Below are 142,452 nucleotides of genomic sequence, written 5' to 3' on the forward strand. Positions count from 1 at the left end.
GTAGACACTGAACGTTGACTACACTACATCCTTTCTCCCTTTTTCCCTAACAGAACCCCAATTTTGTTCAGGAGATAGCAATAACGTAAACTACATTTCCTAGTCTCCTTCACAGAGGGTAGCCATGTGGCCTAGTCTTGGCCAACAGGACTTAAGAAAAAGTAGCTAAGTGTGCATGGGAGAGATCTGTTTCCCTGATGTGCGCACAACCCCTTCCTGTTTCCTGTCTTCTACTTCCTTCTTGGAATTAAGAGAAGAGGCTGGAGGTGGAGCGGCTATCTTGTGACAATGAGCTAGCCACACTCTAAGGAATCCTTCGGAGCCTAGGTCATGACCCTTGGACTACTACTAGCAGGCTTCTTACTATGAGACAAATAAATCTCATTGGAGCCACTTTGGTTAGGTCTCCATTACATTTAGCTAATTGTAAGGGCAGATAAAAGCAGATGACTGTTGGTGAGCATTTCTGAATAGGCCTTTCCTTTGGAGATGATGCTGGTCCTGACAGCAGGCAGAGGGCAAGATTAATGGAGTAGGATAAAATGAGGGTTGGAGAAGCTCTCTCCCTGGGTTTCTTTCTTTCTTTCTTTCTTTTTTTTTTTTTCTCTCCCTGGGTTTCTATCAGAGGACCATGACAAGGCCTCACTCAGGGTTTGAGGAAGAAGCTCCAGGCATCGCAGGCCCAGTGTGCCTGTGACCGGGGCCTTCTCTGCTCCGAATGAAATGAAATGCTCTCCTCTTTCTCTTCTCATTGTGAAATGAGGCTGCTGGACTGGATAACTTTTCAAAGGGCATAGTGCTCCAAGTCTGGGCTTTGGAGTCAGGCCAAGCTGGGTTTGGGTTCTAGCTCCATCACTTACTAGCTGTGTGTCTTTCAGTCTTTTTTTTTTTTTTTTTTTTTTTAAGTTGACCTCTCTAGCATTATCATCCGTAAAATCCAAATTGTAACAGTACCTATAACTGTTGGACTAATGCTGGGGTTCTAAGGAATCATGCATTTAGACACCCAACAGAATGCCTGGCACAACACACCACGGGTACTGCAGTGTGCATTGAATGCTCTGGGTGGCAGATGTCCTTGTGTTCCAAGCTCTCTCAAAGGGTAGACTGGTGACTTGGAGTTTCCTGCCTGTTCTGGGTCTGAGGATGCTGCAGGGCTCTGGGAAGCCTCTCTAGATGCCCTTTACTCTGTGGGTGAGTGAAGTGGCCAGAGGCTGCCCGCTGTCAAGTGGCTTTTCTTCCAGCACCACATGCTGTTGTGTCCAGGGTTCTTGGACCACGGGTGGATAGGGGAAGCCCACAGACAGAGGACAGCCCAGACCAGGCCCAGAAAGGCATCGTCCTGTGGGTCTTTGTCTTATCCAAAGTTTCCCGGGTACTGAAGCTGGGCTTGTGCTTTTCCTGGCAGTTGAGTGGGCCTGCACAGGACGACAGGAATGAGGGAGCTGGAAAAATACCTCCAGAATTGGATTCCTTACTGCAGCTGCTTTTGGCATAACTTTCTTCTCCTTCTCTTGGAAAAGTCTCACCTTCTTTCTCTTCTCTGCAGTAGGAATCCTGGTGGAAAAAAAAAATCTTGGGGGGGAAAAAAAATAAAGCCGCTGTTCTATTCCGGCCCTGAGAAGGAGGTCAGTGGGGTGCGTCCCTTATGTCCACGGGGGGCCCTCTCTCTTGGCCCGCAGTACTTCAGGCCAGACCCAGCCATGCTGACACTTGACAGCGCCTGCAGTTTACCTTGGCTCAGGTCCAGAGAGTTCGGGCCCTGCCCGGGGCGGCCCCCTCTCCAGCGCAAAGAGCAGTTTAAATATAAATCAGTCCTCCACACAAACAGCCTCAGCGAGTCTCGGGGCCATCACCGGAACTGAGAGCCCAGGTTTTCGGCGAGTGCAAACAAGCAGAGACCCGCTCCGTAAATCTCCCCGAGGGCGTCGGGAGGGGCGCCGCGGCACCCCTCTCCTCTTGAAGATCCGGCGCCCCGTCAAGCCCCCTGGCTCCCGTTGGCCCCTCCAGCCCCTCTCGGTTCTCCTGCCCCCGAAGCCCTGCCAACCTCTTCTCTGGTCCCCTCCCGTCGCCCGCCTGTCGGTCCCCGCTGCGCCCCCCGCCCGGCCCCGCCAGTCCTCCAGGCCGCCCCCACCCCCCCCTTGCCGGCTCCTGCCCCTCCAGCCGCTACCTCCCCCTCCCCGGGGCTCGCCGCCCCCCGCCGCCCAGCCGGCGGGACCTTCTCCGGGGCGGTCAAGCCTCGCGGGTCCAAGCCGGGCTCCGGGAGCAGAGACGACCCCGGGCGCGGGGCGAGGTCACGCGCGGCCGGCCGCCGCGTCACACCTGTCTGAGGGGGCGGCCGCGGCGGGGGGGGGGCGGGGGCTCGCAGCGCCTTCGACAGCCGAGGAGAAGAGGGAGGAGGGAGAGCGCGTTTCATCATCGGCGACGGCGGCGGCCACTTATAAAACTTCTGGGCGCGCACTCTCGCTCGCGCAGTCTCCGCGCTGCGAACCTCCTCCGGCGGCCGCGGCCGCTCTCACCAGCCACCGGCGCGGCCGCTCCAGCCCGAGGCGCCCGGCCCCTGCTCGCCCCGCCGCCCGCCCGGGCCCTGCCGCCGTCCCGCCGCTGCTGCCGTCCCGCCACCATGGGGTTCTGGCCCGAGCCCGGCGCGCGCCGGGGCAGCGACGCCTCTTCTGGCCGAGCCGGCCGCTGTCCCCGCTCTGTCTTCAGCAACATTAAGGTGAGCGCAGAACCCGCGACCGTCGGGCCCCGGCGTCGGTGCTGCGGAGCCCGAGGGGGACGCCCAGGCGCCGGGGCTTCCCCTCAGCCCTCGCTGCCGCGCTCAGGGACGCATCCCCGGGGGGCCTGGCTGCGGGCGAGGGGCGCCCGGACGCAAGATCTCGTGCTGGGCGGGTGTGTGCGTGTCTCCGTGTGGTGCGCGCGCTCTCACGCCCTCGTCAGGGTAAGAAACAGGACAAGGAGCGGACCCGCCTGTTGGTTCAACTCTTCTCAGGTGGTAATTGTGCTGCCCTTTGACTGAAAAAGAACATCTCGCGGGGGACTTTTGCGGTCTCCTGCGGGCAGTGAACTTGCGGAAGGGGTGGGTTTGGAGGTGCCGGGAGATGACAGGCTGTGGTTCCCCTGAGATGGGGGTCAGAGCCTAACTCCTCCTGGGGTGGGTGGCAGAGGGGACGTTCTCCTTCCCCAAAAGCTGCAGTGCCCGGGCTCTGCTACCTCTCCGCGCTGCTGCCTGCAAAGTTCAGAACTCCCTCCCGGGGGTTGGCAACCAACACAGCGCGCTTCCTGGTGTGGAAATGGCCCCAGGAAAGCAGCAGGCCCTCGCAGTGTAACACCGGAGCAGGTGCCTCTCTCCTGGCAAGTTGTTGGGAGTGGGTGAAGATGGGGTGTAGTTGGCCGAGGGGTGAGGACACTCTCGTCCCCAGGGGGATGGGGAAGGCTTACCACTTCCTCACACGTCCAGGGGGACCTGGAATAGTTGAATCCACACTCAGGCTCGTTTGCTGGTTCTGCCTGGGCAGAAACAACTGAGAGATGCGCCTCCTGAGAGGGCAGAGCTGCTGTGGTGAAGACGGCAGAGCCCACATGAAGGCACCTTGAGGGTAGTGGGGGGGGGGGGGGGGGATGGTCCAGAGAGGTTCTTTCCAGCAATCATACAGTCAGATGGGGCTAGGTAAAGCCTCCAGTGGTGCAATTAACGGGAGGATGGGGGGAGAGGTGCTCTGTGGACTGATTATGTGAGTGTTCACCAGAAAGGGATCTGGAGGTCACAGTGAATCCCACCTATATACTTACTCATATTGTTAGCAGTGCAGCTGGGATCCCCACTCCTGCTTCTGCTCTGGCCCCACACCACAATAAATAAAGGCTGAGTTGATTCCATGGTTGGATGTAAATAAGACACAGAAATTTTGAGATAGTTTCAGATAGTCCTCAAATTGCCTCACCTTTGGCCAGACCTGGATGAGAACACTGTGTGTGGTTTTGGTCCCACCATTCAAAAGAGTCTTGGAGAAGTTTCAGCAGAGAACTGTAGAAAATTTGGTGTTTATAAATTAGGGATTGGGAGGAAAGGGTGGGAGCAGCGGCTGGGTGGTCCGAAAAGAAAGAGGCCCAGGAGAAAGTCAGGGTGGGGGCACCTCTCCCTATTTCACCAACAAGGGCAACAGGGGTAGCTTGTCCCAGAAGAGTTTTCTGACAGTGAGGGTCACCCCCCATGAGACTGATCCATCTAGACCTGCCCTGAGTCCCTAAAATGAGTTTATGGCCACAGTTTCTTTGAAGATCTATAAAAATGAGATTATTTATCATTTGTTGATGATTTAACCACACGTGCCTGAGGCCTGGACCCAGGCCAGTTGGCCTCCTAAAGGTTCATACCAGTTAAGATTTTTTCTTAACTCTAAAAATCAGATTCTCTTAATTATTACCTCCACTGATCCATAGTAACTCTGAAACCAGAGTTTAGAGAGACTTCCACTTAGCTTCTCTCTCTTTTTTTTTTTTAAGATTTTATTTATTTACTTGAGAGAGAGAGAGAGAATGAGAGATAGAGAGCACGAGAGGGAAGAGGGTCAGAGGGAGAAGCAGACTCCCTGCTGAGCAGGGAGCCAGACGCAGGACTCGATCCCGGGACTCCAGGATCATGACCTGAGCCGAAGGCAGTCGCTTAACCAACTGAGCCACCCAGGCGCCCCCACTTAGCTACTCTTAACCAGCCTGAAACCAGGTACAATTTGGATATCTCAAGGCAAATCTGGGACCTGGAATTCCATGAGTTAAACTCATGTAAGCCTTTTCTTCCAGAGGGCAGTAATGGTTGTCTGGGGACGCGACTTGCTGGGATATTCCCTCCTCCCAGTGAGAGGTTGGGTGACTGTTCTGCATTCTCTCCCAATAGGTGATGGACTGCATGTGTCTTGTGAACATGTGTGACATGGGGGCTAACAGGGGACACCCAACCTAAGGACCCATCATTTTCCTGGGACAGACTAACCAATTGGCTTTATGACATTCCTGCCAACCACATGGTTTAGGGGAAGGGGATGAGGCCACAAGATGTAGATCCAGGTCAGTCTAACCTCTTACCAACACATGAGGGCATTTCTCACCTTTCCTGGGCATCAGAGTCCTTATGTTAAAACAACAACAAACAAAAAACAGGTACTATGAATGATCCCCACCTCATGGGGGCTCCTTAAGGATTATGTGGGATGAGGCGTAGGAAACAGGTTTTGTAAACCATGCTGGACTCCCCAGGATTGGCATCAATAAGATGTCAGTTTGCCTTAACAAACAGGATGCACGTTTAAACACTATTTAGGATCTGTTGTTCCACCAATTATGCCTCACATGAGGCATAGTTAATAATTAAGAGAAACTACAGTTAATGTCCAAAATAGACGTAATAGTAGCTAACACTAATGGAGCTATTTGGATGTGCCAAGAATTTTGGATATATTCCACCCATAATTAATTCTCATTACGACTCTATCTAGTGGAGACTATTACTGTCCCCATTAATGATGAGGAAAACAAGGCTTAGTGAGGTGTGGACACATAGCCAGACAGGGGTGGAGTGTGGAGGAACCAGGTATGGGAGACCCCAGGGTCAGAGACTAACCGCCATGCACTCTGCCCTCACCACCACACAGTGCTGCTCAATTTTGGTCGAGCACTCGGAGATACTGGAGGTATGCTTGTTCCTAGGGGTCAGTGCTTTCTTCAGGCCCTGCTGACACTCACATCCCAACTGTGAGCAGGGGTCGCTGTCATGGCTATAGGATGGATGTCCCCAGTCAGTAACAGGCTCATCATACCTTCTTACTCTTCACAACTCTCCGTAAAGAGCCTAGTGACTCTCACTTATGGGGTGAGGTTTTTGTACTCTCTCCTGTAGGAGTAAATTGTATTTATTCTGGAGACAGTCTGTATTGCCTCTGGCTACAGGATTCTTAAGAAGCAGAAGACCTGCTCACTAGTCATTGTCAGAGAGAACAGTTTAACATCCAGAACTCTAAATTAAAAACAGATTCATTCAGTGATTATGGGGGTAGGGGTGGGGAGGCAGGAGAGAGAGCCTTTGTGGCTAACTCATCTTGGCAGCCTCAAAGAGATCTGTTTCTTCTTAAAATGAAATTTGGGGGACCAGGGCGCCTGGGTGGCTCAGTTGGTTAAGCGACTGCCTTCAGCTCAGGTCATGATCCTGGAGTCCTGGAATCGAGTCCCGCATCGGGCTTCCTGCTCAGCAGCGAGTCTGCTTCTCTCTCTGACCCTCTTCCCTCTCGTGCTTTCTAACTCTCATTCTCTCTCTCTCTCAAATAAATAAATAAAATCTTTAAAAAAAAAAATTGGGGGGACCAAACTGAGGTTATCTTATAAAAGGAGTAGACCATTGGTAATTGCTGCCCAAATTTCAGGAACTCCCACACCTCAGGCCCCAGCGTAGGGAAATAGTGTATACCCAGTCACTGAGGGAGAGTCCAGTGGGACTGGAGGGCATGGGACACACAGTGGGAAGAAAGGGTTGGACAGATCTCACAGCTTGGCCTATGTGGCCCAGTGACCTCTGACCTGGGAGGGAGGTCCAAAATTGAGGGAGAGGTACTTTATCCTAGCCTGTGTCTATAACTTCCTAAGACTTCTGACCCTGCAAATGTGGGGAGACATCTTGGGCTTAATCTCTTGGGCTTAACCTCTTGGTTTCCAGAGGAAAGTGCTATATCCCACCAACCTGACAATTCATGCTTGGGGAAAACACTCTCAAGAGAATCCCTGGGGCCAAAGAATTCCTTAACGGGTCTCATGGATTAAGAGGTGCCCACTCCTCCTGCCCCAGGGCTGGTGGGTATTTCTCTGATGTGGAGGACAGCATTTATCTATATCCCCTGAGAGGGCCTGGCTTGCCCTGCTTATGTATGGGGGTGTGGGGAGGGGTCATAGGTCACTCAGACCCTTTTCTCCTGTGATGATACTCAAAGCCCTTCTCCTGGTGATGAATTGGGACCTATACTGCTACAGAACAAAGGGAAGACTGATTTATGTCTCACAATATGGATCGCTCATCTTATCTCTTTCTGATCATTCTCTTTTGTCTGTGACAGCGACTTTTCTTCCATTCTAGGAGATCCAGATATGATGTTGGGATGCTGGGTTGGGAGCATGGCTTCCCCTCACCTTCTTTTGCTCTGTTTGTGGAATGCAGAGGAATGTGGGTGGTTCCCAGTGCAGACCTCCTTCCTGTTTGTTCTCCCTCTTCACACCTCTGCTTGGTTTTATCCCGTCCCATGGGTTTAACCACCTCCAGCCCTTGCTTCACCCCACTTTCTGCCTGTGGAGGCACTGGCCTGAGGAGAGCTCCAGTTATGTGCCGAAGCCAGAGAGCTAGGCATGGTGAAGCTAAGAAGCTTGGTATGCTCCTGGGCAGTGGCCCCCATTTTATATCATAAGTTCATGACTGTGTACTTGGGCATTGCACTCTCAGTGTCTGTTGAACAAGGACATAAAGAAATAGCTATGTGAATTTACACTTGTCTGTACCCCACCGGACCAGCCCAGATGCGTTGTCACCATGGTCCTTGGGGGCTCCTTTTGAGGGGCTATGGGAGAAAGCTGAGTTCTTAGTACCAGACAAAGCTTGATTTATTTTGAGTTTTTAAAAAGCTTTTTATTTTGAAACAATCATCTATTCATAGGAAAAATAGTGTGGAGAGGTGCTGTGCACCCTTCACCCAGTTTCTCCCAGTGGTTCTGTCTTAATTCTGCACTATAATGCCAAAAGCAGGGACTGGACATTGCTATAATGTGTGTGTGTATTTTCATGCCATTTTGTCACACATTTGGATTCATGGAACCACCACCCTACTGCCTCAAGACACAGAACTATTTCCGTCACCACCAAGAAGACCTCTGTTGTGCTACTCCTCCGGAGTCATGCCCACCCCCTTCCGCCTGCCTCCTATCACAACCCCAAATCTGTTCTCCAACATGATCATTTGTCATTTTGAGAATGTTACATAAATGGAATCATGCACTGTGTAACCATTTGAGATTGGCTTTTCTCGTTCAACATAATACCCTTGAGATCCGTCCAGGATGTTGCTTGTATCAATAGTTTGTCCCTTTTTATTGCTGAGTTGTATTCCATGGTATGGATGTCCTGTGATTGGCCTAAACATTCACTTATTGAGGGACATTTAGGTTTCCAGTTTGGGGCTATTATAAGTAAAGCTGCTATGGACAATCATGTACAGGTTCTTGGGTAGACAAAAATTTTCATTTCTCTGGAATAAATGCCCAGGAGTGCATTTGCTGGGTTGGATGGTAGTTGCATGTTGATTTTTTTTTTTTTTTTTTAAGAAACTGCCGAACTTTTTTCCAAAGTGGCCATACAATTTTACATTTGCACCAGCAATGTAAGAGAGATCCAGTTTCTCTACATCTTTGTCAGCATTTGGTGTTGTCGCTACTTTTTATTTTAGCCATTCCAATAGGTTTGTAGTAACATCTTGGCATGGTCTTCGTTTGCATTTCCCTAATAGCTAGTGATGTTGAACATCTTTTCATGTGCTTATTTGCCGTGTGTATGTGCTCTTCATTGAAATGTCTGCTTGTATAGTTTGTCCTTTGTCTAATCAGAATTTTTACTATTGTTTTGAGAATTCCTTATATATATGAGATATAAGTCCTTTGTTAGGCATATGGTTTGCAAATATTTTCTCCCTGTCTGTAGCTTATCTTTTTATTCTCTTAACTGGGTCTTTCACAGAAAAAAATGTTTGGATTCTGATGAAATCTAATACATCGATTTTTAATTTTCTGGATCCTGCTTTTGGTATATTTCTAAGAACTCCTCACCAAACCTAGTCCCTGAAAGTTTTCTCCTATATCTTCTTCTAAAAGTTATATAACCTTGAATTTAAATCTATGATCCATTTTGAGTTCATTTTTGTATAGGTGTGAGGTTCTTTTTTTTTTTTTTTTTGGTTTATAGTTATCCAATTGCTCCCGCACCATTTGTTGAGAAGACTATCCTTTCTCTATTGAATTGCCTTTGCTCCTTTGTCAAAAGCCAGTTGGCCATGCTTGTGTGGATTTATTCTGGGTTTTCTGTTCTGTTTCATTGATGGTTATGTATATCTCTCTGCTAGTACCACACTGTCTTGATTACCGTAGCTATTCAGCAAGTCTTGATGTCAGGTAGAAGCTTGATTTTTTTGTCTGCAGTGGTATGTGTTTATCCTATGGTTACCATATTTTATAACCCATTCAGTTTCCCTTCTACTTTGCCTTTTAGGAAGATTCAAAGACAAATTTAAAGCTCGCTTTTAGTAACTGGATGGGATTTTATGTATCTCTGTGCTCCAGCTTTTCTCCTGGGCTTAGCTGAATAGTCTTTTCCTTTGAACTTGATTTGTTAATCTATGATCCTAAACCTTTTTTATTCTCCACAACAGCCTTGCAAGGGAGGTTTCAGCATCTCTATTTCACACTTGAGGAAATGGAAGCTCATTCAAGGCCACCTGTCCAGTAAATAGCAAGCCGGAATTCCCTCTCGGGGTCAGCTCACTCCCCAGCCTTCTTCCCATGGCCACAGAATGCCTCTCAGTTCTATATGCTCTCATCCATGAACATTTGGACCTGAGCTCTGTGATCTCTGAGGTCCTTGCAAGTTCTCAGATTCTCATCTCATGCTGTTCAGTTGCTGATGGAGATGAGAATGGGAGCAGGGCCAGTTGGGTCTGAGCTTTGCTGGGAGACCTGCTATGAAACCTGGCAGAAGAGGAGGGTGCAGACTGGCTTGTTGTCTTTGATCAATCCCCAGCTCTCTCAGTTTAGAGGGCCTTGATTCCCTGGATGTGTCTTCCTGTTTGGGATGGATTACATTTGATTAGGGTGGGGAACGAAACCAAGGCAGGGTGGGGAACGAAACCAGGCTGCACTGTGGGGTTGAAGGATGGGTAGATACTCCAATGAGTAGCCCTCTCGCAGAGCAAGTCCTCCCAACCTCTTTGCCCTGTTGAACAAGATGTTCAGGAGGCTCCAGGGAAATGCTGGAGGCTCTGGCAGGGCTGAGTGGAGGAGCACCATCCTGTGACACTAATCCCAAATGAACTGGGGGACATTCAGTCTGGTCAGCATTGGTGCTGGCTCCCCACAGGGCTGCCCACCCCACCCCCTGCCCTCACCCCCGCACCGCCTCCCAGAAAGTAGGCACACTAACCCTTTGGTAGACATTTAGTGTGCACACGAGTCCTGTAGGAATCTGGGAGTTCTGGTAACAAGTTTCATTTTCCTTAGTCAAACATCAGTAATACCTACTTATGTTCCAAAGAATGTTCCATCTAAAACCCCTGGGAGATGCTGGCCTAGAGCACAGAAGGCCTCAGCTAAAATGCAGATGTCATTAGGGAGGGCTGCAACAAGCCAGTGTTTGTCCAGCCGCCCCACCAAGATGCCCTGAATTCTAGGAGGGAGTGAACAGGTTTCCACATAGGGGTAGACAAGAGGGTGAGTGGATGAACCACGAGTATTACATTTCTGGGATATTTTATGTTTTATCTTAAAATCAAGTGAATTTTATGTTTTCCTCCACAGTATAGCTATGTGTTTCCAAATATGTTGTATTTCCCCCCAGATCTTGGAGTAACATTGACGCTCTAGGAAGCTATGCCACGTCTAGCTCGTGTCTCCCAAATGTGACTCCCAGGTAGAGCATACCAAGTTTGGGAAACACAACACAGGTAAACCTCAAGTCAGAACTAGTTTATCCAGTTAATTCACCCAGCCAGCTTGTTAAGCACAGAGGGAACGGTACCTAGAAAGTGTAAGTGGGACAGATACGGGGTGTGAATGTCAGGTAATTCCTGGGCTGGTCCCTGTAAGTGGGACACCCAGGAGACGAGCCAGCTAGAGAATGTACTGAGGTCCCTGTGGGCTTGGAGGAAAAAGATAGTGGCAGAACGGAAGGATGGGGAGGACAGCAGGCTTCCCGAGTCACCCTTGCGCTGCATAATGGGCTGCCAATGAGTTTGCAGGATGAGATTTTTTTAAAAAAAGATTTTATTTATTTATTTGAGAAAGAGAGAATGAGCGCACACATGCAAGAGAGAGCATGAGCAGGGGGCAGGGGCAGAGGCAGAGGGAGAAGCAGACCCCCCCCCCCCCCCGAGCAGGGAGACTGATGCGGGACTCAATCCCAGGACCCTGGAATCATGACCTGAGCCGAAGGCAGATGCTTAACCGACTGAGCCACCCAGGTGCCCAGGATGGGATTAAAATGACCATTTTCTCAGTCTCTTTTACATCCTTCCTGACTTGTGCCTCAGGCCCTTCTGAAAATTTCCTGCTTTGCCTTTGATTCTCAGTGCATTTGAGGGAAGTGGTGGGACCTAAGCATTGGTGCAGGAGCCTGGGGCTCACTCACTCATAAGCCTTTACTGAGTGTCCACCATGTGAGGCTCTGTACCAGGTATTACTGTTTGCACTTGGCTCCCTAAGAGGCTCCCAAGTTTCCAAGAAACAAGAGTCTGTAAATTCCCTGCCTCTCAACATGTCCACCGGCCTCATTTTGCCCAGGACTGAGGCAGTATCTGGGACACAGGACTTTCAGTTTTAAAACTGGACAAGTTCTGGACAGGTTGGGACAAGTTGGTCACCTTACTGCCTCCCTTGCTGTGACATTGTACAAGGATGGACTTCCACCTTGACTGTGGGGCAGAGGAGCCACCGATGGAGGGTCGGGGTTGGTGTCCGGTGATGGAAATAAACCTCAAGGATCTATGGCAGGAAGGGATTGTATTCGTCCAGAGAGAAGACGAGGAGGAACCAGGACACTGGTGGTGGGGCTCATCGAGCAACAAGCCCCATTACTCCTTCTTATTTGTACGCAGAAATCCTCCTACCCATTCCCCTCTTCGTTGCTCATCATGATTCCTAAGCATTTTTAACATCTCGTGGTATAGAATCCATACAAGTGATGATAAAACTGACCTGTAGAGAGATAGTGCTTCTTGGCTTATAGAATTATTGAATTTCAAAATTGAACGTGACGAGAAAGATCATCTGCTCAAAGCGGCAGGAATCCTCTTGATGATGTCCTTACCTCTGTTTGCATAGCCCTAGTAATGGGGAACTCACCACCTCACAAGGCAGGTCCAGGAACTGGTAGCATCACAGGCTTTAAGTCTCTGCTGTGTTGAGCTGAAATCTGCCCCTGCCCTTCCATGCGCATCCCCAGAGAGAAGCTAGCAGAACCCCCTCTTCCTGGTCACTCTCCTGGATATTTCCAGTAGAAAGCAGTCTCCCCTCTCCCATAAGTCCCTCTAACTGGGGAGCTGCTCGTCGCGGATGAAATGGAAAGCCCGGTGGTCTGGACTACCCTCCTCTAAAAGCCAAACCAGGCTCTGAAGTTAGTCATTGCTAAGGGGTATGTGTGGTCCCTGACTCTTGTTGTCCCAGATCACAAAGGTTTTCTTGCTGGTTCTAGTCACTGCAAGGAGTTTGGTCACCACTCATGAAGGAACCTCCAACTTTGTGGAGGCTGGTGAGCCCTGAGTTTCCTGGAACCAGCAGAGACCTTCTCATGAAGGGGACCTCCACCCCATCAGGCCCTGCAAATTTATGCCCTCATGAGCTGCGAGGCCTGCCCAAACCCATCTCTCACACTCTTCCTCCTTACCCCAATCTTCCTCTATTCTCACCGCTAGCTCTCACTTCCCCCTGACTCTGCAGGCCTTCACAGAGTGTCCATGCCAAGCCTGGAAGAGCCCTGGATAAATCATTGTCTATCCTCTGGCCTCCAGCTAAATGACATCTCTCAGGAGGAAGTAGACAAGAGGCTCACTGGGGACTCCATCCTAACTTTATCACCAGAGGGCCCAGCAGAGACCCTCACAGAGGGATCTGGCCTAATGCTAGCAGGAACATACCTGTGGGATATACTCCAGGGATACACCCCACACATCCCTCCCATCCCCAAATGGCAGGGCCAAATTATTATAGAACCAGCTTTGTCTATTGGGTCATCTCCACCCCTGAACCTTGTCACTGACTTGGAAAGTGAGCCTACAGGGCCTTGTGGTTGTCCATTTCATTTCACATTGCCCCTGCTGTCAGGAGACTGTCCTCCTAGGCTCACCATGGCCTGGGGGGCTCCTTCTTCTTTGTACTCAGCATCCCAAGAAAGCACAGTCCCACTGAATCAACATGTAAACTTAACATATAAGCATGTAAAACTAACAAGGAGTGGGGACAAGTCTGTTTTGGTTGCCTGAAAATCACAAATATTCAGAATTCCCATCCTCAGCAATACATTTTTATTAGTAACAATTATGATTTTCTGAGCTATCTTCACAAAGATGGATACATTTTATTAGGGCATGTATATATGGGAAAATATGTGGGGGCATATGGATATCAAATTGTGAATGCAAATGCATTTGGGGAGACCTATTATGTGCCAAATTTAGTGAAATAATAAGTGGACCTTTCAGAAATGCTATCTGACTAAATCTTACCTCCCATGCTCCAAGATGCATATTATCCACATTTCATAGTGGAAACTGGCAGGCAACTCATGGGAATTGCCACATTACACAGTAACAAAGCTGGTATTTGGGGACTCTGTTTTACGACTCTTTCCTCTATGGCTGCTTCCTGCATCACACCACAAATCCCAACCAGCTGGGGCGCCTGGGGGGCTCATTCAGTTAAGCATCTGCCTTCGGCTCAGGTCATGATCCCAGGGTCCTGGAATTGAGTCCCACATCGGTCTCCTTGCTCAGTGGGGAGCCTGCTTCTCCCTCTGCCCTTCCCCCTGCTCCTCTGTGTGTGTGCGCGTGTGCGCTCTCTCTTCCCTCTCGTGCTCTCTATCTCTCATTCTCTCTCTCTCAAGTAAATAAATAAAATCCTTTAAAAAAAAAAAAAAACCCAACCAGCTGAGCCAGAGCTTTGCACTTCAGTCCTTCATACCATCAGAAACAAGCAGGGCTACTTATTTATATGTATTATTGTATTTTCCCAAGTGAAATTTGACAATGGTTGCCCTGAAAGTCTTCGTTCCTTAGCTTTCCTCTCTTTCTCCTTGGCCGTGCTCATAAGGCTGGACAGATACTCCAGCTGTACAGCACACAGTGTGGAAGGACCCAGCCTAAAGGTGGCTTAGAAACACTTCCTAAAGAATAAATGGAAACCCAGTCAGCTGAACAACATTTTATTATGTGACTCATATGCTCAGAAGCTTATAGTGAGGAAATGACTTCTATATCTAGAAACTGGAGGGTCAAATACACCAGGGCACATCCATCTATGGAATATTTACAAATTATTTTTTGAAGTTTTCTCGAGAATAGTTTAAACTTGGGGGAAGCGTTCATTCTATAATCTAAAATAGAGGCTGTAGGATAGGCAACTATACGTAGAGATGATCCAAATTTTTAAGTCACAGAAGACTTGAAGAGGGTACAGCTAAACAGATAGTTCTTTGTGTGAGAAGCCTACAAATGGTTTTGTTTTCCTTCTTTGTGACTTTCTGTGTTTTCCATTTTTCCATGGTAAACATGTCCTGTGCTTATAATTAGAAAAAAACTGCCAGTTAAAAAGCCCTAAAGTCTGTGGTGACACCCACATCCCCCTTTGCTGGATATTCATTGTGGGATATGAAATACCATATAAGATGGGAGGTGTCTGGTCTCCAGGTACCTAAGGCTGGACCAAAGATGAAGCCAGGATGGCCGGCAGGACTGTGGGGTTCTCTAGAGGGACTATTCCCGCAGTTCCCATCACTGTTCCCACTGCATTATAACATTTGTTATTGCATTTGAGTCTTATGGCTCCTCAGAGTTGGAGATAAAGTCAAATAACAATACTTTAATTCTTTTTTTTTAAGACTTTATTTATTCGAGTGAGAGAGCATGAGTGGGGGGAGGGGCAGAGGCAGAGGGAGAAGCAGACTCCCCGCTGAGCAGGGAGCCCCATGTGGGGCTCGATCCCAGGACCCTGAGATCATGACCTGAGCCGAAGACAGGTGCTTAAATGACTGAGCCACCCAGGCGCCCCAACAATACTTTAATTCTTAAAGAGAGATAAAACTATGGAACATTTTCTTCTTTGGGAAGATTTGAGAGGTGTTTCTCTGCTTCCCTCTCTGCTCTTCTGGTGCCCACTTCCAGTGGCTGGCTCAGAGCTTGGGAATCTAGCCCTAAGTTTGGCCAAGCATCTTAAGGAAGTGAGTGTATCTGATGGGCTCCATGCCATGAAGGAAGAGTGGGCCTGAGGGAGAGGCAGTGAGGATAGAGGCTGGGACAGGAACTGCTAAGTGCTGCCTGGGATCTGGTCCTGAGCCTGGACTTTTACACCTGGGAGGATGTGGGGACATTCTGGGTGGGTTTTCACCCAGTCATTTGGTAAGCCTTGATTAACTACCCCCTGTTTGTAAGATAACACTCTGAAAGCATTGTATTCAGCAGGGCTTTCGAAACTCTGAGGCCAGGAATGGTGTCAGGATGGCTGCCTGAGGCCAGGAATGGTGTCAGAATGGCTGCCTGAGATGCATTCATTTTGTTCATTCATTCATGCAACATGTTATTATTGATCACCTACCATCAACCATTGAAGATACAATGATGAACAAAAGAGTGGGCTATGCCCTCTTGAGAGATATATAAACAGTGGGCAGATGCACAAATAACATGGTTACAAAGTGTGTCAAATGAGGGGGAAAAGAACTGGGTTCCAAGAAGAAGAAGGGGGTAGAGACAGAACTGGATTCTGCTTAATACATATGCAGCCACAGGCTCTGGATTCTAAAAAGTCACCTTCATGCTTCTGATATATAACCTCTGCTTGGGGAACACAGCTGTGCATCAGACAAGGTACCTATCTTTCAAAGGCTCTGGTTAGTTAGGATAAGATGGATCATAAAGACCTATAGTGAATTATGGCTTCCATCAACATGACAGGTTCACATAACATGGGACTTCATACTATAAATACCTAGAGATGCTTCATAAAATAGAACACCACCAAATATTAAAAGTGGAGCCAAGCTTGCAAGAAAGAAAGTGAAATTTTCAGGTGCAAGAGATGAAGAATGAGTTGAACACCAAAATAATGAGTGTACCAGCTGACCCTGCAGCAGGAATGGAGGGGAGAAATGTGTGTGGTATGACTAGACCAGTAAAGAAACCCTAAAGAAACTCCTAATGGAGATTAGGTATTAGTAATCACACAGGGAGCAAAGATGACATGGGGATTTGGCCCTCAGACTGATGCGTAAAGCTGGCCCCCTGGTGAGAAGAGAACTAATTAAACTCTGCCCACCACCCTAGGGACAGCAAAGAGGCTTATCTCTAACAGGACCTCTGGGTGAAATAATTCCTCTACGAAATCATAACCCCAAGTCTGTGCCACATAGAATTGAAAACAGAACTTATACTATCCACATGGTATGGGAATCTCTAAGCAAATAAAGTAGCATAAAAATTGTTTTTGGGCTGGCGATAAGTCTTTGCCATCTGGTAGACAAAAGAGTAAAACCACTCTGGAAGGATGTTTCTATAATCTAGACCAACCAGAATCCCTAAGAAAAGACAATGCCCTTGGAAGAAGAGCTTACAACAAAAAGTTACACAAGGAAATGATCCACCATAAGCAACAGGCAGCAGATATATCAATGAGGAAAATTAGCACCTCAAGATTTTGAGATAATGAAATATTCTGAAAGAGACTATAAAACCATATTAAAATGTTTAAAGAGGTGTAAGAAGAAATAGAAAATACCAGGAAAGAACAAACACTATGAAAAAGGAATGGGCAGTTTTGGGAAGCACATGGGAATTCTAGAAATGAAAAACATAGATGTAAAAAGTAAAAGTTCAGTGAATGGTTAAATAGCAGATTAGATAATTTCCCAATTTCAAACCCTTAACTTAATCACATCTGCACTTAATGATAATTTGGAAGTGGAAGATAGGATTGAAGAAGTCACCCTGAATATGGCACAGAGGAATAAAGAAGTGGAAACTGTGAAAGACAGGTTAAAAGATATGGAAACATTAAGGATGAAGTCCAATAAAGGTCTGAAATGAGTACCAAAGATGAGAGTAGAATGAATAGGTGACAGACAATATTGAAGAAATGACAGAGAATTTTCAGAATTGAGAAAATATATTATGCCACGATCTAAAAAAAAAAAAAAAAAAAAAAAACCCACAGTAAATTCTGGCAGGAATTTACAATAAGAGCACACCTCTACATAGTATACTGAAATTGCCAAACAGTAAAGACAGAAAAATTTTATGAGCTCTAGGGTGAAATTGCAGATTACTTATAAGGATCAGTCATGAGACCAACACCAGTCTTCTCAAAATAAATAATAGATACTAGAAAATAATGGAATAATTTTCAGAATGCTAAGAGAAAATTAGCACCAAATTCAAATTTTATAATGAAAAGATAATTCAAGAAGACAAATTAGAGATTTTTCAAACCAAAGCAAGGAGTTTACTAATCATGAGTCCTCACTAAAATAAAGAAGGGTGAAATTCCTAAGGCAAGAAATAAAACACAGAAGAAAAGGGTAGGATACAAAAAGTGGTAGTAATTACTTGTAGGTAGACAAAAATAATGATTTATGGAGGGCAGAAAAGATGGAAATAGGAGAATACACACCATTAATATGAAAAGTTAGAAGGGAAAACTGGAGTTAAATCTTAAGTCCTTAGCTTGTTTGGGAGGAAAGGGGAAAAATTAATTAACTTTAGTCTTTGTTAAGTCAGTTATGTATGTTAAAATGTATGGGTAATCATGGGGACGCCTGGGTGGCTCAGTCGGTTAAGTGTCTGCCTTCAGCTCAGGTCATGATCCCAGGGTCCTCGGATCGAGTCCCTCATGGGGCTCCTTGCTCAGTGGGGAGCCTGCTTCTCCCTCTGCCTGCAGCTCTCCCTGCTTGTGCTCTCTCTCTCTCTGACAAATAAGTAAAATCTTAAAAAAAAAAGTATGGGTAATCATGAACAGAAAAGACATTGAATGCATACTTTCCAAAGCAGAAGAGAGTAAAAAGTTGAAACCTAATAAACCAATAGAAGGCTGGAAAAGAGAGAATGAAAGGCCAAAAATAAAAATAAATAAAAATAAAAACAAAAAACATCATGGAAATAGGAGCACAATAAAATGAAGTAGATATAAATCTAGATTTGTCAGAAATTACAACACATGAAAACAGACCATTCTCACCGTTTCAGAGCTAGAGAATCTCAGACTGGATTGATACAGAGACAGGGAGAGAGAGGGAGAGAGCGAGAGAATCTAGTTACATGCTGTTTAAAAGAAAAAGTTGAAAATCAAAGGACGAAAGAAAATATATCAGGAGAATGTCAACTAAAGAAAAGATTACCTACTTTGATAAAAAGAAGGGTTTTTTTAAGGCAAGAAGAATGGTAGATTGTGAGATGCTTGCAGTGTCTAAAACTGACTAGAGACCACTATCTAGGCCCTACAGGATCTCCTAATAAGAGAAAGACAAGAACCAAAATAGAAAAATGTGTGAGGATTTGGGCAGGTGGCGTGGAGTGCCAGCCGGGCTCTGTCTACCCTCTGTACTTTTCCCTGAATGTCACCGCCAGTATCTTACACAATAAACCTCTGTCTTCTTCATGGCTGAGGTCATGCTCAGCAACCAGCATACCTGCTGCCCTTCGTTTAGTTCCACCTTGAAATAATCCCAGGGCAGGACTCTGATTGGCTCTACTGGGTCATGTGCCCCTCCCTGAGGCAGGGCAGGGTCCTCTGACAGGGGGCTCCTCCTGGAACCCTGTGGTTGAATAGGGGCCCTTCTCTAGAACAAGGAGGGGGCAGTGCTGGTCTCAAGAGGAGGGCTGAGCAGACAAGGCAATTGAGACTTCCTATGGAGAGGCAGAGAACCACCCCTCTCGGAGACACTGAAAAGGAGGCGATATGGTCTTGCTGAGGGAAAAGAGGTAGCCTGAATGGAGGCATCGCTACTGGGGAAGAAGGGAAGGGTCCTGGATGAGTCAGCGATTGTATTAGTTTTTTACTCCTGTTGGAACAAATCACCATCAAACTTAGTGGCTTAAAACAACACAAATTTACTGTCTTACAGTTCTGGAGGACCTCCAGTCAAGGTGTTGGTAAGTCTGTGGTCCTTCTGGAGGCTTTAGTGGAGCATCTGTTTCCTTGCCTTTCCTAGCTTCTAGAGACCACCTACTTCCTCGGCTTGTGGCTCCTTCCTCCTCAGAGTCAGCAGATGGGCAGCTTGAAATCTCTCTCCCTCTCCCCTTTGTTTCTGACTCTGACCCTCCTGCCTCCCTCTTATAAGGATCCTGTGATTACACTGGGCTCACCCAGATAATCCAGAATATTCTCTCCTACTCTAAAAAATGTGATCACTTCTGCTAAGTCCTTTTTGCCATTAAAGGAACATATTCACTGGTTCTGAGTATTGGGGGACTCAGAGACTGGGGAGGCCATTGTTTTGTGTATCTCAGGGTTTGATCAAACCAGAGCCAATAGAAGATACACATACATATATGTATATGTATATGTATTTCAAGGAATTGACTTATACAGTGGTGGGGGCCGGATAAGCGAATCGAAAATTCATAGGGCGGGTCGGCAGGCAGGAAAAGATGATCACAGGCATTGGGCCAAAGCTCCTATTCAGGGGAATCTTTTTCATTCTCTCCCTCCTTCCCTCGCTCCCTCCTCCCTCTTTCCCTTCCTCCCTCCATCCCTCTCTCCCTCCTTCCTTCCCTCCCTCGCCCTCTCCCTCTCACACCTGCTCTTAAGGCCTTCTGATTAATTGAATCGAGTCCACCCCGATTATTTAGGATAATCTTCCTTAATGTAAAGTCATTATATATTGTAATGACATCGACACATTTCCTCCACAGCAATACCCATGTTACTTTAACTGAATAACTGGGGACTGTAGCCTAGCCAAACTGGCACATCAAAAACATTGTCACAGGGTCAAAGGGCAGTGACATTCAGGACCTGTACATGACAGAATGTGGCAGCCGCAGGCTCTAGGAGAGGTGAGCACCACAGGGCAATAGGACAACCCCCCAAAAAGGGCTCTAGGGGCCAGAGGGGCTTCACTGAAGTCACTGAGGGGAGGAGGGCGCGTTTTGGGGTGAGCTGCTGCAGGGAGGCCCTGGATGGGGCATTCTGTCCACTTCTTCCCATGACTGGAGTCTCCTTGCATCCTCTATACAGATCAGATGGCCAGCATATCGCCGGTGCCTAGACGCCCCTTCCTTATGTTGCCTATCAGTATTCGTCCTGTGATCTGCTGTGGCAGTCACAGGCCTCTGGCTGCAGACATGAATGGATAGCGGTGCTGGAAAGGTGGGTGAGCTCATGTCGGCTGGCATGGGGCTAGGGCTGCAGCTGGTAGGCGTCAAGTATTTGCTTAGCTAATCTTTTCCCGTCTAGGGATGCTTATTGATGATTTCATTCATGAGTCTTAAACCTGCAGGTAGAAATCCCAGCCAAAACAAACCAGGTGTGGATGATGAAACCACATTCCCTTGCACTTGCCTTCAACACCTCTAGGTAAGGCAGCGTGGGAGAGTCAGAGGAATTGGGAGGTGGACAGAAGTACACAGCCAAGACTAGTGTGCCGGCCTCCATCAGCAGTGCGGTCGGACCCTGACCATGTGAAGAGACCGTATGTCCAGATGGCCAGGTGGCCGAGGGAAGTGCCGAGAAATCATGAGATCGCCTCAGTTTACCCCATTTTTTTTTGGTAATGGATTTGCACACAGAGGTTGGGCCTTGTCTCCAGGAAAGAGATGTCTGGAAAGAAAGATTTAGGTTAAAGCTCAGGAGGACCTACTTGAGTCTGAGGCGGTGGTTCCCTAAGTGTTGTTCCTGTACTAGCAGCATCAGCATCGCATGGGGGCTTGTTATAAATGCAGATTCCTGGGCCCTATCCTAGAGCTTCTGAATCTAAAACTGGAGGTGGGGCCCAGCCGGCTGTTTCAACAAGCCCTCTGTGTAATTCCGATGCACGCTGAAATTCTAGAACCTCTACTCTGAGGCAAGGCACATATCAGGACACTGATTCACATGCAGAGGTCACTGGGATGTCTGTGATATCCGTGTCCCCAAGATATTCACTAAAGCGACTAATAGGAAGTGATCAGTTAAGCTGAAATGGTTGCCAGGGAGTGTCTCCAATGTGGAGCCATAGTTGATGGGAGGAACTTTGGGGAGCTTCCTGCTGCGTGTGGCCTGGGGCAAAGCCAAGGGCTATGCACGTCAGGCCTTGAGACCTGCCCCTGGGCCAGGAGAAAGGAGGTTGGGGAGGGTACAGAAGGCAGAGCCTTCTCAGCCTGGAGAAACGTGGCCAGCCACATGGTGGAATTCAGAGGATCTCCAGCGGTGCTCTGGGCGCATTGACTTGCTGTGCTAGGCTGAGTTTCGTTTCAATCTTTTTTACCCCAAGTAGTTTGGAGATGGCAAATGTTCTCCAGTCAGGGGTGTTTGAACTAATGATATTTATAGCTTAAAATTAAATACTGTAAGTAAACAGAGAATTTGAGAAATTGGCTTGCTTTCTGCCTTGCTCCCACTCCTTCCCTCATTTCCTGTGTTTGGATGGGATATGTTATAGTGCACAGAAGACCTTGACACCCTGAGTGAGCCCTCCCAGCAGTGGAGGAGATCACTGCAGCCTAGTCCCCTTGTCACTCCCAGGGGTCCTGGGCAGTGGGTGTGGGAGGGAGTGCCAGAGGGTGTGGGTCGTAAGGAAGGATGTTCTGGTTGCTTTTATCTAAACACAGCTTTCCGGTGGGAAAGAGGCTAGCAGGCCTTCTTGACTTCCTGCCTTGACCTCTCATGTAACAGTTCCCTTTCCTCTCAAACACCAGCCTGAGATCTGAGGAAATCTTTCAAGAGAGGCTTTGGGCATTTTCTGCACTGCTGACTAAAGCCCTCTCTTCTCTCTGCCTGTAGACTGGTTCCCACCCAGTTTCTTCTACCTTTCCCTCTGCAGGCCTGCCCATGTTTCTCCCTCTTCGCCCTCCTTGCTGAACTGAGGGGTGGAACTGGGAGGAAGGCAGACAGAGGGGAGGGGAGAGGGAGTACCTTAGGAGACACACAGGAAAGTCAAAGAGGTGAGGTCCCAGAAGGAGCGGCCCTCTGTCTGCAATAGTCCAGAAATAAGTTGAAGCAATGGAGAGAGTAGAGCTACAATAGATGCCCCAGGCCATGTGCTGGCGGGGATGACTGCCAGAAGACCACCTACATGCTGGTGCAGACTTTGGTGATAAAGCTGCCCGCCCCTGGAGACGAGATGGAAGACTCAACTTGGACAAAATCATAATATGTTGTTAGCAACCAACCTGCCACCGTCAGGTTCCAGATCCTTCATTTTTCAAGTTAGACTTCCTGTGTCCCAGAGAGCCATGTGGCCTCCTGATCCTCCTGCAAATTTAGCAAGTGAAGTTCTGTTAGGAGGTATTATCCAGGGCTCCATTTCAGGCAGACACTCCATCTCACAGATGGTAGCTTGCAGCTGTGTGGAGTCTAACAGGGCATAGAGCTCTTCTGGCCTCAGGGAAAAGGAGCAAAAGGTAAAAGAGATAATGGGACAAGACATCTTCCCACAGCTGCAGTCTTGCTCAAGGAGTGTATCGTCAACATTGCATAAAGCCCAAGGGGGGTGGATTTATTTCAAAACTCTACATGTAGCTACCATTTTATTTTGGAGATTGGTCCTTGAATTCCATATGGTCCAAAGGATCTTTTCCTTTCTTCTTGGGTGTGAGGTTGAATAGCTATCATCACTCACCCTGATCCATTGTCTTTTGAGTTCCCTCCTTCCCTTTCCTTGGTCACTCACCACCCCCCACTTCCACTTAGTCATCCAGCCACTGCCTTCCCTGGAGCTTTTCTCCTGCTGATGTCCACCGGTCCATGGCCACCCCCTTAATGGGTGGCTTCTTCTACCTGTTCCAAGACCTTGCATGGGCCTACCTGCCTCTAGTCTTCCTTCTCTCTCCTCTCTTCTTCATCTTGTTACTGGTTAACCTTTCTAAGAATGGTTGACAACATTATTGCTGCCAACAAGTATTCAGTGATGGCCGAAGAGAAAATTCTGTGGCTCTTCTTGGGCACTGATCCTCTTTCCTGACTTGGTTTTCTCCTCTCACCTAACCAGAATTTTCTCAGGCTAACCAGATGATTTCCTGACCCCTAATCCTGTCATGTTTACATTTTTCCACTCTTCATCTTGTCTCCTGGGCTAGGATGATCCTTTGTTCCTCTTTACATTCTGACATTCTCCTCATCCTCAAAATCCTGCTCTGACCTCCTTTTCTCCAGGGACCTCTCCCTCGCCTTCTCATATTCTGAGCACCTCTGGCACCATTACTTGTACGGCTGCTCTAGCATCTGCCATATTGCCTTGATATATTGTATACATATGCCTCATCTTAGCAAATGGGAGCCCCCGGAGGGGTCTGGCCCTGCTTGGCCCCTGGTCTCCCCTGGCATATGCTTGGCCCATGATGGTATTCAATAAATATCTGCTTATCACATTATTTTTTATGTTTCTTCTGGGCAAGACTAGCAAATAATGCAACCTCCCCCCCCAACACACACACACACACACACACACACACACACACACACACTCACAGCCCCCAGTTAAATCTATCAGAGCTGGCAAGCCAAAAGAATTGTCAACTGTGTCTACACTTTTGCCAGAGGGAGGCGCTGTTTCAGTCATCACAGGCAGATCCCACATTCAGTGAAGGATAAGTTTTTTTTTTTTAAAGATTTTATTTATTTATTTTGAGAGAGAGAATGAGATAGATAGAGAGAGCACGAGAGGGGGGAGTCAGAGGGAGGAGCAGACTCCCTGCTGAGCAGGGAGCCCGATGCGGGACTCGATCCCAGGACTCCAGGATCATGACCTGAGCCGAAGGCAGTTGCTTAACCAACTGAGCCACCCAGGCTCCCAGTGAAGGATAAGTCTTGGCTTGTGTGTGTTTTGAACTAAGTGAGGTTCCCCCTCCACCCCTCCCGTATAAGCACAACTGCCCTGGAATCACAAGTGTGATGGCATTAAAGTGATGTGCAAACAGAGTTTGACAGGGAAATCAGAGTCAGGCCGACGAGGAATCAAGGGAGGGCAGGGAGCAGGAGAGTGTTCTAGGCAGAGAGCAGCATGCACCGGGGGCAGAACCCACATGAAGAGAGGTGTGTTTAAGGAATAGACACAAGTGCCTCCCAGAGCCAGCCATGCAAAGGAAGGAGGCCTTGTACAGGTGTGCATGCTGTCAGGCACAGGTTTACAGTGAGTCTGGAAAAGGAAAGGTCTGGAAGAGCAAGTCAGTCTGGAGCTGTATCCTCTATAGGATCTAGAAAAAAAATGGTGAGTAGATACTATTCTCTGGCCTGTGGCAAAATGCCTGCAGATGGACTCTCTGATCCTGGTGAGAATTTGCCATCAGCCAAGAAGACAGGTCATTCTATGCGACAGCTTTGAAAGGTAGGAGGGAAAACAGTTTCAGCTGGAGGAGAGAAGGAACATCCCAGCCCCCATTTTGCATGGGCTTCTTGTAACTATTGGCTCACATGGAACAGAGGTCTTTATATTTGGGGAAAATGCTCACGGACCTTCCAACTGTGGATAGAAGGCAGAGGAACCTGAGAATGAGTAAGGAGACACCCAGTGTGGGAGAGGGGAGCCTAAAGGCAAGACAGATCAAGGATGGGAACGGGTGAGGCAGGAAATGGGTGCCCAGCACAGGAGGCCTTGGCTGTTACTGTGTTTGCCCACAGTGGACAATAAGTGAGTAATAGAGGAATTAAGGAAATAGCTGGGTGAATTTGGAGGGCCTTAACAATTAAAAATAAAGCAACCTCCTTCCTCAGGCACCTGGAAAGCAAGTGAAAGCACTGGAGCTGGAGGGGGAAATGTGGTGGCCCCGGGGAGATGAAACAGGTTTCTGCAAGGGTCAGCTGAGGACACCTCGACCAGAGGGACAGGTTCTGTCACTGAACCGAGGAGATGAAGGCCAAGGGGTTCGCAGATTCTCGTGATTGGCGGAAGTCCTTAGTATTCCTTGGCTTGTAGACACATCAGTCATTCTCTGCCTCCATTGTCTGGTGTATCTCGGTATCCAAATTTCTTCTCATAAGGACACCAGTCGTTGGATGGGGGCCTGCCCTATTCCAGTATGACTTCACCTTAACCTGCTTACAGCTGCAAAGAGCCTATTTCAAAATAGTGTTACATTCACAGGTACCAGGAGTTAGGGCTTTGACCCTAACATAATCCAAGGACACAGTTAAACCCGTCATCCCTGGCAAGGAGGCTAGGGGCCCCATAGGTGGTAGAGAGTGTCCCTAGTACTTTTCTGTGAGTTGCAGAGGCAGAGGGAGTTGGGTGTAGAGAGACATGTGTGTTTTGAACTAACTGAGGTAGAGAGACATACGATCAGTCGCAAGGATCATAACAGAGAGTGTTGGGGGACAGCATGTAGGTGGTATAGTCCTTTGGGTCCGTATCTTTGCTATTTTGACTCTCATGGGTCAGTGGGGTACATGCCCTCAGGTACATGCCCTTCTTGTGATCCAGTGGCAAGTGCAGAATCTGGAATCATGATCATAGCTTAGCACTTAGGGGAGACATTTTATTCCCTTGAGGTATCTGAGGGGATAGAGAAGTTTGAGTGTGGGACAAAGAGCCCTTTCCCCCTGCCATCCTTCCACCTGCCACCAGAAGAAAGGAGGGAGGGAAGAACTACAGAAGGGTGGTGAGTTTCCTATGTCAGAGCAATCAGTTCACTCTGTTGTAGATTGGGTTCCCCCCACCGCCCCCACCCGGGAATGTCTTATCCTGGCTGCCAGGGGCCTGCTCCACCTGGGGCCGAGGTTTTAGGGGGCTGCATCTCTTTTAGAGTGATGGGATCTTGGAAGGGTGTGGGCCTCTGGGAGAACAGCCCGAGGCTGTGAATCCTGGGTCCCTCAGGATGCAGGGGAATGCCAGGGTGATCAGAACGGGTGTGACAGTGTTCCCATGCAGGAAAGCATGTCTCTGCCACCGACAGGCCTATTGCAGGAGAGTCCCCACCTGTGTGCGTGCACGTGATAGGAGAGGCGGGCTGAGCACGCCCATCTGGTGCCCGTGCGTGCCTGTGTGCCAGGGCCTCCACAGGCACCCTGACAGCAGAGCGACCGGCCGGACAGTGCTGACCAGGAGCAGCGCCAGCACGGTGGCTGGGTCTGCGCCCATGGGCAGCCACACACACATGTCAGTGCCTTGGCCTCTCACCCCGGGCAGCCGCTCACCCTCCTTCAAGCACCTGCTGTGTTTGACTCTCTTGCAGCCCCTGGATGCTTTGTCCTCAGCCCTCCACTGTGGCTTTGATGGGCTGAGCATGCTGTGGTTCATCCGGGAACTCGGCAGCCTCTGAGGGAGGCAGGCTATGGGATGGTCTCAGCAGGTAGTGAGTGGACACGGGCTGCCCGCGGCAGGGGTTTCCCTGGCCAAGGGCTCCTTCCTTATCCTGCCAGGGTACCCACCCGTTTCCACCGAACCTTCTCAGGCTCCTCACCCGGTGGGCCAGGCCACACCCAGACGCTCACTCTCTTGCTCCCTTCCTCCCTGCGTAGGGCAAGCCTCCAGTCTCTCATCTGCTACCACACCTGGTAGGGCTAAGAGTCAAAGATGGGTCCAGGCTTTCATTACTACAGATGGAGATGCTTGGGAGCTCTGATAGGGAGCTGGTCCAGGGTGAAACTCCGAGGAGAGTGAAAGAAGTTACAAGGGCTTGCTAAGCAACTTACCGGCCTCCAGTACTGTTTTGGGGGGATAAATGGGTACAGTAGGAGGGAAAAACTACCCATCCGCACAAGGAATTTACAATCCCTTTTAATCACTTCACATCCACTTACTTATGGCTTACAGGTGCCTCGGGAACCAGCGGTGCCATTCACCGAAATGTATTCTTTCCCATTGCTTTATTGGTTACTGGTTATCACGCAGTGGCCAAGCCATCACCTCCTCTCATCAAGTGGTAGCTGCGCTTCTGTGGCGGTTCCTCCGCCCTGCTGCCTGGTGATGGGTACATGCGAGGCGCCAGGATTGCCACACGGCCCCAAACACTCAAGGTGGTTGTAATTGCAGCCTGGGTTCAGGGCCCTGAATGAACAATGGGGTGTGTAACAGGAGGGACATTCTCTGCCAACAGAAAGATTGGAGAAGCTAACCAGGGGAGGGGATGGGAGTAAAGAGCCCCCAGGGAGAGTGAATGGCCCCCACCCGCCCAGGCTTTGAAGGGGCTATGAATTTTCCTCTGTTTCCACTTTCTACCACAGGCTGAATGGAGGTAGCTTGGCACCTGAGAAGAGGCCCAGGTAGTGGGTAGTGCAGCAAGAGCAGAAGGTGCCCGGGGGCTGGGACAGGGAGGGCCCTGGAGGCTGAGGCACTTTGCTGGATTTTAATCTGAGCTGGTGGGAATCTGTTGGAGGGTTTTTTTTACAGGGTCAAGGCAGGCTCTGATCTCCATTTTCAGAAGATCATGCTGACATAGTGTGTGATTGTATTTCCATAAAGTACAAAACAGGCTGCCTGACCTGTGCTGCTAGAAGTCAGGAGAGTTGTTCCCTGGGAGGTGGGGAGAGGCTGAGAAGGGCCCGAGGAACTTCTGGGAAGCAGGGCGTCTTCTGCTTTTTGATCTTAAAAACTGGGTACCGGTCCCTTAAGTGGCCCCATTTGTGAAATTTTGTCAAGCTGCTACCTGTGACTTATGCCTTTTTTGTGTGAATGTTATACTTAAAGGTTCTGAAAAGATTATTGCTGGCCCAAGAACAGATAGGAAGCGGGGAGGAGTGGGCTTAGGAAAAGGGTAGGAACATATATCACAGTGGCCAGGTGGGATCTGATAGTGGCTGGAGCAGAGGGCAGCAGTGGGGCTGGAGACATGGCACGGACTTGAGTCTTGGTTTGGAGGTTGACATCCCAGGGCAAGAACTGAAACTGAAAAGAGGAGATGATCCAGGGGAAGATAACGGTTCGGGTCATCAATTTCAGATACTGGCGGGGCATCAAAGCTGAAATGTGTGGCATGCAGTTCCCGGCATGGCCCGGGCTCGAGGAGGGGGGTCTGCCCTCCAGCAGTGGCAGGAGGTGTCAGCGGGCCTCTGGGGTGGCCCTGCGGGGCATAAGTGGGGAGCCCGAGGCCAACCTGTATAGGGAGACGGGCAAAGGGGCTGAGGACGGAGCCCAGATACTGTCCTCATCAGGTGGGAAGCCAGAAAAGAGCTCCCCCAAGGATTTCTAAGAAAGGACAGTCAGACAGAGCAAGAGCACTGGGATGGCAGGTAACATCACAAAGGTGAGGGAAACCAAATGTGTTGAATGCTGCAGAACTTAGGTAAAGCCACCTTTGGAGGCCACCGGATTGGCAATTATATAGCCAACAATCTTTTTTTTTTTTTTTAACATTTATTTATTTGAGAGAGAGAGAGCGCGTGCACATGTGTGGGGGGAGGGGCAGAGGGAGAGAATCCCAGGCAGACTCCCTACTGAACAGGGAGCCCAATGCAACTCGGGCTTCGATCTCACGACCCTGACATCATGACCTGAGCCAAAACCAATCGTCGGACACTTAATCGACTGAGCTACCCAGGTGCCCCAATAACCAGCAATCTCAGTAAAAACAATTTTAGAGATGCCTCGTTCCCCCAAATTCTTGTAAGATTGGGCAGCTCGGTGGAGCAGGATGATGGCCTGATTTGGTGTCAGCTGGCTGCTACCATTGACCAGCTGTGTGGCATGAGACAATTGTGTAAGCTTCCCTGAACCTCCGTTTCCTCATCCGTAAACAAAAGGAATCCTACCTACCTCTCAGGGTAGTATGAGGATTAACTGAATGCAGCAAATATTGACTGGACATTTATTATGTGCCTGAGAGCCAGATGCAGAAGATACAGGGTGACCAAGACTGACATACGGGGAAAGACAAGATAAGTAAACACATAAGATGATGTGAAGAAAATAGCCCCTTGGTGCTTCCCCGTGACTACAAGCCAGCCTTCCTCCTGGCCAGCTTCCTAGGGATCAGCTTCAGAGTTCTGAGCTCTCTGGATACCATATCCCTAGTCCCCACTTTCTCTCTGAAAAACTAGCTTCCCCTCCTTGAGGGCTTCATCTTCAAACCCTTCAGGGAAGTGAGGGGAAAATATTAATAACTTATCTTGTTACTACGAAGAACAGGAAGAATATAAAATATGGTGAAGTCTCCCTATTAATACTGTTTTAATGTTCTTTTCCTGCCATAAGTAGATTCAGAGCAGTTTCCCTAACGGTGCCTTATTTCAATCTAACAGATTACTCTTGTGCCAACTTCTGAAAAAGACAAATGACGCTTGTGCTCCACAAAGGAAAGCTTTTCTGACTGAAAAAAAATAAAAAAAGAAAGAACTGTGGGAATTTCTGCAGAAGAATTTGGACACATATTCACGTAAATGTCAATGATAGGTTTGTTTCAAAGTTTTTATTTTTCTGAGAACCCTTGAGCACCATGCTCCTAGCTAATCTGATAAATTCAGATTATCAGAATTTCAGAATAATCTGAAAAATCAGATTTAGTCTCATGTGCTCATGTTTCATCTCTTCCAGAATTTTTTTTTTAATCTGTGATTTCTAAAGCCCAGATTGCAGATCCCCATCATCCCAGGCCATCTCTCACCTTCTGTTCTTCATTTTATCTTCCCTCACAAATGATACCAAATCAATCCAGCCATCTGCCTTCCCCCCCCTCCCCCCGGGGGCCTTTTCCTTCCGTGGGGCCGAGTGTCAGAAAGGAGAAAACCTAAACAAAGTAACCACAACCAAAAGTATTTGAGGATCACCGGTGTTAGGAGCTAGAGAGCTCATGCACAGACCCGGTGACCCTCAGACAAGGATGCCGCAGTGGCAATCCGTGTGTTTTTTTACAGATAGTTCTGATCTATATACTTGCAAGGGTCTCCAGGACTCTGGCTTATCAAAGGCCTTTTCTAGCTCATAATAATATTAAATACAAAACCATAAAATAATAACAAAAACTGAAATAATGATGCAGGTTGGGACTTCCAGTGTCCATCCTAATTTTATCTTACATAGAGGCCTTCAGGTGAGATTTTTTATCTAAGCTGAGTAGACTAAACTAAAAAATGGCCAAAAGATCTCGCCTAATTCAATTCACTGGGGACCTGGCTGCAAGAGGTGCCTTGGCCAGGACCCCCCAGGCAGTGTGAAGGTGGGAGAGGGTCCACCTGGGCATGATGCTGCTCTATGCCTACTGTGGTTTCCTGTGGCCTCCTGGCCTCCACTGAACCTCCGTCCTCCCTGAAGCAGCTCTCACAAGCCTCAGAGAGTGGCCTTTCTCGGTCATATTAGGAGAACCCTGCCATACAGTAAGGCCACTGTGTGGATGCTAGGGGCTGGCAAGGGGGCGCTGGAGAGACTGGTCAAGGGCCTGGCTTGACTGGCCTCCCCTCCGGTTCCCAGTTGCAACTCTCCAGCCTGGCTACTTCCCTCTTAAGGAACAAGGAAGCTGTAGTGGAAATCATGTTTTTCTTTTTAGATTATCCTGATTTTTAGACTTCCAAGGGCTCTCAGGACCCTGTCATATCAAAGGCTTTTTCTAGTTCATAATAATACTAAAGATACCTTTTATTATCACCACTATGAATACCACCAACTTTGACCCAAGACTGGCTATTTTGAATCTCTGAGCTTTATCTTGTTCAGACATTCTTCCTGCATGGGAAAATATTTGATTTCCTGAATCACTTCTTGAAAGAGACATTTCCCTTTGTGGCCACGGGGCCATGGTTTGGATCCAAAGTCACACCCTGCAGAAGGTACAGGAGGGGTAAGCAGGCCAACTGGTGAAGGGGGCCTTTCACATCTGAGTCCTTGCTTTGCTCCCTTCTTTTTCTTTTGGCAAGACAGGGAAAAGGATCCCTGTCTCCCATCCAGCTCTGAGGGCCCTCTCAGGTGGGCCTCAGAGGAGCTAACCCAGAGACCCACCTCCCCTTTCAGAGACCTACATTTCTCAGGTCACTGGGAAACAGGCAGGAGTTACCCTTTCTGAGTTGCCTTCTTCGTCCCCATTTGCACTATGGCCTCTTTTGTCCAGAGCCTCACCTCCTAGGTCTTACCCATGCGGTGAACTGCCAGCCAGGACTGACAATGGGCTATGAGGGTAGAGACACTGAAAGACACAAAAACAAGTAGGGATGGGCAGACACCCAGAGCCAGCACCGCTCTCTGGCCATGTGCCTTCTGTTGGAGACACTCCAACCACTCTGGAAGATTCTGGCCAAACAAAGGAGGTACTAGAATGCATGAATGTAGTAGGGAGGTGTGGAGGAGAGTTGTAGAGAAAGACCTGGGTACGCGTTTCGGTTTGACTACTTAGTTCACTGACAAGTGTATGCTACCTTTTTCCCCCATTAGAAAAGTGGGCACAGAATTATCAATTTGTTTGCTAGACTGGCATCAGGAAAGACATTGGGTTTATGATTCAAATGGTAGACTGGACACATGTTTGTCTCCCCTCAACTCCATCACCCTCATTATAATGAGAGTAATGAATGGAAGAATGGTGAAAGCTAGTAACAGAAAAAAGACGAAAAAGGGAAAGCGATTATGAGTAGATGAACAGTTGCAATAATTTCAGCAAGATGGAGATGGTTGGGAATGTCGATGGACCGAGGAAGGGCCGCTCTCAGGAGCATGCATGGGGCCTACAGTGTGCGGAGCCCTTGGACTGGGCACAGCCTTAGAGAGCAACAGACTTAGAACAAGGAGGTGTGGCCGAGACAGAAATGAGAAGTGGGGCTGAACCCCAAGGGGATAATATAGAGCACCCCTTGACCCCTGGAAAGCACAGGCAACCTTCTCCACGAGCTGAGGGACCGTCAGCGAGCACGGGTGTGCACCAAGCAGGGAAGCCTCTGTACCTTTGGGCTCCCAGCTGGCTTGCCACAGAGTGAAGTCGTCCAGTATTAACACACATATGCATAGAATGATTACAAGTTGGGAGGAGCAGGGAGAGGAGTGGGAGACGCTAGGGTGAGGGAGCTAAATCCTCTCCTCTAATGGTGTGCAGTCTACAGTGACAAGTCAGAAAACTGCTGAACAAGTGTATTATTTTGATATGCGTAGGGATGTGATGCATAGAAAACCTGACCCCAGAGGTGGCTGTCCCTGCCCTGCTGCACAGGTCGTGGGCTCGAGCTGGGTGCGGGCCTGGTCCTCGGTGTTCTAAGCCCTTCTGTGTTACTTGATTTTTTTTTTTTTTAAAACATATGCGTGTAATACGTTGATTCACAATGAAGGGGAAAGATGAAAAAGAGAAAAGAGCTGGAAGTGGATTTATGATTACCTAGGAGGGATTCCAGTGGACTGTGAAAAGGAGTTTCTGAATGCCAGGTGTCGCTCAGACCCCAGTGAGTAGTCAGCGGGGCTGTGCAGGTCTGGTGCTTCCCGCCAGATGTGTGAGCCTGTCGTCAGTGCGGTCAGCTCCAGCCCAGGGACAGGGCAACAGAAGGGACACTGGGGCCAGATTTGACTCCCAGAGGTTGGAGGGATGAAAGCAAGCAGCACCATGGGGTCTCCTCCCTCCCTCAGAGAACTGGAGAGTGGCCCTCAGCACACCCCTAGCTCTCCCCAAATTGCTGGGGAAAGTGAGAGTAAGGTCTTACTCTGCTCTTCTTTTCTCTTTCTTCTCCCTCCCTCCCTCCCTCCCTCCTTCCCTCTCTCCCTCCCTCCCTCCTTCCTTCCTTCTGAAGAATAGCTCCGTTGAGATTGCTGGCAACTGCCACGTGTGGAGTGAAGCAGTTGTTTAAACTGGGCGGTCACAGCCTATGTCTCAGTCAGGCCCCACCTCCTGCCCCTGAAGGGTTTTCTTCCCACTCCTAGCTCCCTCTGAGATAATATTAAATTATCTCAGAGACATTACATCCTAGTGGATATCAGGCATCAGGTGAATTTTTGGAGTTTTGCCTTCCCCAGGATATGTGTGGACCAAATCAGAAGTGGTTGAGCAGAGTCAGTGGTCAAACAGGTAGCAACCTCATGGGGATCACATTTCAGAACTTCTGCCCAGGGTCCCTGTAATCAGGAGTGGATGCCTCAGATCCATCATCCTAACGCTTAGTTTGGAAAAGAGGGTAATGAACAGGTAGAATCAAGGACACCACATCTTGGCTGCACTTTGACCCTTTCTCATGCATCCTGAGCTGCAAAGGTTTCCCTCCTTGTCCTTACGGTTCACTCTTTATGGCTGTATGACTTACATCTGGAAGCTTGCCCAGGGCCCGGGGCCCCACTCTGAACCTCCACTTGCCATCACAGCAGCTCATCAGCCTTTTGTAGCTCTTTGGCACAGGTAGCAAAAAGACTTCTCTTCATTAGAAGAAAGATCTTCATGACCACCCCAGTTTCCCCACGTGCCTCCTCTCCAAGCCTCCTCTTCACGTTTACTAGGGTTGGGAGGAGGAATGGAGCTGTGGGTGTGAACATTTGGGTCTTAGAGCTGCCCGTCCACCACACCTTGTGGGAACATTCCCTCGAGTCAGCCTTCTCCTCAAGCTTTCTTCTACAAGATGTGTCTAAAGATATGTGCTGTTTTACACACATGGAAACCTAGCTGTTTATACTGGCACACCACACAGACTTCACCATTTACATGGGTTCCCACCCTTTCAAAGTGGGCTCCTTGAGTAAATGTATCCCAATGATACTGCCAATGCTCATAATATTAAAGAACAAAATGGGGCGCCTGGATGGCTCAGTTGATTGAGCGTCCGACTCTTGATTTCAGCTCAGGTCATGATCTCAGGGTCCTAGAATCAAGCCTCCCATTGGGATCCACCCTCAGCATGGAACCTGCTTGAGATTCTCTTTCTCTCTCCCTCCGCCCTTCCCTCCCTCCCCTACCCCCCCCACTCTAAAAAAAACAAAACAAAACTGTGGAATTCCCTTCAAAGCGTCAGAACATTATTTTGAATACTTTCATGGTTGCAAGTCTATTTAAAAATTAGTTTTTCCTTAAATCAACTCTATTGAAATATCGTTTACATATAATAAAGTACTCAGATTTTATTTATTTTTTTTTAAAGATTTTATTTATTTATTTGAGAGAGAGAGAATGAGAGATAGAGAGCACGAGAGGGAAGAGGGTCAGAGGGAGAAGCAGACCCCCCTGCCGAGCAGGGAGCCCGATGTGGGACTCGATCCTGGGACTCCGGGATCATGACCTGAGCCGAAGGCAGTCGCTTAACCAACTGAGCCACCCAGGCGCCCAAAGTACTCAGATTTTAAATGATTGTTGAGTTTTGACAAATGTATACACCTGTGTAAATACTGCCACAATCAAAATATAAAATATTTTGGGACGCCTGGGTGGCTCAGAGGGTTAGGCATCTGCCTTTGGCTCGGATCATGATCCCGAGGTCCTGGGATCGAGCCCCATGTCGGGCTCCCTGCTCAGCAGGGAGCTGCTTCTTCCTTTTCCTCTCCCTTTCTCCTGGCTTGTGCTCTCTCTCTCTTTCACTCTCTCTCTGAAATAAATAAATAAAATCTTTAAAAATATATATAAAATATTTCTACCACCCCAGAAAGCCCCTTCAGACATAAATGCAAACATCGAACTTCTTAGTTTGGGTTTAGAAACCCCCAACAACGATTTAGCGTTAAGCCAAGTAACTGAGTGGGGCAGCAGAGCGGACACATGCTGCTTTGTGCCTTGTGACCTTGGCGGCCTGTGGACTGACCTAAGGCAGCGCTGAAGGGGGCTTCATATATAACTGAGGACAGACCATTGGGATGAACCTGCAGCTTCCTGAATGGCTACTCTGATGGATGAGATTCTGGAGCAAGAACTCATGAGTTAGAGTATTTAAAGACACATTCATTCACTTGACAACCGAGCCCCAGCTATGGACCAGGTATCGTTCCAGGCAATGGGGAAGTGGCACCCTAAAAACCATTCATCATCTTTCCTCCCTGCAGTCTCTGTCTGGTGGAGGGACAGGCCAGTAGGTGAGAATGATGTAATTTTAGGAAGCAAGAAGTGCCATGAAAAAGAAAAAAGTAGAGTGAGGGGATAGAAAATCATGGTGGGCTATTTTAGGAAAGATAATACGGCCATGTAACACATCTTTATCTTATTTTCATTTTGTGAAGAAATCACAAGGCTGATTTCTACCGTAAGCTGCTTTCTAAAAGTGACATGGGGGACGCCTGGGTGGCTCAGTCGTTAAGCATCTGCCTTCGGCTCAGCTCATGGTCCCAGGGTCCTGGGATCGAGCCCCACATTGGGCTCCCTGCTCCACGGGAAGCCTGCTTCTCCCTCTCCCACTCCCCCTGCTTGTGTTCCCTCTCTAGCTGTCTCTCTCTCTGTCAAAATAAATAAATAAAATATTAAACAAAAATAAAAGTGACATAGGATCTTCCTTAAAGTGTATTTTGCAAAGTACTATTATCTGTTATATATATATATTTTAAAAGTGTATGTTGGGGGAAGGGGGCTCCATGGCTGGAGAAATATGGAGAAAGTTGGATAAAACAGTTAAGCAGTTCTTCACCAAAGATTTTCTCAGAGTCTTTAATATACTAATATGAATTGTAAATATTCATGAGGCAGGATGATATAAGCAAAATTTCCCAAACTTTTTTCTCTTGGGAATGCTTTCAACTTTAAGCATCTCGAGCATGGGGTGTTCTGCGTGGCACCTTGTGGGAAATTCTGCTCTAGAGTTCTCATGCAGCAGCAGAGAGGCTCAGTTACTTGGGCAAGTGAGGGGAGTGGAAGAAGTCTCCACTTACTGAGTATCCCTCACATGTGCGACACTCACTGTGGTTCAGGCAGGGGGCTGGGTGCTTAAGTGTGGAGGCCCCACAGCAGCACCATGAACAGGAATCATCATCACTCCCGTTTCCTAGCAGGGAAGCTGCTATCAGAGAGATTAAGATACGGAGCCAAGGGTCACGCCATTCCTTGCAGAGTAGGGATTGGAACCTACGCTTGTTTGATTCTAAATCCAAACTATCCAAACCCATAACACTGTGTTGTCTAAAGGATGGTGGAGGGTGATGGCAGCCCAACTAGCCAATCTTTTCCTTCTCCCACCAGGGCATCCACATAGACTCTTAAACCCCATGTTCTATTTCTCCTGCAAGTGTCGAGTATTTGTTGGGCCATCTCATGCTGGCCGTGGACCGGGTTCTCGGTAAGGTCAAGCAGCCTGCGGGGTGGTGCCAGGGTCCGGTCCACAGAAGCTCAGTAGGTGGGGCCAGATGGCTGTGACCCTGAGTGGCCCTGGCCAGAAGGCTCTGCTGGAACCATCCATCCATTTCTTCCCCTTGCTGGCATTTTCTCCCTTGTGGCCACATATCTTCTCATTCCTCTCCATCTGCTGAAGTCATTGGAACGAGGGGCCCACATGTACACCAGCACTTCTGCCAGGACACCCGGAAGGCACCCAGACCCGACAGGCCTGCAGTGGCCAAACGCTGGTGATGAGGTCGGCTCCATGAGGGGGCACAGGGGAAAAGTGCCGGCTGGCTCTAGGTGGAATCTCCCACCTAGTATCAAGGGGGAGAAAATAGGGGGTTTCTGTATTTCCCGGAAAGAGCAAAGGCATACCTTTCAGGAGAGACCTGAGACAGATTTTTTTCTCCCACTGTCCTCACCTTCCTCTCATGAGTCTGCTGGGGAGTTTGGTAGAGGTTAGTCGCTCCTATTAAATCCATTACTAATTTGGTTAGAGGGAGACTGGCCTTGTTTCTGAGCATAAAGCATAAAGCTCAGAAACTCAGGTGTTCCACAACTGAACTCGCTGCCCTCCCTCTCTGTATACACCCCTCCACCTGAGGCCCCTGTCTCCACACATGGCCTTGCCCCCTTCCTGGCGTTGGGGCTGGAGACTCTGCCCCTTTTCTTCCACCCTGAATCAGTGGGACAGCCTTGTCACTTCAACCTCTGCAGGTCCGTGCCTGCATCCCCACTGCCGTGCTTTGGTCCAGACCTCGTACTCTGCCCCAGCGGTTTTGACAGCCCTCACTCCTGCTGATACTGCCTCTAATGCCAACCATGTGCCAAGCCGTCACAAGGCCTCTGCAGCAACAGGGTACTGGGGTTTTTAGAAGCAGCTTTGAACTAGACTCATAACTGAGCCCCATGCTGGGCAAAACGAGCCCAGAAGACATAGTTATCCAGACCAAGAAGGGGAAGATAATTCTGTCCAGATAGTGGGCAAAGACACAGACAATGACTGTGTGCTGTGGGGAACTTGAGTCGTATGACCCTGATGAAGTTTGAAGGGCAAGCTGTGTGGCAGCAGGCGCTGCAAGCAATCTAGTGCTGCATTACAAAGCAACCTGAAACCTAGTGCTTCAAACAGTGACAGCATTCAGTTTGTTCACACATCTGCCATCTCTGTAAGTCTTGGTGGGATAGCTCATTTGTGCTCCACTGGGCGTGAAGGCTGGGGCTGGAATCCCTCTGGAGGCTCTTTAGGTAACATGTCCGGCAGTGAATGCTGGTTGCAGATGGAAACTTTAGCTGGAGCTGGCGGGAACAGCGATATGTGACCGCTCCATGAGCAGGGAAGACTGGGCTTCCTTACAATGTGATGTCTGGTTTCTAAGCGTCCCAAGAGAGAAGGAGCCAGATGGATCCTCTATCAGGACTTAGCTTCAGAGGCCGCAGAGCATCCGTTCTGCTTCGTTCTCTTCATTAGAAGCAAGTAACAAAGATCAGCCCTGATTGAAGGGGAGGGAACACAGACTCCACCTCTTGATGAAGGAATGTCATTGCCACACTGGAAGAGATGCATGCAGGACAGGAGATACTGGGGTAGCCATCCTCATAAAATACAGTCAGCCACAGCAGGGCACGGAGCTGGAGGCAGGCAAGGTTTAGGATCTGTAGCATCTTCAATACCATACCAAAGGCATGGGTTTTTGTCTTGGAGGAGGCAGGGGGGCCAGTGAGTGGTATTAATTTGGAGATAGCCTGCTCACATTTGAGTTTGAAAAAGCTGTCTCCGGGGTGGTGGGTTGGAGGGTTTTAAGGGGGCAGCCAGTGAGAGATTGCTGCAGTAATCCAGGGAGAGAGGTGGGCCCGAGACAAGGCATGACCTGCACACACAGTGCAGGTCGAGTAGGAGAGACACCAAGGAGAAATCAGGGGGCTTCCACCAATTTTGATTCAGGAGGCCTGGGTTTGGGCCTGACTTCTATATTTCAAAGACACCACCACCTCCCACCAGGTGATTATGGATCAAAACTGAGTTAAGAGCCACCAGTTTAGCCCAGTTACCTTACAGGGAAATCAAAAGCCCAAGAGGGAGGGCACTGGCTAAGGTTGCACGTTGGGGTGAAAGGCAGGCCCCAAACTGGTCCACCCCAGGCATCCCAAGGGCCTGGCCCCTAAGCACAGAGGGCCGGCTGCATGCAGGATGCTGTGCAGACATTTGGGATCCCCATCTCTGGACTTCAGTTTCCCTGTTTGTAAAAGACAGTGGGACTAGTTTTCCAAAATACCTTTATCACAAAATCTTAAGAGTTCCAAAATATGAGATGAAGCAGAGCAAAGCCTCCCTAGGGAGGCAGGGGTGGAGTGCTACCTCTGCCTCTAGATGTAGAGGAGCTGTCCCTGCTGTCTGTCCCTGGTAAGGAGCTAGGTGACCACGGGCTCAGGCAGGAGGCAGTCGGGAGAGGCATGTGGTTTTATGGGTGTAATGGCCTCCTTGGATTTGGAAACTGTGAGCATGATGCGTGGGCAGGCAGCCAGTGCCGGGCCCTGTCAGAAGCCCCAGGCTGGCCTCACAAAGGCTCTGCCCCGGCAGGTAGGAGAGGGAATGTCAGTTCTGATCCCACAGCCCAGAGAAAGGCCCCTACACAGGGGGTGGGCTCGGATGTGCAAGGAAACGGAAATGAGGGTGGAGCCCCAGTAGTTGTCCTAAGATGCCAGCCCTTCAATTAAGGGAAGAACTTGGGCAGGCTATGACACATCAGGGCCCCCCGCCCTTCCCTGAAGGAAAAATGCGGTCTCCAGAAAGGGGCACCTCATAGGGGAGCTCAGCGATGTGGGGCTCCTGGCTCTGAGCCTGCTCTGGCCCAACCCACCAGCCGAGAACCCAGGAAATCCAGGAGCTCAGCCTGGAGCCAACTCCAGACGCTACAAACCGCTGTCCACCCGCCCCGCTGGGTATCTGTCCCATCAATCCTAAACTCACATCCCCATTTCCTCATACCCACAGGACAGGCATAGGGGGCGGGGTAGGAGGCAGAGACAATGGCCTGGGGCCTTCCCGGGGCCCCTATTATCCATCTAGGAGAAGCAAGCACAATCAGAGATACCCCAGATAAGAGGTGATAACAAGCTGGGGGGGGGCGGGCATTCAAACCAGGTGGTTTGTATCTTCATGGTGCATTAGAGGGAAACCTCGGAGAATGGATGTTAATGGTGGAGAGGAGAATGGAGGACAGCTGAAGAGGGGTGAAGCAGTGTGACCTAGGGCTTGTTGTGCCCCTGGGAGTGACCAGGACTGGCTGGAGAGTTGCCTTCAGGCCTCCGAGGACACAGGAGGGAGGGCAGAGCAGTGCCCTCTGGGCACGGTGGTGCAGCAAGGGAAAACAATGCTGAGTGCCCTGGATGTGGGGCTGGAGAGTCGGGCCTTTGCCTCGGGGGTGCTTCTCCAGCCCTGTGGTTTTGCGGGGCCATTTATGCTGACCGGGATGTGAATGGCAGGAATGGAGGGAATGGCTGACAGCACTGAGCCAGCTGACAGGGTAAAGCACTGGTGTAACCATGGTACTGTTTCACCCTCAGGACCCTCCCATGACAGAAGTGTTCCCAGGTAACAGGTGAGCAAACAGGCCAGACGACTGGGCCTCCCTGCCACAGAGGTCCCACAGTGGAAGGCCAAGGTCATACACAGCAGGGGCTGGCTGTCCCGAGGCCTCACCGGCCAGTGTCTCCCCCCGCAGGTGTTCGTGCTCTGCCACGGCCTCCTGCAGCTCTGTCAGCTCCTGTACAGCGCCTACTTCAAGAGCAGCCTCACCACCATCGAGAAGCGCTTTGGCCTCTCCAGTTCCTCCTCGGGTCTCATTTCCAGCTTGAATGAGGTAAGCAGGAGGTTCTGGTGCATCCGACCGCATGTGTGCACCCCCCGAGCCCGGGGTCTGGTTGGGGGCTCTGCGAGAGGTAGGGGAATGGGGAGCTGGGATGTACCCGTGGGGGATAGGAACGGCTAGATGCAGCAGGCACGGTGGCAGCTACATTTCCTGAGGCTTCCCTGCACCCGGCACTGAGCAAAGAGTCTCTGGCAGCGCCTGACCCTGGGGCCTCGTCACAGTGGCCCTGTGGGCAGGTGCTCTACTCCTCCCACCTGACAGATGAGCTTTCAAACTCTGTGTCTCTCTGATTGAGTTCTGTGGCCATGCACAAACTGACGTTGCCTCTGCTCGTCCACAGTCCGGGGATAGACGAGTCTTAGGCCTGCAGGTGGAGAAGCAGCCCCAGGCCCGAGCCAGAGCTGTGCAATGGCCTTGACTCCCAAACAAGCTCGGATCTCTGCGACCTCCCGGCAACGGGGATTTCACACTGTCCCTCAGTGACCGCACATCAGAGTTGGAGGAGGATGGGGCGGCCCCAGAGACCCAGAGTGGGAGGTCAGAGGGCAGGGTCAGCCAGGGGTCACTGGAAACCAGGGAGGGAGAGGCTGGGGACACAGCCGAGCTCCCTCCGTTGTAGCCGTCACACTGGTGGCTCCAGGTGAGGAGATGGGGCTCCCTGGCCTGGCTTCTCTCCTCTCTTTCCGCAAGGCCCACTGTTCTGGGATGGAGGCATGGCCTCTCCCTCCCAGAGCAGAATTTGATCCTCCCTTGACTTAGTGGAATTCAGGCAGCTTCTAAGATAGAGCCATAAAAGAAAGTGGGGTGCCTCCTAGCACCACCCTCAGCCACCACCTTTCAGTTTTCCCATCCCCCATCCTGCTGCCAGCTGGAAACGCTCCTTTGCCCTTCACTCCTTCACCCTCAATGGCCTACACAGCAATGCCCTCAGGAGCCCCTTCCCTGTGCCAGATTGCCCTTGCAGTCCTAGGAGTGGGGGTGTCTATGCATAGCCATGGTTTCCAGATGAGGAAGCTTGCATCTAAAGCCCAGATGCCTTATCCAGGCTGGCCACATCCATGCACACAGGGCAGCCAACATCTGAGCCCAGGTCTGTCTGATGGCCCCCATGCTAAGGCCTCCCTCTGAAGCCCCAACCCACCTCTTCCACCCGTCCTCCCCACTCCCTTGTCCACAGCCCTGCTCTGCCCCAAATCCTCTCCTCCAAGCACATGGCCAGATTCTGTCTTGGTGCCCCCCTCTGCACACACTCCCCCGACATGGGGTGTCTTCCGCACCTGGGACATGCAGGGACTTGCCCACATGCAGCCCTGTGGCCCATCAGTCATCTCTGCTGGCCTCAGGCCCTCTCCCCTGAACTCCCTCCCAGAGCCACTGCTTCCTGTCTGTGTCTGTGTGTTTTAGGGTGTGTGTATGTGTGTGCATGCACATGTGGGTCTCTGTCTGTGCGTCTGTGTCTCGGCTTCCTGGTGATGCCGGTGACCGGTCTACCTCTCCACATAGGCTGTGCTCTTGCAGCTCTAGTGCCGATCACAGCACAGGGACCTGGCAGCCCTCCCACGGACTGCACCCTCCTCATGTTGGCCTATGACTTTAATAATGCCCCTGGCACATATTGTCCTCACTCATGAAGGGAAGACAGAATCTCTGACATTTGGGTCACTGCAGTCCTATCCTGAGACCCTGGCAGACGTCACTAATCAACCACAGTCATCTTTCCAGCTGAGTCCAGACTCTGACTCCTTCTCAGCACTGTGTTCTAGGCACGCTACTAATCAGTAACAGATTAGTATCAGGCTGCTGCCCAGTCTCAGAGCCTTCCAGGCTGATGGGTGAGTGATCAGGAGAGGAGGGCTGGGTGCAAAAGGCCCAGCGGCAGGATGAGGAGCTTGGCTGATGGGAGAAGACATGGGCATCTTGCCCTGTGAAGCAGCCGCTTCTCCTGCCCACTGCTAAAGGCCAGGCCTGAGCAGACAAAATCAGAGGGAGCCCTAGAGGCCCCACCCTTAATGCCTCTCACCAGTTTGCCCGGGGCCCCCTGGGTTTGGGACACTGATGGGCAGGGATGTATTACAATGGGGCTTGAGTTGTAGGAGGGCTGAGGGGCTGAGTTGTGGACTTTAAAGGCCCTCCCCTCCTTAGCTAGAACAGCTTTATGTATATATATAAAATGATATATTGTATCATATTGTATTATATTATATTATATTATGGAAAAACTGTTTTTGCAGAGGGACTCCACTGCTGAAGAAAAGTTTGGGGACCAAGGACTTAAGCCAGCATCAGCCATAACAGCTGTGGAGGTCCCACTTCCTGCTGAAAAATGAGCACACGCCCTGGGAGTGCTGGAAGGGCCAGTCCAGATGGGCAGGGCCGGGGCACCCCAGGCCTTCCTCCCCCTTTGGGGCACTCTGCCATCCCTCACCCAGACCTTTTAAAGTCAGTTTCAGTTAGTTTAGCTGGTGTAGCCTGACATTTACAATCATTTCTTAAAAAATGTTAGAGAAAAACTTGGGGAGATAAAATCTAAGAAGCTTAAGAATAATGTTTTGCTTCCAGGTATGGGTTTCAGAATCTCCTAGAATGATATCTGGCCAGGGGCTAGAGCCACCCCCTGGATCAGGCTGGGCTACCTCCCCACACACCTTCACACCCCCTTTCTGTGTGTGGTCTTCTGGGCAATTGTGTCCTCTTGAACAAGCCTATCATTTGTTCATTCATTCACTTACTCAACAAATATTTAATGAGCACCAACTATGTGTCAAACACTGCTCTAGGTTCAGGGAGGCAGGAATAAACAGACAGAAATCTCTGCTCGTATATCATTCTAGTGATAAATATAACATTTTTTTATAGAATACATTTTTTATAGAAATATAAAAAGACTGTACTTTTTTTATAAAAATAAATAAAACTTGGTAGATCAGATTATAGTAAATGCCATGAAGAAAAATAAAGTCACAGAGGGCAGTGGTGGTTATATTTGAAATAACTATTTAAATTATAAAAATATTCAAATATAATTTAAATTATAAAATATATTTAAATATAACTTAAATTATAAGTGATATTTAATTATTAAAAATATAAGTTATACTTAACTCTTTTTTTAGTGAGATATAATTGACATTTAACATGATATTAGTTTCAGGTATACAACATAATGATTGGACTTTTGTGTATATTGCAAAATGATCACATTTGATCACATTAATGACCACAATAAGTCTAGTTAACATCCAGCACCTCACATAGTTACAACTTTTTTTTCTTCTGATGAGAACTTTTAAGATCTACTCTCTTAGCCAATTTCAAATAAACAATACAGTGTTATTAACTGTCGTCACCATGCTGGGCATCACATCCCAGTACTTCTTTTATAACTGGAAGTTTGTACCTTTTGAGCACCTTCACGCATTTCACCCACTGTCACTCCCCTATTTTTCAGAGAAGCCCTTGATGAGAAGCTTCCATCTCAGCAGGGGTCTAAAGTAGGTTAGATGTCAGGGAAGCCCTGCGGACAGGTAAGAGAAGGAGCAGCAAGTACAAAGGCCCTGAGGAGGGTATGTGTGTGCAGCTGGGAGAACAGCTGGAGGCGGAGCCACTGGGGCAGAGGGGAGGAGAGGGATGGAGGCGAGCAGGTCAGAGCCTTCATGGGGAACAGGCTCTGGGACAGACTTTGCCTTTACTCTTTGGGGTTTGAACGGAGGGAACGTGGCCTGACGTGTCAGCAGGACCACTCTGGCTGCTGGGTGGAGAATAGGCTGCAGGGAGGCAAGAATGGAGGCAGGAGACCCAGGGAGGAGGTTGCTGTAAGAAGTTCAGATAGGATACGGCAATGGCTCAGACCAGGAGGTAGTGATAGAGGTGGAGAGAAGCAGCTTCCAAGGGGCTGCTGAAGGCCCAGCCAGCGGGATTGCTGACGGCTGCATGTGGCTGTGAAAGAGCAGTCAGGGATGATGCCCAGGTGTTTTGCTTGAGCCACTGGTAGGGTGTAGGTGCCATTTACTGAGATGGGGACGACTGGGGTAGGGGACCAGGTTTTCAGGGGGAAGATGAGGCGTGAGGTTTGGGTGTGCTAAGCCTGTGAGAATTAGAAGCACACACAGAACATGGAAAGCCATGGGACCAGACGAGCTCACCAGGACGAGAGCGGAGGTTCAGCGACTAAGCTATAAGAGTTGAGAGTTCAGGGAGGCGAGGAGGAAACCAGCCAAGGAAATGGAGAAGGAGCCGCCTAGGGGAAGAAAACTAGGAGAAGGTGGTATCCGGGAAACTCAGTGAAAGAAATGTTTCAGGAAGGAATGGTCATCTGAATCACATGGTGCTGAGAGGTCAAGTAAGAAGAAAACTGAAATTTGGCCAGTTGGTGATCTTTTTTTTTTTTTTTAAAGATTTTTATTTATTTATTTTTGAGAGACAGAGAGAGAGAGAGAGAGGCAGAGGGAGAAGCAGGCTCCCAAGGAGCAGGGAGCCCGATGCAGGACTCGATCCCGGGACTCTGGGATCATGACCTGAGCCGAAGGCAGATGCTTAACCATCTGAGCCACTCAGGCACCCGGCCAGTTGGTGATCTTGATAAGAACCACATACCAAGACTCTGTCTCCTATTTCCTGAGACGGGGCACCTGCTTTTCCAGCCAGAGGGAGACTGTGGGTACTGACATTTAGGGCTCCTCCAGTCCAGATGAGCTTACATTCTGGGCCAGAGGATCATCTCTTTGGATGGAGTTGTAGTCAGAAGATCTGCCAACACCCTGTTTTATCATTTAAGACCTTGCTCCCTAAGCTGGGCCTTCACTTCCCTTCCCTGGCTCAGGGTGGGGCTTAGAGACTACACCTTCCAGGGAGCACCAAGAACATGGAGTTACTGGTGTTTACAGCCGGGAAGAAGGAACCTAGGGGTGACTTAGTCCTCCTCCTTCACTGACAGGAGTGGAAGTAAGCTCAAGGAGGGCCACCGGCAGGTCAGTAACAGAGCTGCTGGGGCAGAAACCCACTTCTCCGAGAGGCAGTAGACCAGTCCAGTTAAGTCTGGGTGCTGTAAACTCATGCACTCCCTGTTCAAGCTACCTCCTAATCTCCAATGGCCAGGACAAGTTACTGACTATTCTGAGTCCCACTGTTGTCACAAAAATGGGAGTTGTTGCATGATGAAATGAGATAGTACACATTGCTTGGTGGTTATTCTGACCACCAAGCTGACATCCCTAGGGCATTTAGTTAGAGAGTATGTGCTGTTCCTAGGAGCCAGCCAGAACTGGAAGCTTCCTTGGACTTTGCCCCAAGAGGTTTGGGCCTAAGATGGTTGAAATTTAGGCTATGAGCTTTTCATGGTCTCTAGAGGCTTCCCTTTGTCTGATCCAGGAGGCTGAGGCTGGGAAGGGAATCTGACAATAGGGGAGAGCTGAATCAGCACATCCTGGGCCCACCGTGAGGCTCTCTGGGTGAGGCTGACACTAGGTGGCCTCTTGCCTTTCTGCCTCTCCTGGGCCAGCTATAGTCAGGTCTTCTCTGTGGGTGAGTAGGGATGAAGTCTCTGGTCTCACTCAGCCCCTCTGCTCTCTCTGCAGATCAGCAATGCCATCCTCATCATCTTTGTCAGCTACTTTGGGAGCCGGGTGCACCGTCCACGGCTGATTGGCATTGGGGGTCTCCTCCTAGCTTTGGGTGCCTTCGTCCTCACCCTCCCACACTTCCTCTCAGAGCCCTACCAGTACACCGTGGCCAGCATTGGTAAGTGGCCTCCAGCCCCTGCTTCAAGGGGATGAGGAAGGAGTGGGCATCTCACCAAAGCTGGTGGGGATGCTTCTGGGGCAGTGGATACCACTCTAGGCCATGCTGTCCTCTCCCACCAGAAAGGGTTCTTGGCTTTCATTGTTTTGCTTCTCCCCAAAGCACATCTGAAAGTGAAAACATGAAATTATGTAGAGCTTTGGAGCAGCCCTGACTTGCTGAGGTTGGAGCATGCAGCTGGTGGCTCACCTCCCCCATGATTCCCTGTAATTCCCTGTGCTTCATGCAAGGAATGATCCAGTACACACAAGTGGGGATGCTTTCGAGCAGTGCCTGTGATGGGCTTGGCGGAGGGTCAAAGCATTGCCCGTGATGAGATCTGTGGATTTTCTGCATGTTTAATCATGTGCTTAATACTTCCTGACATTTGTACAATCATCCATCATTCTTTAGGTTATAATACACATAAACTGTGATCTCATTTGATTTTCCTGAACACCTGTGAAAGGTAGAGAAAAGGTCTAAGATGAGAACTTGGCACTCAAAGTTGTCTAGTAACTTTCCCAAGGGCACCAGTTAGGAAGAGACAGACCCAGGTCTCCTGATTCTCAGACAAGTGGCCCCTTCTGCAACACAGGGTCTCTGGTTCTTAGTGATATGCCCTGTGGGAGGGAGAGATGTATGAGGATTTTACATAAGTAATAAATAAAAATTAAATAACACGCACTTGCCTGGTAAGAGTTCCCTTTTCTTTAAAAAATTATTTTATTTTTAATGTGAAAAAATCAAAATATAGCAAAGTAAATAATACAACAAACACATACTGATATGAAGATTTATCTGTTTTCCTTCAGATACCTCTTCTTTTTTTCTTTTCACAGCTTTATTGAGACCTAATTCACATACCATACAGCTCACTGTACATTGAAGGTGTTTGGGTATATTACGGTTTTGGGGTGTGTGTGTGTGTGTGTGTGTGTGTTTTCAAGTAGGCTCCACACTGGGCATGGAGCCCAACATGGGGCTTGAACTCATGACCCCGAGATCAAGACCTGAGGTGAGATTAAGAGTCAGAGGCTTAACTCCTGAGCCCCCCAGGAGCCCCTCTTATGTTATTTTTTAATTGTGGTAAAATATATATAAAACATAAAAGTTGGGGCGTCTGGGTGGCTTGGTCAGTTAAGCATCTGCCTTCGGCTCAGGTGATCCCAGGGTCTGGGGATCAAGCCCCACATCAGGCTCCCTGCTCTCTGGGGAGTCTGTTTCTCCCTCTGCCCCATCCCCCAACTTGTGCTCTGTCTCTCTCTCTCTCTGACTGAAATAAATGAATAAAATCTTAAAAAAAAAAACAAAAAAACATAGGGTGCCTGGGTGGCTCAGATGGTTAAGCGTCTGCCTTCGGCTCAGGTCATGATCCCAGGATCCTGGGATCGAGTCCCTCATCGGGCTCCCTGCTTCTTGGGAGCCTGCTTCTCCCTCTGCTTCTCTCTCTCTGTCTCTCCCCCTCTGTCTCTCATGAATAAATAAATAAAATCTTAAAAAAAAAAAAGAATGGATGCTGGCAAAAACTTAAAAAAAAACCATAAAAGTTGCCATCTTAACTAATGGAAGTATACAATTCGGTGGCATTAATTACATTCACGATACTGTGCAACTATACCACTGTTTCCATAATTTTTTCATCAACTCCAAACAGACACTGTACCCATTAAAGCAATAACTCCCCACTCCTCTCTCTCCCTAGCCTCTGGTTATCTCTAATCTGCTTTCTGTCTCTATGAATTTGCCCATTTTAGGTATTTCATATAAGTGGAATCATACGATGTGTCCTTTTGTATTTAGCTTATTTCATTTTGCATCATGTTTTCAAAGTTCATCCATGTTGTAACATGTATCAGAACTTCATTTCTTTGTGGCTGAATAATATGCCATTTTATGGATACAGCACACTTTATGTATCTACTCATCTGTTGATGGACTCTTGGGTTGCCAGATGCCTCTTTTTCAAAAAGAAATAAGACAAGGGTTATTATACTAAGCAAAATAAGTCAGTCAGAGAAAGACAAATACCATGTGATTTCACTCATGTATAATTTAAGAAACAAAACAGGTGAACATAGGGGAAGGGAAGGAAAAATAAAATAAGATAAAAACAGAGAAGAAGACAAACCTTAAGAGACTTTTTTTTTTTTTTAAAGATTTTATTTATTTATTTGACAGAGAGAGAGACAGCAAGAGCAGGAACACGAGCAGGGGGAGTGGGAGAGGGAGAAGCAGGCTTCCCGCTGAGCTGGGAGCCCGATGCGGGGCTCGATCCCAGGACTCTGGGATCATGACCCGAGCCGAAGGTAGATGCTTAACGACTGAGCCACCCAGGTGCCCCAAACCTTAAGAGACTCTTAACTATGGGAACAAACTGAGGGTTGTTGGAGGGGAGGGGGGTGAGGGGGTGGGGTAACTGGGTGATGGGCATTAAGGAGGGTACTTGATGTAATGAGCACGGGGTGTTATATGCAACTGATGAACCACTAAATTCTACCCCTGAATATATACATACACCGTATGTTAACTAAATTGAATTTAAGTAAAAAATTTTTAAAAATTAAAAAAAAGAAAGAAAGAAACATTAACTCCTTGGCTCCTCGCTTCCTCCCCCACAGGAGGTGGCCACTCGCCTGTAGTTGGTGTGCTTAAGTTCATTGCATATCAGTATACTTTTTCCTTCTAGTGTTATGTCTTATTTCTTTAGCCTTATCTTTTTTCTTCTACTGGTTTGGAAATTATACATTATTAGTTATCCTTATGTTGAAACATTTAAAAATTATTAGAGAATAAGATTGACTTTTCATTGGGGGTGACACACAGTTCTATAAATTTGAACACATTTATAGATTTGTGTAGCCACCACAATCAGGATATAGAACAGTTCCATCACTCCGACACATCCATCATGCTATTCCTTTATAGTCATACTCTCCCCAGGCACTGCAACCACTAGTCCATTTCCATCACTATAGTTTGAGAATAACACAGAAATGGAAACATAGAGCATGTAACATCTTGAGACTGGATTTTTTCCTGGGCCATAGGCCTTTGAAATTCACTGAAGTTGTTGCATATATCAGTAGTTCATTCCTTTTTATTGCTGAGTAGTATTCTATTGTACGGATATACCACAGTTTACCTATTCATCCACTGAAAGACATTTGAATTGTTTCCAGTTTGTACCAAGTACAAATAGAGCTGCTATAAATATTTGTGTTTAGGTTGTTTTTTTTTTGTAAATACAAGTTTATGATGTTAACATCTTTTCATGTGCTTATTTGTCATGCATATATTCTCTTTGGGAAGGTGTCTGTTCAAGCCTTCTGCCCATTTTGTAATTGGATTATTTGTTTTCTTACTGTTCAGTTTGAGAGTTCTTTATAAATTCTGGATAGAAAATCTTTATTGGGCAGAAGATTTGCAAATATTTTCTCCCAATCCTTAGCTTATCTTTTACATTCTTTTAACATTGTCATTTGCAAAGCAAGTTTTTCATTTTGATGAAATACAATTTATAATTCTTTTTTCTTTAACAGATCATGCTTTTGGTGCACATTTAAGAACTCTTTGCCTAATTCCAGGTCAGGAAGATTTTCTCCTATGCGTGTGGTTTTTTTTTTTTTCTTCTTAAGTTTTATAGCTTCCCACTTACATTTAGATCTATGATCCATTTGAGTTAATTTTTAAAAAAGGTTCTTTTTCTTCTTTTTGCATATGGATGTTAAAAATTGTCTTAGTGTCATTCATCAAAAAGACTATCTTTTGGGGTGCTTGGGTGGCTCAGTCAGTTAAGTGTCTGCCTTCGGCTCAGGTCATGATTCAGGGTCCTGGGATCGAGTCCCACTTTGGGCTCCCTGCCCGAAGTGGGGAGCCTGCTTCTCCCTCTCCCTCTGCCTGCCGCTCCCCCTGCTTGTGTTCTCTCTCTCTCAAATAAATAAATAAAATCTATTAAAAAAAAAGGCTATCTTTTCCCCACTAAATATTTTTCGCACCATTGTGAAAAATCAATTGGTCATACTTGTGTGGGTCTTTTTCTAGACTTTCTTTTCTTTTCCAGTAGTCTCTGTGTCTGTTCTTTCCCACTGTCACACTGTCATGATTCCTGCAACTTTATAGTTAAGATTTGAAAATTGGGTACTGTGATTCCTCCAACTTTATTCTTCTTTTGCAAAATTGTTTTATCTATTCTTATTCATTTGCCTTCCTATGTAAATTTTATAAACAGCTTGTCTATCTAAAAAAAAATGCTTCTGGAATTTTTATTAGAATTGCATTAGATTCATAGATCAATTTGGGGATACTGGACACGTTTATTCAGTCTGCCAGTCCATGAACACAGTATGCCTCACCCTTACCCTTACATTTTAAAACTGACCTATGACTTAACAAATTCTAAAGCTGATGAATGTCTCTATTCTCCACCAGAACAAAGTAAGGATGCTGGGATATTTTACTGCTCACTGTCCTCTTCGATCTTCCATGTTTTTGTTGACCCATACTTTAGTTCTGCCTGTCTTTAACCTCCCCCCAGTACCCATTATTATTATAGTTGTTGTTAGTTATAAATAAGTCAGCATTTTGTGTATTTACCCACAAGTTTACTGGTTTCTTTGCTCACAATTGCTTCTTTCAATGCACCTACCCTCGTTGATTTAATTTCCTTTTCCCTGAAATATATTCATTAGCATGACTTGCAGGTGGGCCCGTGAATGAGAAAATCTCTAAATCTGTGTCTGAAAATGTCAGTTTTACCCTTGTCCTCGCATTACGGTTTGGCTGCAAGCAGGATTTTAAACTCATAGTTATTTCCTCTCAGTGCCTCTGTCTTCTGGCTCCTCTTTCTGGTATTGGGACTTTTCCATCAGTCTCATCGTCATTCCTTTCTGGGAATTCCGTTTTTTCTCTCTAGTTGACTTTAAGATTTTCTCCCTTCTTTGTGGTCTTGCGTGTTTACCATACGGTGTCTAAGTATAGGTTAATTTTTACTTATCTGTTTGGAAGTTCAATGTGCTATTTCTTTTGAAGATTAAGGTTTTTCTTTGATTCTGAAAAACTCTCAGCCAGAAATGTTCCTGATATTGCATAGCCCTATTTTCTCCATTCTTTCCTTTAAAAATCCATATAATGTATTACATATAAATATATAATACATAACATATAAAGTATATATGTTATATAAAATAAATATATAACATATATAATACAGGGCATTAATGTATTAATGTATTATATATGAAACATTTTGATGTCTGGCCTTCTCATCTCTTGTCTTTCATAGTTTCAAGTGCTTTATTCATCTAAGCTGCATCCTGGTAATTTCTCAAGTACATCTTCTTGCTCACTTAGTCTTCCTTCAGCTCTCTTAATCTGATCCAACTCATACTCTACATTGTACATTTTAATGGCTCTATATATTTTGCTAATTTCTAAAAGTTATTATGTTTTTCAAATCTCTCTGCCCTGTTTTCATGATTTTTGATATTGCCTTATGATTTCTATTTTTACTTTGGTCTCTTCAGTTATTTTAAACAAATTTATTTTATAGTCTTTTTTAGTTTCCTCCCCTTAGCTAAAGTTTTGAGGATGCTAATCCTCCCATGTTTTGTGTTTGCTTGCTCTTGTTCATGTTGGATTATTTCCTGTATGTTTTATAATGTTTGACTGTGGGATCATTTGCAGTGGGATTTTTTCTCCTCTAAGAATTTTGTGTGGTCTGGGTTGGGGAAATAGCTTTACAAAGTGGTTTTGCATTTGCATTCACTCAGCACCCAAGGAACAACAGTGCTTTGGAGCTAATTTTATGATAATTTATTGGCTTGGGATAAACTTGTACATGTTTTGAAAGATGTAAGAAGTGGCAGTGGATTTGTGATGAGCAGCAATGAGAGTCCACAAATGCTCATCCTTGGCCCACTGTATTGGTGGTGAAGATGTCTGAGAATAAGTAAGCCACCAAAGGATATGCTAAGGGAATAACTGATTCTGATTCCTGTTTACCCGTTTACTTAAATGTCAGGCGCTTTTTTTTTTTTTTTTGGTCTTATCTAGAGGTCAGGTTCAAGAGTTGAATCACTTAGAATGATAGAAGGGGTTCCTTTTTTTTTTTAAGATTTTATTTATTTATTTGAGAGAGAGAATACACACGTGAGCCGGGGAGGGGGGCAGAGGGAGAGGGAGAAGACACCCTAATGAACAGGGAGCCCTACGTGGGGCTTGATCCCAGGACCCCAAGATCACGACCTGAGCCGAAGGCAGACGCTCAACAACTGAACCACCAAGGTGCCCCGAAGGGATTCCTTTACGGGTTCTGAGACTTCTGGTAGGGAGAGACAGGAGGCTGGAATGGAAAAAGAATGGAGCCAGAATAGCAGTGTCTAATGATGAAATGTCTGCTGGGTTCTGATCATGGGGGTCTTTTCCCCACCTCTGTGTAAATCACCAGTGAAATAATCTTTTCTCATGAATGCATTGTGGCCTTGTATCTATTTGGACTATGTAGAGACTGAGTTCTTCTTCAAGTAGGTCCAGGTGGAAGACAGACCCAAACCTAGGTGTCCTGCCATGCTCTTTCTCCTCCTTAGTCTAGATAAGGGATTTGAGGCCAGCTCTGAAGGAGAGTCAGGCATTGCTGGCTACCGTCCCAGAGAGCCCTGTGCCAAGCCCACTCCAGACCCAGGGTCCCTGCCCTTCCCCAGCAGCATGAGGACTGGGTTAATGCAATCAGCAAGGGAGCCCGGGGCACTGGGGCCAGGCTGAGGGGAGGGCATCCTGCCAGGCACCACACACTGTGGGTTGGTGTGTTGGCTGCCCGAAGCCTGGGCCACATACCAATGGCATTTGCTTCGCACAGAGCAGCCACCACAGAGGGTGGTTAGAGATGGGCGGGCCTCTGAAAGCAATCACTCTGCTCCTTGTTAGGGATAGTCCTTTGGCTGGGGTTCAGCCCACCATGATGCTCCTTGCTCAGAGGGGAACACTCTGCCATTCCCTCCTTGACCTCAGTGCTCTTAGCCAAACTCCACTGAGAGGGAACTGAAGGGGACCGGGACAGGGACCACAGCTGCCCTCTCAGCCTGCAGGGAGGAACCACAGGCCAGGAGAATAAACTTTTTCATTGTTTTTGCTTGTTTCATCTGTGTAAATTCTATTTGCAACAATGAGGCCTAGCAGTCTCCCTTACTGTAGCTGGGGTCAAAACAGCAGCTGGAAGTGCTCAGGGCTGAGCCACCTTCAGGGCATCTTCCTGGTGTCAGGAGGTAGGATGAGGAGGACTTTGGCCCAGGAGCCACATCCATGGCATCTATCTGGGGCTGTGCGCTGGGTACCAGTGCAGCATGGGTATGTGCTATGCTAATATGTGCAAATGAAAATATCCAGAAATCTCACTTCATGGGAAAAGTTTGAAATGCAACTCCTAATTCATATGTATTCCTATGGGAACTTTAGTTTTGAATTATGCAAGGTGATCAGGAACAAATGAATTTTACTAAATGCACCACCCTGAGTGGTGTTCTGGAGTCAGGCAGTCCTTGGGAATGGAGACTCCCTCCCTCGGACCACCTCCTCCATGGCTGAGGCTCAGTTCTTCCCTGTATGAAACAGACACTTGCTCACAGGGCATCGAGAGCTAGGAAGATGCTTGCTCAGAATTTAGCCTGTTAAATGTTGGCTTTTATAACTGGCAGTGGTGGGATGGGGTGCCTGGGTGGCACAGTTGGTTAAGTGTCTGACTTTGGCTCAGGTCATGACGTTGGGGTCCTGGGATGGAGCCCCACGTTGGTCTCCATGCTCAGTGGGGAGTCTGCTAGTTCCTCTGCCCCTCCCCCAGCTCACGCTGGATCTCTCTCTTTCTCTATCTCAAATAAATAAATAAAATCTTTGAAAAAATAATTGGCAGTGGTGGGGACAAGATTCATATTATACTGGGTAAACTAGGGTCCCAAACTATGGGCTGATGGGCTAGGCATCCTGGGGGCATCTGAAAGCAGCTTCTCCCTCATCCGCACTGTGGGTCTTCTGCTCTGGCCTAGAGCAGGGCTCTTCCCTCAACATAGTCCCTGCTGCATCCTCCATATGTGAGTCCATAGGATTTCTCTCAGTTGAAGCTGGGGCTGCTATTCTCTTCTATTCCCAGACCCTAGTTGGAGCAGCCTGGTATGATGGGTAGAGTACAGACTTCAACATTCAAATGTAGCTCAGCCATTTACTTGCCAAGGCTCCTTAAGCAAGCTCCTACTTTACATTTCTGAACCTCAGTTTCCTTATCTGTAAAATGGGACCCATAAAACCTTCACTTTCAGGGTGTTCTGAGGGCAAAATTAACCCAAAGTCATATAGGTAAAGTGCCCATGTTAGCTGCCCAGCGAATTTTTCTTTGCCTGACCTTATTGTGACATTTGAAATTTGTTACTCAGAAGTAATGACCCCCAGACCTATTATGTCTTGACTGCTGATTTCCTCCCCTTGGAGCAAAACTACTCCAGAAATGAACATGGGAAATGAAGAGTAACCATGTATTTTAGGAAAAAAATAAAGAGGGGCTGAACATTGTGGGAATCATGGAGACCTTTAACAACTAATTGCTAATTTTAAAAAGGCCAGGCAGACATTTATGTTTAGATTTTCTAAATGTCAGAGGGGTCCGGAAATGTGCCCTGGCGCCTTTAGAAAAAAGACTAGTTACCCAGCCAAGCCTCCAAGACCACTTCTGGAAGGCACAGAGAAGTTTCGGTAGATGGGAAACAGGCCAAAGTGATACCAATTCCCTTAGGAGATGAAAGAAGGGTCTTCAGAAACCAGTGTCTGGCAGGACTAGGTGTAACCTGTGGAACCTCCTAAGCCAAGTCCAGAGGGAAGTCGGCCCCTACGCAGACAATGGATGCACACAGGCAGGGAGCTTCCTGTAAGATAAGAGGTGGGGCTGGATTGTATTTTTGAAGCAATCAAGAAAAGAAAGGGAAGAGTCAGCTTTCTAGTCCTTTATTCATAAATGTGTCAGCTCGTCCATGCTCATTCATCCCACGGGTGTCCCTGGGAAGGAGGGTGGTAAGGAGGCATAAGGAGGGGAAGCCTCAGTCTCCTGAGTGACTGTGTTTCCTCCTCAGTGGACAACACACATGGCCTAAAATCAGCTCCCCAACCCCCAGAGCAGAATCCACTCCCCTGAACTGTGGGAGCCACTCAGGGTCCTTCCACTGAGGGAACTGCTCATGGCAAACAAGCTCAGGGCTGTTCAGTGGTGAACACCCAGCTGTGGTGTGAGATGGGTATGCTCAGAAGGTGTTCGGGGCAGGGCAGGGGGATGTGTGAGTGTGTCTGTGGGGTAATTGTGTATAGGTGTGTGTGTGAGGGAAGATGTACTGGTGTGGACAGGAGGTGGATGTATGTGGAGGTGTGAAGGGTGGGGGTGGGGCCGTGTGCGAGGGAAGAAATGTGGGGGAGGCGTGTGGAGGGTGTAGGGGGACTGTGTGGATGTGTAGAGGGTGGAGATGGGGATGTATGTGAGAGGGAAAAATGTGTATGGCAGGGGTTGGTGGGTGTATATGGGAGGGAAGGGGTAAGTGTGTGTGTGTTGGGGGTGAGTGGGTGGACAGCTGGGGCGGAAGTTGTACAACCTGGCCAATTGGATCTATTTAACCTGAAAAGGAAGAGAAAACAACCAAAGGGGGTAAAATCACAAAACACATGGGGGTGATTAAATCAACTGAGAAAAAAATAGCCCCAAACAGATGAGCACAGCAAAACCTAATGAAATTTGATGTGGAAAATTTTTTAATGCATAGTGTAGGAAAGAATAGAAACCAATGGGGAGAAATGATAGAAAACACTAGACTGTGGTGCTGAGCATTAGGGGAAGGCCAGGGAAGGAGCTGGGGCTCCTCAGGTGAACTGGTCATTTCCATGGCAACAGGACCATGGCCTCTCTAAAGGCCACAGCAGTTGATATGAGATAGTTGACTCTCTGTCAGGTTCTCTTAACATCTGTTTTGTGGGCAAGCCACAATCTCCCCTCTCGGCCAGCCTGGAAATGAGAAGCCCTTGTTCTCCTAAGTCTCCAGCTGAGGTCTGAGTAGGGACCTAAGCATGGCTCCCCCTCCCAGTCAGGCCCCCAAGGCTTGTTTAGTCATTTCCCCTGTTCAGGAATGAGGCTGGGGTGGCAGACCTGCTTGGGTCTGGGAGGAGGGGCGGCGCTATACAGCAATCTGCAGCCTGCAAGTTGTATCCTGCACCCTGCTCCCCTGGGGAGAGTCACTTCTCTAGCATTCCCAGCTGACTGGATGTCTTGGGCGTGGTGGGAGGTTGCCAGGGGGTGGTCTCCTCGGGATAGTCAGCACACAGGGTGGAAAAGAAAGGGTGGTTACTATTCCAGTGGCTTTGGGCACCCCAGGAAAACTGTTAGGGAGTGAGGGATAGCCCCACTGAAACAGTGTGGGCCCCTGTCCCACTGGGGATTGTGGTTTGAAGAAACCATTGACCTCTCCTGCAGGAGGCCTGGGGCTTCCTGGGGATCCCTGGAGGACACAGGGAGGAACTTTCTGCCCTTCTTGCCACACCTGGTAGAGCAGAACTGTTGGCTGTGCCCAGACACCTCCTGTGGCCCAAAGGTTTGAAATGGGAACCACCAGACACATTTGGGTAGTGTGCCACCCACCAGAAGGCAGGAAACCAGCAAGAGACAGAGACAAAAGGATTCTTCAGGATTCAGAGCTTGGATTGGCCACCATTGGAAAGGATGCGAGGCCCAGATCTAAAGGGGAAAACAGCACAGAGAAGTCAGGACCACCATGAGTGTGTTAGGAGGTGAGGCCTGTGGGAGGTGATTAGGTCACAAGAGTTGTGCCCTCCTGAATGGGATCAGAGCCGTTATAAGAGGTCAGAGAGCTCCCTCACTCTCTTTCTGCCTTGTGAGGACATAACAAGAAGTCGGCAATCTGCCACCCAGAAGAGGCTCTCATCAGAACCTATCTGTGCTGGCTCCCTGATCTCAGACTTCCAGCTTCCAGAACTGTGGGAAATGTCTGTTGTTTACAAGCCGCCCAGTCTAGGATACTTTGGTATAACAGCCCAGACTGATTCCATTAGATTCATTCTCCTTGGTTGGAGCCCCACCTTATAGCCTCAGGCCTAATTTTGAGTTTTCAGGTTTTAGACTGTCATTCTTTTTTTTTCTCTCTCTCCCTTTTTTTTTAAATTAACATATAATATATTATTTGTTTCAGGGGTACAGGTCTGTAATTCATCAGTCTTATATAATACCCAGTGCTCGTTACACACATGCCCTCCCCAATGTCCATCACCCAGTTACCCCATCCCCCCACCCACCCCTCCCCTCCAGCAACCCTCAGTTTGTTTCCTATGATTAAGAGTCTCTTATGGTTTGTCTGTCTTGTTAACTATTCCTCCCCGTTTTGTGTCATCTGTGTCATTCACAAATTTGTCAGCTGTTACTGCTTTCACTCAAGCCTGTGACAACAGTGTTGAGTGGTGTGCAGTTAGGGCCATCTCCCGGGTTGCACTGGCCCATTGATGTCAGCCCTGGGCACTATTCGAGCCAGTTCTCCCTAGAGGACTCTCCAGCCACGTGTCCGCATCTTGTCTACCAGGATATCATGACAGGCTTTGTCAAAAGGCTTCCTCCAGTCAAGTAACACCATGTTACAACTTCCTGCTGGTCTGCGAACCCTACTAACAAAGGAAATGAGGTTGGTTTGGCATGACTGGCTCTTGATGAACTCATGTTGGCTCAGCTCATCATTTTTTTTTTTTTACAAAGAGGTCCTCATCAGCCTGTTGAATAAATCTGTGAAGAATACGTTCTGCTTCACTCCCAATTGGGGGGTGCATATTAAGCTCACATCTCTTCCAACATTAAAATTAAATGGCTTTAAGCCACCATCCTTCTCACTCAGGTATATCTTCCGTCCCTACTATGCGCTAAGAAACAGTTTGATAGTGAGCCAAGCCAGGTGATGCCTTCTTCCTTGGCCTGGTGGCAATTCCTTAGGGCGCAGGGGCAAGGGTGTGGGTAGGGAAAGCTCCTCGCCAGCAGTCTTGTTTCACCGTGCACAGTGGACCTGCCCTCTCACATCCGGCCTCCTCAATACAAGTAGGCATTTTCCCCAGGGCCCCCTCTAGTGCTGGGGTGATGGTATGTGAAGGGGTGACCAGCCTCAGCCTCAGAACTAGTCTTACAAACTCAGTCGGAGAGCAGAACACAGGAACACTCTCCTTCCACTCCCTGAGCTCACTCTTTTCTTTCAAAGATATGAATCCATCCTCTCCTGATGATCAGCACCGATCTTACTTGTCTCTAGTTTCTAGACCCAGCTCCCAGATTCTTAGAAACCTGGGCTTTATTGCCTGTCTCCAGGGTTCCACCATCTCCCTTCTTCATTTAAATTTCTCAAAGTTTCTGGCCTCTTTGGATGAAAATTGATATTATTTGATCACTGTGTCCCAGGTTATAATATACCCATTATTTTAATCCTAATAAGAATATCACAAGGTAGGTATTATATCTGTTTTGGAGATGAAGACACTGAGGTTCTGAGAGGCCCCCAACCAGTGAGTGGTAGAACCAAGATTTGAACTTGCTTTGTCTGGTTTCAAAATATGAATCCCTTTCACTACCCCATGATGTGTCTCAGGCTGTCAAACTTAACTCTGTCGGTTTCTGCTGGTGCAAAAGAATCTGTTCTCCTAGTTTCCCAAAACGAAACTCAGAATGCCCATAGAAATTGTTTTGTAAGTGGAGACTTAGTCTAGTTGGAATAGACCACATATTATTAGCGGGGCATTATGGAGTAACAGGCTTTGTGAACTGCCCTGGGAACCCAATCACTTCTGATGTGTGAACAATCCACTTTGCAAACCACTTTGAGATCTCAAATCATGTCTGAGTTTGGGACAGTCTGTTCCAGGCCTGCTGGTGTGTGTTGCCAGAGTTTTCGGGAAGGACTGTTGAGTAGCTGAATTTAGGAGGATGAGGAAATAGATCCTTCAGAGTGGAACATTCTGAATGAGGTTCCAGGGGTTTGCTGATAGCCTGAGGGCTTGGCATCTTGGCCTTGTTTCCAGAAAATTCTCCAAAAGCACCCCCAGGCCTTTTCCTATTATTGTCTTATGGATTGCTTCTGAGGCTTGGGTCTTGCTTCACTTGACCCTACTCACCCACAAACCATTCCCCCTTCTGAACAGTGAGGTATGTGTGGCTTTCAAGGAACATGACTTGAAGGAGAACTCACTGCTGCCCTTCTGTTCCCTGGAGGAACTCTCTCCTACCAGAATGATGAGCATGACTAGTCAAAGGAAAGCCCCATTTGCCATGGCCTTCCTATGTTTCTTGACCCTTCTAGGGTCCTCTCTCAGACCCAGTTTCAGATCTTTGTGCAGAGACGTCTTACACCCTTGGCAGCCCTCCAGCTGAGCTCAGCCTGGCCACACCTGGAATGTGTGTCCTTGAACAATGGAATGGCTAGACCTCGGTTCTGCCCAGATTTGTCCTGTCTCTGTAGGTCCCATTCTGGGGAAGTAGACCTTCCTGCCACAGAGTCCCCTATCTTTCCAAGCCCACTGAGGGGTCCAGAATTAGAACTGAAACTCTGAATTTAAATTGTGGAATGAGTCAGAGGGTTGACTCACGTGCAGCTGGGGTGTTGCTGGGGTAGCTGGAGGAGGAGAGAGGTCCCAGCCTGTTTCTAGTTAGCATTTCACAGCCCTGTGAAAACTGGCACAGCCAGACTTCTGGGTCTTGTGGGAAAAGAATGTGCTCTGATGAACTTGAGCCTTCCAGAAGTCTGCCTCGGGGAAGATGAGAAACAGACTGACATCCCTCTAATGAACAGATTCCCCTCCCTCTCTTTCTCAGGGCCCCCCAAGATGGAGGAAAGCGACCTTGGGTGGGCAGGCGGCCTCTGGAGTCTGTGGTGGCTGGAATAGACAGGCATTTCTCTGACCTCACCACAGGATTTAACATGGTGGGAAGGTCAGAGCTAGCAACATCAGAAGAGGGTGATGTGTTTCCATAAGTCAGTGGAGAGTAACTGGGTAGAGGGCCTTTGCTGGAATGCTGGAGGAATGGGGAGAGGTGGCTCTGTCTCCTTCACATGGGCCTGAGCTCCTAAAGGAAGCTGAGAAACCATTCCAGGGAGGAGAGGGGTGGGGTGGGCCAAAGAAACTGAGTTCCCCCACCCACCATCGGTTTTGCCAAGGTCTTCTGACAAAAGGTCTTTTCCTCCCCCTTCTTCCAGCCCTTGGACTCATCAATCCCTGTCCTCTAGATTTTTAGGAGAAAAGCCTAATGGTCTCAATTCTAGAAGACTCCGCTCTCACCAGAGGAAGCCGGCCATGTTTCCCCACTGCCTGAGTCCCAGACATGAGTTCTTGGGAAGCCCACACTATGCCTGTCTCTGGCATAAACACCTGTGCCCACATCAAGGCAGGGAGCAGCAGGTCCTACCCACCGCTGCACCCTGCTCTTCCTGGCTCCGGGGCTCCCTGCCCCCAGGACAGCCAGCTGCTGCATCCCCACGGGCAGTGCTCCCTGGTGAAAGAAGCCTTGTTCTCTGCAGGTGAATTTCGCATGAGTCACGGCCTGGGCCAGGGTGGATTTGGCCCCATTCAGGGCTGGCATAAGGAAAAGAGAGTTCATTAAGAGATCTTGAATCAGTTTAGCATGCGGAAGAACCAGAAAGGAACTCCATAGACTTGGAGTTGGGGCCAATTGACTATATTTTAAAAAATACACATTTTAATAAAGGCAGTTCCTGACATGGAGTGTGACATTCTAAAAGTTAATGATAACACACGAGCCCCAGAGGGTTTTACCTCCTGGACGTTGTTTCATCAGGTATAATTTCGTGAGGATTTTTATGGCACTAGCGTACTGTGCCATGTGCCAGGCGAAGACCAAATAAGCCAGTCAACATTTTTCTGATCTTCGATGACCATGACATGCCCCACAGAAAATAATGTTGCCAGCCAAGCTGGCAACAGTGTTCTAATAAATGTGAGTGTAGTAAAATAACAAGAATCCGAGAAATCAAGGACTAGAGCTCTTAAAAAAACAATCTCCAGGCCTTCGTTTGTCACGCTCTCCTGCAGCCAGCCTGGCCTTGCATGTCTCACACGCATGCCTCTGGGCTGTGCATCCCAGAGCCGGCCAGCCCTCCCTGCCCCTCATGCAATGCATGGCCTCACCTATTTTGCCACCAAAATAGCTCTTTATTGGGTCACTTCCACTCCCTATACATGGGCCTTGGATCTTGCAAACTGGTCTTAATGCCTCCAGTTGTGTTCATGATCTTGACCCTTCTGGGGTTTTCCTTAGGATAAAATCCGTGCCCCTTCCCAGGACCCACAAGCCCTCCAGGAGTGGCTGTGCCTCACCCCACTTATACTTACTTACAATGCTGCTCGTACTGAACTGCATTCTGTGCCATGGAGCACGTCACCCACATCTCTCAACCCCTCCACATTGCTGTTCCTTAATCCTCCTTGCTGCTCTTTGTCTACTCCTATTGCTTCTTCTTAGCTCAGGGCCACTTTCTCCAGGAATCTTTTCCCAAACCCTCTCCCAGTGATGCTGGGTTGGTGCTTCTCCCACATGCTCCCTGTTCTCTCCTGACTCGGTGTGGAGCGGGCTACATTACACTTTATTGTGGTAATTATACATATATATACATAACATTTACCATTCTCACTATTTTTAAATGTACCGTTCAATGGCATTAAGTACATTCACACTATTGTACGACCATCAACACCATCCATCTCCAGAACTTTTCATCTTTCCCAGCTGAAGCTGTACCCACTAAACACTAACCCCCCATTCTGCCTCCCACCCAGCCCCCGATAACCACCATTCTACATTCTGTCTCTGTGAATTTGTCTATTCGAGTTTCTTCATATAAGTGGAGTCTGCAATGTTTGTACTTTCGTGTCTGGCTTATTTCAGTTAGCATAATGTCTTCAGGGTTCTTCCATTTTGTATGTAGCACGTGTCAGAATTCCCTTCCTTTTTAAGGCTCAGTAATATTCCAGTGTACGTATCTATCACATTTTGTTTATCCATTCATTCATTGATGGACATTTGGATTGTTTCCACCTTTTGGCTATTGTGAATAACCCTGCTATGAACACTGGTGTACAAATATCTGTTAAGTCCTGTTTTACATTCTTTTGGGTGTATACCCAGAGGTGTAAATGCTGAATCATATGGTATTTGTATTTAAAGTTTTCTTGAGGAACTGCTGTACTGTTTTCCATAGTGGCCACACCATTTTGCATTCCTTCCAGCAGTGTACAGGACTCTAACTTTCTCCACATCTTACACAAACGACACGATGTTTTCTGTTTGTTGTTGATAACAACCATCCTGATGGGTGTGAAAGGGTATCTCATTGTGGTTTGGATTGGACCAGGCAATATTGTGGTCGCTTCTTCAATGAGCTGTGTACCACAGTGGGCTGAAGAGTTTGTAAAGGCAGCACCGGTGCCTCTCTCCATCACCTCCTTGTCCCCCACCCCAGCAGAGTGCCTGCCCACAGTCACTATTGGCCAAATAACTGACCAACTGAGGATGAATGAAATTTGGCCCAGGAGTTTTTTCAGGACTCAGCATTTAAGCTTTCCCCCTGTCTGGATGACCCTGACAAGAAGACATCTTGCCCTCCCTTGCTGTTCTTAGGATAGACCTCCTGTTCAATGGGGGAGCCCCGTAGGTCAGCAGTTTTAAAATGTATCCTATACAAACACCAGTGTAGAGGACAGGTAAGAGTGGGGCCAGGCTGGACAGAATATATATGCCTGGGGGAGGGAGAGGGCAATGAGGGGAGCAGAGCTGCCCCCACCCCACCATCCAGGGCAGCCTGGGGCAGAGTTGAGCATAAAGGGACAGATCTGGTCTGCAGCCCTCATATTTCCTCTCTGTGGGGCTTCGAGGCCCACAGAGATCAGGGCTGATACCCTCTCTGGGAGGACCCCAAATGAGAATTAAAGGGAATTATGTTAGTATGAAATGAACAAACCCATAGAGCAAGATCAGTGATGTCAGTGGTGTCCATTGGCTTGGACAAGGTAAGAGAAGAAGGGATTTTTTTTTTTTAATATAATGTATTATTTGTTTCAGGGGTACAGGTCTGTGATTCATCAGTCTTACACAATTCACAGCGCTCACCATAGCACATACCCTCCCCAATGTCCATCACCCAACCACCCCATTCCTTCCACCCCCCTCCCCTCCAGCAACCCTCAGTTTGTTTCCTGAGATTAAGAGTCTCTTACGGTTTGTCTCCCCCTCTGGTTTCTTCTTGTTTCATTTTTCCCCCCCTTCCCCTATGATCGTCTGTCTTGTTTCTCAAATTCCTCGTATCAGTGAGATCATATGATAATTGTCTTTCTCTGATTGACTTATTTCACTTAGCATAATACCCTCTAGTTCCATCCACATCGTTGCGAATGGCAAGATTTCATTTTTTGATGGCTGCATAATATTCTATTGTGTATATATATACCACATCTTTATCCATTCATCCGTTGATGAACATCTGGGCTCTGTCCATAGTTTGGCTATTGTGGACATTACGGCTCTAAACACTGGGGTACACGTGCCCCTTCGGATCCCTACATTTGTATCTTTGGGGTAAATACCCAGTAATTAATTGCTGGGTCATAGGGTAGTTCTATTTCAACTTTTTGAGGAATCTCCATACTGTTTTCCAGAGTGGCTGCACCAGTTTGCATTCCCACCAACAGTGTAGGAGGGTTCCCCTTTCTCTGCATCCTCGCCAACATCTGTCATTTCCTGACTTGCTAATTTTAGCCATTCTGACTGGTGTGAGGTGGTATCTCATTGAGGTTTTGATTTGTATTTCCCTGATGCTAAGTGATGTTGAGCATTTTTTCATGTGTCTGTTGGCCGTTTGGATGTCTTCTTTGGAAAAATGTCTGTTCATGTCTTCTGCCCATTTCTTGATTGGATTATTTGTTCTTTGGCTGTTGAGTTTGATTAGTTCTTTATAGATTTTGGATACTAGCCCTTTATCAGATATGTCATTTGCAAATATCTTCTCCCATTCTGCTGGTTGTTTTTTGTTTTGTTGACTGATTCCTTTGCTGTGCAAAAGCTTTTTATCTTGATGAAGTCCCAATAGTTCATTTTTGCCCTTGCTTCCCTTGCCTTTGGTGATGTGTCTAGGAAGAATTTGCTGTGGCTGAGGTCAAAGAGGTTGTTGCCTGTGTTCTCAAGGATTTTGATGGATTCCTGTCTCACATTTAGGTCTTTCTTCCATTTTGAGTCTATTTTTGTGTGTGGTGTAAGGAAATGGGCCAGTTTCATTGTTTTGCATGTGGCTGTCCAGTTTTCCCAACATCATTTGTTGAAGAGACTGTCTTTTTTCCATTGGACATTCTTTCCTGCTTTGTCAAAGATTAGTTGACCATAGAGTTGAGGGTCCATTTCTGGGCTCTCTATTGTGTTCCATTGATCTATGTGTCTGTTTTTGTGCCAGTACCATACTGTCTTGATGATGACAGCTTTATAATAGAGCTGGAAGTCCGGAATTGGGATGCCGCCAGCTTTTCTTTTCTTTTTCAACATTCCTCTGGCTATTCAGGGTCTTTTTTCGTTCCATACAAATTTTAGGATCATTTGTTCCATTTCTTTGAAAAAAGTGGATGGTATTTTGATAGGGATTACATTAAATGTATAGATTGCTCTAGGTAGCATAGACATTCTCACAATATATGTTGAGAAGAAGGGATCTAATGGATCCCTCAAGATCTCTCAAGGCCTTGGAGAGAGCAGACAGTGCTGATTGGTTAGTGTGGGCCAAGTTTAAAACAGCCGCATGGAGTGGCAGTCCAGCCTGGCCCGGTCCCCACAGCCACAGGCTACATGGTGCTCACAGAACGCTGGGAGTCTCTGGGAGCCTCACAGAAGGGTCTCAAGGTGCAGCCTGGCTCCTGTGGTGCCTATTTGTAATAGGAGGGACTAAACTAGACAGTTTCAAGTCCTTTCCAGCTCCCCAAGTTGTAGGATTCTTGGTTGCTGTCCACATTCAGTAAGGACATTAAATGCCTTTGTGTGACACACTGCCAGGCTTATCCAGGAATCAGGCTCCGAGGGTCATGACACAGGAGGGACCCCCACCATCCCGGGTGGGGCTGACACTGTCTTCTGTGAGACAGAATGGCCTTTGTCCTGCTAAAGAGAACCACACCCTGAGGACCTCAACCTTGAGGATGAGCACGGGGCACTTCAGGCCAGCAAGCCTGGGTTTTGATCCTGGATCCCCCTTTTTCAACTGGGTGACCCTTTCCTCCGGGAATGACAGTATCAGCCTCCATGCTCAGGCCCCCGCCTGTACTCGTAGAGGACAAAGAAATGGATAACCATGGGCGGAAGATTCCTCTCCCACCCAAGAAGGGCTGCTCCCAGAGCAGGAAGGCCGCACTCTGACCTGACCTCTGTGTCTGTAGTCACTTCCCAAAGGCCTGAGAGGAAGGGCAGGTTTGGAGGGCAGCTGGTGGAACTGGGAGACCGGCTGGTGACCGGCATGCCCTCTCATTGCAGGGAACAACAGCTTCTTCCAAGCCGAGCTCTGTCAGAAACACTGGCAGGACCTGCCCCCCAGCAAGTGCCACAGCACCACCCAGGACTCCCGGAAGGAGACCAGCAGCATGTGGGCTCTCATGGTGGTCGCCCAGCTGCTGGCAGGTGTCGGGACGGTGCCCATTCAGCCATTTGGAATCTCCTATGTGGACGACTTCTCTGAGCCCAACAACTCACCCCTGTACATCTGTGAGTCACAGGCTTGAGGAGGGCAGCAGGGAGGGGGCCCAGTCCTGAAGTGGCCTTTGCTGAGGCCCCGAGGGGCTGAATCAAGGTTGGACCTTCTTTGCCCCACAACACAGCAAATGAGTGCCGAGGTTTGGGGATCAGACAGATCTGGCTGGAAGGCCAGCTCTGTTACCTACCAGCTGTGTTATCCTGGGCAGGTGGCTGGGCCCCAGGGCCCCAGGTTCCCTCACCTGCAGAACGGGGCTAATAGTATCCATGCCCTGGGCAGCTGTGGGATTACATAAGTAATGTAGGTCACCCCTTAGCCCCATGCTGGGCACAGGGGAGCTCCTTACCAGCTCCTGGAACTATTGCTGTCCGATCCTCCAGGCACAGGCCGGGGTATCCGTGTCTTCCTGAACTGTCCACTTAGGGACAGCACAGCCTCAAGGAAGGACAAGCAAAGCAGATAACAAATGACCACCTGACTGCGCCCATCCTTCCCTTAGAACAAGCCACACTGAGCATTCTCGAGGCCCACGCCCCAAACCAGACAGAGCTCCCGCACTGGCTCAGTGGCCCCACAGCTCCTGCCGCGGCCCCCAGCATCATACTCGCAGGGAGCCTCGCCCACCAGCACACCCAGCAGGAATCGTTAAGTGCTGGGGAGCCTTTCCCTCCTGGCAAGTGGATCTCTCTGGCAGCTGGCTGGAGGAGAAACAGCTTTGGTTCTGCACATCTCAGGATCTTGAGTGATTCTGGTCTTGTCTATGGGAAATGCCCTCGGTGCGGACTTGTTAGGGCCAGGGGACAGATGGCGTGACATCTCAGGAAACCCTCAGCTAGGGAAGGAACCTGGGGCTGCCACACTCTCTCAGGCTCCCTCGGCCTCCTTTGCCTGCTCCCCTTTCCAGCCATCTTATTTGCCATCTCTGTATTCGGACCGGCCTTCGGGTACCTGCTGGGCTCCGTCATGCTGCAGATCTTCGTGGACTATGGCAGAGTGGATCCAGGTGAGTGTGTGCCAGGGTGCTTGTCCTACCGCTCGTTCCACAAAGCAGCTTCCCCGGCCCCGGCCAGGCAGGGCAGAAAATGAAGCTTCAACTCCAGATGCTTGGGCCCCCTCTTTCCCTCACCCCAGACAGCTGGGAGCAGACTGCGTGAATCCTTTGGCACAGGACCCTTTCTGTCCTCAGGAAGTTCGTAGCCGAAAACCTTGAGACCTGGGGCAGGGCCTCAGCTGTCGCCACCACGGCTACCCATCTTGGTGGTGGTATTAAAAACAGTTTTATGGTCCTTGGATTCTAAGGTGGTGTTTAATTATTTTAAGAAAAGATTTAATAAGAGCTCTTTTGAGGATAAAAAAAGCACTACATAAAATATACACATGGGTTATGATTCACATCATGCTTAACTCTGTGGGCACTGGCAGTAAACAAGCTGTTAATCATGGTTCCACCTCTCACTGGCTGAGTGATCTTGAGCAAGTATCTATATCTTTTTGTGCCTCGGTTTCCTCATCTAGAAAATGGGGCTAATGATAGTAAAATAGAGTCGTTGTAAGGATTAGAACATGCCTGATATATATTAAGAGGTTTACAGGTATGAGCTCTTATTCTTCACAAAATGGTATGGACTAAATCACTGTGTATCTTAGAATGAGGAGGACATATGGTCTATAGACCACGGCACAAACACTGAGGCAACCCCTCATGGAGCCAGCCCCCCAGTGAATCCTACAAGAGCTCATGGCCTTTGTAAGCTTGTCCTATGCCACCCAGCCTCCCAAAGGGCAGGGAGAGCCAGCACTGTCACAGAGGGGCAGGCAAAGTGCTTTGGAGGCTCCAAGGAGGAGACAGTGCTCCTGCCCGAGGTGGTCAGGGAGGGCTTCCCAGGCAGCTGACATCTGCATTGAGCCCCATCGGTGGGTGCAATTTCTGCCTTCCAGGTGGAGAAAAATACTTGGACAAGGCCAAGAGGTGGAACATGTGTGGAGTGTGGTGGTGGTACAGAAAGCTCCAACTAGCCAGAAGATGTGGCTAGAAGGCAGATCTGAGCCAGACTCTCAGGAATAGTACTCCCACCAGTTCCTGGCACACAGATCAGAGCCTGCACATCACACAAAGAATGTGGACAGGCATTAAAGCCACCATGCTGCCAGAGTCCACAGACTCCTGTTCTTGGGAACCATCAGACCATGATGTCTTCCTTGAGGTGTCACCTGCCTTTACTTCACATGACAGGGAAAAGCCCGGGGGAGCTTTCTGCATTAGGGTCAAGCCTTCTTTGCCCTTTTACTGGCACTTCCTGAATTGGTTCTTGCCTCTTGGTTGCCCAAAGAGACTTGCAGCTGAGCTCCCAGTACCAGGGCCAGTGCCCAGCGATGCCTGGCATTGCTTGGCTGAAGACCATTCTGCTACCTTCTCCCTCCTTTCATGCCCACATAGTTTCTTTACAAAGAGAGACACAATGGCAGACTCTCAGATGCTGATGGGAGACATTGCCAGAAGTATCTCCTTTGGAGGCTCAGCAGCCCACTCTGATAATGGTTGTTTCCTCAGGCTCCTAAGGATTATGGGGCCTCCTTTCTTAGGGATCAATAAAGTTGGGAGGCAGTAGCAGGCAGTGGTTAAGAGTGCAGGCTTGGACACCAGGGAGACATGGGTTTAAAACTGACCAATGAAATAATACTTACCAGCCTTGACCTTGGACCGGTGCAAAGCTAATATCTCTGATCCTCAGTTTTCTGATTGGTTGGAGGTGGGTGGATGCAGCCTCCTTCATTGTTATTCCTACCAAGGGTTGGGAATAAAATAAAGTGAGGCCAAGGTTCTGATTCCTTCAGCCTGGGGATTCTCTGATGTTCTGCTTTATGCTCAGTGGTCACCATGCTCCAAAGACCAGATGGCCTGGAGAGGGAATGCTGTCTTGACTCAGATTCTAGCTCATGGCTTACCTCTTCTGCATCATGGGAAGAAAGTCCCCCTGATCAGAGGCCCTCTTTCCAGCAAAATGAGAACCCACATTCATCCAGAAAACACTTGTTCCCTTTGCTTTCTTTCCCAGCTGCTGTTAACCTGAGCCCTGGAGACCCCCGGTGGATTGGAGCCTGGTGGCTGGGCCTGCTCATCTCTTCAGCGTCCTTGGTTCTCACCTCTTTCCCCTTTTTTTTCTTTCCTCGAACAATGCTCAGGGAAGTGGAGGTAAGGTTCTAAGAGCCCATGACTCCCTGCCTATCAAAGTTCAAGAAAAGGAGGTGTAGGAAAAAATAAACTGAACTGAGAAGCAAATTCTGGGTGAAATCTAAACAAGTTATATGACTCAGGACTTCTCAGAGGCTTTGGGAGGTGAGAGTGCTGGTGAATTTCCAAAAGACGGTCTCCCACCAGTGTCCCCTTACCATGTCAGCATCTCAGGCATCAGGAAGGTTCCAGGGAACGCAGTTCGGGAAACACCAAGTTCACAGTGAAGAGCCAGGAAAAGCTGAATATATGACCTGGCACAGTTGGCCCATCACGTGTGAACATGCAGGACTGAGTTGAAGGAGACCCCCTAGAGCTGAGGAGCGGGAGGGCAAGCTGAAGAGCGAGCTGACTATGGGCAGATGGACCTTCTGTGTGTCTGTTGGGGAAGAAGTCAGAAAAGGATGAGAATGGAAGACAGAGACGAGAAGTCTAGGAGGGGCTTTGATGTTAGGCCTAGGGTCTAAAACTTGTTCCGACCCCATGAAGTTCTGGGGCGCTGCAGTGACTGGGTGACCACGCAGGGGGCACCATGGCAGCTGGGCTGAGGTCGGGGAGTCAGGGAGGAGGGGAGGCTGGCCATCTGAAGAGGCCTGTGTAGAGACGGGGGATGAGGCTGAGCGCCAGGGCGGGGGCTGCTGCGCAGCCGAGGCAAGGGCAGGGAGCGATGTTCTTGGAGGGGCTGCCAAGGACTGAGCGGCCGACAGATTGGAGGAGAAGGGAGCCGAAGTGAGCCAGAGCCAGAGCTCAGCATTTGGCAGTGAGGTGTGTGAGATCTAGGCCAAGCTGTGGGAAGAGGGGCGGGGGTGGGAGAGCCTCCGCTTGTCTTGGGGAAGAATTTCAGAGGTTGTCAGTGCATTACGGTGGTTTGGGGGTCAGGCAAACCTGAGTCTGAGTCCAGATGCTGAGTGATCTTGGGCAAGTTTCTTTGTTTCTAAGTTTCCTTTAAAATACTGGAGATAGAGCACGAGTCTCAGAGGAGGCTGTGAGGAGTGCCGATGTGTGTGGAAGGCTGGGCATGGTTCCTGGTGTGGAGTAAGCACTCAGTGCGTGGGAGCTCCCGTGCCTGGTGGTGCGTTCCCCAGGGGAGCCCCAGTGGCATCAGGGCTCGGGGGAAGCCTTGCACACCGTGTGCAGGGGTTCAAAGCTGCAGCTGACGAGTTCGCAAGGGGTAGGCGATCTCACTGAGATGGTATGGGTAGAAGGTGTGGGCTAGGGGCCAGGCTGGAGCCTTGAGCAGGACTCAGCTTTGGGCCCAGAAGGAAGCAGGGACTCTATAGAGGAGACAGAAAGAAAGAGCTAGAAACAGAGGTAATTCTAGACCAGTGTATCTCAGAAGCCTGCGGCCCCTGGAATCTGAGGACAGGGAGGAAGTGTAGCCATGACAGACAGACAAGGGGTGAGATCTGATCGGACACCTTTTGGCATCAGTCAAGGGAAAGTTAGATATGAATGACATGCCCAGGGGAGTGTCGGGAGGCATTGTTGTGGATGTGTTCTGGCCGGCAGCCACAGCACTGGGCTCACTGACATGCAAGTAGCATTTGCTTCAAGAGCATTCTCTGGGCGCCCTCCCACCCACACCTGGGGCAGCTCAGTGCTGCCCGTCCCTTAGCCACCGAGACCAGGAGGGGCAAGGGCCCAGGGAAGGGTCACTAAAGGGAGCCTAGGCCATTAACGTTCACCCCCTTTGCTGCCTCCAGAGGTCTCCAGCCATAGTGGATGAGGCAAGGAAGATGGACGAGGTCAAACCAAGAAGCTCCCTGGTGGATTTCATTAAATGTAACTAACTGACCCAGCAAAGTCCTGGGGGGCGGGCCTGGCTTGCAGTGAGGGTCAGGGGGTATCCCAGCCCATGTGGTGTGGTGTGTGGTAAGGGGCAGTAAGAGCAGGTGGTCCCATCTCTCAGGAGGGGTTCTGCCAGGGGTCCTGGTGACTGCTTCTGTGCAGGTTCCAGGAGACTCAGAGTTAAGCAGAGTCAGCCCCGCCTCCATGGTCCAGCCCCCGTGTTCTCTCCTCTCCTTTTACATGGAGGTGGCTGTCGTGTGAGGAGGATGTTCCCAGTGTTAGCTCTATTTCTATCCAGGCTTCGCCTGATATCTCCCAGGCACGTCCTCACTTTACTTAGCCCATGAGCATGTTGAGTGGGAGTCGAGCGGCTGTGTGCCTCTGGCCACTGAACATCTTGGTGCCTCAGATCTGCCCTGAGGAAGAGAGGAGGGCTGCCTGGAGGAGGAGAAAGGGCAGTGACTAGTCCCAAGCTACCCGTGTGGTGACTGCCATGAGGGCCTGGCCCCTGACAGCCGTCTGTTTGCAGGCTTTCCCCACATCTTCCTGAGGCTGCTGATGAACCCACTCTTCATGCTGGTGGTCCTGGCCCAGTGCACCTTCTCCTCTGTCATTGCTGGCCTCTCCACATTCCTCAACAAGTTCCTGGAGAAGCAGTATGGCGCCTCTGCAGCCTATGCCAACTTCCTCATCGGTGAGTCTGGAGGGTGGGGGTGCTGCAGGAGCTGGGGGGCCCTGCCTGGGCCCTGCCTGCAGGAGTGGCTGGGCCCTCCTCCACCCATCCAGGGATGGGCGAGGCCAGACCGGACACAGACAAGAGCCAGAGGAGGACTGGCCCAGAGGAAAGAATTTTAAGGACATTTTTCCTGGTTAGCAATCTAGAATGTTCTTGGCAGATCTCTGGGGCCCCTATCATTCCAGGCAGGGGTGGGTGGAGGCTAGGGTCTGCCTTCCTCCCCGTCAGAGGGGCTGGAAACCTGACAGCCTCTCAAGGCCCTGACATCATCAGGGCAAACAGAGGAAAGAGAGAAGGTAGAATTTGGGGTTAGGCAAAATGCCTTGTGGTTTTTTTTCCTTTCTTCACCAAGGACTCAGATACATTCACTTGGGTAAGGAATATGTGGCCCAGTGATTCTCCACCCTGGCTGCACTTTAGGATCCCCTGGACAACTTTAAAAAAATACAGACACCCGGGCTCCCTGCTCAGTCAATGAAAGCAGAATCTCTGGGTGGGGCCCAGCGTTGGTATTTTGTGCAGCTGACATCAAGAGGCACTGATGTGTTCCCACCAAGTACCAAAGGGAACTACAGAGCCCAGTCCCCAGGTGAGCCTGGCCATATGGATGTGGCAAGGTGGTCAGGGCGCTGGCTGTGACCTCACCCCTTTAACCTTCAGTCACCAGCTAGCACATCAGACAGGGACACCACCTTGGGACTCATGTGGTCACAGTAAGAATGCAATGAGGGCCCAGGTAATGAAAGGTGCTTAATAAATGTACCTTCAACCCACATCCCTCTGGCTGCAAGGACTCCACTTGTTTCTTTATTCTTTGCACAAGCAGGGCAATCTGCTAAGTCAGGATAAGTCTGTAGATGTGCCTGGCAAACAGTAAGCGCTCAGTTAATGTCAGCTATTACCACTGCAATTGAATGTATCAAATGTTCCTTCAAGTAGCCATGCCCCTTTGTCCATGGTTCAGCTCAGTGTCTGTGCCCTGCCCCCACTCCCAGTCCTGTGCACCCAGACAGGTTCTCTTTATCTGTAGGTGCTGTGAACCTTCCTGCTGCAGCACTGGGGATGCTGTTTGGAGGAATCCTCATGAAGCGTTTTGTTTTCTCTCTGCAAACCATTCCTCGCGTGGCTGCCACCATCATCACCATCTCCATGATCCTCTGCGCCCCTCTCTTCTTCATGGGATGTTCCACCCCCACTGTAGCAGAGGTCTATCCCCCCAGGTAATGGGAATGAGAGGTGAGAAGATCCCTTTTGCTGAGGCCAGAGCCTGGATCGGGCTGCCATACGCTTTCTTTTCTGCTCCCTCAACTCTCTTCTCTCCTTTTCACTTTTTGATCTAATCTCTTACCTTGCAACTTAGAAAATGAAGTCTTGAATCATATGCTCAATTATGAGAAGAAATCTGAGGGTCCTAGGGGGCCAACAGCAATCAGGGTCAGGGCTCTGTTTTTTAAGAAGCACCAAAAACTAATGAGTTTGGTTTAAGGATGAATCTGTAGGGCTATGAGCCTCAGGAACCAGGAAATAAGCTATGTTTAGCCTCAGCTCTGTGCCGGCTACAATTACAAAGTATCCTTGAGCTGCTGCAGAAAGATAAGAGAAGGAGACTTGAAAAGATCTGGGAAAGAATAATGAAAATGATGGCAGACACAAAAAATTAGGGCAGGTGAGGAAGAGGGCAGGTAAAGTATACCTGTCAGTTTGCATAAAGCAATCTGGTCCCAGGTTTTAAGTCTGGCTTCATGTTCAGGAAGAGCTTTAGAGGCCCATGAGGGGAAGGTGCTGAGCAAGGAGCATTTATTTTTTCCTGGGTGCCCCTTCCAACCACCTCTTCTTTTAGGTTTTGCCTAATGAGGTTGCAACATTTGGAGAAACTGTAACTTTCAGCCTTGGTGTTTTCTCTTTTTCTTTGAAATACCGTCTTTTGTCTTTGGTGGGTGAAGGAGAGAAGGGGTACAAGGGAAGGGAGGGTTGCTCAGGGCAGGAACCCCCACCCAGTTTGTATTGTTCTGCAGGCTGACTATGGATTGAGAGAAGCCAAGAAGACTTTGAGCCTTCGGGTGGTTCTCACTAGGAGCTTTTTTAAAAAGATTTATTTAGGGGAGCCTGGGTGGGTCAGTCAGTTAAGTGTCTGCCTTTGGCTCAGGTCATGATCCCAGGGTCCTGGGATCAAGCCCCACATTGGGATCCCTCTCCCTCTGCCCCTCCCCCCACTTATTCTCTCTCTCTCTCTCTCTCTCTCTCTTTCAAATAAATAAAAGAGAAGGAGAGGGAGAGAGAATCTCCAGCAGACTCCCTGCTGAGCGCAGAGCCCAACACAGGGCTGGATCCCAAGACCCTGAGATCATAACCTGAGCTGAAATCACAAGTCAAACGCCTAACTGACTGGGCCACCAAGGCTCGCCCCCCCCATGGGGAGTTTTTAGCACAGGGCTTTGTCATCAGACTGGGGTGAGTTCTGGCATAGTGCTTTGTAGTTGGCGAAAGTTACTTTTCTAATCTTCAGTTTTCTTGTCACGAGAGTTGTGATGGCAGCATGAAAAGTCTTGGGCGCTTTGCTTGGCACATAAGAGATACCCCATTAATGTTAACCATCAGCAGTGTCATTATTTTAGCAGAGCCCTGGTCTGCGATTTGTCAGCCTATCCCAACCCCCTCTCCCCCGCAGAGAACAATCATGACTGTCAGATGAGGAGGATGGTAGGAATGGTGAGATCAGCTGGTGAAACCCCCTGGATTGTGGTGCAGGGGGGATGCAGTGACCAGGGGCCCCAGCCTTCCATCAGCCCAAGCCCGGGCGGAGGAAGAGAGAAAGGAAGTATTGCCTGTGACTTTGGTGTAGCATCTGTCATCTCTTTGATTGGAGTCCTGGTTGGGTGGTTGGTTGGTTGTCGTAATGCCTCTCTGCAGTGTGGGGTTTGCTGACCAGGTCTTTCTGGCCAGCACTTGATGGTGCCATGAGCACTGACCAAGCAGGGCATTCACCATTGGCTCCAACAGGCGTAATTCAGATCCCAGGGTGGCGCTGGCCCAAGACAAACGGAGACACACAGGCACACGAACCAGGCAGGGAACTCACGCTGGGCTGGCGTGGGGAGGTTTTTCTTTGGTCTTGCTTTGTTTGATTCCCCATTTCCTGTTTTGCTGGCAGGACATCAAGTTCTATACATCCGCAGCTTCCTGCCTGCCGCAGGCACTGCCTGTGCCCAGACTCCATCTTCCACCCAGTGTGCGGAGACAATGGAGTAGAGTACCTCTCACCCTGCCATGCTGGCTGCAGCAACGTCAACATCAGCTCTGTGGCCTCCAGGCAGCTGGTAAGGGCCAGAGAAGGCCCGTGGGGGTGTCTGCGCTCAGCGCGTGCCCTCTCACACCACTCCTCGGCTCCAGGATGGGCAGAACGCCACCCGCGCCACACTCACTCCCAGCCTCGTGGCCTCTGGGCCACACCTGCCCTCTCTCCACCTCTCCTTCCCTAAGGTCATGACCAGATGCCTACAGCCCAAAGTCAATTAAAGGTTGGCTGATGTTCAAAAAAATTCACATTCCTGAGGCCCAACAATGCTCAGAGCAGAAACGAGCCAAAGCAGTCCTTCAGCTGAGGCCTTAGAGTCTCATCCTGATGGATCCTAAGGGGCATCTCTGGGTCCTGCATCCTGCCTGTGTGGGAAGCCACAAGGACAGGCCCAGAGAAATTGAGAGCAGAGGGTCTTCTGTGATCTGAACCCAGAAGGTTAGAGCTGGAAGTGTGATCTAGGGCATTTGGTTGAACCCCTCAGCCCTGATGTGTAGCTATACAACTGTCCTGAAGTCATGCAGCTATTTAGGGGCGGATGTGGGACTAGAACCCAGGACCCTGCCTCAGTCTGGGGCACATCTGTTCAAGGTCATGTATCTGCTGGCCACCGGCCTTCCACTTGTGCAGCCCACGTTCACTGGGCCCACGAGGTGAGGTTCTACCAGCCCTCGGAGGGCTACGGCTCCTGACTTCTAGGGTCAGCCAGCAGCAAACCAAGTCAAGACATCTGTTCAGCTATTCAGCAAATACTTAGTGAATAGCCAGCAGAGCCACGATGTTGAGGACTCAGACAAGGTCCCTGCTCTCGTTGAGTTTGCATTCTATCAAATAAATGTACAAGGTAGTTTTAGAATGTATCCCATGCCACGGAGAGACTTAATGACTAGACTCTCTAGTTCCTGGGGGCCTCCCTGCGGAAGTGACATTAGAACTGAACAACCAGAAGAAGAAAACCCTAGGAAGGCCTGGAAGCAAAGCCTTCCAGGTAAAGGAACAGCAAGTGCAAGGCCCAAGGGCATGACAGAGCCGGGCACAGGATAAAGCAGGGAAGGCCAGGGTTGGCGCTGAGAGGCATGTCACACCCAGGGCAAGGCTGGGCGGGCCGGGCCCTGGAGTTGGATGTGCCTTCTCCTAAGAGCAGTGGGAAGTTCGCGCAGTTCTGCTAAGGATGCCCTAAGGAGAAGAACGTGCCTCATTCCCTTAAGCCCGTGTGGAGGGCACAGACAAGGCTAGCCCCCGCTTAGCATCCTCCTCTGAGAGCACAGGGCAAGGCTGCTCCCACAGCCACCTCCGTGGGCAGAGGGAGGACAAAGAGCACAAAGAAGATGGTCTCTCTATGGCCTTCTAGTCGGAGGAGTCTGTGGTGGCTTCTGTGGTTTTCTTATCTTTATTTACTTACCTCTGACTCATCTACTTCCAGAAATCATCTTGATAGGTTTCCAACAATAGCACAAATCCATTAGCATAACATCAAGAAAAGACAGTAAATTATATAATAAATAAAGATAAGAAAACGCATTCTTCTCCTCAGGGCCCCCCCAAGGCCAGTTGTTCCAGAGTACTGCGCCATATGGACTTGCAGACTGGAGCCAGGGGCCTCCTTCCCTAGGGTCCTTCACAGACAGGAGTTCCTCTCAGGCAGGAAGCTCTGGCAAAGGCCTGACAGATGAAGAGCTTCGTGGGTTCCACTGGGTTCCCACTGCTGTCTCCTGTCTATCCCATCCTTACCCTCCCTGCATGAAGCACACAAACAGCAAACACAGCACCCACAGAACCACTGAGGCGGTGCAGAGGGCAGCCTGGCCCCGAAGAGAGCCCTCCCGGCCCCTGGTCCCAAGCTGGGTAGGCCTTGCCTGGCAATGGGGTCCGCATGTCCTGCTGTGGGTGGAACTGTGGGAGGGGCCCAGCCCCTGCTCCATGACCGGTTTTGGTGAAGACGGTTTTGATGGCCCAAACAGTGGTCAGAGGCGGTATCCCGTGGGGCACCTCAAAAACCTCCCCAGGTCTGCTCTCCAGCCTCACACGCAGCATTGCCCAAGGGACTCTGGCTGGAGCTGGTACCGGCGTTTAAAGTGTGTGGTGGTGCGGGTGATGACAGCAGATCTCCCCCCTCCCCCTCCCTCTCCTTTCCAAGATGTATCTGAACTGCAGCTGTGTGACCGGGGCGTCCGCTTCAGCCAAGTCGGGATCGTGCCCCATCCCCTGTGCCCACTTCCTGCTGCCGGCCATCTTCCTCATCTCCTTCGTGGCCCTCATTGCCTGCATCTCTCACAACCCGCTCTACATGATGGTTCTGCGGTGAGTGCGCCTCTCAGTCCCCCATGCCCCCAGCTTCTGTCTCTCCTCCTTTCCTGCCCCTGAGAGACCCCACCCCCGGGAGGGCAGAGCCATGAATGGCTGAGCCTCCGGGAAGCCAGGCTGCCTGGCTCCACATTGTGGAAATGCCTGAAGATTCACTTATGTTTAAATCCTGAAAGAACTAAGAGGAAGGAAGAGAATTCAGTGAGATGCACAAAATCCAGGGGGGGAAATGTGGAAAGTTCAGAGACAGAATGAGGGCTTTGAGAAAGGATGAAAATAAGAGAAGTGTGCGAGGAGCCAGGACCAAGTTCTCAGGTACGAAGAGAGAGGCTGGCCAAGGTGGCCCTTACAGTGGCGGTGGAATGCCTCTGAGGTTTTGAGAGGGAATTGACCCTTCCTTCACCTCACCCTCTGCCAAAGAGAAAACAACATTTCAGCCAAGTTCACCTAACCCACCTCTTTCCTGTCCTCACCCCTCTTGAGAGCAGAGAGGGAAAAACACAGGATCTGGATTCCCAGTGCTAGGGTCAAAGGCCCAGCTCGGCCGTACACTGGCTGGATGTCCTGGGATGTTGCCAACCTCAGTGAGTCTCAGTTCCCTCATTTATGAAGAGGTTCATGATATTGACCACAAGGGATTGGTGTCAGGATTACCTGATAAATTGCTTTGTAGATATAAGGTACTCTATATATTGGTTAATTATCACTATTAGCCGAATTCTAAGAATTATTAACAGCTAGCTAGATGCCAATGACCTGTTTTCCCCAAAGGCTAGGAGAGGAAGAACAGAAGCAGCCACCTGTCAGGGCCTGGGATTTTACCCTATTGACAAGTTAGCTTGCAAACTACCAAGCTCCTATTTTTTTTTAAAGATTTTATTTATTTGACCAAGAGAGACACAGCGAGAGAGGGAACACAAGCAGGGGGAGTGGGAGAGGGAGAAGCAGGCTTCCCGCGGAGCAGGGAGCCCGATGCGGGGCCCCATCCCAGGACCCTGGGATCATGACCTGAGCTGAAGGCAGACCCTTAATGACTGAGCCCCCCAGGGACCCCCCAAACTCCTATTTTGTTACTGTTTCAAGAATGCTGGCAGCAGACAGGAGACTCCTGGTTCAAAGACAAAGGCCTGTTTCTCACAGGTGCATGCAAAGAGCAGGAACTTTGCATCATTTATCCTTGTGCCCCACATCTCATGGAGTGACCTGGAAGACCCAGGTGTATGAGTCACATGCCGTGAGCTTCTGTCACAGTGAGGAACACTGAGCTTGGGAAAGCCACCTATGTAGACCAAGCCTGCTCTTGGTCTAGGGTAAGGTTTTACCCCATGCCTCCAGGTTGCTCATTGCAACCACAGCCCTGAGAAGTAGCCCAGGAAAAGAGCAGTCAGAACCTTGTGTTCTTAGCATATTCTCCAGGAACATGTGGGGATACTCAGGGCCACAGTATATTGCCCCTCCCAACACCATCAGCACCCTCTTTCTACCACTCCCCACCCTATGCATTCCAAACACCGGTGCTTTCATCCAAGGCCCTTGAGGGGGGTTACCTCTTGCACCAGGGCCAGATGGGCCATGGTGGACCCTCTAACCCTGAGAAATATCTGTGGGTGGCCATGATGCGGAGAGGGAACAGGATAAGGACATTTCACAGGGAAGTTGCTGAGCAGTAAGTAGGGGGCAGTCCCTGTCCACCTCCCAGAGGATTCCATCAAGCCCCAGAGCTAGGGAAGCTGTGGAGGAGGAGCATCATTTCAACCACAGGATGGGCTTTCCTAGAAACCTCTCCCTTTTTTTTTTTTTTAAGATTTTATTTATTTATTTGACAGAGAGATAGAGAGCTCAAGTAGGCGGAGTGGCAGGCAGAGGGAGAGGGAGAGGGAGAGGGAGAAGCGGGCTTCCCGCAGTGGGAAGCCCAATGCGGGGCTCCATCCCAGGCCCCTGGGATCATGACCTGAGCCGAAGGCAGACGCTTAACCAACTGAGCCACCCAGGCGCCCCAAAACCTCTCCCTTTTAAGTCTGATCAGGGGCTGGAGTGAAACTAAAGAGGCTCCAGGATCCCAAAATCATTTAAAGATAAATCCCACTGGCAAAGATGGGAGAATGGATGCAATTTAGTGTGAAGAAGGTGAGCCTTAAAGGTGACCTTGTAGGCGACCCAAGTGTTATTTGTACCCTGGCCCCCAACCAGGCATGGAAATACAGGCTGGGAGGGAAGGTTCACCAGAAATGTGGAAGAAGAGAGTGGTCCAAACACCAGAGTTAGTTCACAGCTGATGAGGGCAGACACCAGGAGGGGCTCAAGTTGTCCATCAGAAGCCGAACTGGGGTGCTCAAGCCCCATTCAGTCCAGAATCTAGGGGCATCTGCCCAGGGACAATGACCAGGACTATTATGAATTTGGGCCACTGGAGGGTCCTGTGGGCATAAAGGGAGCATCCATTAGATGGAGATTTGAGGCACTTTGCATGGGACGGGTCCTAAGTGGGTGCCTCAAGCCCATGAGTATTGCTTTCACTGGGCCACCCTTCAGAGGAACTGGAAGAGGGCCCCTTTCCACGTTGCTAGCAGGACTGTGAGGCCAGAACAAAATGTGTGCAGAGACCTGAACATTACTTCTGAGTTCCCTTCCTCGATGTCCCCTCTGCCCCAAATGCCCTTCCCCCACAGGCACCCCCACCCAGGAGTGTGGGTGTTCAGAGCACGAGAAGGCTGGTGCCTCTGTAGGCCACCTCCTGGCTCCCCACCTTGTGGATGGGGTGTCCTCCCTCTCTGCCCCCTGCCCAGCTGGGATGGCAGGGCCTGGCAATACCACCACCAGATAGCTTCCCCATCTCTCTCTGAATCTCCTTCCTCAGCCAAATGCTTGTCCTCTCTTGAGGGAAGAAGGGTGGGGGCAAGACCGGCTATATAATTTGTAGGACCCAGTGCAAAATGAAAATGGGAGGCTCCTGGTTCCAAAATTATTAAGAATTTCAAGACCAACCACAGCAGAGCATTAAATCAAACCTGGGGCCTTTCTGAGGGCGGGGCCCTGGAAGACAGCAGAGGCCCCACGCCCACAAAGCTGGCCCTAGGTAAAGGATTCTTTCAGGTGCACACAGAAGCCTATGGCCCAGGGGCCTTAATCACACTCTCATCAGGGCTGTCTTTATTGCTCTTCACACTCTATGGGAGTTGTTCAGACCTGCGGCTGTGAACACACCCTTCCCCATCCTTCTCTCCATTCCCAGCCTCTTTTGCCCTCTGCCTCTTGAAGGGGGCAGGGGCAGCCCTGAAAATCACAGAGGCCAGAGGTTCTCAAATTTGAGTGCGCAACAGAATCTCCTGGAGGGCTTCCTAAAGCGCAGAGGGCTAGGCCCCACCCCCAGTGACCTGATTCTTAGGTTTAAGACAGGGCCTGGGAACCTGCATTTCTAACGAGTTCCCAGGGGTGGGGGCTCACGCTGCTGGCCCAGCGATCGGGAGCACGCGGCCGAGGTGAATCGAGTCAGCCAGCTGGCTGTCAGTCCCCTTGAGGGTAGGTTCTAGCTTGCTCTGAGGCTGGCTGCCACTGACTGAGTCGGGGAACAGCCCCGAGTCCTCTGGCTGCTGACTTCCTATCTGCCTTTTCAGCGTGGTGAACCAGGAGGAAAAGTCATTTGCCATCGGGGTGCAGTTCTTGCTGATGCGCCTGCTGGGTAAGTGTCTGAGATGCCCCCTTCCTTCCTGAGGAGCGGCGCCGGGGCATCCGAGGGCTGTGAGGTGCAGGGAGAGGCTGAGGGAAGCCCTGTCTCATCTCTGCGGTAAGGAGAGGCCGCGCATCATCAACACATCGGCAAAGGCCGAGACCCTATATGGGCGGTTTCCCCGTTACTTGAGGTTAGGAAGGATTCCATCTAAGGCATTGATTCCAAACAAAACTATGTAAGAAAAATGAAAAGTGGACACAGCTAGGATACCTAATAAAGAATTAAAGGCAGGTATTTTTTTCATCTCTCTCCAAGAACTGGCAGTAGGAACAAAACCCTGCATTCCGGTCCCAGCCAGAACAACAGCTGAGCCCAGCCCTGGCTTCCCTCCCACTTGACAAAACTCACTCCTCTTGCCTCTATTCTGCAAATGTTTCTCAGTGTGGGGCCCTCTGCCGGCAAACCCGGCCTACACTCAAGCAGCCCAGAGCCCACGGAGAAATGGAGCCGTGCGCAAATGGTCAGCAATGCCCCCCAGGAGGGCCAGCTGCCTGCAGGGAGCAGGGAACACCCAGCCCTCCCTGGGGGCCTGGGCTGGTGGGGGGGGTATGTGTGCCCCTCGCCCGCCCTTTCCCAGAGGCTCATGCTAGACCATGCCTTCTTGACCCATCCAGGCAGTAATGTGCAGGCCCTTGCAGTGCCGGGCAAGCCAGGTAAAGAGATTACGTTCAGCTGAGTATTTATTAAGGACCCAGTGGGTGCCCAGGGCAGCGGGGAGTAGGGCAACTGCAGTGGAGGGACTTTAGCCGCTCTCAGAGTGTCCTTGCTGACCTCCGGTGCTGAAATCCCTGCAGAGCCTGCTGTGCCTTATTATCCCGGAGCCAGGCTGCAGTTGGCCCTCCAGCAGCTTCCATCATCCTTCTGGCCTGTGTTGGTGATGTCCTTTCTGGGGCCTGCTGAGCAAGAACCCGTGCAGGGCCCTCTCCCCCAAAGGTTGGGTGAGGGGTGCAGATGATGAGGACCGAAGCAGCTTTTCCACGGGGTCTCTCGGTGTCGAGCCCCTTGCTGCCCTCGTCCCAGCACTGCCCCTTCAGAGCCTGCTGCTCAGGCCTATATTACCGGCATGGAGGATGCAGGGCAGGAAGCACAGCCAGCGGCCAGGATCGGCTCTGAAGAGCTTCTCCCAGACACCTGGAAAACAGCCACTGTCCCACCGCTCACTGCACCTTCCGCCTTGTTTTGTCACTTGAGCTCAAACAACTCGATATGTGATCACGGTTAGAAAATCCGGGCTAGAGGCATTCCATTCATTATCACCCAAGAATGCAATCGCACTTTGGGGTAGAAAGAAGGACTTCACATGGATAAAACCCAGCAAGTTTAAAAATTACCCACTGGGACTGGCTGAAAATGTTTCTGGACTGCGTTTCTATTTAGGGTAGCATCCTTGGTGGACAATCCCTGTGGCCAGTTTCCATCCCCTGCTTAGCCAGAGACTTGGAAGTGAGCAGGGTCTGAGTAGAGAGGCTGGTTCTCAAAGGTTCCCACTTATGGGTGGAGCCACAAGCAGATCTCCTCAAGCAGCTTCTCATAGCACCCTCGACAGAGTCGACGAGGCTGTTCTGAGCACAGTGGTTCAGGGTGTGGATCCTGGATGAATCCCTCCGCAGTCCAGTGACTGCCCAGAACTGTAGCTAACAATACAGGGGTCATCCTGAATACTTAACAGAAGGAAGGCATAGCCTCTGCTGGATCGGGGCTCACCACTCAGCTGTGGGGAAGTTCAGCTCTGAGCAGCCAGGGTGTCGGGGGTCTTCTGGGGGGGGGTTGTCTAAGCCAGCCGGGCAAGTCTGGTGTAGTGGAGGAGCATGGGCTTCGAGGAAACTAGGGTTCAAAGGCCAGCCCTGACCCTCTTGGCTATGCAAGCATGAGCTAGCCGTGCCTACCTTCCTCCTCCTTAGAACAAGGGCACCCACCCACCTCCAGGCCCTGTGAGGACGTGAGGGGTCGATGCCCTCAGGAGACCCCTGCCACACGGTGGAGGTCAGCATATCTCCACCTGAGGCCAATCCGATGTGAGAACTAGGTTGTCGGTCTGAGCTGGCAGCTAGGTGACCTCTGTGACTCACTGCCCTGACAGGATGGCTCAGGTCTCTTTTCTCTTCTAAGCCTCTAGTGAAAGAGGAATTCAGCTGTCACAGACAGCGATTTGGCTTTCCAAAGTCACTGCGGTTCCCAGGGGTGGGGCAGAGCCATTCTCATTCATGGGAACCATGCAAGGGCAGCTGGCGGGGGGCGGGGGGGCTTGCTCCCGACCTCGCCGGGCACCTTTGCCTGCAGCCCCATGTAACCTGGGCTCTCTGAACTCTCTTCCCATGGATGCCAGCCTGGCTGCCATCTCCAGCCCTCTATGGCCTCACCATCGACTACTCCTGCATCAGGTGGAGCTTGCAGTGCTCAGGGAGGCGTGGGGCCTGTGCCTACTATGACAATGACGCTCTCCGAGACAGGTGAGGGCCCAGCATGCCCCCGTGGCCCGGGGTGGGGGGTGTCAGGCACTGGGCCAGAGCAGAGGGCAGCCATCTGCTGCGGTGCCCCTTGTGGGGGCTGCCAGGCTCCCAAGGGAGAGGCCCAGAGGGGTGCTGCCACAGACAGGGAGCAGGGGTCACTGGTGAAGAGAGCCATGCACGTACTGGAGTGTGTGTGTGTGTGTGTGTGTGTGCGCACACGCGCACGTGCTGCTGGGAGCTAGCCCCTAGTCTACAGTCCCTCAGGAGAAGGAGTCGCAGAAAGAAGTTTGTCAAAGGGAAAGGGCTAGCTGGAGTCTGAGGCAAGGCCATGGCTGTGGGACGGTGCCAGGCCAGCTCCCACTGCTCAGAGACAGGTGGCCCCATCGTGGCTCACAGTAGAAGTCAAGGGTGGGTGGGCCTACACTGTCTCAGTGGGCCCAAGCCCAGCTGCAGCTTCATTAGTTCTGTACCCCTTCCAGCCACCTTACCTGCTGCCATCATCACATAAACCAGAAACTATGGGGAGAGTGGGCTTGAGGGGGGCTGAATGGTGTGGGGGTGGCATAGACGGCCAGGAGAGGGGTGCCCCAAGAGGGCAGCAAGCAGGTACCCCTCTTCTTCTGGCTCTGCTGGGAGGACTGGACCCTCCAGACTGGCTGGGGCTGCAGTGTTGCCTCTGGCCCTGGGGGAGTCACCGATGCAGGAATGAGGACCATTGAATTAGGAGTCTCATGCCTCCTGGGAAGTGGTCCCCACCAGGGTGGTAATGGATCCTTACCTGAGTAGTGACAGCATATTCCCTGGGCCACTGTGAAAGTGATGCTACTCTTCCTAATGGCCCTGGCCCACAGCACGGCCACAGAGCCTCCACACCCCCTCACTGGTCTCGTCTTCTCCTGCCCCACAGGTACCTGGGCCTGCAGGTAGGCTACAAGGCGCTGGGTGCACTGCTGCTCTTGTTCATCAGCTGGCGGGTGAGGAAGAACAAGGAGTACAACGTGCAGGAGAAGGCTGCGGGCCTCATCTGACCCCTGACCCTCGGCCCAGACACTGCCCTGTTCCAGAAAGTGGACCCTGCCCCTCCACACCTGCCTGTATTTACCAATGTTAACACATCATTTCATCATTTCCATTTTGTTTTCTAAATAAGAGAAAACCCCAGTCACCATTTGCCCTCCCTGCCTCCGCCCCCACCCCAGGATTCCTTAGGTCCACTGTGTACCTGGGCTGGATGGGTACTGAGCTGAAGGGCCAGGTCTTCCCTGGCTCCTTGGGAGGCACCTGTGTGTGCCCAAGCTCTCCTCAGTGCTGGATCCCCCAGCAAGGATGCCCACTGAGGCAGCTCCTGCCCCATCCCCAGCCTTGTGGGTGGGGCTGGTTCCCTAAGTGGAGAGAGCAAAGCATTATCTTCCCAGGGGAAGAAGGGAGAGGGCTGCGTTATGATTAATGGCCAGAGGCAGGCCAGGGGAGGGAGAGCCTGGCTGTAGCCCTCTTTGTGTCTTGGCTCAGCATCAGCGCAGAACTCAGGAGGGACCGGCCTCCTTCCCCTCAGATCTTTGCTTCCTGCCCCAAAAGGCCATTTTGGAAGCTGCCATGTTGGGAAGTATGGCCAGCCGGTCCCCTCTCAGTTACCCCACACTCAGGCACCAGAGCAGAGACCAAGACACCCCGAGGTGGGTCATCCAGATGCTGTTCCTGTTAACTCTAGATGCTTCTGTGCTAAGAAAGCCACACCATGGTGAAGACCCAGGGAGGGCCGTAAAGTGGTCAGTAGCCCAACCTCCTGCACCCTCTATGTGAGGATGAGACCACTCGACCCTCCCCGAGTTTCCTTGGGAGCAGATGAGGTGGCCGCACGTGGGCTTCCCTGTCTGGACCTCACCCTGTGTGCCAAAGAGTAAAGATAGGCAGTCCAAGATGCCAGCAGAGCAAGTGATGAAGCCGGAGGGGGTGGTGGTGTCAGGGTCTGCCAAGCTGGATGGTGAGCCCATGAAACAGAGGCCAGGTGGTCAGCTTCCCTGGCTCCAGACACGCCTGTGTTCAACATGTTGTCAGCCTCTCCTCACTGCCCCTCCTGGGGGCGTGGGTTGAGCGACTCCCCTGCTATGTGGTAAAGGTTCAGAGTTAGATGCCCACAAAGGAGGCCTTTCATCAACAAGTATTATATTTATTGCAGACCAGCTTTGTGCAAGGCAGTGCTAGTACATGGCTCTCCAGCGAGCTCTCCTAGGCCCTCCCCTCCCCGCCCCCATCCACACTGGGCCTTCTCCTAGAGTGTGCTAGGGGGCAGCAGCCGGGGTGACACAGCACAAACCCAGAGATTGTCAACAGGATCTTGACCATCTATGTCCCACCAGATGGCCCCTGCACCTAGCCTTTTGCCAGACAGAGACCTGGCTCACCATGTCCTCTCGAGCAGCTGGGAATTGGTTATTGCCACACATGGCTCTCTTGAGCGCCATACCTCTTGGAAGAACCCTCCAGAAGCATACCAGAAACCATCTCTGGAAAGGGCTCATATGTTGGTAAGGCAAAAAATATATGTCAGTGGCCAAACCGCCATGAGACTGAAGTCTTTGTGAAAGCTACTGCTACACGTGGCCCTTTTTCCAAAGATCTCACTCAGGAAGGGAGGCTCCATGCAACCTCAGGGGCCAGTTTCAGCATTTTAAGATGGTTCCACTTGGAAAATGATTCCCTGCAACTAATCCTGGTCCTTCTCTCTGTGATTTAACCAAATTCTGAAGGCACTGCCTTCAGCTGAGCTCACGAACAATGAGTGCCAACCTGCAGATTCTGGAAGATTGGTTGCCCTCCCAAGGCTTTATTCTATTATGATATTGCTATTAATATATTATAATTTTGCTATGGATGTAACTTGGTTATGAATTTGTACTGTCATCTGTATCCATCAGAGAGCCTATAGAACCTGCACTTTCTGGCCAGAGGAAATGCCCATGCCCCAACCACAGGGGCGCATGGTCTTGGGGATCGGAGGTAACGCCACTCTCTACCCATCACCCTGGTTCAGAGCAGGCAGCAGGCGCTTGTTGTTCCTTCAGTGAAGTTCTGCAGATAACCGTCAAAGGCCCACAGTGCTTGGCTCTCAGGAGGCCTGATCCCTGCCTTGAGTTTATATCCACAAGTGGAGTGGAGCACCAATAGCTAAGTCCGTGATACAAATCAGAATTAATATCATAATCATCTTTGGTCACTTGGTCACAGCCATCCTACCACCTCCCACAGCAAATCTTTTCTGACGGCCTGCAGAGAATACAATGGTGTCGCCTTCATTTCACTTCTAGAGCAAACACTTCCAAAGCTGAGCAAACTTCCTTGAGTTCTGGACGCTCATAGAGGATGTGGTTAAAACACAGCTTCCCAACCCTTCCAGCCAGTCCCCGAGTCTGTGGGAGTGGCACCTGTGACTGGCCTCTCCTGTGAGGCCGATGTGGGTGGTCCCTACACCCTGGTGGTGGGTCATCAGTGCAGCAGAAACTTGGCGACACCCACTTGTGCTTAGGCCACTGAGAACTTTACAGACTCTGTCGGCCTTTGGTAAGGAAAAAATGACAATGGAAGGGGGGCCTGTTAATCTGATTTCCTGGGTGGCTGCCGTCAGGAGCCGGCAGGCATGAAGAATAGAGCTCACCGTTCTGTTAAGAGCATACTACGTACTAAAAGTGGGACTCTCACCCTCCCAGCTTGAGTGTGCAAAAAAATGGCACAATTATTCTCCAAATCAGTTATGTTTGTGCTCTAGCTGTCATCCTGCTGGCTGGCTGGAAAGTAGCATCGACCATCCTTGATGGTCTGGCCCCAAAGGCATCCACAGTCCCTTGGGTCCTGCCGCTATGAGTCTTTGGTCCCTTCCCAGGCTGAGGCTCCCTACTTGCTCTGCTTCCCCCTGAGCCTGGAAACTGTGCAGTGGCCAGATGCAGGGCTAGGCCCTCCCCCACCCAGCCCTCTGTTCCACTCCTCTGCCAGCATAATCCAGCCCCTCAGGGGCTGAACAAAAAAAGCCAGGAAAGAAAGAGTCTATAGGAAATTTTTACCTCATCCTTCCTGGAACTTCTTAGCACAGGAGTGGGAAAATGCAGTGAAAATCAAATACCGTATCTCCACGAATTATCCCTTTGGCCTAAAGCCCTCTGGGGTGATCCTCACCATAGCCCCATGAGGGAGGCCAGACTGGTCTGAAGGCCCCAACTGAAGATGAGGAATCTGAAATTGAGGAAATCATTGTGGCCCACTTCACCCAAATGACACCTAGCTGGGTCTGGACTCAAACCAGGCTGTCCAGATCTTTCTCCTCCAGACTCAGCTGCAGGCCCAGCCTCCATACTGAGATATTCTGAAATAGGGGGAGGCCCGTCTATTCCCACTGAAATTCACTAGCCCGTGGAGGGAGGTGGGGAATCTATTGAGGGCTATGTAAGGTGGGATGGAGGTGGGGAGGACCAGGTACGATGTCATTTACCCCACCTGCAAGTAGCAAGAACATTACACGTGCTCATTGCACAGGGCTGGTTTCACCTGATAAGACCATGAGCGGAGAGTCGCAGAGAAAATGGACAAAGAGGAAAAAGCTTTCAGGAGAAAAGGCCCTGAGAGAGTGGCACACAGACAGACCTTCAAGGGAACATCCCCACCTGGTGACAGGTTAGCAGATTCTCAGTTAGGAAACAAAGCCACATTGTCATCTTCTCCAACCAGCAAAGCAGGGGGGGGGGGGGTTGAATCCATCTGTCTCAGATTGTTATTAAAATATCATATTACAGCTCCCGGAGTGATGAGATTGGCAGGGGCTCCGTGTGTGTGTGTGTGTGTGTGTGTGTGTGTGTGTGTGTGTCAGAGAGACAGAGACAGAGAAACCCTGCAAATCCAAAGGAGAAATCCTCTTTTCCAACCACAGGAACCACATACCTGGGGAAAATGTCCATCTCCTGGCAATAGCACCCGATTCATTATAACCTTTCCTCAGAGATTAAATATGTAAAGAGGCCCCGGACAAGCCCTTGGCAAATTGTAAGTGAGAGAAAGTTTTTTTCCCACGACACACCCTGCCATTCATCCCCACACGACACAGGGGTCACCCCAGCTTGCTGAAGCCCCTGGCCCCCCTCCCCAAGGCACTGCCGCACCGTGATGTCAATAACAGTGACTAAAATGTGCGGGGATCTTGCGGCCAGCCGCCCATCTCACCCGCTCCTCTAATTGCAATTGCAATTCAGGCAGGATAGGCAGGGCCGGGCTGTGGTAACCGCCCCGTCTGTCACGTGACACAAAGGGCGCTCCTCTCCTGCTCACCCAAAGTCTACTGCGGGTCTGGGTGGCTCTCCAGGGCAGTGGCTCCACCGTGCAATCTGCTTGGATGCCAAGGTCCCTCCATTTCATAACATGCCACCAGAATTGACGAGGCAGGGCCAGAAAGTCCTTAGAGGTCTCGCACTGGTAAGTCTGGGTTCTGGCCCCAGGGTGACCGGCTCCATCTCTGCTCCCAGCCTGTTGGCCAGTAGGTGCATGTCCTTGCCCAACTGCCACAGGGGTGGGGAAAGCTAATCCTGTGAGCTCAGAAGAAACAAAAAGCAGGTACGGACAGTGCTAGAATCCTCTACCACTGGAGGCGAATCTGGGGGACATGGGTGCTCTTGGACACTTAAGCCAGCTTCATCAGGCTGTTGGGAAGGGGGATTTCCCAAGGAGGCAGCAACCATGCTGGCTCTGAAAGGGGTTGGGACGATTTCTAGGCAAGGCCCAGCCCACAGGCAGTTTGCAGGGGGGTGGGGAGGTGGGGAAGGAAGCAGAGGAGATGGAGCTGGGGCAGCAGCTGAGAGAGATGCAGGGCCTAGGAAGGTTCTCTTGAGATGGGAGAGGTTTGCTGGGGAGGCTGAGAAGCCAACGAGAAGTATAGCTGTTTGAGCGACCCTGGGAAGGAAGAGGGGATGAGCCGATACACTCTGGAGGAACCTCACCCCGAGCTTCCACCAGCCCTGGAAGGCCAGTATGGCTAGTCCTAACCTCGGAATGGAGAAACAAGGCCCCTTCTAGCTGTCACTTGTGCCTCCATTTATTCATTTAGTACCTGATGCAAATGAGGACCAGAGATGACAAACACGTGGTCCCTATCCTTCAGGGGCATATTAGGAGCCAGAATAAGACCTTAACAGAGGGCAGGGTTCAAGTGCTATGAGCTCATCGGGTTGAGAGATCAGAGAAGGGGGTTGATCCAGGTCTTGGAGGATGGACTAGATCTCAAGAGACTCCAAGGTGCAAAGAAAGACATTCCAGGCAAAGGGAAGGAAGCAGGAAAACCTGGGTAAGCTCTGAGAAACCATGGACACAGGACTCACAAAGGAGATCAGACATAAGGCCTGGAGAGGCAGTTGGATCCAGGCTCAGAGGCTCCTGGAGGGTCTTGAGGGCTGGCTTACACCAGGCTGTGAGTGGTGGGGCCAGCTGGGTCCTGGCTCCTGGGTCAGGGCCTGGGAGAAGGGCCTCAGAGCTCCAGCCAACCAATCCCAGGAAGGTGCTCCTAGCTCAGGGTCTCCTCCTGGAGTCTACACTGGAAAGGGGCTCCTGAGTGAGCCATGCTATACCCTCAGGGGGCTGTCCTTTCTGTACTCTGAGCACACACCAACCCTGCCCCACACATTCACAGGGAGCCCCCACCCCGTGTGCTTGAAGGAGACACCCATTTGCAGCCTCCCTCTTGGCCAGTGCTCCAAGGCTGCCCCAGCCGAGGGTGGGGTGGAAGCTGCTCTGTCCCCACTCTTTCCCTCCCACCTCCTCTCTCTGACCATCTGGGCCCTGGAGCCCCAGGCTTGGAGCTGGGATTAGAGAGGCTCAGTCTCAGAGCCAAATAAAGCAACTAATTTAAGTCCCCCCGTGTTGCCAACCCCTTTCTCTTTACTCTGCGGTCCATCAGTGTGAGATACAAGAGGTATCCACTTTTACAGACACCAAATCCATAAAAGTGACCTCAGAGGTCCTGGATAGGGACCAACATTTGTTTAAACCTTGGTCCTCATTTCACCTCACTACCCCCAGTTTACAGAAGAGAAACAGGGATGGCTAGATGAAACAGAAGCTCTCCCTTTGGGTCCACCATGGGAAAGGACCCAGGCCGATTTCCCTCTGTTTCTGTCCGGCTCCTTGACCCAGGCAGCCTCTCCAGACACACTGAGATTACAGAAGGGCTCTTGAAGCGCAGAGTTCCAATAGCTCAGGAGTGTTGAGCGCTCAGACACCGTCCCAAGTGCTTTAGACAGGTTTGCACCTTGAATCATCACTGCAGCCCTGTAAGATGCAATCATCATGCCATTTCACAGACGAGGAGCCTGAGGCGCGGCGCACCGCGGTCTTGGGTGCTTTTCTCTCCTTTGCAGTGAGGTGCGGGCGCGCGCCGGGAAGGCGGGCGCTGCGGGCTGCGGGCTGCGGGAGCGGCGCCCCGCTGCGGCCGCGGGAGCCAGTCTAAGTGGCGGCCGGCCACCAGAGGGCGCGTCCGTCCCTGGGCCCGGGCCCCAGCAGGCGCCCCGACGAGGTACCACGCCCCGTGGACGCCAGGGACGCGCGGCCCCGCCGGCTCCGCGCCGCGATGGGGCACTCTGCCCGGGTTCCGGCCGCGCAGCTGCCCCGCGCCGCCCCGCGCCGCCCCGCCCCGGCGCCCTTGGTCCTGCCGCCCTCCTCGCGCCCACCCCCCACCCCCCCCACCGCCTACACCGGCCGCCGCAAAGCGGCCCGCGGTCTGGGCACCGGCTCACAGATCGTGGCCTTGAGGAGATGTCCCTCTCTCCCGCTCCGCGACAAAGCACCATTTAGTCTGTTTATCTGTATTTTCAGCACGAATGTGTAGTGAACCCATTAAAGAACCAGGAAACCAAAGGAAAAGATGCCGGGAAGCTCCAAAAAGGCACATACGGCTTCCCGACTCTCTCTGACCTCCTGTGAGCAGAGCGGCCACCCAGCCCGCAATGTGGGGTCTTCACAGCCTCTCCACAGCGTCGCCCTCTGGGGACCACCATTCCGCGGCTGCAGGGGGCTCAGGTCCCTCTGACCCCTCTTTCCTCCGGTCCCCGGAGCCCCTCCTACCTAGGGCCTGGCCCTGAAATAGGAGCGAGCATCAGAGAGAAAGCTGTGTCTGTGTCCTGGGCCTCTCCACTTGGGGAGTGTTCCAACTGCCCATCCTGTGGAATCAGGCATCCAGCAAGTACTGGGCACCAGACCTGTGGCGTGAACAAGACAAACAGAACCCCTTCCCCCTTGGAATTTACAATTGGGGAATTGGGGAAGCAAGAGAGACATAACCAAGGAGGCACACAAATTGCATGGCAACTGCTAATAATCTGTTACAGGTGCAGCAGTGCCGTGAAGAAGTGCAGACAGACAGATGGATACCTGCATCGGACTGCAGGGGGAAGGGCAGGCGTGGGGTGCTACCCCAAAGCCAAAGCCGAGAGAGGCCAGTTCTCTGGCAGATCGGAGTGGGGGCGGGGCAGGAGTAGAGTCGGTGAACTCCCGCTGAATCTTGAAGGGTTGGGCAAGTTTGTTGAGCAAGGTCTCAGAATGGGGGTGTTCTGGGCAGACGGGAGCTGCAGGAGTCAAGGCTCAGAGGTGAAAAAGCTTGGGTATGTTTGTCTGGAAAGCAGGGGCAGGTAGTGCATATTACAAGTTGCCGGAGCGCAATGGGTGGGCGTTGTACCACGCACATCTCCTTTAACAACTGGATGCTGCCTGTGGGTAATGGGAAGGCACTGACAGCTTTTTAACAGAGGCAAGATACAACCAGGTTTCTGGGTTATTTAGTAAAAGCCCGCTGGGGCTGCAAGTGTACTTGGGAAGGGGAGCCTGTCTGGCAAAGGTGGGTTCTACGGAAGGAGGCCTTGTCATTATGGCTGCTGGGGGAACCAGCGCGGGACACGATCAGAGCTGGGATGCTCCAGTGGGTCCAGAGTTGAGGGAAGGGCCAGTGATCAGCAGAGCACCCCAGGCCCCCACAGGCTCGCAGCAGCCAGGCTGTGTGCCCCTGGAGTACTGGAACTGATCCAAGCTCCACAATGCACCTTGTAAGAAAGCAGATGTTCCGAGCCAACCGTGTCTGGGTTCTGATAGGCCCACAGGACATTTACGTTTTCCAGTTAGCTGCAAACGTCGGGAGTGTTTGAATTTTGGATTTTCTCTTGAAAAAACCCCTGGGCCAGCACTCCTGCGGGATGACAAGGGGCTGGAGCTGAGTACAGCGCACTCCTTCAGATGGTCCCTTTACTCCTAGGGTTGTTGTGGCCCCCACATCACCGGCTTAGTCCCTGTGGGTATTTAAATTTCCACGCATACACACACCCTGAAAGAGTCCAGCTGAGCCACTGAAAATCCAGGAGAGTGTCGGAAAACGCCTGAAGGGCGGTGCTTGAGAAATAAGGAGCAGGTGGAGGTCTGCCGGCGGGGGGGCGCTAGAGAGTGGCGTCCGAACTGAAGTCCCGGTCTCTGCCCGGACCTCCTCGCCCTGACTCTCCCACCGTTCTTCATGGCACGCGAGCCTTCTGGCTAATCAGACGCAGAAGAAAATAAGCGAGGAAAGCTTAGGAACTGGGGAGGCACGAGGGGAGGCTTCCGTGGTTGTAGCTATGTTCTGCTTCTGGAATTCGTGGAGGGTCCATGGTTTGGGGAGAATTCATTGAGCTTTATGTCCTGTGTCTTCTAGTTTGCAGAATGAAGTGCCAGCATGTCACGCATGTATCTCAGTCGGGCACCGCTGCGGTCGCACCATCACCCGGGGGGGGGGGGGTCTTCCTCAAAGTAAAACTCACATTTCAGATTTGATTTTACCAAGGTTGGCTTACTTAGTGGTTCTGAGTAAATTTTAGGTTTACACACCGCGTAGGGTTTTATTGTACAATAACATTTTACCATCTTTTTAAGCAAATGGTCTTTGTATTAAAATGCCCTCAAATGGAAAGCCTTTCCCATTATAAAACTTTTACCAATTTACTTTCATATTTATTATTTTTTTTAACGAGGGCCGATATTACCATGTTGCAAGGCACCACCTGTCCTGCGATTTGAGACAGAGATGGCTTTGAGCCAAAATTCTGATTTGTTTTTAACTTAATAAAATAAAGAAAATAAGTGACTTTTTTATTCCCCACTTTCTCAGTCTGCATTGTCTGATAACGGCAGAAAACAAATTATGTGAGAAAAAATAGGATTATCATTTTTAACATTCAGCATAAATTGTAATAACACTTTAATCTTTATTGTTTGAAAGTCATCTGGGACTTAAAACGTTATAATTAATGGCTTTCTACCCCAAAATAGCTTCATATGTTTGTTCTCTCTTGTCAGAGCACAATATTTACTTGTTAAATGGAAACATAATTATTAATAATTTAATTTTATACCCACAAGCTACCTATTTCAAGAGCAAAGTTTTTGTTTTTGTTTTTTATAAAGACTGTTCCCTACCCATGAATTTTTAAAACTCATTTAACATGCTTACACACATCTTAGAGTTTTAAAATCACACTTCACTTGGCTTTCTATAAGATTGCAAAGATGGGCCCCCTGGGACTGTAGGGACACATGGGGGGCAGGGAGAAAGAAGAAATGTTCATCAAGCCTTTGGTTGTTAAGACAATGAGTCAGGAATCCACAAATCACTGTACTGTTTATCTAAATACCCCTGGAATATTATTCCACGTCTCTGAGTAGATAACCTCATATGGCCATGATTCATATGTGCTGAGTGAGAATCCCTAGAGACACACCCTCCTGTCACCTCCCACTTCACTCTGTTCGTGGGGAGGATCTTTCACACTTAAACAATGGAACAGAGGTACTCAACCCAGTGCTAGAAGGGCTTCTCAACCCACACGACTTAGTCAAGTAGGGAGATTTTCTGGGGTGTGAAGCAGAAGGTGCCATCCCGAGTGGGGGTTACACACCCTGACACATACACAGCAGGCACCTCCTTTTTGTTCTGGCTCCTAAATTGTGGGCCCTATTGTTGAAATGCGAATGATGCCCCATACAAATGCCCTGTGCACAGTTAAGAAAAGGAAGGAGACAATGTGGTCAGAACTGACTCCTGTTGAAACAAGTTGGAGCTAGAAGCACGAGAGTCCTAGACTGGCCATTTGTGCATCAGTACACCCCCTTCTGCCTTCCTGTCCCTACCAAGGATCCAAAACAGCAAACACTCAAGCCAGCCAGCATGGGTGTCTTCTCTGACTGAAGCTTTATCCTCTAGCTGCAGAGAGGCCTCACAAAGGGAGGCCTGAGGAAAGCCTGACCCTCTGCCTTGGCCTGGGGCAGCGATGGAAACCTCCCAGGTGGGGGATTCCAAATTCAGATGGGAGTACGGTCGTGCATTCCCAGACTTGAGATGGAAACCTGAATTTCTAGTATGAGGAGAGAGAAACTTTTCTAGCTTTCTTAGTCTTACCACCTACGGTAAGCTGCATGTTGGCCCCCAAAGATATGTCCATGCCCCTGGAACCTGTGAATGTTGCTTTATATGGCAAAGACTTTGCAGATGTCATTTAAGGATCTTAAAATGGGGAGATTACCCTAGATTATCTGGGCAGACCCTTAAATACCATCACAAGTGTCTGTATAAGAGGGAGGTAGAAGATCACACACAGAAGAGAAGGCAATGGGAAGAAGCAAGGAAGTGTCCCCGAGAATCTCCAGAGACAGCACAGCCCTACCAACGTCTTCATGTCAACCTACTTTCAGACTTCTGGCCTCTAGAACTGTAAAGATAGATTTCCATTCTCCTCTGTTGGTCAGAACAAAGTCTGACCAAAGTGGTGGTCATTTGTTACAGCAGCTATGATAGGAAGCTAGTGTACTCCCTCTCAGCCAGAACCCTAAATTCACCTTGTGACCAGGCTTCTAAAATTTTGGTCCTCAACACAATTGGCTGGCAGGCTGGCATTTCCTTTCTATATGTGATTAAGTGGTTATGCAGCAGAATCAGCCCCTCCTCGCTGTGAGCTGGCAGGGAAGTGTACCCTAGACATCCCACGAGACAAAGCTCCATGCCAGGGAGACCAGGCATCCTGTCCATCTGGCCATGATTTCATAATTGCCATAAAAGAGACTCTATGTGGGATGCCTGGGTGGCTCAGTGAGTTAAGCGTCTGCCTTCAGCTCAGGTCATGGCCCCCGGGTCCTGGGACCGGGTTCCTTGCTCAGCGGGGAGCCTGCTTCTCCCTCTGCTTGTGCTCTCTCTCTCTCTCTCTGACAAGTAAAATCTTAAAAAAAAGAGACTCTTTATGTTTTATTTTAAAATAAATATGCCACAAATTCTTGCCTAAATATTTTTAAGGAAGAAATCTTACCTTTAATTTTGTATTCCCCAAAGACTCTCCTTAGTTAATAAACTCTCAGATTAATTACAAACAGGGTCAGAGGAGACATAGTCAAGAATTACTTGTCAAGTGGTTGTGAGCAAATCAATTTCCTACCACCAATATAGTTTGCAACTCTAGGGGAACATTCATAATTTTTTATAACAAGCATCTTGATAACTACTTTTCTCTACCGAACATACAAAAAAATAACACTTTTCCCTACCAAATACACAAAATAAGCATTGCTGTTTCTAAGGCCTTGAGAGGAGCGGTTACATTCCAAAGAAAATTAATGGTTATTCTAGAGGTAGACTGCAGAAGATTTCAGTGCACTCCTGCAAATAAACTACTTAAGGTAATGATGACAAGATTAGAATAAGCAAACAATTTTTAAAAGATTTTTCACTTTTATATGAAAGAAAACCAGTATGAGTTTTGTAAGAAGAATGCACACTTATTATAAATTATTCAAGCACCACATGGAGGTTAAAAAAATTCAAATGCCACTCTTCATAAATAATTAGCATTTACATTAGGAGGATCTTTTCATGTGTGTGTTCCAGAAAGGCTAAAGAGATATACCAAAAGGTTTTGATAAATATGTGACTATTTTATGGGGCACCTGGGTGGCTCAGTCATTAAGCGTCTGCCTTCGGCTCAGGTCATGGTCCCAGGGTCCTGGGATCGAGCCCCTCATCGGGCTCCCTGCTCGGCGGGAAGCCTGCTTCTCCCTCTCCCACTCCCCCTGCTTGTGTTCCCTCTCTCACTGTGTCTCTCTCTCTGTCAAATAAATGAATAAAATCTTTAAAAAAATGAATATGTGGTTATTTTATATATGCTATCTATAATGTTATTACATTTAACTTTATTTGTATTTAAAACTGGAAGAAGAAATAAAAAGGAATCTAAAAGATTATATCTAACTCTAATTAGTATGTTTAATAGTATCTAATATATATAATTATCACATAATTATATATGACATATAATAATTAGATATATTAGATACTATTTTTTGTTTTTACTAGATTGGTTTTTTAGATATTAGATATATTTTTCTTAGTTACATTAGATATTTTTTAAAGATCTTTTTATAATCACAAAAAGAGATTTGGGGAAAAACACATTGAAACTAGAGTAATTGATTTTACATTCCATACTTCAATTTAGGCATCATCCTTTGACTCCCCGACATGAAAAATGAGGACATCAGATCCAGAGCCTTCCTTTCCCCTCCCCCACATCTTCACATATTGTGATATTAATATTCTTACATAAATAGCATTTATATTTTAGCTCCTAACTATAATTTGCAAAATGTATCCTATTAATATTACCTCATAGTTAAATGCTTCCAAATCTTACCACAGCTTCTCTACTCCTGAAATCTTCATTTTGACTTAACAGAAATTTAACTTCAAGTAAGATCTTTATCCCCTCTCAGCTAGTGATATTTATTTCACGAGTGTTTTTATTTTCAAAAATACTTATTTTCAACAATATTTCCCCTTAATTTTTTTACTCTAACTTGCGACATATTTTCTTGAATATTTAAATTTTCCCCAAGGCTTAGAGAAATTAAAAGCTTTGACCCAATGTCACACAGCTAGTGTGCAAAGTCAGGATGCAAATGCAGGCCTAATTTCAAAGCTCACCCTGTTGTCACCTATCCATTATCCACTGCTCCCATTCAGTTACACACTTGCTCATTATCCATCACTCCTCACCTATGTAGCCCTGTATCTATCCATCTGTTACCTCCATTCATCCTTCAGACAACCATTTACCTACTTTTTCATTATTTTACTCACATATGATACAAACTTACATACATACATACATAGCCATTCATCTATCCAGACATTCCACCTCTTCCATCTGTCAACCAACCCATCATCCTTCTATTCACCTATCTCTCCATTTATCTACCTTAATTTACTCCGATATCCATCTATCCACCTATACATGGATACACAGATAGATACATCCACTCATCCAGACATTCATCTATCCATCTACTCACCCACAAAGCCACCCTTCCCCAAACCAGTCCATTCCATCTCCCAAGGATCCTTTTATCTTTTCTATTAATTCATCTGGCCATCCAACCAGCTTATCTATTTATCCAGTCACCATTAACTCTGAAAGCCAGAACTTCCACAGAATAGGGAGTTGTCTCCTTCTCAGATTCTCTTCTGTTCTTGTTCCATTTCCCAGCCATCAAGAGAAGACCACAGCATTTCACGAGCACAATAAGGAGGTCTGTGAACCCCTAACTCTCTCCCACCCGTATGAAAATTCTTGCAACGGAGACGGTGGGTCTTATGGTACCCTATTAAATATGGAGCCCTTCAGTAATCTCCCCAATAATTGAACCTTCTAATATTCGTACAGTAACGAATCCTCTTTATTGAAGAGTCATCAGCAAAAATTACAACCTAAGACCATGAGGCAGGAATTTTGCCCATATTTGGAATCCTTTAGACCTCCTCTATCATTGGCCTGATATTTTTGTTGCCATCACAACCTTCCATCAATCCACCCACTGCTTAGCTCCCTGACCATCCACAAGCAGTCACTGAAGGTGACTTGCCAATTGACGCCTAGTGTAACTTCACTTTGCCCACCCCCAGTGTAGGTGAAGCAGCCTGGATGAACCGCTCCGGTGGACCTCAGTAAGAACTTAGCATGAGAGAAGCTCAATTTCTCACTCAGATGAGTGATTCACAGCTAGAATGATTGGATGGAGGCTATTCGTGACAAAGACAAGTCAAAACAAATCAAGAGAAAAGAGTATAGAAATAAAAATAAATTCTAAAGGCTCTCTCGCAGAGTATTTTGAAAAATAGAGATAATGAAACTATAATCAAACTTGGAGTAGAAAAAGAAAAGGAGCAAGAGGAAGAGGGAGAGCATTAATGATGGTGACGAGGAGTTCCAGGAGGAGGAGGGGGAAGAAAGAGAGATAGTAGTGCCCTATGACCTAGAGAACTAGCCTTGGCTTCTGGTTGCCCCCAAAGCAATCGGGGACAAAGAAATTACAGAGATAAGACAGAGAAACAAATATAAGAACTGTGACTGGTTTCTGGGGAGAGTAAAGCTGGGGTGGGTTCATGTGAAAAGTTGACAGCAGTCTCAGGTGGGGGCAGCAGGTACAGAGATGGGGAGAAAAACTGCGGAGGGGGACTCTCAGTTCAGTTCATTCCTCTCTCCCATATTTCCCAGGGAAGATGACTGGTGGCCTCTGCCACTAGAAGGAAGAAATCGGTGGTAATAGCTTGGCAGCTCAGGAAATACTCCAGAGTAATATGAGAGCTGCGCCGAGTTGAGATTCTGATAAAAACACAAGCAGGCTGACCAGACACCCAGGCCTTTACTCTTCTGTCCCAGTCTCCTCAAAACCCTCGTGGGTGGCAGATGACCATTTCAACGGCTGTGGATCATCTCCTTGTGAATGGTGGCTGACCGTTCTAAAGATCTTGTCTTCTATCAGTGCTGTTTTTTTTTTTTTCTAATAATTTAAAGAGGAATCCCTGACTAGAGAAATTTCTCTGTGAAATGAAAGCAAAAGGGATGTGGAGCAGCAAGTCTGGAGCACCTGAGGCCCTCCATCCTGGGGGTCATCCCTATTCCTTCCTTCTTACTCACTCAGGGACAAAACCAGACCTCTATCTTATCCCTCGCCATTATCCGACCGGGCAGCTGGTACCCACAAGAGAAATGAGAGCTCACAAGCCAGAGTCAGTAGAGACCTGAGGAGTAAAACCACTATAAAATACATACAACAAACTGAACACCGTGCAGACCCCAGACAGATCAACAGTGTAAGATAAATATAAAAAATATAACAAAGATACTCAAAGATATGAGCTAATATTGATAAAATTAAGAAGGAACAAGAAGGGGCACCTGGGCGGCCCAGTTGGTTAAGCGTCCGACTCTTGGTTTCAGCTCAGGTTGCGATCTCAGGGATCGAGGCTCTCATCAGACTCCATGCTCAGTGGGAAGTCTGCTTCTCCCTCTGCCTCTGCCTCTCCCTACGGCTCATGCCTCTCTCTCTCTCAAATAAATAAATAAATAACCTTAAAAAAAAAGAAGGAACAAGAAGAACAAGAAGCAATAAAAGAAGACAAACCTGTGCCTCTTCTGATAGAATAGGAAATTCATTCAGGACAACAAGAGAAACAGGAACCGTTTTTAAAGACATACTTAAAGATAATGGGGAGAGAATAAAGTAGTAAAGAAGTGGCTGGGGGGCGCGTGGGTGGCTCAGATGGTTAAGCATCTGCCTTCGGCTCAGGTCATGATCCCAGGGTCCTGGGATCGAGTCCCGCGTCGGGCTCCCTGCTCCGTGGGAGCCTGCTTCTCCCTCTGCCTCTCTCTCTCTCTCTCTCTCTCTCTCTCTCTCTCTGTCTTTCACGAATAAATAAATAAAATCTTAAAAAAAAAGAAATTTAAAAAAAAGAAGAAGTGGCTGGGGATCTTGGAGTTCTTGGAGAAAACAGGAATCCAGAAAAGCGTGCTGAACATTTGGACTACTTCTGCCTTGGAAGCATTTACTGATTCTGGACAAGTCAGCAATATTTGTAATTAGCAAATACTGGAAGCAACCAGAATGTCTCTCTATGATAGACGGATAAATAAACTGATACATTCACACAATGCAATAGCGCACAGCAGTGAAATGAACCAACTACTACAACTACAGGCAACACCATGGGTGCATTTCAAAAACTCACCACTTAATGAAAGCAGCTAGATGCAAAAGAGTACCTGTTGTTTGATCCAACTTACATAAAGCTCAAAAACCAATCCATGCTGACATATCTGAATAGTTATGTCCTTTGTGGGAGCAGCATAATGACTGGGAGGGTGATGGAGATTTCTGGAGTACTGGTAATATGTAGGTAGGTCGGTGGAGCCCATACACTTTCCCCTGTTCCTCCTGCTAAATACAACCGAATACCCTAGATACTGTATATAAAACAGAAAGGGGGAGAGAAGAAGACAGACCAGGTTTGGACCTTGGGGCCCAAGGAATGACATGGTAATGAGTTCCCTATATGCTGTTTTTATTCATATATCCTGGACTTGGAGCAGAAGAAGCTGGTGACTCAAAAAGACCACTGAGTATAGACAAATATAAAGAACCAACAAAAGCCTGCTCTCTCTAGTCAATGGACTGGGAAAAGGATAGCCTAACAAAACAAAAAACTTTAGTCAATAACTGCTATATTCCAGTCAAAAACCACAGTAAAAACTGTGAGTTCTCCCCTATCACCCACCTACCCCGGCAAAGTCCACACGGTGAAGAGAGACTTCCACCATCGCCAAGCTATATCGAAGCTGGGATGGGGTGTCAAGGAAGGTCAGGAAGGAAGCCGGGCCTTTCATCCCCACTGGGCAGTACTGAGGCTTTCCCCACCTGTACTATCAGAGGAGATCATGCAGCAAGTCTGGACATTCATTTCCGCCCCCCCCCCCACAGTAACAAGGCCCAACGGATTTTTGACAAAGGTGCAAAAGTAATTCAATAGAGAAAAGATAGCCTTTCCAAAAAATGGTGCTGAAGCAACTGGACATCCATAGGCAAAAGAAAAAAAGACCACCTCCAACACACCTCATACAAATCTAACTCAAACTAGATCATAGACTGAAATGTAAAACATAAACCTATTTTTAAACTTTTAGAAAAAACATAGGAGAAAAATCTCTGGGACTTAGGGCTTATTGAAGAATTCTTGGACATGACACCGAAAGCACAATTACTAAAAGACAAAATCAGTAAGTGGGCTTCATCAAAAGTAAAAACTTTTACTCTGCAAAAAGCCCTGTTAAGAGGTTGAAAAGACAAGCTGCAAAGTGGGAGAAAATATTTGCAAACCACACATCTGATAAAGGACTAGTATCTACAATATATAGAGAACTCTCAAAACTCAACAGTAAAAAACCCAAACAATCCAGTTAAAAAATGGACAAAAGACATGAGCAGAGGATTCACCAAGGAGGATGTACAGATGGCAAATAAGCACATAATAAGATGTTCAGCATTGTCAGTGGTTATGGAAATGCAGATGAAAACCACAATGAAATATCACTACATAGCTCTCCGAGTGGCTTAAAAAAAGAAATAAGAAGTGACAAAAGCAAAGGCTAGTGAGGATGTGGAGAGACTGAATCCCTCACACATTGCTGGTAGGAATGTAAAATGATACAGCCACTCTGGAAAACAATTTGGCAGTTGCTTAAAAAAAAAATTAAACATGCAACTACCATACGACCCAGCAATGTACCCCAGGAATTTATTCCAGAGAAATAAAAACTTACGTTCACACAAAAACTTGTACATGATTGCTCATAGCGGCTCTATTGGTGACGGCCCAAACCTGGAAATAACCCAGATGCCCTTCGATAGGTAAATGCTCAAACAAACTGGGATAATCCATAATCCATACCATGGAATACTACAAGGGAGTAAAAAGGGAGCCAATTACTGATACACACAACCTGGATAGAATTATGTTGAGTGAAAACCAATCCCAAAGGGCTACCTACTCTATAATTCCACTTACATAACATTCTTGACATGACAAAATTATTGAAAAGAAGAATGGTTTAGTGGTTTCCAGAGGCTAGGAAGGGGCTGGGGCAGGAGGAGAGTTGGTGTGGGTATAAAAAGACAACATGAGGGACCCTTGTGGCGACGGAGATGTTCTGTATCTTGACTGGATCAGTGACAACACCCTAGCTGTGTCATTGTACTACAGTTTTGCAAGATGTTACCACTAGAGGAATCTGGATAAATGATACCCAGGATCTGTGTTCTTTCTTGCAACTGCTTGTGAATCTATAATGACCTCGAAATAAAAAGTTTAATTTTAAAATTATACATAAGAGCAAAGGGCTGAGAATAGTCAAGACTTTCTTGAAAAAAAAATAACAAATATAGGTGAAGAAGTAGAAGTGCATGACCTGAGGACAATCTTTGGAAAACAGTTTGGTTTAAAATCGATCATACTTGGTTCTATACCTCCGGGCATCTACTTGATACATATCTTGGAAAAATTTCTCCCAGGTGCCTCGGGAAGCACATAAAGGATGTTCATAGCAGCATTTGTAGTACGCAAAGAAAACTCTGGGCATTTTCCGATGTTCATTTCCTGGTTTTACTAATGTATGATGGCAAATGGAAGATGGTATCATTGTGAATCTAAAATTATTTTAAGTTAAAAAATGTTTTATCTGGACACATTTTACTGGAAATGATACAAAAACTTGAGCATACACTCCAGTGTTCAGGAAATAGCAGTGAAAGCAAAGAACCGCTACTATATGCATCAACAGACATATCTTAGGAACATAATGTTAAGAAAAATGCAAGTCATAAAAGAGACTATACAGTTTGAAACCTTACATAAAGTTCAAAAGATGCAAACAAAACAAAGTATTGTTGAAGGACACATTCAAAAGCGATAAAACCCAAAGAAAAGCCAGAGTGGTGTATTTCTGCCTTGAGGAGGGAGGAAGGGTAAAGGAAACAAGTAGAGACCTCAGAAGTGTTGTAGCATTTGATTTCTTAAAAGCTGGGGGGAGAGTCAATGGGAATTCATAATGATAGGTTTTCTTTACAACTTACATATACTTCATATCGATGCAATAAAAAGCTTTACCTAATTAAAAAAAAAATAAAGGGGCGCCTGGGTGGCTCAGTTGGTTAAGCGACTGCCTTCGGCTCAGGTCATGATCCTGGAGTCCCGGGATCGAGTCCCACATTGGGCTCCCTGCTCAGCGGGGAGGCTGCTTCTCCTTCTGACCCTCTTTCCTCTTGTGCTCTCTATCTCTCATTCTCTCTCTCTCAAATAAATAAATAAAATATTTAAAAAAAATAAAGGAACACAAAGATGCTATGTGGAAGAAACTCATTCTGGTAGGGTTGGCAAACTGAGTACTATAGTGGCCACATTCCACAATTTTTTACCACCTGGAGAAAGCCTGTCTCCTCTAGGGCAGGTTAAGGACAAGACCCCAAATAAGGAGAGGCAAGTAATGACAGAAGATGGAGAAGGAGGGGGACATGGGAGCAGAGCAGACTTGGACTTCCAAGCACAATGACCACATTCTGTGAACAACACCAGTATCAGCTCCAGACATGAGCCAACCTGTCTTGCTGTGCTTAAAGTTGGTGGAGCTGGGTTTTTGTCATTTAAACTGGAAGAATCCCGACAGAGTCCTATAGGCATCCTGGCCCATAGTCAGCCCAGCTGGGTCTGACTTTGAGGCTTCTAGGTGTGGGAGGGGCCTGGGTCCCATCCCTCCCTTTCTGCCATACAATTTTGTATGTGGAGGACCAGGTGATCAGAGAAGGTAGAGGACTTGCCCAGACTTACCTAAACGATGGCACTTTTTCTCTCACATTTCAGCGGCTTTGTCTTGACACTGACAATGTCCTCAGCACAGGATGAGAGGGTGCAGGACGACAGCACCAGGTGGCAACTTGACCACATCTCCTCGGGAATTTCAGTGGAGAGAACACTCAGAGGGAGGAAGAGCTGCAGCGTGGGAGTCTCAGCTCCTTCTAGAGCTTCCTTCAATCCCATGCTGGATGCAGTCTCCCGAGAGAGCAAGAACCCCAGGGCAGAAGGAGAGTGGGAGTTTAGAGGGTGCCTCTGAGCCTGATGCCAGGCACAGTGGGGTAGATATCCCAGAGCGCTCGCCTGCCATCCCTGAGGCTCCAAACCAAGGGTGACTCTGAGAAAGAGAACAGTTGTTCTGATTTGTGTTCTAGACATTCACTCAAACATTCAACGACTGTTTACTAAGTTCTCAGGTCCTTGAGCTCCTATAGTGGACCTTCAACAGCTGCTGTCATGAAACTCACTTTCTGGTTTTCAAACAAGCAATGAGAGAGGGACTTCAGGTAAACAAACCAGGGAGACAGACAGGGAGACATCCCAATCCAGCTATGTACGCAGAAGAGGATAACCAATGTCCTTTGGTACTTTCTGGGGGTTGAGCTTGCTTCTCACTCTTCTCTCTCTGTGTGTACACACACACACACACACACACTGCTTGTTCCCAAATAAATAAATGTTCCCTGAACTGCTGTAAAGAGGAAAACCATGTGGCCGTAGATAGTAGGAGGCAGCTTTGTGAAACCTCCATTAACCAGAATGCTTTACCAAGGGGGCTGTCCTGGGAGTGCTTCTAACACTTGAGCTCCTTGCTCTCATCCACTCACAACTTGTCCCATGTGCCTCAGTGGGCCAGGGGAATACAGAGAGGAATGGGAAGCAACCCTCCCGTCCTCTGGAAGCTCCTTGTCCAGATACAACTAATTGCCATGGCAAGCCATGGCCTAGTCAGCCTGGTGGCCCCAGAGTCAAGAACTCCAGAGTGCTGTCCAGAGAACGGCCACGCAGATATTCTGGTGTCATGGCTCCTTCTCTCCCATGGGACAGCAGATTTAGCATAAAATTATCTGTAGGAGAGGTTGGCTTGAGATTGGTGCACCTTTCCTGGTCCTCCTCTCCTGCTGGCCAGGTCTGAGGGGACGCCTATGACCCCACAGAGGTGCCCAGAGGAGGGATCTGGACCTAGAGAAGGGAGGGTGGGCTAGAGGCCACACGGGGTCACAGTCAAGCCAGTCTACCCCCACATGGTCCACCACACCCTTGCTCTCCCCCAACATCCCCCTTCCTTTCCGTCTTCTGAGATGGACGTGCATCAATCAGGCGTCGCGGGAGGTGGAGGAAGGGACGGGAATCTAGGTTTTAAAAGATGAGGAACAAATGTCCTCTGCCAATTTCGTGTCATTTTTCTGGATTCAAAGGAGGGGTAGAGTTAGAGTAGGGAAGACAGACGTAGAGGGGCAACGAGAGACGGCCCGATGCGGGTGTGTCTCGGAGGCCCGGCCAGGCGGTTCTCTCCCGCCGAGTGCGGGTTCCGGGTGGGCGGGCGGACGCCCCCAGCCCCGCAGCGGCGCGAGCCCCGCATGACATCAGAGGCTGGGGAGCGCGCAGAGCGCAGGCGCCGGCCGAGGAGGGAGACGGGAGGGGGCCGCGGCGCGCGGCTCGGGAGAGCGCTCCTCCGCCCCGCGCGCCGTCCCTGCGCCCCGCTCCGCCCGCGCCTCGCTGTCCGCGCCGCGCCTCGGGCGTCCAGAGCGCGCCCTTCGCACCGCAGCGAGCGCCGCCCGCAGCAGCCCAGCCCCAGCCTTCTCCTCCTCCGCCTCTGCCGCCGCGGCCGCCGGACACGCAGCCGCAGGCCGGGGCCGGGACGCAGCTGGGGAGTCAGGGACGCGCGCAGCCAGCCCTTCCCCCTCCGGCTCCCGCACCGCCGGCCGCCTCCCCTCGCCCTCCTCCTCCCTCCCTGCTCCTTCGCTTCTCCTCCTCCTCCTGCACGGCCCGGCTGCCAGCACCATGTCCGCAGGGGGAGATTTTGGGAACCCACTGAGAAAATTCAAGTTGGTGTTCCTGGGGGAGCAGAGCGGTAAGTACCCCGCTTATTCTCTTGGCTTGGCGCCGAGTCGACCCCCGCCGCCACATCATCCACCCAGTTGGGGACCCCGCCCCGGCTCGGAAAGGCCCCTCCAAGCCGGGGTGGAGGGGAGGGACGGGGATGTGGGGGGTCGGGGCCGGCTCGGGCGGGGCCGGGCCGGGGAGGGGCCCCGGGGAGGGATGGAGGGGGCGCTGGGCCGGAGGTGGAGGTGGGGGTGGGGGTGGGGGTGGGGGTGGGAGGTGGGGTGCGGGGCTAGAGCTGCGGGGCGGACGCCGCGCGGCAGGGATGCCGGAGGGCGGCGGCTCGCTCAGCCGCGCCGGCCGGGGCGTGAAGGCGCCGGGCTCGCCGGCTCGCTCGCAATGCGGCACCGGCTGCGGGCGACCGCGCAGGTGGCCGGGCGCGGGCGGGGGCCGGGGGAGGACGGGCGCCCCTCTTCGGAGAACGAGGCGGGGCCGGCGTCTGGCGGGAGGGTTCCCTGCGGACCCTGCCCGGACCCGTGTTTAATGACGGGCACGTCCAGGCCCTGGAGCAGAGGGCCGCGGGGGAAGGCCGACACCTGTCTCCTGTGGAAAGAGCGGGCGCAGGCTGTAGGGGAACAGGGCGCCTACCTCCCCTGGCCTACGTCCGACTGGGCACGGAAGGTTCTAGACGCTGCCCTATGCCAGCGTGTGGGAGCGTCTCTCGGGCTCAGGGTCTGGGCGAGGACAGCGAGGGTTCCCCGGAGCGAGGCAGATTTGGGGGATGGTACAGGGGTGCCTCGCACCAAGAGGCCGCCCGAAGCCTGGCGCTGGGCAGAGAAAGGACCAGGCGACACGCCCTGCCTGGCTTCCCAGCACCCCTCCTGAGAGCGTTGACGGCAGAGAAGTCTTCCCACCCCCACCTCCCAGCTCACAGCCCGTCTTGGGGGAGGGGAGGTCACCGTGGCAGCCGGCCAGGGGAGGGGGGGAGGGGGAGACAAACGGCTTCCTTGCCGCCCAGCAGCCTCCCCGGGGAAAGCATCTCTGAAACCCGGCTTGGCCCCAAGGTGGGAGGAGCGGATTGAAGAGCGTGGACCCCTCTGACACCTGTAGGAAGGAGTGGTTTTCAGAGCATCTCCCCAGAGGCCTCTCACCTGGGGCTGCAGAGGGACGGGCTGGGCCTTGCCCAGCTCACCTCAGGAAGAAGGTGTCCTCTGGGGACAGGATCCCCAGCTCTAGCTCTGCACACCAGTCCAGTTCGCCTGGTTTGGTGCCTGTCTGTACTAGGGACCAAGACACAGGCAACCTTAGGAGGGCCTGATGGGCTCAGGGAATAGTGCTACCCTGGTGTGGGGGTACAAGTGGGTTGTGAAGGTCACATGGCAGTCTCCTGTGTTGCTACTCATTACCTGGGATGGATGGTTCAGAGAAGGATGTCAGAAGGTCAGGCCCTAACATGGGGGTGGATCCTGGGGCCAGGCTGGGTATTTCAGAACAAGATCAGCTCAGCCAGCCAGCCCTGTGTCCTGGAGTTTCTGATCTTAACACAGTCCAGCTTCAGAACTCACTATTTCCCATGCCTCAAGGATTTCAGGAGTCTTCACATCCCAGTGCTAATTTTACCTGGCCTGGAGCCCTGGGCGAGAAGTCTCATCAGGCAGCCTGGGAGTTGAATTCCTACTTGTGTTTCCTTGAGCAGATTTCCAGGCCTCTCTGAGCCTCAGTTTCTGTCTCTGTGAAAGGGTTGCTTGAGGTTCTCTTACTCCTTCATGTTTCCCCAGTGCCTCTCAAAGGGCCTTGGCCCTGGTAGGTTCTCAAGAAACATTTGTTTATTCCAAGTCTGAACATGCTTCAGTAAAGCACCAGGGCTTTGATGAGGAGAATGTCTCTTGTGAGTAGGAGTTTTTTGGACTCCTTCAGAATCTCTGATGGGCTGAGGCCCCTGAGGAGCCACACCAACCCCCTTTGTTCCTAAATCCCTGAAATGAGAGCTTAAGGCCTCAGAGATGGAGCCCCCACCTTGCATGTGTAGGTGAGAAGTTTGAGCCCCAGGGATGGGGAGGATTTGGGAGAGTCCCACTGTGAGTTGCTAGCACTTCTGGGGCTGGAACCCACATCTCCTGTTCCCAGTCGTTAACATGCCATTGGGAGTTAAGATGACCTTGACTGAATCAGGGCAATGAAGAATTGGGGAGCCTTCCTGAGTTGAGGTGAGGATTGCCACTCTCTGGCTAGACTTGTGACTCCATTGGGTGACCTGGTGGGAATGCTGGGCTGTTTGGGTTGGGGGCAGGGATTGTGGGCCCTCCGAACACAAGTCACTAGAGACAAAGGCTCTGCCATCAGTGGGATTGGCTGTTGGCAATTCTGGTCCCTTCTGGCTTGGAGCCCTAGGGCCCTGAGAAGCTTCCTTCCACTTGAGTGTGTAGTCGGTTGTATACCTTGTATTCTACATGGCTTTTGGGGCCCCCCGAGTTAGGTTGGGACACATGCATCCCTGAGCCTGGGGGGATAGGGGAACTGCCTTCGTAGACACTGCTTCTGCCTTGCCTGCACACAAGTTTGTTTGTTTTTTTTAAGATTTTATTTATTTATTAGCGCTCAGGTAGGCAGAGTGGCAGGCAAAGGGAGAGGGAGAAGCAGGCTCCCCACTGAGCAGGGAGTCTGATGCGGGACTCGATCCCAGGACCCTGGGATCGTGACCTGAGCCGAAGGCAGACGCTTAACTGACTGAGCCACCCAAGTGCTCCGCCTGCACACAAGTTTTGTGTGTGTTGGTCCTTTGTGTCACTGCAGCCTGTGCAGTACAGGGAGCCCCTGAGGTCTAGCCCCCCCACCCCCGTTACCCTGGCTCTCCTTCCCTGTGTGACCTCAGAGGTCCCTTACCTTCTGTACCTGGGACACTTGGTTCAGCTGAGCTTGACAGAGTCTTCTAGAGCCACATGGGTCTGCCTATATGAGCTGACTCCCCTGGATAGAAGCCAGGGGAAGGGGCTGGAGGGATGTGGCCTTCTCTTGTTTCCTGTGCCTGGTATAGCGGTGGCATCTCCCTAGGCCAGTGGGTGAAGACAGCTGGATTCCAAGAAGGAGTACCTGACCTGGAGCCCAGTGATAAGGAGGACACCCTGAAACAGAGAATCCCAGGAGGGCATCAAGCGTTCAAAGATAGCAGGACCTGGTTTGAGTGGAAGGCCTTAAGGAACCACTCTAGAGAGAACACCCCTAGCCCGTGAGAAGGCCCCCCTCCTGGCAGCAGAGTGACCACTGTCCCCTGGACCGCGGAACACAGGCTGGCTGACGGTGTCAGCCTGGCAGGGGGTGGGGTTGTGGAGAGGGACCCAGGATGAGGGGACTCCTTGCAGGAGGAAGGCTGTGCAGTGGGGTGGGGAGGCACACTGGTCCCAACGGCGCCACTTGATGACGTCCAGAGAACACAGGCACAGGTGTCTGAGGAAGGAGGGGAGGCCTGGGGGACACGTCTTCCTCCGAAGTTCTGACGGTGTTCTGTGGGGGGGGGTTGGGCTTCCCTCGGTGCATCTGGGAGTGTCACGAGGACTGGGGATGTGGACAGGCCTGTCGGGTGTGCTGGCCCCTTCTGATCTCCCTTCCCCGAGACTCCTCCAGCCAAAGCAGGCAGATTGAGGGACCACCACAAGTTTGGTCTGCTTTCCCAGGCTGAGGCAACAGGACAGCGTTGCCCTCTGACCTGCGTCCTCCCTGTCCTGTCCCTGACAGTTGTGCTGCTGGAGGGGCCATCACAGCACGATGTGAATGGTGTCCCCAGAGTTGTGCAACACAGTGACTCTGCACACAGCTGCCTTTGGCCATTTAGTCATTTGTTCACTCATCCCCCTTCCATCATCCAGTTATTCATTTAGTCAGGTCTTTGAGTGTATCCCTGCCTCATGGGACTTACGGCCCACTGAGAGTTCAGATACTTGTGGCTATAATTACAGCAAAGGTCTATGTGCACTACGACGAGAACAGCTGCTGTGAAAGCGCAGAGCAGCGCGGCCCACCCACCTTTGTGGGCAGGTGTCAGAGATGACTTCTAAGGCTTCAGAGGAGGAGATGCTTCTATAGGCAGCCGGCTGGTACTCCTTCGGTGAGCTGAGTGCAGGGAGTAGGTCTTGCAAGGGGCCCACCCTCTCCAGGGGACTTTATCTGTTTTTCTCCCTGCTCTGGAGAAAAAAGGGGTGGGGTGGCGGGGCGGCAGAAGGATGAGGGTGTCTGGCTTGTTAGTGCTGAGAAGGGGCTTTCCCCCACTGTCACCTCATTTCTCCGGGTTAAGGAGTGGTCTTCCCCCTGACCCCCGCCACTGCCCAGAGGGCTCCCCCTGCCCCACCCAAGGCCTGGCCCAGCCTGACCGCTGCCATCCCACCACACACCACCCATAATCACACAGGGAGCCCTTTGTACCTGAGGCCCATCCCAGAAGTCTGCTCCCTGCCACCTCCCAGACCTGCTCACTCTGCTGTACCCAGCCCACTTGGGCACTCCCCATAGCATACCTTTGGTTTTTCTCTGAGCATTTTTAAAACACTATGACATGCTGCCCCATGACCTCTCTGTTGCCTCAGTCACTCTGGATTTTTAAATGTTTATTAGCTTTTTCAGATACAAACCTCTAACTGAATTTTCAGCCCCTTAAAGATGAATTTAAGCACCCAAGAGGACCAGGTCTTAGCTCCTTTCCCCTCTTCCCATCTGCAGGGGATTTGTGCTCATTAAATGTCTGCATTTAAAAATGATGAGATTATCCTCGCTGTGTGATAGGTACTGATAGTCCGTTGGTAGATTAAAAGTTAGGGGAGTCAAGGCATCTTTGAAACAGGATTCTTCATCCTGACACATGCTGCTTTCTCAAGCCTGGAGATCTTAGCAACACTTAATCTTTCACTGAGGGTTGGAGCATTTAGCCTTGGTTGTGCCCAATGTGCACAGTTCATCTCACAAAAGCTGAACTTCTCAGGGCACCCCCATCCCCACCACCTTCTCTAAAGAAATAGGAGAAAGCAGCAAGGCCACCAAAGGTGGGAAGGAAGGAACATGCCCAAACCAGATGTTGCCAGAGCTCACTTGGAGATCTTGGGTAAAGCACCAAGTTGTTTTATGCCTCAGCTTTTTGGTCTTGTTTTCTCTCCTCCCAATTTTTTTCCCTCCCTTCCTTAGTGGCTGGAGTGATGGGGGGAACCTTGGATGTTGGGTATGGACCCAGACTGTTGGCTTTGTTTCTTTAAAAAGGTGTGCATGAGATGAGAGAACGTCAGTTGAGACCCCAAGATGAGAATTAACCTGTACTGGGCATAAGACAAGCATGGCGCCTTCGATGCTGAGGGTCAGAGACGAGAGAACTAACCAGAAGAGAAAAATGAGACTGTTGGCATATATTCTGGTTCTGCAGATGTAATAGTACCATCCGGTGCATGATCTGATTATCCTTATCATTTGCAGCCCCCAAATTAAAAGGAATCCCATTAAAATACAACAAAATAACCTCATCATCCTTTTGTTACTTATAAAATCCCTAAAGTCAGCCCACGAATATTTACCCTTACAGGTGTTATCCTGACCTTGCAGACTTGCCCGAGGCCGACCTGAGAGTGGTACTGTCTGTGTCCGTCCAGGCTGCGGCGTCTCTCTGTCCTCCGCCCTCTGTGTCTTCCACTGTTGCCGAATGAATGAACCATTGAATGTGCAGGGCTGTTTGGTCTCAGTGTAAATCACTTAGAGAAATTGTTGGGCAGAACCATTGATCAAGGTGAGAAAAGATTAAGGTGAACCGCAAAATCCATAGACATCCAGGGTGGACCGCTAGAAAAACGGTGCTGGGCATTTTCTCAACTGTCTGTCTGTCCTCCTTTTCCATTTATCAGCACAGAGTAGAGAAGATGAGGGAGGTTGCCAGGGAGAAGCACCAGACACGCCCTGAGATGGGCAGCTTTGGCTAGGGCAAAAATGACAGGCACCTGGAAATGGGGCCCCAGGCAGAGTCTCTGCTTCATGGGACAGGGAAGGAGAGGATAAAGATTCATAACGCCTCTGGACTCCTAGGAGAAGTTCCTTACTGTGTCTTAGGGTTTTTTATTTCCATAACGATTGCCCTAAAGTAAGTGGAATCTTTTTAAAAAGTAAATGTTCACTGTTATGAATAATTTGTCATTTAATGAAATGACTTATTTTTAGGAAAAGAGCATATTTATCCTGGTCTCTTGGTAACAAGACCAGTGGGAGCCCAGCTGACTCAACCATGTGTCCTGGGCCAGGTACCACCTGTTCCCAGTTGGGGACGTACCCAAGGGACAGGCCAGGGTCCGGGAGAAAACAGATGATACCCTGCTCCTGAGGGCAGAAGGGACACTTAAAAGCCAAGGTAACTTCCAGTAAATGCACTGGAAGACTGGCAGCCTGATGCCCCAGCAGGTGCTGTGGGTCATGAGCCAGGGAGAGAGGAAGACTTGAGTCGTGTGCATTCTATGCTAGAGACCACGGCTTTCTTCCAGGGCCTGGATGGACAGTTAGTGAAGGAGCATGATACCTTGGTGGGATTTCCCCAGAGAAAGGGGCTTCCAGTATTGGGTTAACCGGCTCACCCAGTTTCCCCTGTGGCTGGAGATGAAGCGAGGGCAAGTTCCAGAGGCTGGCCATGAGCTGGGACTTTGTTCTGAGGGAAGTGGGGAGCTGGTGGAAGGTCCTCTGCTGGGGAGTGTCTCAGTCACGCCTACATCTGGGAAGGATGCTTCACTCTAAGGGCTTGGAGAGGATGATGGATGGGGAGGGGTCCAGAACAAGTCTGCCTTTCCTGGGAAATGGAGCTGACCCTCCCCGGTTTCTGTGTTCTTCCTCCAGGTAACCTCAGGTGGCATTTAGGAATACCCGCTATGCCCTAGACTGCACACAGGGTACTTTCTCCCTGGCATCTGTGATAGATGTGAAATTCTCCCTGTTTTGCAGGTCAGGAGATAGAGGCTCAGGGAGAGCTGGTCATGGCCACAGACTCACTGCTAGTGTGGCTGCATTGAATTTGAACCCAGGTCACTATGAGAAACACATACTGATCTGTTGGACCTCATGCCTCAAAGGCAGGTTCAGACCCTGTTGTGGGGAAGAGAGGACAGAAGACCACGGAGGCCCTATAGACTCGAAGTCTGCTGTAAATGTCTCCTGGGGAATTATGTGCCAAGCTGTTTGCTGAGGATGAGCCAGTGGATCACAGCATGGGGGTGGATGGGAAGAGGCCTTTGATTCCCCTAGGCTGGTGAGGGGCACCGGGGCCCTGAGCAGGAAGGAGGGCAGGGGGATTGCTCTAAGAAGCAAGCAGGGTCTCCATGTGGGAGTCTACTGGAGTTGGACTGCATGGCAGACACTCCATTCTTACACAGAATGAACTGCTTATTTGGGGTGGTTTGAAGGGAGTTGGTTGTAGAGAGTGTGGGGGCAACTAAAGCCTTCCCAAGTCAGCCCTGCCCTGCCCTGGAGGTAGATGCCCTCCTGGCTCTAGCGGAGAATTCCTGCACTGGGAAGAACCGAACAAACCAAGCGGCAGGTTCCCACCTGCTCTGGGGTAACCCTTCTCCTGGCCTCATCCTCCCTTCAGGCCTGGAGATATCAGGGCCCTGGAGACTCTGATTCTGTTCGGGGTCAGCCACCAGCAGCCTCTGTGGCTGGATAAGCCCCAGCCATTCTCTGGCTTTCTCGATATATCCTCAGAGGCTACTGGACTGGGTGACCACTCAGGCCAGTGGAGCGCTAACTCTGGTCCTGTACTTCAGCCCCAGGTCAGGGTATGATGCCACGCCAGTAAAACTCCCAGCCTGGAGATAGCACTGCTGGCTAGAGAGGTCACAGGCACTGCAGAGGAAGGCATGTAATCAGGGCCTCTGCTAACTGTCTCCCCGAGAACTTCCCTGGCCAAGCCCCAGTGCAGGGTCCTGTCCAGCCTGCGACCTCTTCTCCTGGGAGGCATTCTTGGCCTTCCTCCCTGGTGTGCCCGCGGGGTGCTGTGGCTCATCTCTTCTGATGGTGTGTTTGACTCAGGTTGCCAGGCAACGGGGATGGGGCTGTCCTGCTCTTCCTGCTGGCATGCAGTCATTCCTAACTGTACAGCAAGGACCTTTGATGGGGGACAGCTGAACAGGAGACAGCTCCCAGGTACTTCTACTCCAGGACGCTTCTTTCGGCAGCCAGCTGGGTGGGTGGTAAGCAGGGAGGGCTGGGAAAGGCCTAGTGCCAGGTGGGGTGCGTAGTATCCCCACCAGACTAGCCCCAGGTCCTGCTCCAGCCCCATCACTTACTCGGTGCTCCTGAGTCCTGCACTTCCGCCCCAGCCCTGCTCCTCACTCTCTGGGTGGTGCTGGGAGGTAATAGGACTACCCCGAGCTCATTTTCCTCACCAGACAACAGGGTAATCCTTAACTTTTTGAGGGTTGCATGAAGATCAAAGTGTCAAATCACAGCGCATGGTAAGTGCTCAAGTGATAGGTAATTTTGTTAATGGAACAGTGACAGCAGTCCCCCCTTTCGTAGATGAATGAGGGAGAAAGAAGTAGGGGTGGAGGTTTTGAAAATCACTGTTGGGTCGTTTTTGTGTAGTGAGCTGCAGAGCACAAGTGATCTGATGCGTGGAGCTGTATACCCATTTTATAGATGAAGAAAGTGCTTCTCTGAGAGGGGAAGGCTTCTGCACAGGTTGCAGGACTCAGACCGGTTACTGCTGAGCTAGGAAGAGCTCCCAGGCCTCAAACACCCTAGTTGGCATTTTTCCACTGCCCATCCCGGCAGGAAGTGGGACAGATTCACCCAGCCTTGCTCCACTGGGCCCCCACAGCTGCTCACAGGAAGGGCACCTCATCTTCATGGCTCTGTAACTTCCCCAGGGACAAGGAGCGCAGCCTGGGCAGACGACAGGGGCAGAGGCTTTGCCATGTTGTGATTACGACAGTAGTTGGTGAGGTAAGCAGGTAATAAATCTCAGCCAGTGGTAACGTGACTATTAAGCACACAAACAAGGTTCTGGGCGTGGTCTGCTGGGGGGGCGGGGGGGGGGGGGGGGGGGGGTTGGGGAGTTTGGTGTCAGGGAAGGCTTCCCAGAGGAGGTTTTGCACAGTGAGCAGGAATTCAGAGGCACACAAGGGAGGCATCTTGAGCAGAGGGCCTGACTGTGCCACGGCTAGGGGACTGGGAAGGTCTTGGAACTTCTGGGGGAATTGGGCATAGTTCAGGGTGGCTGGACTCTAGCACAGGTGTGGGGGGCGAGGTGGTGAGCATGGTTCGAAAAAGCAGTGAGCCTGGGGAAGGGAGCAGGATCAGGCCCCAGAGAATCTCGCTTCCACACACAGGGGTTGGATCTTCCCTGCAGGCAGTGGGGACAGCTGGGGGGTTTTGACCAAGGAGGGACATGCTCATGGAGTAGAAGACAAAGGTAGAGTATGGCCTGATTGGAAGCAAGAGATGCGGGCAGCCTGAACCAGGCCAAGCAGGGAACAGAGGATAGAATATAGAGGAGGGTTTGTGAGCCTGAGCTTCCTTCCAGCTCTCAGATTTAGGCCTCTGGATACCTAAATTTTCCTGGTTCTTTATAGGGTGAGAATCATTCAGGATGATGAAGGGTTGTAGGGGAGGGGCTCTTGTGCTTCTCTACAAGGCTACACTGTACTTTCGATGGCTGCACCAAAACCAGCCACCTTGAGCTCCTCTGTCCTTCCTGCCTCCACAATGCCCTGGGTCCCCTCACTGCTTCTGTCCTGCCAAAGGGGGTGCCCCAGGGCCGCTGACATCCCTTCCAGACTCTTCGCCTCTGCCACCTGCTCAGGACAGGATGTACCACTTGGCTTGAAGTTGGTTATTAGATGTCTGCGCCGCCAGCCCCCTGGTTGTTGGGTGTGTGAGCTCCCCTGGCCCTTTAGGCAGCCTCCTATCACTCCCTCCCTTGCTGAGTTCCTCTTCCAGTGGCTGCTTGACCCACTGTCTTTGCTTCTCCCATGGATTCCCTTGCTCTTCTTTGCTGAATTCTAGCTCCCCAACGAGCTTAGGGGTCCCTGAGAACTTGAGGGAGGGCAGCATTGTATAAAGGAGAGCCCCACTCCCTGACTTGGAGACAAAAACCCAATCTCAAGCTGCCTGGCGGCACAAAAAGTGAAGGGCAAGAGTCAGGGAGCCAGAGGACTAGCCCAGAGCGGGTGGCCTCCTTGGCTCAATTGGTGCAGTCCCCTGCCCATGAGGCAGCTCATGGTCTATTCTCAAGGACTGAAACCTCACCCTGCAAAGCCCTGGTGACCTCTGCCCCCTGTCCCTCCTGTGTTCTGCCCAGACAGTGCCCATGGAAGTTACTAAACACCGCCTGGCTATTCCTTTGTTAGTGCGGCTGGGGAGTGAAGAATATCCTAATTATCAGCAATCAAGCACATTTCAGTCACTGCCCATGGCCCCTGGGAGCTGTGCCAGATTTATTGTCTATGAGGTCAGGATGGGTAAGGAGACCTGTTCCCTTGCTTGGTTCTCAGCAGAGGTGTCTCCTCTGCCTGGAGTTGCTGGCCTGGAGATAAATGGGCCCAGAAGCTGGCCACAAGCAGCTCAATGCAGCTGTGACCATTTGAACCCCCCTCTGTTCCCTCCTCATTGCCCTAACCCCTGGGGCAGAGGCAGGACCAGGAGACCCATCCCAGGTTCAGAACTGGAGGGCTGACTGTGCCCTTCGCATGAGAGACAGGTTCCTCTGAGGATGGTGTGCTAATTCAGAGAGACATGGAGAAAATGTTCTGTTCTGACCCTGTTGATGAGCAGGGAGTAAACACTGTGCAGACTGAAGAGAGTAAAGCAAAGCATTTCAAACAAGTGTTTCTTGTTTGTTTCCCCATCCAATGAAGGGAGAGGGCTAGGAGGAAAGAATGGAGAAGGGAGAGCCATGGAAGCATAGAGGCGGAGGAGGGAGGCCCTCCTCCCGGAAACAGACAGACCTAGGTGTGCCAGTCACAGGGCTCCTGGAGCAGCACTGAGGCCTTGGGAGAACCAGGGTGGTTTGCAGTTCTAGATGGTGGTGCCCTCCATCCCAGGTTCTGTCCCAACAGAATGAAAGGCTGCAGGTTCCCACGGAGGCCCCGATGTGTACCGGGCACAGAAGTGAGGGGACCTGTGTTTGGGTCGAGGACGAGGTGAGGAGCGGGGACTGCTGCTGCGGAGGGCTGATGACCTCCAGCGAGGCGGAGCAGGGGTGGAGAGAAGGGTTTTTACCTTGTCCTGGAGGACAAGTGCTGGGCTTTGATGAGCATGCTCGGCTTTGTCCCTCCTTCTCTGAGGTGGGTTGGCTCTGCCCCACTGGGACCCTGCAGTTCCCAGACTGGGCAGCTGTGAGCAGGGTCAAGTCTTGGGACCAGGAGATCTGTGTTTGTTTCTGCTCTTCTCTGCGTAGAGAGCCCCTCTGAGACGGGTTTCTTTTTAGGGAGGAAAAAAGTCCCCCTCCCCAAATTGGCCAAATTTTTAGAATATTAACAGATCCCACCTATAGCACCAGGATCCAGAAGTTCTCTGATTGTAATTCATTAAGTCCTCCCTTCCTCCCCCACATCCAGCCAAAGTGCCGCAGGCTGCTGCCCAGATCAAAGTCTGAAAAGCAGGCCTGAAAAAGTGCCCAGCTGACCACCCGCCTTGGTTCTCTCCCACCTACATCAAAAGAGGGCAGAATCCCACATGTGGGGCCAGAACCCAGCTCCCTCTTGCCTCCATTGTGCTGCAGAAGGGCTACTGTAAGCCAGGGTTCTGGTCTGGATGGTGTCAACTCATCCCTCCACCTCAGCTTGGGAGGGCTGGATGTGGTGTGCAAGACCCGTGCAGAGCAGTGTGCAAATGCACGGTGCAGTAGATACAACAGGGGTCCAGCCTTCCTCCCCCACCCTGAGCCCCTGTCTAGGCCAGCTGGTAGCTTCCTTCTTAAGGCAGAGAGGCCCATAAGGTTCTGTTGCAGGCGACCAGCCACGTCACCACTCTGGGAGAGGAAGCAGAGGCTGAGTGAAGAGTAGAGGTGGTGTCTCAGGAACGTATGAATGTGAGATAGTGTGTCATGTGCGACCTCAGGTGACCCCGAGTGAGCCATGCCCTTGCATAGCCCCTCCCCTCTATGTGCATAGCACATGGAAACTGAGGCTTGCTTCTACCCAGTATGGGATGGCAGAGGTGATGGATGTCCCTCCAGGGGTGTTCCTCTAGAAGATCCCTCTCGCTGGCGTTGAAGAAGCAAGCTGCCACGTGTGAGAGGGCCTGTGAGGGGTCATGTGGCGTGGAACTGTGGGTGAGCCTCTAGGAGATAAGAGCAGCTTCTGGCTGGCAGCCCCAACAAAATGAAGGCCTCCGCCCTCCAGCCACAAGGAACTGAATTTTGTCAAGAATCACAGGAACTTGGAAGAGCGTGGACTCCAAGCCCCAGAAAGAGGTGTTGCTACCATGCTGATACCATGACTGCAGCCTTGTGAGACCCTGAGCAGAGGACTCACATAAGCCATGCCCAGACTCCTGTCCACAGAAACTGTGAGATAACCAGTGTGTGTTGTTTTAAGCCACTAAGGTTGTGGTATTACCCAACCAATAACTAATACAGATGGGGAGAAGATTTTCCAGGAAGGAAACATCTTAGAGATGCCCTTGTTTTGCAGACAAGGATTTGGAGCATCCAGGGTGGGGCCAGGACCTGCTCCAGGTTAAACAGCTGGCTGGGGCCCCCCAAAGCAGGAGTGAGGGAGGCCCCAGTTTCCCCATCACATGCTGGATCATATCACATGTCAGGGCTGGATCAAATTTTCTCTAGCTGCCTTCTTGCCCTGACTTGGTATTTTGCAGCCACTCTGATCTTTAAGCCTTCTGGGACCAGGCTTTTGCACCTTAGTGCAGTTTACTTTCTGCTGCTCCTTGGCACTTCCCCTGGGACTTCAGAAGGCAGGATCTCCTTGTCCTGAGCATACTTCATAAGCCTTATGGGCTCAGAGAAACCTTTGAAGTGGGGATCCAGCTGTGAACCAGGAGAGATACTATCTAACCATGACCCTGGTGCCGTGTGATTCTGGGCAATTGGCCCCTCTTCTCTGACCTCACATCTCAGCTCAGTGAGGGGCTTGGGCAAGATTAACTCTAGAGTCTTTGATGGCTCATGGCACTTCTAGTGCAGCTTTTGAGAGGGCTTCTTAGGGAATCAGAGCTTGTGGGATGGGAACTTGGTGAGCCTGGCTACCATGTCCTTGTGCCCAGGCATCTAAGTCCAGAGGGCAGACCTCAGTATTGACTCAGCTCACTCCCTCTCGCCTGGCCCTCTGGTCACCCCGGAACCTGATCAGCAGTTGTCCCTGATTTCACAAGGGCTGGAGACACAGGGTTCCTCCCTCCTACTGGGTGGTCCTGTGTCCACTCCCAGGCCCAGGGTTCTGGAGATGTAGAGTATCTTCTCTACCTCAGAAACAATGATCCTCATCTCTTAACTTCACCAGGAAGGCCATCGCTACTCCCCAAGTGAACCCTGAGGAGGTGACCTGGAGTCCCTCATGAAAGCTTCTTTCTGTTGACTGAAGGGGGAGGTCTGCATATCCATTCTTCCCTTTCCAGCTGGTTCTAGAGGTGCAGGGGCTGGGAATGTGCCTGTTCCCTCCTTGTCAAAGCAGCAAGATGAGCAGCAGTGAGCAGGCTGAGTGAGGGTGTACACAGGAGATGAGGAGAAGCTGGGGCCAGGAGGAGTGCCAAGAAGAGTTCCCTGTGCTCATGGAGACCTCAGAGACAGCACTCATGGATGTCGGCTTAGGGTCCTCTGAGGGGGGCTGGGCATCCGGGAAGGTGCCCTGCCTACATTAGCCTGCAGTCCGGACACCACCTTCCATCTCCTGAGCGAGCTTGCTCTCTTGGCCAGACCATAGCAGTGCCCCCATGGATGGGGCCTGCGGGTCCACTGTCACAGGGCTGCTCTGACTGGACCTCAGCTGACAACCTGGGAAACATAAGCCATGCCTCTCACCACTGCCTGCTTGTTCTCATTGCCCCACTCTTCTCTCCCTGTTAGTGAGGCTTTTACCATCAATGACACCAACAGTTTGCTTCTGGAAGAAGGAATAAACATGAGCACGAATACGACTTTGCCAGACTCTGTGCTGTGGTTGGGCCAAGAGTTCCTGTCAGTTCAATTAACTACCAAACTGCATTAACACCAGCCTTGTCAAAAGATCAGCTGGTGGTGGGAATTTAGCTTGTGCTCCCTCCTTCTCTCAAACATACATATCCTCATTATGAATTAATGTTTCACAGCACCCGTGCAGCTACTCAGGCATGTGGACATGATTGGCCTGTGTAGGGTCTGAATGGAGTTGGACTGAGCCTTGGGCCATTCTGCCCACCCTGGTCTGGCTATCCATGGAAGCCATGCCAGAGGGTAACTGTGTATGCTGTGGGTGGGGGCTCCTGATCTGAGCAGGGAGTAGAGGGTGGCTAGTACTCAGAGCTAGCAGGTGCTGGTGCTGCTGTTGGGACCTGGAGGGGAGACTCTGCACCTTTTTTGAAACTGACAGGAGTGTTTGAGATGACTCAGGCAGAGAAGGTCCAGACAGTAGGTACACTAGTTGTGGTTGGGACAAGCTCCACACAAGCTGTGTGGTCAGGTCTCACATGGTTGTCAAGAAAGTCCCGCAGATGCTGTCTTGACAAAATTCTCAGTTTCACAGCTAAGACACCGGGAGGATTGGGTAGTTCCCATGCACAGTAGGGCTTCTGATGCCTGCTGGATTGGGCATGTTTGCATGCATCTCTACACACGTGCACACATGGTGGTTTCACATGGGCTCTGCCCACTGAGTTGATTTGTCTAGGCTTGCTGAGTCTCCTGGCCCATGGTTAGAAGGGCTCACAGCAGCTTCCTGGTGCCCAGCTAGGTCCTGGTTTTCTTTATAAAAGACTAAGTTGATGCCAAGTACAGTTATATTCTTGTTTCTTAGGAAAACTTCATGTTGACCAGAATGTTTAATAAATCAGAACAAGCCATTTCCTGAATGTGCTAGGAATCTGAGAGACATGGATGTGTGCGTGTATGTGCATAATTTTTTAAAAATCACCATATTTCTTTAACTTTTTATTTTGACATAATTTTAGGCCTTTAGAAAAGTTGCAAGAATAGTACAAAGTCTTCCCATGTGCCTTTCACCTACAATGTTAACTTTTCACTGTTCTCATAGAATTCATAATATGAGAGGTGAGGGTAGGCTTTTCAACCTACATTGTACATATGAGGAAGCTGAGCCTTAGAGAGGATAGTAACTAACCTAAGATACAGCAAATAAGTGGCAGAGTCAGGATTCAAATCCAGATCTGTCAGACTTTAAGTGCATGTACTATGTGTGATGTAAGCATGAGTGTGCAGCTGTCCTGTTCCTTTGCCCAAAGAACTTACTTTCTTGTGTTATAGGTCTGCTAGCAGAAATTGTTTTGGCGTTTGACTCCTTTTTCTCACCTTCATTTTTTAAAAGATTTTTTGCTGGGTATAGAATTCTGTATTGACAATATTTTTCTTTCAGTACTTCAAAAATGTCACTTCATTTTCTTCTGGTTTGTGTGGTTTCTGACAAGGTAACAGAAAATTTTTTCTTCCATGTTTTCTTAGGTCTGTGATCCAACATAAAGTTATTTCTGTTTACAAAGTCAATGATCTTTTAAAGATTTTTATTCTTTTTATTTTTTTTTTAAAGATTTTATTTATTTATTTGAGAGAGCGAGAATGAGAGAGAGAGAGAGAGAGAGAGCATACGAGAGAGGGGAGGGTCAGAGGGAGAAGCAGACTCCCTGCCGAGCAGGGAGCCCGATGTGGGACTTGATCCCGGGACTCCAGGATCATGACCTGAGCCGAAGGCAGTCGCCTAACCAACTGAGCCACCCAGGCGCCCAAAGATTTTTATTCTTTTTAAAGATTTTAAGTAATCTCTACACCCAACCTGGGGCTCAACTTCACAACCCCGAGATCAAGAGTCACATGCTCCACCAACTGAGCCTGCCAGGCTCCTCAAAGATTTTTAAATAATATGAAAGAAATATTACATATTTAACCATGTATTAACCATTCCTCATGTTCATCATTCTTTTGTGTAGATCCACATTCCCATCTGGTGTCATTTCACTTTCTCCTGGAAGACTTCCTTTAACATTTCTCATTGTGAGGGTCTGCGGGTGATGAAATCTGTCAGTGTTTGAATGTTTGAAAAAATCTTTATTTCATCTTTTGTTTTGACAGATGTTAGATAATATATATCTGAAAGTTATAATGTTTTAGGTTAATAGGTTTCTCTCTTTCAGTACTTTACAGATAACTGCTCCATTTTCTTCCTGCTTGCGTTGTTTCTGAGGAGAAATTGCTGTCTTCTTATTTTTGTTTCTATGTACATAATGTGTCTTTTTTCCCTCACTACCTTTATGATTTTCTCTTTGTCACTAATTCTGTGCAAATGGGTTATGATGTGCCTTGGTGTGGTTTCTTTTATGTTTCCTTTGCCTGGGATTCATTGAACTTTTTGGATCTGTGTGTATAGTTTTCCTCAAATTTCAAATATTTTCAGTAAATATTTCTTTAAATATTTTTCTCTGTCACTACTCCCCCACAACCAGTTCTTTGAGGACTTTAATTACATATAGATTAGTTCACTTGACATCATTCCACAGCTCACTGGGATTCCAATTATTGATTTCTATTCTTTTTTGTCTTTGTTTCATTTCTGATATCACCATGTCTTCAAATTCATTGATCCATTCTTCAGTTAATCTGGGATTAATCACTTGTTAATCCCATCTTGTGTATTTTTATATCTCATACCTCTAGAAGTTTGATTTGTGCCTTTTTAAATGTCTTCTGCATCTCTATTTAACTTTTTGAACATATGAAATGGAGTTATAAAAATTTTTTGTGTCTTCATCTGCTGATTCTAACATGTGTCAGTTTGGGCCTGGTTTTGATTAATTGGTTGTTTTCTTCCTTAGAGATCTATTTTATTGGTTCTTTGCATGTCCAGTAATTTTTTATTGGATTTTAGACATTGTGAGTTTTGCCATGATATGTATTGGATAGTTTTTGTATTCCTGTAAGCATTCTCACAATTTGTTAGCTGGGCCTGGAGTGGTGCTCAGTCTGAGGCTACTTATTGCCCACTATTGAGGTGTTCTTTGCATGCCTGGTAATTTTTTGTTGGATGTTAGACAGTGAGTTTTGCCATGCTAATGTATGTATTGGATAGTTTTTGTATTCCTATAAGCATTCTCATTTGTTAGCTGGGACTGGAGTGGTGCCCAGTCATACTAATTATTGCCCACTATTGAGGTGTTCTTTGCATGCCTGGTAATTTTTTATTGGGTGTTAGACATTGTGAGTTTTGCCATGGTGTGTATTGGATAGTTTTTGTATTCCTATAAATAGTCCTAAGATTTGTTAGCTGGGACTGGAGTGGTGCTCACCAGAATGGGGCTAATTATTGTCCACTTCTGAGGCACGGCAGCCCACTGTACTGTAAATGTTGAGACTTTTCACTCTGGCTGGTAGGAATAGGCACTATTCCCAGGCCTGTGTAGATGCCAGGCAATTTCTTTTAATCCATTTGGGTGCCCCTTTCCCCAACCTTGAGTAGATTCCTTACACACATTTGCTGATCCATCTTCAGCTGAAGACTGAGGATGTTCTGGAATTCTCTTTCTCTCTCTGCATCTCTCTAGCACTCTGCCCTGTGAACTCTAGCTGCCTTGTTTTCTCTGGACTCTCAGCGCTGTCTCAGTTCGGGGAGTCCACCTGGCTCCATCCTTCCTGTGCTCTGGCCTGCAATGTCCTCAGAGCATCAATTTGAGGATAGTGTGGGGCTCGTGTCATTTGTTTTGTGTCTCTCAGGTTTTACCGTCCTTCGTTGCAGGGTCTTGGAAATTGTTTTTCATATGTGTTGTCTTCTGGTTGTTTCAAGTGAGAGGATAAATCTGGTCCCTGTTATTCCATCTTGACCAGAAGTTGAAGTCCTGGGCCCTTGGTTTTTCATTTAATCATTTATTGTAGGAAACACTGGTGTGGACTGTGAGCAGGTGACTTGGGCAGTTGGTGTTGGGGCTGGTAGCATCCTTGCATTTCATCAGTGATGTTCATCCAGTTGATTATATTAGCATGTAAATTTAACTGGCTACATGATTTCTGCCCTCCAGACTTTTTCAAGAACTTTCTATTGTCCAGCTCTTATAAAAAGCTCAGTATAACTAGTTTGGTTTGTCCCATGAATACTATGAATCTTACGGTTGGTCATGATTTTTGTTTGTCTTTATTTTTTTGGTTTTTGAAATTTCCCTCCCCTCCCCTCCCCTGCCGGGGAGCTCAGGTAATTTCTTAGTCTGACTTTGGGGGCTAGGTAATATAAGACGTATTCCTGTAAACAAACTCTTTGCTCCAGCCTTCTCTTTTTAGCTTACTTGCCTTTTGCCTTATATCCCTATCAGAATTCTCAATTGCAAGCAAGAGACATCTGCTCTTACTATCCAGCTGATTCGAGCAGAGCAGACAATGAATGTAAGCAGTGATTGGGAAGTTCAGCTCTTACTATCCAGCTGATTCGAGCAGAGCAGACAATGAATGTGAGCAGTGATTGGGAAGTTCAGAGTCTCTGGGAGGGTCAGAGAACCAGGCCTAGAGCAGCAATCTGAGTCACACCAGGACTGATCCAGGAGGAGGCACGGTTCCAGTGCTGGGTACTGGCAAGAGCTGATGCTGAAACCCACATCAGGGCTGCCTCTCTGTGCAGAACCCAGAGGGAATCCCCTTCTCCTGCCCCCAGAGATTCATGTTGGCCATTTCTGGTGGAGTCTCATGTGAGGGTCCAATGGGAGAGCCAAGTCATGTGCCTGCAGCATGGCTACAAGAAAGGATCCTATGCTGGGGAGGATGGCTTTGGACCTCCTCAAACGTAAGAGGGGTATTCAAAAAGATTGGGAGGCTATTCAGTATTGTTACTGACATGTAACTACTATATCCTGATATTATTTTAAGCAGTTTTATTTTCAAAAGTAACCAATAACCCCTTTGGAGGAAAAAAAAAAGCAGGGTGGGGTTAAACCAGGCTATCAAATAAGGGCAGGCACTTCTTGTCCACAGTGGGTACACACAGACAGCACAGCCTCTCCCTCCGTGCCAGTGCCCCCTCCCCGGCTCCAGTGGCCCGCAGCCCTCTCTCTCAGGGCTCCAGACCAGTGGGGGGTGGTAGTGGGAATGGGATGAAGTGTTTGAAGGTTGGCAAAGCCCAAGGGTCAGAGGGACTCTGGCCAAGCAGGAGAGGAGCTCATGTGTTGGTGCTTTCTTCAAGCTGTATTTCAGGCTTGGTAAGCATTTGTCACCAGCCCCAAGGTAGAAGCAGACCTTTAAGACCATCTAGCCCGACCTCATTGGAATAATGACCTCTTAGCCTAGTGAATGGCAGAGCTGAGATGTGTGTTGGTAGGGGACCAAGGGAGGGGATGACACCCCATGCCCCTGACTCAGAGTAGGCTTTCGTAGGATCACTGGGCTTGCACAGAGGAGGTAGGGCTGGGTGGAGGACAGTGAAGTGAGAGCGGCAGGGGCAGGTCAGGTTCCCAACTGGAGGAGGAGAAAGGGCCTCGGCCAAGCCGGCCCCGACCACCATCCTGCCCACCCCTCCTCCCACTCCCTTCTCCCTCCTCTGTTCTGTCTTCCCTGGGTCCCTCAGTGAGGCCCAGGTGGCTGAGCATCCTCTGTCAGAGGGAATTAACACACTTAATTAAAGTATCCAATGAAGAGCTTTGCATTTTTCTTAATTACTGTCTGAGTCTTTTGGGGGACGGTTTGAAATGGGATTTTTCACATTTCCTCATTTAGCCTACAGTGAGCCAGCTGGCCCCTCAGGGCTCGGGTAGGCTGGCAAAGCCCTGGTCTGGAGCTGCCTTTCTGAACATGGGGTGGCAGGGTGGGTGTGGAGTGGGGAGCCTGGCCCCTAGCCCTCCAGGCTTGTCAACTTTGTAGGAAGGTTAAAGCAGGCTTTTCTGTCTTCTGAAAACAGCACAAAAGGAAACGAGGGTCAGCGAGATGTAGATGGTGTCTCACTGGTTCTCATCAGTGTAGGACCCAGGGGCTGTGCACCCCATGGGCAAGCCAGAAGGGGGGAGTTTGTGGGCGTCGGGGTGCAGGGGGACAGTGGAGTCCTCTCCCAGGCCCCTGCAGAGTAGGGACACTGGCCCAGGATGGCCTGGCTTCCTTCTTAGCTGCAGGGCAAGGACTGAGCCCTTCAGCAGGCAGGCCCGCCCCAGCACTCATACAGCTTTTCCCACTTGTGGTTTGGAAACTGAGCTGATGGAATACCTGAGTCACCTGGGCCCAACCTAGGAACAGGTTATTGGCCTCAGCAGTGGTGAAGCAGATTGGCCTTTTCAGTCCTGAGGGCTGCCTTCTGACAGCTACAGACATTCTCTGACCTCAGCCTGGCTGTGGGCTAAGGGTGCAGAGACCATTTCCCTGGCATGTAGACTACTCTCCTAAAAACACAGGTATCAGAGAGGTGGGTAGGCTGCCAGGGTGGCCGAGAAATGGCAGGGGGCTCTTCCAGGTCTTTCCTGCCTCCCACTCTGGGCCTAGCTCTGTGGCCCCAAGGAAAACCAGATGGAACCCCACTGTCCAGCAGCATCCCATAGCTAGTGTGGGTGGTAAATGTGAATGTGTGGCCTAGAACAGATTATGGGCCGAGGTTCTGGCTTAACTCAGCGAGAGGGTAGGCTACCCTGTGGGCGGTTCATGCTCTGCCAGGTCTTGCCAGACCTTCCACAAAGTCTCCAGCTAATTTCTTGTGCTCTCCCTCATGTTCTGCCCCATTTCTGGCCCTCTCAGCAATCTCTCCACCACACCACACCCACACCCACACCCACACCTGCCATGGAGATGACAGGGTGGGGAGGGGTCCTTCATGGAGGGAGACAGTGTTAGAGCAAGAGTCTGGGGGGTCAGGGCCCACTCAGCTGTCAGCCTGTGGCCTGGACACAAGCCAAGCCTGGAGCCCTCATAGCCACTGACCCCAAGGTCCTGGGAGGGTTTGGCTTCACGTGGCAGCAATGCAGAAGTGTGGGTGACAGCTGTATGCAGAGGATACCTCAGCCTCACATCACCAGCTCCATCCAGTCCCTCCCCTGGGGACACGGTTCCACCTGATGCCCCGTCCCCACCAATTAAGACCCAGCCCAAATGGCTACCTCCTTCAGGAGACCACTGCAGTTCTCCAACCGAGTGTCCGTGTCTTCTGGTCGGCTCTCAACAGTCCCTCCCAAGTTGCTTGGCACTTTAGGAATCTGCCCCTGAATAGCTCCTCACTGGAGCAGGGCTGCAGGGGAGAACGGGGATGTACCTGCTTTCTCGCTGGGAATTCTGTGCCCAGCATGGCCCTGGCACAGAGTAAGCCCCCCAGTGGGTGTTTGTTGAGTGGGTAGAGAGGCCTCTGCAGCTACCTACCTAGAAGCCACCCAAATGTACAAAAATCTGCTTATCTGGGACCCACCCTGAGATGGGGATTGGAGCCTATGGGAGGCTGGTGGAATGAGGTCCAGGTGGGTGCTGGTAGCTGATTGTGAGGGGCTGGCATTCAATACACATTGCACTGGTAGAATTTCCAGGGTGTTTGGGACTGAGCTCATCTGGACAGGTTTGCAAAACCCCTGGATCAGCAGCTCACACTCGGGTAAGAAAATAACTCTTTTATGATAATGACAAGAGTGAAAAATAAGCTTAGATTCTCAGCTCATGAGACTGAAAAACTATTGCTAATAATTTTTTAAAGGTTTTCTTTCTGAATTTAGTGCTGGCATTTGTGCTTTGGCCTGACAATTAAAAAAAAAAAAACTTTTATGGGTGACCTGAATCCAGGTGATTTTACTTACTTGGGGTTTGCTCCTCATCCAGTTTTACTTAGGCTTAAGGAATGGCTCCATCATCTGCTAGTCACAAAGCCAGGTGACAGGGAGGTGTCCTGGGCTCTCCTCCACATCTGACTAGTCACTAAGTCCCACTCTCCCTAGCTCTGTTTCTCCCCAGCCCCACTACCTCTGCTTTCACTGAGATCTGCTGTCTCTCGCAGGACTGCTGCCCCCAATCTGGCCCCTGTAAGCTATTCTGCCCGAAGTGCTGTAAGTTTTCCTCCTAAAGCACAGATCTGTTGCTCTGATTATGTAATGCTGTATCACAAACACCCCAAAACTTAGTGGCATAAGACAATGTGAATATTCACTTTGCTCAGGAATCTGTATGGTTTGGACAGGTCCTGGCAGGGAAGGTGTGTTTCTGTTTCATTGGGCATCAGCTGATGGCTCCAAGGCTGGGGCCTGGAATCATTGGAAGGCTCCCTCACCCACAGGTCTGCTGCTGGTGGGGGCCTCCATTTCTTGCCAGGCGGGTGTCTCCGTGTGGTCCTCCCTCACGTAGGCTGCCTTGAGCTTCCTCACAGCATGGTGGCTGGGTTGAAGGGCCAGTTTCCAGACAGAGGCTGTGCTGCCTTTTCTCACCCAGTCTTGAGAGTCAACCTGGGAACCCGCCCAGGTTCCCCCCTAGACAGAGTATCAGTGGCACATTGTAAAAAGAGCACGGGGATGGGGAATATTTGGTGGGCCATCACGGACGTTATGAACGGCCACACCTGTTCCCACCACCTCTCTACTTAAGACCCTTCAGAAGCTGCCGCCACCCTTGGGAGAGAATCCATGCTCCTTGGTGTGTTCCCTGCCCTGCTGGCCTTGCCTCTCTCTGCCTTTCTTCCTCCCTCCTTTCCTTCCCTCCACAGCCAGCCCCAGAGGTGGATTTTGGTTTAAATCAACCCACCGGCCACAAGGAGCTTCCTCGGAACAGTGTTTGTCACGTACGCTTCTCCTCACACACTGGTTGGGTTCCATTTTCCCTGAGACAAAACTCAGATGTGGAGACCTCCCGGTGTGTCCCCCATGGCTCCTGGACACATTTCTGCTCCCCCTGGCCTGTCATCTCCTGTCCCTTGTCACGAGCTTTGTGTCTCTGCCTCTGTGCCTTTTCTCCCACTGTCCGTCCACCTGGAACCCCCGCTCTGCCTCACCCTCCCACAGCTCGGTTACTGCCCTGCCACCTCCTTGTGGCCTTCCTGACTGCCCTGCCACCTGGGCCCCTGCTTTTTGTGATCTCCTGCTTTGCTGCCGGTCAGGCCTTTCCATAAACCAGCACAATGTTGTGCATGGGGTGTGGATGATGGCGGCAGATCTGGGTTTATACGCCAGCTCCAGTGCTTACCAGCTCTGTGACCTTACTGGCAATAACTAACTCACTGGATCGTGATGAGGAGTCAATGAGGGAACCTAAGTTAAGCACCACATTTCTTGTCTGGCACTGAGTAGAAGCCCAGGAAGAGAGTCAGTCTCCTTCTTTGTAAAGACTCCTGGCAAATGCTCAGTAATGAATTTTTCTCACCCTCATTTGGTTGAAAGAGGAAAAATGCATCTCCCTGCTTGATCATGTGGGACTAAACTACCAGAAGATGTTGCTGAGCCACGAGCAGAGAGAAGAGCTCAGTAACGATACGCCTGCTTATTGAATATAATCCTGCCAGTGGAGCCGAATCTTTGTCCTCAGAAACAGCTCTGCGTTGCCCCGGCCTTGTCTGAGAGCAGCTGTTAGAAGGCATGCGGGACAGGGTGACCTTGAGAACAGAGCTGCGAGGGTTGGATGGCTCCCAGAGGCGGCAGGGGCCGGTCGAAAGCAGGATGGATGCCGCCGCCCCTCTGGGGCCTCCCCCGCCTTTGGCGCAGTGGTAGTGCCCAGTCGGGTGACGGCTGCCGCTGTCCTGCCACTCTTCACGCAGAGACTGAGAGAACAGGACGCCCAGGAGGTGCGCGGGGCCAGCTCGCCGTTTGCGGGTTCCCAGACCTTCCACCCAGTTGTGGGGCAGTTGTGGAGAGTCTGACCCACGTGATCCTGGCAGCCGTGGACAGAGTAGGGGTGGTCTCGGGGAAGCTCTGAGGCAGGCAAGAGGGTGGGCTTCTGCTCTGAGAAATGAGAAAGACGGGCCTGGAGGAACAGCTAAGAAATTACTCCCTTTTGCAGCATGTCAGTAATGAACCCATCATTCAGTCCAGGCCTTGGGTAGGGTGCTGGGCCCCAGGTGTTCAAGCCCGCTCACCCTCACATGCTGAACTCCCCTTGTGCCTCTCACTTCCCAGTTTCTGACCTTCCAGATTGGGTCAAGCATGGCCCCACTGGGGAAAAGCCTCCCATCTCTGTCTGGTCCCAAGGAAAAGGAACCTTGGCTTGGTGGGGCCATTTCCAGAATCCTATGACATCCATAGTGGTGGTAGCAGGGACCTGGAAGAATCCTGAGACCCAGTGTGACCCCAAGATGCTGAGGAGGGTCAGGGAGAGGAGCTTGTGCCCTGGTGAGGTCACCCCAGCCTGGCCCCACGCAGTCTGGCCCTGGGCAAATAGCTGTCAATTCATTTCCCTGTGTGTGAAAATGAGGATGGTGTGAGCACCTGCTTCAGAGTTGAGGCCTAAACCATGTTAAGAACTTAGCGTGGTGTTGCTGCAAGCGCAGAATTCCTGCAAGCTTCCGGTAGGGAGGGGTCTCGTGTCTTCTGCTCACTGCTGTCAGGTAAATCTGTGCCTGGCACCCCTGGCATGTGCCTGGAGCACGCTCTGCAAATACAGGAGGCGCGTGCTGCCCACCATGGTTATTGTGGGAATGCGCAGGAAATCCTGGCAGGACTCCACACCTGAAAGTTCCTCCTGCACAGCCCCAGTGAACAGCTTGTTGTCTCGGGACCTTCCTCTTCCACCTGGCAGTCACCCTGTGAGCCAGTACTCACCCACTGCCAGTGGCTGTTGTCTCGAGATGGGGTGACTTGGCTTTGTCACCCTTATGGGATTTCTAAGCCCTAAGTTCTCAGCCACTCCACGGACCTCCTTTTCCTCTAGTTACTTTCTGCGATTCCACGGTCTCTCCTCCCTGCCTGCTCGGCTGCCCCAGGGAAGACCCGGTGCAGGAGGAGAACTGGTGTCATCCTTCCTGCTCCCCGTCCTGTTCCGTGATGCTCGCCCCTGTCCCCGCCAAGACACGAGATGCGGTGTGTCACCGCCTGGGGAAATTACTAGTGGGCCCTGCGACCCCCATCTTCCTGAGGAGGTGGTAACTTTCCACTCTCTCTTAGAAAAGGAGGATGCTGTGTTCACTTCGATTTTGTCTGCCTCTTGCTGGCTCCAGGTTTTACTTTGTGGTCCCCTTAGCACTTTGCAGCCAGGCCTTTTTGTGTGGGAAACCTCCATTTCTCACCTTCATGTGAAAGTTAAAGGGAGATTTAAAGCAATTGGAAAGCACTTAACAGATTAGTACCTTTCGGTTTCCAAGTTAGATGAGAAGAGATCATGGGTATGTCACTGCTCACCCCAGAGATGTTTGGAATAGAAATGTGGCTCTTGTGACACCAGCTGGTATATGACCCAGCACTGCCCCCCAGAGCTGGCATCAGACCCCCCCCCGTTGAAGGGCATGGCCCTGATGAGACTGCCCTCCACTTCAGATGCCAGCCACAAGTGGGCTCCCCAAGGACACCACACTTCTGACCACTGGCCACAAATTCGGGGGTTCACATGACCCTCCTCAGTTTCCATAATTTACCAGAACAACTCACAGAAACTCTGGAAAGTGTTCTACTTATGATTATAGTTTGATTATAAAGGATGCAAGTCAGAAACAGCCAAATGAAGAGACATACGATGGGCAAGGTCAAGCCAGTGGTCGTGGTATTTTTTTTTTTTTATCTGATATTCTGGAAATTGTCTCAATATCTGTTACCTGCTGCCTCCTTCCACTTTTAAGCATTTCCCATGTTCCTGGCACTCTTATTTAATTCTTACCACTGCTCTTTGAAGTCTTTGATGTTATTGTACCCATTTTAAAATGAGGAACTGAGGTCCAGAGGAGCGATGGCCACCTCAGAATGACACAGCTAAATAACACCCCAGCTAGGATTTGAATCCAGCTAATCACCTCTGGGTCAAAGATGGGGCCGTCTAAATTTGCCCCAGTGTGTCAAATGTGCCTTCTGACTAGAAGACAATTGTCTTTCCATTAGAAATGTTGGCTGTTGGAAGATGGTTGCTTGTCTCTTATATGGTGTACTACTAAGGCTTCAAAATTGGCAAAGGACCCTTCCCAGAGGAGCCAAGTTGGGTTGCCCTGCTCCATCGAGGCAGTGACCAGCCACCCCACCAGACCCAGCCTGTGGACATCCCACCCAAGAATCAGGGAGAGGCAGGATGGAGAACCTTCAGGTGCTGACTCTTGCTTTCCCTGCAAGGGTCGTCTGTCTCCTGCAGCCCAGAGCAGGAGGGGCTCTGAGCCAAGCCCAGCTGGGCTAGTCTCCCCTCCGAGTCTCCCAGGCCCATGGCAAAGACTTGATGGGACAGTGTAGAGAAGCAGTCCCTGCTAGGTCTGACCCGGCAGATGTTCCTTTGTCACCCTTCCTCCCCTCCCAGATAATAAGAAATGCTGCAGTAGGCATTTCTGCCGATGCCAGGCCCCAGGGGACCTGCACAGGGTTAGGTCATCAGCCACGCCCCGCAGTTTGGGAAATTAGCAACATTTGTGGAATTTCCAAGAGCCTACCTGGTTTCTCTCAGCCATGCCAGTGGTTCTTGTTTGGGGGTATTACTGTCCCTTCGAGGGCATTTGCAAATGTGGGAGGGGAGTCCTGGGTTGACATAGTGCCTAGGGATCGCGCCAGTGTTTACCTGGCAAGGTCCAAGGTTGTTAAACATCTTGTGAGGAGCTAGACCATGAGGTACACACTACAAAAAGTAGTCCTGCCCTTGAGAGACACTAGGTGATAGCCCATTTACTTCCACTGCCCCCCTGGTTCCTTGGAAAGCCACCCTGCTTACTAGTTCCCAGGCTGAGTGAATGGGGATAAAAGGAGCATGCCTCCATCCCAGCCTGTGGCCAATGGCAAGGACGTATTTTCAAGTGAACATGGGCCCAAGCGAGAGCAGCATCTTGTCTTACACCAACTTCCTCTGATTGTTCATATATGGTTCTTGCCTCACTCGGGCTCTTGGGGTTCAAGGAAGAGCTGGGTGTGGGTGGTGAGAATTCTTGGGGCCGGCGGGGGGCCTCCTGCTTGGTGCTGCCCCAGCTGAACCCCTCTCTTCTTGTTTTGCAGTCGGGAAGACGTCTCTGATCACGCGGTTCATGTACGACAGCTTCGACAACACGTACCAGGTGAGGTCCTGGGTGCCCCTGCCCGCCCCCCTCCCCCCATGTCTGCAGCCAAGACAGCCGCCTAGAGACCATGCTGGCCTCTCCCCAGGGCTTGCTCACGCTGGACGAGAACGCGATGGTGCTGGGGCCCCTGGGCGTCTGTTTTGCCTCGGAAAAGCTTCCCCTCTGTGTGCTGGCCCCAGCCCAGTAAAGACCCAGAGCCCTTTTGAAAATCCAAACCCTGGTAAAGGAAACACTTTCAAGAGGGAAATTCTAAAAACAGAGAGAGGACACGTTTCAGTCTCTGTTCTCTTGCTCCCCGTGGGCAGGTCTAAACCATCACAGTGTTTGGTACCTTGGAGTGTCGTCATGTAGAGGAGAATGGATAGGCAAGATGTAAAACGAGGGAGATGAAAATTAGAGCAGTAAGAAAACTTGCCCCTCAAGCATGGGTGTGTTTGCTGGACCTCTACACACAGGCACGTGCATGTGTGTGAGCACGCACGGTTGCTGAGGCACTTCCTTCCCAGAGAGAGGCTGGTTGTGATGGGCTTGCACTGCTGTTCGAGGGCAGGAGGCTGGACAGAGGGACCTCTGTGGCTCCTGGCTCTCAAGAGAGGTCTGGGGCCAACCAGTGGCCCATAGGTAGCTCCAGGAGGCCCAAAGACTGAGCTCCTGGGAATTAGTAACATTGCACTCTCCTGGCCTTACTGGTGAGTCAGGAGGATTGTGCAGATGAAATGAATTTCCCCTGCAACTATGGCTTTTTGTGAAAGGCACCAAGTTGCATCATTTCAACTATTTTTAAGGAAAAAGAGATATTTTCTTCCTTAACAAGGAGACAAATAATCATTTTTCTCAGCCAGTGGGTTCTGTAAGATACTAGTTACAAGAGATGTTAGCTGGTGTTACTCGAGAAGAAAAGGTAGGGACGAAGGTTCAGTGCTTATACAGATTTAGGGAACACCGGTAAACAAAAGCCAGTCGACTTTTCTACTGCAGGACTTCTCAAGGCTTTTACTACATGGATACATGGTTTTGATCTGCTGGTAGAGGGATATAGTGTGCATGACCTCCCAGATGTGTTTGATCATGAATCCTTTTCTTCCGGAGCCCTCAGAGGACACGTGTTTATAGCACAAACTGGGGACTCCTGTGCAAAGAGGTCTCTCTCTTCCCTGGACTCAGAGAGGATGCGGAGCCCAGCTTGGTGCAGATTACAGTCCTGTGTCTGCTCTTTAGTCTGTCTGTCTCCCTCAGGACCAGTCCTCGTGTTTGCCTCACATACACTCTCTGCCTCCTCTAATTCCCTGCTTTTCCTCTGCTGTGTCTGAAATACCAGATAACTAATGGCCTGGGGAGGAGTTGGCTGAGGGTAAGAACATGCCTCTCTGAGAGGGGGCCCTGAGTTCTCTGCACAACCCTGGGCACTGGCTTTAGAATGTGTCGTGGCCACACTTTGTCTTCATTGTGTTCTCTCCAGGCCGGGCCCGAGGCCTCCCCATAAGGGAGTTCTGCCACATCGGTCTTCCTTTGAGATTACAGTTCTAACAGACTTCCAGTCTGAAGTCTAACTGGGTATGCATTTATTTGTGTGTGTGCGTGTTTGTATATGAATGACCTTGCAGATATTATTTTGATTATTTGATTTTTTAAAAAATACTAAGTTATTTATAATGCCGCTCGTTTGTGTCCCATTGGAAACAATGGGACTCTTGGCTGGCTACTGTTCTTGGTTGTAGGTAGCAGCAGATACGGCCCCAGGGCCTTTGCAGTGACCAGTGATTCTCATGGGCTTGGATCAAGGCCTCGACTCCTCCCATGTCCTTTGAGTTTCTCAGAATCTCCCCCTACCTCCATCTCCATTGTCCTCTCGTATTGCCTACTGCTTGCCTGCATCCTGTGGTCCTGCAGGCCTCTCCACTCGCTGCTTCCCACACAGGCGACAGTCACACCTCCGCACTTTGGCTCATAGTGTCACCTCAGCTGGAATGACCTTCCCTCTCCACTTCTCTGCTGTATAACATTCTTCTGACTCATCAAGACTCAGAGCACTTGTTTGCTCTGCAGATGGGGCCCTCCCTCGTCTCTCTGCTACGGCGCACTCTGCCCTAGCACGTTGTCTGCAGGTCTCCATTAGTCTCCCGGTACCACAAGAACTCCTGTGTGCTCTGGCCCCTTGGAAGGGCTCTGCGTTTGGCTGAGGCCAGGACCCCTCAGATCTGCCACTGCATTCGTAGGCCCAGCATAGGGCCTGGCCATTGCTGGTGTCAAGCGCCTTCTGGTACCAAAGTGGCTTGGAGAGGCACTCTCTGCCTTGGTTTTCAGACCCCGCCAGGCCAAGAGGCCACAGGGGCCACATGTCTTGGTGAGAAGGAGAGAAAGCCCAAAGGTGAGCAAGACCTTCCCCACCTGGGGCTTTTTTGACTTTGTTATTGCAGCAGATAGAATTTCTTTCCCAATGCTCTTTAAAATGGTAATTAAGCTGGGAGGCCAGGGATCCAAATCTGTGCATACACAGGCCATTTTAATGAACTCTCTGGAGAAAGAGAGGGGGAAATGGTATTGTTTATTTTGTTTTTCTGAAGATGGTGGCAGAGACATTTGGGAAGTAGACAAGATCCCCAAGGGCTCTGGGGAATGTTCCTGGTTGTCCCTGGCCACTCCTCACCAACCCCCTCAGACATCCTCTTCATCAGCCAGCAGAGCCCCCCACCGCCCCATTAGCTGAGACACTCAGTTCCCAGGACAGAATCATCCCTCCCTCTCTCCCATCCTTTTGTATGCTTCTGGCTCTCATCTCTGTGTTCCTCATTCACTCATTCTGACAGCAGATGTTTGTCAAGTGCCTTCTTTGTGTCTGGAGGGACAGTGGGAGGCCCTCAGCCAGGGCGGGGGGGGGCGGGGGGGTTCAACCTCAGGCTGGGTGGCAGTGCGTGAGCCCTCCCTCAGTCTGGGACTGGACAAGCCTGAGGCCCTGAGGGGCTGGCGTGAGGACTTGTGAGGACCAGGGGCTTGCAGAGCTGGGTTTCTTTGTTCCACCCCTCGGAGGGGTCCTGTCTGCCTGGCAGGCCCCGGGGGTTGCCACCTTGTCAGCTGGCAGGCCTCAGGAGACCAGGCCCCCTGCCACCTCCTGCCTGGCATGGCCCCTGCTCCACACATATGCCCCTTGTTCTCCTCTTGACACATTTGCTAACCAGCCTCTCACCACCCCCCCCATCACCCCATCTAAAGCCATTCACCTGAAGAAGCCAAAGATCAAGACTTACAGCCTGGTGAGATGAACGTCTGCAGTAATTCTCTTATATAAAACCCCAACTAAAAAACTGCTTTCAGAAGTTGTCGTAGAAGACAACTTCTGGTACCCACACTGTGGTAAGACTTGACCCCCTGTGTAGGCCCGATGGAACACACCTGCAGGCCTGGTCCTCGGGCCACCCGTTGGAAACCTGCACTGGCGCCATGATGGGAGGTTTCATGCCCCTGCGGGGGTCACTGGGAGCAGAGGCCAGGACCTGGAAGCAGCAGTCTTCCGGGGTTTCTCACGGGTCCCTCAGGGGCTCTCTGTCTCGGCTGTATATTAGCACCACCTGCGGGGGAGACGACCCAGAGACCCACAGGCCATCTCAGGCTGTAGCATTTTTTAAATCTCTGAGGTGTTGGAGATGACCTTCTAGCCAAGGCCAGAGCCAGCGGCCTGTCGCTAGATTTCCCACCGCAGCACAAGTTAGGAGACCGCTGACCCAAGGGGCTGCTTGGGGTGAGGGCCCCGACCCTGCTGGAGCTTACTTGGTGGCTCCCAAGAGCACAGGAGCCTTTCTGAAGGACTGGGAGGCTTCGCCTGTGCTGGGTCCCTCCAGGGATCCCACAGAGCCTGTGGGAAAGGAACAGGACGGCTGCGTCTGCTGTGCCGGCCCAGGCCGGGGGTTGTCCGAGGAGCCCTCACCCCTCAGTGATCTGCACCGTCACTGCCGGCTCTGCCCGAGGCTTTCCTCTTCCCTCTGGGCTCTGGATTTGGTTCCTGCGGCTGCCGTAGCAAATGACCACAAACTGAGTAGTTTTAAACAACAGAATTTAATTTCTCACTGTTCTGGAAGCCAGAAGTCTAGAATCAAGATGTGGCAGAGCCACACTCCCTCTTAAGGTTCTGGGAGAAAAATCCTTCCTTGCGCCTCCCCCCCCACCCCCCCAGCGTCAGGCAACTGCAGGTCGCAGCTCCTTGTCCTGAGGCCGTGAAGCTCCAGTCTCTGCCTCGGTCTTCAGGTGGCCTTCTCCTCTCTGGGCCTCTGTGTGTCCTCCCCTCTTCTTAAAGGGACAGCACTCCTTAGATTTAGGGGCCTGTCCCAAATGCAGGATGATTCTTCGTCTTGAGATTCTTAACTGATTACATCTACAAAGACCCTATTTCCATATAAGGTCACATTCTGACGTTCCAGGTGGACATGAATTTGGGGTGGGACATTCTTCAATCCACTACAGCACCTTCCAGTCTGATCCCCAATGGGATCAGACCTTCTGGCCTGGGCCTCAGCACTCTCTGGAGCTTCAGACAAGGCAGGGATTGGTGGCTGTTCTAGTGGGCACAGAAAGTTTCTGGGAGGGGAGCATGGGACAATATCACTGTAGCTATGCTGGAGGGAGGAATGATTATGTGCTAAAGGAGGAGCCTTTGTGGAAGTCCAGAGTGTAATGATGTGTGTGTGTGGTGGGGAGGGGTCTGCCTATTGCTGTGGAGGGTAAGAGTGGGGCCTTTGGATGGATTATTGGCAGGCTGCATTTTGATGTTCATGGGCCTTACACACTTTTGCCTTTATGGGTACTTTGCTTCTTCCTTCATTAAATATATATATGTGTGTGTGTGTGTGTGTGTGTGTGTGTATATATATATATATATATATGAAATTATATTTTACAACTGTTGCTAAAAGAACATATAATCCAGACTAGATTCATTATTACATATTTATTATTATGTTCATTTTTCTTTTGATTTTAAAAGAAATTAAAAGTTAAAAAATATTTTTTTGGCCTCCTAAAAGTACCCTGGGCCCTAGGCTCTGAGCCTGCCCTGCCTTGTGGATACACAGGCCCAGATGTTGGGACTATGGAAGGCCCTGGAAGCTCAGAGAGGCTTGGGCTCATGAGGCAGGAAACAGAAAGCTATTGAGGGTTCCTACTATGGGCACTGATGGGAGTAAAGATTTCAGAGATTGTAGAAGCCAGATGTGGAGCACTGGGCTGGGGCAGGGGTGATGGTTGCAGGCGGGGCTCACACAGACCTGGATGCAGCTCTGTGGGGCAGGGCAGGGAGGAGTGTGACTGAGCAGTTATGTAGGGCTGTATAGGAGATGAGTGAGGGGCCTAGGCCAAGGACAGAGACACTATAGGGCAGTAGAAGGGATGAGTGAACAGAGAGGGTCTGTGGGATGCAGAAGAGGGAGGGGCCAGAGTGGGCCCTGGGTTTCTGTCCAGACACCCTGGAAGACCATCAGTCCCATCAGCACCAAGAGAAACAAAGAGTCTAGTGGGAAAGAATGATGGAACAGCCAAGCGAAGGTGTTTGAAAATGACTGTTACGTGGGGCAGACCCTTGAGTGGTTGCGCAGAAGCTGGATTCCTGAAGCTCTAAGAACTGATGAGTCTTGTGGGTTGGAGTGTAGAAAGGAGGTGGAGGACCAGAGGGCCTCTCTCCACAGAATCTAAGATGCTGTGCATCTGCATGTAGTGTTCAGGTAACCGCCCAGCACCTGGGGGAGACAGGGATAGGATTTTCTGCCCCTGGTGGAGGTGGTCAGAGTGGGGTCACACATTCCCTTTTACCTCAGCTCTTTCTTTCTCCTTCAAAATGATTCTGCATGCAGAGGAGGCTTGGGGTCAGATCCCGGGTCTATCGCTTAGCTCAGAGACCCTGGACCAGCATCCTGCTTTCTTAGTGTTGCATTCTCTTTTAACCTGGAAATTATTTGGATAGGATTTAACCCCTATATCACCTAGACCAGTTGCCTCAAACTTTGGCAGTAAGAATGTGGTTAATTTGTATTTTGACCGTAGCTCACATCGGTCTTAAAGTCAGGATGATGGAAAATCATAGGGCAGAAGTACCGTTGACATAGATATGCATTACGATATACTATGTAGGGAAGCAGAACAGAATAAAAAGTCGCAGACACCAGCACCAGCCCTGCCACCAGCTGGGTTGATGGTGACGAGATGGCATGAACAAGAACTCGCTAACAGAGGGTCGGCCGGGCAACCGCGGGCCTCCCCACCATGCCTGTGCTTGCACCTGCGCAGTGCGTGGCAGCTCCACCAGAAGCTGCTGTGCTCGGACCTCGGACCCTGGTCCTCACTTAACTCTAGCGACAGGACGATTTATAGCGTGGAGTAAATGCCCCTGAGTGCCAGGCAGCTTGGCAAGATGACCCTGCCCTCAGAAGAGCCCCCTGGGGTACCACCAGTTCCCCCCGCCCCATGCTCCGTCTGGAAGTGATCTGGTTCTGGACTGAGGGCACACCTGCTCTTGCTCTGACATCTTGTCTTCCCCCCTGCTCCTGTCCTCTGCCCTTCCCGCCTCTCTTTTGTTGAGCATATACAAGTTAGGAATGGGGTCACCTCCTAGCACAGAAAGCTGCCTAGTGGTGGCTTGAGAAGAGGGGTTGAGGTTTTCCAGGTGCAAGCAGTCATGGCGGGAATGAGGCGGCACAGCTGCACAATCCTGCTGCCAAGCCTTGGGCTCTTGCGCTCACTCTGTTCCTCCTTCCGCTATGTGGGTTCCCACGTGCATGCAGGCTGGCTGTTACTGCCCCAGACATCACCTCTGCATTCAGGGCAGAAAGAGAAAGCAAGAGCTTCCCTGGAATGCCCTCCCCCCACCCCAGCAGACTGCAGCCCATGTCTTATTGGCCAGAATTGGGTCACCCCATCACCCTTAGCCTTTGGAGAGGATGGGAAAGCAGAAGGTCACTTTGACTGTCTGTAGGCAAGTAAGGGAGTAAGAGATGGCCAGTGGGTATTGGGTGAGTCCACCAGCAGCACCTGCTACCTTCTGTAAGTGCAAGGGATTCATGATGCTGTTCTGTGCTCCAGATATCAGCGGTCTGTCCTGTTCACTGGGTAGGTTACCCTTAGATGGCTCTTAGACACCCTCAAAAGTCCACCATTTGGAGCATCTCTGTCCCTGTTAAGGAGAGGGCTTTTGTGCTTGGAGCCTTTCGTGGCCCTCTGGGAAGCCTCCGAGGGAGTGTCAGGCCACACATCCCCGGGCGTCTGCGTGGCTTTTGAAGGGATTGACTGATTTTGCTGAAATTTAACCCCTTATTTCAAGTCAGAAGGTACGTACTGTTTGGTTGACCTTTCAGACCCCAGGAGATAAAAAAGAGCAATTGGTATAAAATACTTAAATTGGGTGGTGATGGGCACAAGCCACTCTCCACTGGGAGGAAAGTGGCCCCAGGACTGTGCAGACTTTGAAGCTGAAGTGGCTGAAAGAAGCCAGTGGCCTCCTGAGTCAGCATCCCCTCCCCCAGAGCACAGTGCTGAGCTGCTGGGGAGGACAGACCCTGCCCAGCATGTTTTCCACAGGCTGCTGCCTTCTTCCCCCACAGTGCCCACTTGCCAGTCTGAAGCCTTAAGTTTTGCCAGCCTTATTTGCATGCTAATTTGCATGACTGCCCTATACTCTCATCTGACAGCTTCATTGTCAAGGGCTTGTCCTGCCTAGCTGCTTTCTGCCACTTATGGATGCTTCCCCAGCCAAGGGCCAAGGCCTGGCCAAGGCTAGGAAGACACACATGCACTCCTTTTCATGATTTCTCTTCCTGAGAAGTCTTGAGTCAATTTATGCAAATCACCATGCAGACTTCCTTGTTTTATTTTATTACTTTATTACTGTGTCTTGTCAGAATGTGGATGCAAAATTACATTTCATAATAAATGCACATAGCAAAAAAGATTTCAACAAGTGCCTCAGGAAGCATCTCTTTTCTTGGGGATCCACTGGGCCGATGGCTGTCTTATGCAGAGAGAGGCGTGTAATGGACCATCGTTCTGCACTGTGTCTGAGCCCCCATTGACACTGTGTAACACCACCTTCAGAAGAAGGTCGATGGAGACATGGCTGGGAAATCTGTGTTTGTTAAGATTTCTCATATTTTGTATAAAATGAAATGCCTGCCATTTTTCATACACAGGGCAGTTTGGAAACATGATACTAAAGGAATAAGTAGTGGAGTGCAGAGTGCAGCCCAGCCTCCTGGGGAGGGCAGCAGGCAGCATAGCTGAGGAGGGGAGGGGAGGATCATGGATCATGGACTGGCAGGAGAGCCCAGCCCCCAAAATCAAGCCTGCTGCCCATGTGTCTTGGTATCCTCTTTGAATTCCTGTGGCATAGTTACCAGCAAGACTAATTTATTTATAAGAGGAAATGAAGTACTGAGAATGAATACTTTGACTCAGACTCCATGACAAGCTAGAAGAGAGATGTGGTCTCCTTTAGAACCCAGTCAGCCTTTTCTGAAGCCCTGGGAACACTAGTTTTTTAATAAGGGATGTTAACAGGGATTATAAGCACAAAGTTTCCTAGAGCCAGGAAGCTTGGCAAATGTTGGGTTCCGTGTAATTGTTCCTGTTTCTTTAGTGCGGGACTTCTCAGAGCCTTTACTGTGGAGTGTGTTTTATGGCTCTCCACTAGGAGCTAGAATATGCAGCCTTTCTCAGAAACACTTGATTACAGTTTACCTTTGTCCTGTAGGTCGCTGCATGGGGATGTATTTCCCATAGCCAGTTTAAGAAACGTGGGAGGGTCTTCTTTGCGGCGGGTTTCTACAGCTTCTCTCAGAAATCCTCTGGTCAGCTGGTCAGCCCTCATTTTTGTTTATGCAGAGTACCTATGTGTAGTCTAACTCATGTGATCTGCAGTCCTTGAAGGAGGCTACGATTATCCCCATTTTAGAGAGGAGATGCTTCCAATCCAGTGTTTTTCCAAAGCCCATCACAAGAGTACTCAGACCCTGTCAAAGCATTGGCAGAGGTCACTGAAAACAGCACATGATCCCAACCAGGTCCATTTGGTGAAGGTGGGGTACTCTGCTAGCAGCATCCTCTGGGACTGGCCATGGTCAGCCCAGGGAGGCGTTG

General features: G+C 50.0%; 2 protein-coding genes across 3 annotated transcripts in view; both read left to right on the forward strand.

Moving 5' to 3' along the window:
- Positions 1-2,238: 2,238 nt before the first annotated feature.
- On the forward strand, positions 2,239-86,160 carry SLCO2A1 (solute carrier organic anion transporter family member 2A1). Its single transcript, XM_025882012.2, has 14 exons — positions 2,239-2,719; positions 40,031-40,168; positions 45,751-45,913; positions 65,532-65,759; positions 66,653-66,751; positions 68,805-68,941; positions 70,684-70,762; positions 71,298-71,462; positions 72,535-72,724; positions 74,656-74,821; positions 76,937-77,100; positions 80,718-80,782; positions 83,160-83,283; positions 84,191-86,160. The coding sequence occupies exons 1-14, from the start codon at positions 2,624-2,626 to the stop codon at positions 84,309-84,311; spliced, it is 1,935 nt and encodes a 644-aa protein (XP_025737797.1). The 5' UTR covers positions 2,239-2,623; the 3' UTR covers positions 84,312-86,160.
- A 19,529-nt stretch (positions 86,161-105,689) lies between these two features.
- Positions 105,690-142,452, forward strand: part of RAB6B (RAB6B, member RAS oncogene family) — a 58,049-nt gene continuing 21,286 nt past the window's right edge. For both annotated transcript variants that reach the window (XM_025870512.2, XM_073899857.1), the window contains exons 1-2: positions 105,690-106,121; positions 133,280-133,338. In XM_025870512.2, coding sequence (XP_025726297.1) covers positions 106,052-106,121; positions 133,280-133,338 — 129 coding nt within the window. In that variant the 5' untranslated portion in view covers positions 105,690-106,051. The remainder of the gene's footprint in view (positions 106,122-133,279; positions 133,339-142,452) is intronic.

The sequence above is a fragment of the Callorhinus ursinus genome, unplaced genomic scaffold (genome assembly GCF_003265705.2).
Source record: "Callorhinus ursinus isolate GAN/ISIS: 27379988/994484 unplaced genomic scaffold, GSC_fseal_2.0 scaffold1, whole genome shotgun sequence".
NCBI classification, from domain to species: domain Eukaryota; kingdom Metazoa; phylum Chordata; class Mammalia; order Carnivora; family Otariidae; genus Callorhinus; species Callorhinus ursinus.

Bases quoted from the DNA above. Each gene is read 5' to 3' on its own strand.
- SLCO2A1 (XM_025882012.2), top strand. From the start codon at position 2,624: ATGGGGTTCTGGCCCGAGCCCGGCGCGCGCCGGGGCAGCGACGCCTCT. The intron at 68,942-70,683 runs GTAAGGTTCTAA...TGCTGCCTCCAG, and splicing joins CAATGCTCAGGGAAGTGGAG to AGGTCTCCAGCCATAGTGGA. The intron at 72,725-74,655 runs GTAATGGGAATG...TTTTGCTGGCAG, and splicing joins GCAGAGGTCTATCCCCCCAG to GACATCAAGTTCTATACATC.